The sequence below is a fragment of the Myotis daubentonii genome, chromosome 3, assembly GCF_963259705.1.
Source record: "Myotis daubentonii chromosome 3, mMyoDau2.1, whole genome shotgun sequence".
Classification (NCBI taxonomy): domain Eukaryota; kingdom Metazoa; phylum Chordata; class Mammalia; order Chiroptera; family Vespertilionidae; genus Myotis; species Myotis daubentonii.
Window position 1 is genome coordinate 23,599,354 of NC_081842.1, and position 144,179 is coordinate 23,743,532.

Genomic DNA, 144,179 nt, shown 5'->3' on the forward strand with positions numbered 1-144,179 from the left:
CTGGATGGTGGTCTTGTACATACAGGCTTTCTTTGGTCAAAATCGACAGTGGCAGTTTTTCTTTGGTATTTAATTCCTCTCTGTGTCTCCTTGTGTCCGCATCTGATGTTTCATTTACCTATAACCCTAGCACAGGTATCTCTTGCCATTGAAACATGGGATTCAGCTAGTGAGGAATTCTTGTATTTCTATAGCTCTTTATAAAATGTTTTCACATTCCTTATCTTATTTGCTTCCCATGGAAACCATATCAACAAGGCAAGGCAGAATACTTTATTTACATTTTCCAAAATGGCAAAAACAGGTCACCAACTTGGTGGAGCTGAAATTAGAACCCAAGACTTCCTACTTTCAGATTAGGGTTCTTGCCACAGAATTGCAGTTCACAATTTCTCTGTCTTGTATCTCTTTTTCAGTGATCTCTGTTGAGTATTTGCTTAATTAATATAATAAAATAAATTGAGTTAAATTCTCATTGAATCATTGTAGCTTAAAATGTTATCCTTTACAGATAACATTTGAGTCTCAATCCTGGAATATAATGCCATAATTTAAAAAAATCCAATAAGGTGAGAATTTCAGGTGTCATGAATTGTTTAAAAGACAGAAGATAGAATTTTTAGGCAGAATTCTTGAATTAATCAATAAGTCAATATTAATTGAGTTTCTACCATGTGACAGGCCCTGGTATTACCATAGGAAACAAAACAGACACAATCCCTACTGTCAGGAGTCTTACATTCCAGGCAGCTCATTTTTATTTACAGAATAGATTTATTTTGTCTATATCTAAAGCTACCTCTGATAGGAAGGTCCTGGGCAAGATGATTGGATCCTAGCCGTGGCAGAGGAAGAAGAGGAGAAAGGACAAGAGATAAAATTTTCCTGCACAGGGTTTCAAACTATTTTTGGGTTACTATTCTTTTTTTTTTTTTAATCCTCACCTGAGGATATTTTTCCATTGATTTTCAGAAAGAGTAGAAGGGAGGGAGGGAGGGAGGGAAGGAGGGAGGGAGGGAGAGAGACACACAGAGAGAAAAACATTGATGTGAGAGGGACACTAAGAGTGGTTGCCTCCTGCATGCTCCTGGACCAGGACTGGGAGGGTACCAAGGTATGTGCCCTTGACTGGGAATCAAACCCCAATCCTTTGATTCTCAGGCTGACATTCTAACTACTGATCCATACCTGCCAGGGCTCGTATTTCTCTCCTACAAGGAAACCAAGGCTCAGATGGCTAAATAACTTTTCAAAGACATATAAGTTAGAAATAAATGTTGGAGGTGAGCCTAAATAGAAGAATATATGCTTCTAGAAATTTATCATTTTTTTATAGATTGTCAAATTTATTGGCATGTTCACAGTATTCTTTAATGATTCATTGTACATCTGTGGTGTTGGTTTTAACTTCTCTTTCAGTTAGGATTTCCAAAGCCCATGTTTTTAATCACACCACAGTGCTAGCTCGTTGCCAGAATAAACATAAGGGATAAAGAAGGGCATGTGGGAGCTTGGCTTATTGCCCACACACCCCCGCTCAGGGTCCAGAACTTCATTTCTAAACCTGAACTCCTGAATGTAGTCTGAAGACTCAATGCTAGAAGGACACTCCTTTCTCTAAGTTAATGGATAGGTTATTAGTCTTTCTTGACCAGATATCTTTGATAATCTGATATACGCTATAATTCTCCCTCCTCAGAAAAAGATGCACATACACATGCACATAACTCAACATTTACAATGTTAGGGCATTCAGAGACTTCTTACAGTCCACTCAGAAGAAATATTCAGGTATGTTTAGTGTCAAAGATGAGTGGTTTTTTTTCATGATTACAAAGTAAGCTAGGAAGAAAGGAAGAAGGAAGGAAGGAAGGAAGGAAGGAAGGAAGGAAGGAAGGAAGGAAGGAAGGAAGGAAGGAAGGGAGAAAGGGAGGGAACAAAGAAAAAAGAGGAAAAAAAGAAGTAATAAGAATTCAAACAATATGATGCCTCTTTTTTATTCTGCTAGAATGCTCACATATGTGAATAACTTTTGAGGACGTGTCTAACCAGGACAGTTCTAATGACCAGGAGGGACACAAACATTCAATTTTGGCCAGTTTGCTATTTTGAAATCAGACTACAACTATTGAAACCTTAATGAGCATTTCTTTTATACTCTTCAATGGATTAAACAAAAATTTAGTGAGTGACAGGAAGATCTTGAGAAGATAAAAAGCCAGGCACCCCTCTGACTCTCAGCCTAATGTTCTACTAGTATTCTCACCAATCTCCACTCTTCCTTTTCTGTTTTAGTTTGACTGTGATGGTCAGAATCAGAGATTGCCCTGGCTGGGGTTAGGTGCTAAAATGGTTCTGGTCACCATGGCTGAGGGGGCAGTGAACCATAGCTCCTCAGAGGGCCTGTGCCCAGTGTCAGGCTCCAGCCGTGGGCAAACTACAGCCCGTGGGCTGGATCCGGCCCGTTTGAAATGAATAAAACTAAAAAAGAAAAAGACCGTACCCTTTTATGTAATGATGTTTACTTTGAATTTATATTAGTTCACACAAACACTCCATCCATGCTTTTGTTCCGGCCCTCCGGTCCAGTTTAAGAACCCATTGTGGCCCTCGAGTCAAAAAGTTTGCCCATGCCTGGCGCTGGCCCAAAGCTTCAGCCGTAGACTCATCATCAGCCTTCTCTCAAAACCCAAGTTAAAAAAAAAAAAAGAGCAGTGAAAGTGAAGTCATCCTTCGTTTTAGTATCATCTAATATTAGCTTTCCATTCTCAGTTATTTAAGGTGCAATGTTTTCCTTAGTCATTCTCCTGGGCATGATTGCATTTACATAATTTTTCTGGTCTCTCCTTATGCTCCTTGTTTCTCCTTATGCTTAAACAAAAGTTTCACCTCCTCTGCAATCGTTTAGTTATCAGCAAATTCATTTTTTTTAAGTTTCTATAAATTAAAACATCCAAATTCTATCTATGTTTAAAGTCATTATTCTAGGAAATCAGTGGGTAAAAACCTATGCATCATGATTAGTTTCACTAGTAATTGAAGAGATATAATAAAATCAGCAATGAGGTACCATTCAACACTCCCCATCATGGAATTAGCCAATATATCTCTCTCTGTCTTAATGTATCTCCTGAACACAACCATGTATCATTCATACACACACACACACACACACACACACACACACATACACACATACACACACACACACACACACACACACACACACACACCCAAGGGTAGGTGACAGGTTTAATATTTTATAGTACATTCCCATAATGGAATAATCATTAAAAATGATAGCTGTGAAGATTGGCATCATGGAAAAGTATGATTTAAATTCAAATAAGCCCTAGCCAGTTTGGCTCAGTAGATAGAGCATCGACCTGCAGAGTGAAGGGTCCTACGTTTGATTCTGGTTAAGGGCACATGCCTGGGTTATGGGCTCAGTCCCTGGTCAGGAGCATGCAGGAGTCAGATGATCAATAATTCTCTCTCATCATTGATGTTTCTATCTCTCTTGTCCTCTCTGAAATCAATAAAAAATATATTTAAAAGCCTCAAATAAAAATGTATAAGTGTTATGACTCCAAACAGAAATATATATAATATATATTATAGGCTATATACATAACATGCATAATATATAACTTATAGTATATACAAGCACTTGTGCACCAGAGACACTGAACACTGTCCTTTATCCAAACAGATCATTAGATAAGTGATTCTCAAACTTTAGCATCTATCAGCATTATCTAGGTGGCTTGTTAAACATAGATTCCCTAACCCCATCCCGGCTCCCCATCTTCCAAGAATTCTGGGCTGGATTCTGATGATTTGTACCACTAACAGGCACCCAGGGGATGCTGATGCTGTAGACTTGAGAATCATGGGTCAATCAGTATTGCTTGAGGCTCAATCAGCACTGCTTGAGGCCCTGGCTGCATATTAGATCACTTGAGGGGACCTTTTAAAAAATACTGATGCCTTTGTCCCTCTCCAGACACATCTGGGACTGTGTCCCGACTTCAGTAGGTATTAGGAGCCCCATAGGTAATTATTATGTGCAACTAAAGTTAAGGGCCATTGCTTTTAGACCGGGGTTCTTAGGGTTGGGTGTGAATCAGCCTGGAGGACTTGTTAAAACACATACTGGTGGGCCCACCGTCAGAGTTTCTGACTTGTTAGGTCTGTGGCTGGCTGGAGAACTTGTATTTCTAACGAGTTTCCAAGTGACGTTAATACTGCTGGTCCAGGGACCATCCACGGAGGGACATGGCTTTAAAGTTTCGATGCTCCTGATCTATGCTGGCAGACTGGATCAAAATACACTGGTGTCACTACAAAGTGCAACATTTTTGGGAAATACTATAGCAATATATATTAAAAATCATAAACACATTCATGCTTGTTGATGCTTTAGGGAACTTATTGTAAGAAAACCGACTAGATGTGGGAAACAGCTATAAGCTTGATGTTCACAGAACTGATTTTTATAATGGTCAAATACAATCTAGCTAAAATGTCTAGGAGTAGGTGATTGGTTTAATAAATCATGATACATGCTCATAATGGAAGAGCCATTAAAGATGATAGCTGTGAAAGTTGGCAACATGGAAAAGTGTGTGATTTAAATCCTCATAAAGACATGTGTAAGTGCTATGAATACAACCATGAAAACATACACATAAGAAGAATATACCAGAAGGAAATAAACCCAAACAATAAATGTCATGTCAAGATGTTGGCATTTCTTTTTCTTTCATTCACTTGTAAATTTTCTATGACTGTGTTTACCAATTTTATTACTATAATTATAACTGCACTTATACATTATAAGTTACATATATATATATATCCTATCTAATAAAGAGGGAATATGCTAATTGACCCTCACACTGTCACAAAAGACAGCGGCACCACAGCCAATAAGGAGGGAATATGCTAATTGACTGCCCTTCTCTCAAAGATGGTGGTGCCCACAGCCAATAAAGAGGGAATATGCTAATTGACTGCCACACCCTCAAAGATGGCAGCGCCCACAGCCACAAGATGGCAGCACCCAGTCCCCTCAGCCCTACCAGCGCGCCTGCCTCCAGAGACCCCCAGTCCCCTCAGCCCCCCAGCTGCCCAGGGCCAGCCCAAGGTGCAGGCAAGCCTTGGATGGCAGCTGCCCAGCCACCCAGGGCCGCCCGAGGATCAGGTAACCAGGGCTGGCCGAGCTTCTGTTGTTGGCTGTGGCAGCAGCAGCAGAGGTGTGATGATGCATCACCTTCCCCTGATCGCCAGGTCACCTCCTGCCCCTGAGGGCTCCTGGACTGTGAGAGGGGGCAGACTGGGCTGAGGGACCCCCCCCCCCCCCATCCAGTGCATGAATTTTCATGCTCCGGGCCTCTAATATATATATATATATATATATTGGCATCAAATTACTCATTACCACTTCTTTTCATAATGTGGTTTTATCTTGGTTTGAAGTGAACTTTCTAAGAATTCCATGTTTGCCTGCAGATCCTAATTGCAACTTTTCCAAGATGACAGCACACGCTCTCTCTCCTACAGCTCCTGATCTGAGTGATGTTAATTAACTCTGAGGTGACATAGAAAGAGCTTAAAGGTTCCTATTAGGCAGAGAGCAGCCAAAAAATGAGGCGGGGCATGTTGATGTTTCCTTTTTATGATGAATGATAAGGCATTCATCTCTAGTTATTATGCGTACAATGTCTAAAGGATTTGTAAGAAACTCCAATTATACTTTTGGGTTCTGTGTTGGTTCACCAGAGGAGCTGTGAGTTATTTTTCTCAGTCACCACGTAAAAAAAATATAAAACATCAAATCCCATGATGGGGGGTATTCTTTCAGGAGTTTAGTCACCACAATTAAAATAGATTTAAAACTTAGATGGCTTGGGGGCAATCTTGCTTTGCAGACTCTGTTAAGACCAGGTTACCTGCCTGCCATAAACACCTATGTCATCCTTAGGATGAGACTGTGGGCAGCCCTTAGTGTGGTTCACAGAACTTAAACTGGCAAGAATGAGTATATTCTGCATTTGGTCTTTAAGCATTCCTTTTTTTAAAAAAATTTAAATTATTTGTTGTTTAAAGTATTACATGAGTCTCCTTTTCCCCCACTGACCTCTTCCTGGAGACCCCCGCCCCCAAGCACAAGCCCTCATCCCCCTCCTGTCTGTGTCCATTGGTTATGCTCAAATGCATGCATACAAGTCCTTTTGATCTCTTACCCCCTCACCATCACCCCCTCCCCCACCTTCCCTCGTAGGTTGTACAGTTTGTGTGATGCTTCTATGTCTCTGGTTCTATTTTTGTTCATCAGTTTATGTTGTTTATTATATTCCACAAATGAGTGAGATATGTGATATTTATCTTTCTCTAATTGACTTATTTTGCTTAGCATAATGCTCTCCAGTTCCATCGACGCTGTTGCAAATGATAAGAATTCCTTTTTTTTTTTTTTTTTTTTTTTTTTTACAGCAGCGTAGAATTCCATTGTGTAGCTATACCATGGTTTTCTAATCCACTCATCTGCTGATGGGCACTTAGGCTGTTTCCAAATCTTAGCTATTATAAATTCTGCTGCTATGAACATAGGGGTGCATATGTCCTTTCTGATTGGAGTTTCTGTTTTCTTGGGATACATTCCTAACAGTGAGATTACTGGGTCAAATGGAAGTTCCATAATGCTGTTTTTGTGTTGTTGTTTTTTAGATTGTACCAGCCATTTTTATAGTTTCTTTTCTAAGCTATTGACGTTAACACAGTGTTCAGAAATGAGATGTCCTTGGAACTCAGGATGATTTTTATATTTTAACCAAAGTGTTTTATGTATTTATGGAGGATATATTTTCTGTTAATATTATTGCAATTTTTTTAATATATATATTTTATTTATTTATTTTTTACAGAGAGGAAGGGAGAGGGATAGAAAGTTAGAAACATCGATGAGAGAGAAACATCGATCAGCTGCCTCCTGCACACTCCCCACTGGGGATGTGCCCACAACCAAGGTACATGCCCTTGACCAGGATCGAACCCGGGACCCTTGAGTCCGCAGGCTGACGCTCTATCCACTGAGCCAAACCGGTTAGGGCAATATTATTGCAATTTTAATAGAAACATATTTTTAAAAAATTTTACCAATGTCTTTGTTAACTGTTGTTCCTTTTATTGCACTCTTACCTACCAGGATAATTTCTCTTCTTGCTGAAGTCCATCCCTTCTTTCACAGATCTGTGGGTAAACACTCTCTCATGCACATGAAAACACTGTTATTCTCACCCTCTCTAATTAATTAGGGTAAAGAATTCTAGATATTCCGACGATACTTTAGAGATACTCTCTATTTTTTTTTTTTTTTGCATCTCTTGTTGCTGATGAGTTTGCTGCCAAATAATTGTCATTCCTTCTGGGTAATTTTTCTTTGCCTTTCTTAGCTCTCTTTCTTTGATATTCTGAAATTTTCTTACAGCATGCATGAATGTGAATTTAATTTTATTTATTCTGTTTGGTTATAATGTGTTCTTTTAAATATGATGACATGCTTTTTTTCTGCAATTCTGAAACTTCATGGCATTTATATCTTTCTGAAAGTTCTATTACACACACTTGAAATTTCTCAATAAATTCTCTCTATATATCAATTCTTTTTCATAATTTTTAATCCCTTTATATTCCTCTGTAGTATTATTTGAAATTTCCTCAGTTCTAACTTCTAATTCACTAATTCTTTCATTGCATTTCCTTTTCAATATTCTTATCTACTGATTTTTAAAAATTTCAATGACATATTTTTATTTATAATAATTTTAATTGTTTTTAAAAATCTTTCAGTTCTAATTTTGTATTATTTTATTTTTGTTTCATAAAGTCCTATTCTTGTTTGATGGTGGCTATTTTCTCCTTGTATCTTAAAAAATAATTTTGTGATTATTTAAATATTTCCCTTTCCTTGAGTATAAATACTCCTTTGCTTATAGTTCTTATCTATATTTTGTGGTTAAAGAAAGCTTTAAAAATTATTCTTGACCTGGCTAATGTGGCTCAGTTGGTTGAGCCTCATCCCATGCACCAAAAGTCGCAGGTTCCGTTCCCAGCCGGGGCACATGCCTGGGTTGCAGGAGGCAGCCAATCGATGTTTCTCTCTCACATCAATGTTTCTCTCTCTCTCCCTCTCCTTTTCTCTCTCTCTAAAATAAATTTTAAAAACACATTTAAAAATTTATTCTTAAAAAAATATATTTTCAGTGTACACAGAAGCACAGAGATTAGTATAAACACCCATATTTCCACCCCAGAAAAAAATGTGATAAATGTTTATTTATAATGAATATTTATGATTATTTTTAGAGTAATAATCATTATAGATACTTAAAATTTATGTTTAACATATACTTAAAATATATGTTCTATTTATCCTCCATTTCCTTTTCTTGCCTGCAAAGGCTGACCTCTGTCCTAGAGCTATAGGTTATAATACTTATTCATACTTATCCAGATTTGTGCACATTTATTACACAACAATGTAACTATAATAATATTTATTAATTTTTATATTTCTCAAATTTTACAAAAATAATATGTTGTGCTATTTTGAAAATTTTAAAATCTTAGCCATATTTTGAGATCTATGTTGATGCATATAGAGCACACATTCTTGTACATGTTTCACCTTGTATATATTTGGGAATCTCTCAAGAAAATACACTCAAAATAGAATATCTGAATCTTAAGCTGGACTTACCATCAACTTTGCTAGACAGTGCCAAGTTGCTATCCAAGTCACTGTATCAATTTATACTCACCTCTGCCAGCAATGCATGACAATTCCTATTAACTTCACATTGTCACTGATAATTTTATTGCTGATTTTACTTTTTACATCAGCACTATTGAGGTATAATTTACATACAATTAAATTTGCTAAATTTACTGTACAATTCAATGAGTTTTAGCAAATGTATGCAGACCCCCACAATTAGGATAGCAAACATTTCCATCATTCCAAAATGTTGTTTCTTGCCCCCACCCTTTTTTTAAAAATATATTTTATTGATTTTTTACAGAGAGGAAGGGAGAGAGATAGAGAGTTAGAAACATCGATGAGAGAGAAACATCAATCAGCTGCCTCCTGCACATCTCCTACTGGGGATATGCCCGCAACCCAGGTACATGCCCTTGACCAGAATCGAACCTGGGACCTTTCAGTCCACAGGCGGACGCTCTATCCACTGAGCCAAACCGGTTTTGGCTCTTGCCCCTTTTTGATCAGTCCCCTTTCCTAACTATCAGTGGTCTGCTTTTAATCATTAATTTTTCTCATTCTAGAACAGTGATGGCGAACCTTTTGAGCTCGGCGTGTCAGCATTTTGAAAAACCCTAACTTAACTCTGGTGCCATGTCATACATAGAAATTTTTTGATATTTGCAACCATAGTAAAACAAAGACTTATATTTTTGATATTTATTTTACATATTTAAATGCCATTTAACAAAGAAAAATCAACCAAAAAAATGAGTTCGCATGTCACCTCTGACACGCGTGTCATAGGTTCGCCATCACTGTTCTAGAATTTGGCTTAGCATATTCTATAGATTCATCCAGTTTGTTCATGTATCAGTAGTTTGTTTCTTTTTATGATTGAGTAGTATTCCATATAGATATTCTACATATTGATGGCACATGATGGAAATTTGGGTTGGTTCCAGTACGGTGCTATTATGAATAAAGCTACTATTCACCTCTGGTGCACTTGGTAAAATACTCAGAACTGGAATTTCTGCATTGTATGGTAGTATATGTTTGACTCTGTAAGAAACTGCTAAGCTGTTTTCCAAGGTGGCCGCACCACTTTTCATTCCCACCATCAATGCACAAGATGGTTGCTCTACATCAGTGATGGCGAACCTATGACAGGCGTGTCAGAGGTGACACGTGAACTCATTTTTTTAGTTGATTTTTCTTTGTTAAATGGCATTTAATGTATAAAATAAATATCAAAAATATGAGTCTTTGTTTTACTATGGTTTCAAATACCAAAAAATTTCTATAGGTGACACAGCTCCAGAGTTAAGTTAGGGTTTTTCAAAATGCTGACACGCCGAGCTCAAAAGGTTCACCATCACTGCTCTACATCTTCATCAACTCCTGAAATTGTCAGTCTTCTTAATTTTAGTCATTTAAGTGAGTGTGTGCATTCTCTAATGACAAATGTTGTTGAGCACCTTTTCATGTGCTCATTTCCATTCATGTAAGCTCTTTGGTGAAGTTTCTGTTCAAATATTTTGTTCATTTTTAACCAAATTGCTTGACTTTGTAATATTCAATTGTAGTATTATTTATATACTCTGAATAAAAGTCTTCAATGAGATACATATTTTGCAAATATTTTCTCCCAGCTTTTGGATTTCCTTTTTATTTATTTGCATGCTTTTTAAATAGCTAAAGTTGTCCTTAATTTTAAATTTTTGATTATTTTTATTTTTACTATTCAATATTTGATTTTTATTGTCTATTTTATTTTTAAAGTATTTTTCCTTTAAAGTTGATATATCCATTTTATTTTTAATATTTTTTACTTACAGTTGATATACAATATTATATTAGTTTTAGGTGTATAACATAGTGATTAGACCTGTTATATCCATTTTACTAGTAGAATACTGATATAGAATGAATGAGTTTTTTTTAAAAAAAACAACATTTAACCAGTAAGTATATAACTTATATTACTACACTTAATAACACTGTATATTTATTTAAAAGTAGCACTATATTTTGAAATGCCTCATAGATCTTGGAGACATAACTAAAATTTAACTCTCTTTAGCAGTAGTTCTGTATTCTACAGCAGTGTGGCCTAGTAGAAATGTAACGCAAGTCACATAGGTAATTGTATATGTAACTTAAAATTTTCTTGTAACAGCATTAAAAATTAAAATAAATAGGTTAAATTAATTTTAGTAATATATTTTATTTAACCCAAGTATAAAGATTAATGAGATATTTTGCATTCTTTCTTTTATACTGCTTCAGTTTAAAATTTTAAAATGTGGCATTAGCCACATTTTCAAGTGTTCAATAGCATCTTGACCAGGGGTGTACCATATTGGCCAGAGAAGTTCCAGAGGAAAGGCAAAATTTATTTCAATGGAATAATCTATCTCCTGCAGGGTGCACAATACTGTACAAAGTGTTGATTAAATATATGAGATGCAACTGTATAGCCAGGTGAATATCAAAAAGCAATTTCAGTTTTGATGGTGTCCTGGAAATACCAGTGGGTATTTCATTAAAGCTCTATTTGTTTGTTATATCCTGGAAAGAGAAGGTAGATCTCAAAAATCCTGTTAGTGACAGGAATTCTTTTCCATGAAAAGAAAAGCAGTGGGGAGGCATTTGGATAGAAAATGCACCCTCAAGTTTCTTCCTCCAGTCACAGGGATGAATAGTTTAGCAATATTATTGTTCAGTGACCCCTATCAATGGGATTCCATCTGAATGGTTGTCATTGGTTTAATTATTAAAAAAAGAATTCTTACCTATATAAGAATCTGGGTGTGTCCTCTTTTTTCTTCCCCTGCTCAACATTCCACATATAACAATTTATAGAACCACTGCATGCCTATTAATATGTCTGATAAAAAACAACAACACACGACTAACAATACCAAGTGCTAGCAAGGATATGGAGCCACTGAACTCTCGCACACTGTTGGCGGAAATGGAAAATGGCACAGCCACTCTGGAAACCAGTGTGGCAGTTTTTATCAAGTTGAACATATATTTACCACGTGACACAGCAATTCCACTCCTATGTATTTACCAAAGTGAATGTAAACTCACGTCGCACAGATTTGGGATTGCGAGGAACTAGAGGTGGGGGGATGCAATGACTGAAGAAGCTCAGAGAATTTTTTGAGGTGACAAAACTCTTCTTTACCTTGATTATATTGGTGGTTACACCACTATAGGCATTTGCCAAACTCACAGAGCTGACTTTTACTATAGATGGCACTAAGAAAATATGTATTGTATAACGATTAAATGCCAGGACCAAAAATGAGGTGAAGGTAAGAGAATATAAATATGATACAATACCAGTTTATACCAGTGCTGGGATTTGTCTGGAAACCAACACTGCTTCAATTTAATTCAACTTAGTAAGTAAATGCATAGTGAGCGCCAACCCTGTGTCAGGCACTGTGCTTGCTCCAGGGATAGTAAGACACGGCTGCTAACTTCAAGAAGAAGCAATGTTCTTTTCTTATGAGACATATGCAAGCATATAATGAACATCATTATAATTTATTGTCTTTTCTAAGTATGCTTGGTACTTTAAGCAAATCCAAGGAAACTGTTCAGAAGGGATACCAGACAATAACAACTTTTGAAATATTTCTTCATTTCTAGCCCCTCTCATATTTGGGGTGTCAGTACCCTCATACTGAATTCACTGGGAGGTGGGTGACATGAAGTAAGAGAGTGTCCTGATACTAGCAGTAATAGTCAGAAAAGGACCCATCATGGGGCAAGGATGTGCTAGGATATAACACAGGTCTCCGGAACTGATGGTTCCTTACAAGCTTCTGTTTGACTGACAACCACTTAATCTTGGGTGAATGGTTACCTAGTGATGCAACCACTCACTCTGATGACTGAAGTCATTGCAGTCCTATAATCAGCCACAAAAGATCTTTCCTGGTGGGAATGCAGCAGGAGTCCTGGCACAAGTGAATATTCAGAGGGCAACAATACTAGTAGCTTTATTATCTCAGAGTGCAACACTCTCTGTGGGTTAAGGTTATATGCATATGTGCTTTATACCAATACCATTTTTCTTTATCTGACTCTCACATTGCACCCGTGCTGTATGCTGTCTCACCTATTCATTGTATTCTGCTCTGATGGAAGGAAACATCAAGATAGATAATGGCCCCTTCATTTGCATAGCACATACCTGTAGAGTACTTTAATCCTCAAAACAGCTCTGGACAGTAGTTAAGGGCAGTATTATTATCTCACTTGTAGAAGGAAACAAGGGCCCAGAGGGGTTATAAGCTACCCAAGCTGCCCAATAAGAAAGAGATGGAGTCAGCTCTCAAGTTTGACTCTTCTGATTCCTACATAGCCCAGCATACTTTCCTCTCTATCATGATACCTCACCACTAACTGTGTTGGTTTTTGGTTTGAGAGGCCGACGACATATAAGGGAGCTTATAGAAGGCAATGAAAGTTTACTGAATTTGCCCAGCTGGTGTGACTCAGTGGTTGAACGTCAATCTATGAATCAGGAGGTCACAATTTGATTCCAGGTCAGGGCACATGCCCAGGTTGTAATCGCGATTCCCAATGTTGGATGTGTAGGAGGTAGCCGATCAATGATTTTCTCTCATCATTGATGTTTCTATATCTCTCCCTCTCCCTTCCTCTGTGAAAACAATAAAAATATATATTTAAAAATGTTTACTGAATTCAATAGGACTGGAGAAACAGACTCTGGGTTGAGTTTGTAAGAACATCTCCAAAAGTCCTACTGTGAAATTATGCCACCAAAGGAACTACTTCTTTTTCTGTGACAAGAAGTTGCATGTTGAATTTTGAGGCTTCCACTTAAGTTGCTACTTTCAAAATTATGGCCCCAAAGCCACAAGTAGGAAGCATACAAAGATCTGTTAACTTCCATGATCTCAAACCCTCTCCTGTCAGCTCCAGAGCCACATGAGGCCCAGTACAATCCACAAAGGAGAAATGGATGCTCTGAATCCTGACTCTTGGTACACATAAGACTAGTAACTGGATTTTTGGACCTCTTCTAGAGCTGCCACCCAAAAACAAAACAAAACAAGAAAACCTCTACCACTTTGCTTGCTAGTACAGGCAATAGAAACAAGCCTTTCCTTTCTTCTGAGTGGTGCATTCTGAGTGGTAGAGTCTAAATCACATTTGGAACACTCGCTTCAAGGATGTTTCAGAAATCCAGTTTTTAGCTTTCTAGTGTCAGTAAACAGGAGGGCACTCTAGAAGAAGTTTAGAAAGGATCTTGAGTGCCAGTCTACTGTATTCACATAAGCTATTGGACAATCATATTACTTATCTATTGCTGCATAGCAAAGCGTCCTAAAAGTTAGCAGCTTAAAACAACAAATATTTATTTATCTCATAGTTTCAGGGTCAGGACATCAGAAGTGTCTTAGCTGAATGGCTCTGGTTCAGCATCTGACAAGGTTGAGGCCAAGATGTTAGCTGGGGCTATAGTCATCGAAGTCTGGAGAATATACTTCCAGGATGGCTCATTCACATAGCGGTTTGCAGGAGCCTCAGTTCCTTGCTGACTTTTAGCAGGAGGTCTCTGTTTTTAAGGGAAAGAGATTGAGGTTCCACTCTTTTAAGAGAATAATATCACATAATTTTTGAACATATTTAAAAATCACTACAATTACCTTTATCCATCAAGAGTTTACAGGCCAAGGGGATAATCAATATGAAAATAATGCTATAGTGAAGATTGATTCAGTGAGGGCTGAACTTTTGAGGTTTGGGTTTGATCTGATTATCTATGTCAGCTTAAGCAATTGTGTGTCTCCTAGCACCATATAAACACTACAATGCCTGTAGACACTATGGATGTTAAATAAATAAAGGAAGAAAGGATTGATTGAATAGGTAGACAACGGCTGGATGAGTAACTCCCAACTTTTAGGATCCCAAACCATAATTAAATGAATCCTTCAAATATGATGATACAGTGGCCAATCTGGTTGCATAGGTTATGAGTTGCTTCTTTAATGGTAAGACAGTTCACAAAACCCAAACATTGTAGAAAGCCAGGTTGAAACCCTCATGCATCTGTTGTTCAGGATTTATAATCAGCAAATGGAAGCTACAGTCATGAGCAGGTCAGTAGCCTGACATGCTCTAGATATTAAGGAGACAGCCATTGCTTTCGAGCAGCAGAAAATGTGCTCACTCTCTCAGCTCAGCAAATTCAGATGGGAGGAAAGGTGACTGTAAATGTTCTGTCTTACTTTCTTTTTCACCAGCCTGAATCGCTTGCTATTTTTGAAGAGTTGCTTTCTGTCTAGCAAGATGCAGCTAATGACAGAGCAGCAAATTTCTCACTCATCAATCTGAACTAGCAGGTCTAAACCAGCACAGCATTTTTGAACGTGCTGCTGGTGAAAGAAAATGGAATGTCAGATTGGTCATCTTTTAAAGGCTATCTTGAATCACATGATTAGTTTTCTGAAGAGTGAAAACAAGCCTCAGTGTGACAGCATCCCCTTTGCTCAGGCAAAGAGTTCTGAGAAATCCACTGAGCTCTCCTGGAAAATGTTGATTTTGAGTGTCCAGTCCTGTGACCTGCCTCAATGTTTCTGTTCTGAAGACACTCAATCAGACATCTACACTAATAAAAGAGAAACATGCAAATTGGTGTCACTCTGCTATGCCCACCAGCCAATCAGATGAGTATGAAAATTAACCCAACAAAGTTGGCAGTTAATTTGCATATGCAGGCGCAGAGTGAAGACTGAAGACAATGTAGAAGGAAGCCAAGCACTGCAGAAGGGAGCAAAGCTATGGAGAAGCAAACAGGGTGGCAGAGATGGGAGGGAAGCAAGTGGGGCGGCGGAGGCGGGAGCAAAGCCCGCCTCTGTGAGTTTCACTCCCTTCTCTGCTTTGCTCCGGCTGCAGGAAGCCCTATACTTGCAGAATCTTCCTTCAATAGGCCTCTAGTGCTATTATAACAGAATATAAATTGAATCTAAAAAGTTATTCTACTGTTAAATAAAGGCAATTGGCAGAACTCTATTTTACTCAGCATACATTTGTCGATCTCTTAATTAGACACTTGCTGGTATGCTAAACCCTGGGGATACAGGACGACAAGAGAGAAATGGTCCCTGCCTCCATGGCTGTTGAGGTTCAGCTTTTTATTTCTGACTCAGTGTCAAACTCAAGTAAAGCCTGACCTTTTGACCTGTACTTAGTCTTGTGTAGAACTGAAAGGTAACTTGATTGTGATAGACCTTTTGGAAAGAAAACAGAGGGGCCTATTGCCTAACACTACCCACTCTTCATGTTGCTGTTTTAAACTCTTAAACAAGCAACATGAAATTGTGAAAAGTGTGCCCCTTTAAATGAATTTAACTTTGCCACAAGGCTCAGTGGCTTGAGCATGGCAGGAGCTTCTCTCTGGGTGTGCCCTTCCCTGCTTAATCAGGTGGCCACCACGGGCAACACTGTGAACTGTGAACGTCCCCAAGATGAATGAGAATTTTCCATGTTGTGAGTAGCAAAGACCCCAATGCAGTGCTGTCCTCAGGAGCAATCATAGTCTGGAAAGCTCAGATAAAGGCACCAGGCCCTATTTCTCAGCTTTGCACCCTTTGGGATGGGAGCTCTCTCATTGCATCTCTACAATTCATTTTCTTCTGGTAGAAGATAGCTGCAGCCTCAGAAGCCTCATGTTTTCACACCCAGGCCCAGAGGAAGTATTAAAGCTTTCTTTCCTAAGGTCTCAGCAAGCACTTTCTGGACTCCCACTGCTCTGATTGGTTATGTGCCCATTTTTAAACCAATCACTGTGGCTGAGGTGGGTGGGATATACTGATTGACTTAAACCAACCAGAGCTCTTCACTGGAACTGGAATCAGTCCCAAGCTGCTGACTGAAGTTAAGGGAGAGGAGATTTAAAGACACTATTAGGAAAAGGAGGGGGTATGGATTCCTATTGCCACTCACTTTGGTGTTCTCAGCCTTCCTTTCTTTTCTTTTTACAATGACTTTATTATTTAGAATAGTTTTAGATTTATAGGAAAAAATGGTAAGATAGCACAGAGGGTTCCCATATACTACACACCCAGTTTCCCCTATTATTAACACTTCACAGTATATGGTACATTTATCATAACTAATGAACTAATATGAAACATCATTATTAAATATGACCCATATTTTATTCTGATTTTTAAATTTTTACCTAACATCTATCTTCTGTTCCTGGATGCCATTCAAGATACTATTTGCAATTCGTTGTCATAGCTTCTTAGGCTCCTCTTGGCTGTGGTAGTCTCTCAGCCTTTCCTTGGTAACCCCCTCCTTCACCTTGTGACTTAAAACCAAGGGTTACTTTTATCAAATCAGTATGTCCAGCTCATAGTAGGAGTTGAAGATATTACTTGTTGCATGGTTGAATTAAGAAAAGCTACTTTTGCCGAAACCAGTTTGGCTCAGTGGATAGAGCGTCGGCTTGCGGACTGAAGGGTCCCAGGTTCGATTCCGGTCGAGGGCATGTACCTGGGTTGCGGGCACATCCCCAGTGGGAGATGTGCAGGAGGCAGCTGATCGGTGTTTCTCTCTCATCGATGTTTCTAACTCTCTATCTCTCTCCCTTCCTCTCTGTAAAAAATCAATAAAATATATTTAAAAAAAAAAAAAAAAAGAAAAGCTACTTTTATAGTCTCAGTTCATTTAAGGGGTTTAGGAATTTTTCCCTTTAGGGGGATTTACATCTTAAACTGGAACTTGACTTAAGGCAGAGGGGACGATGCTCTAAGCATGAAATTATAGGTTCAGTTAGAGATGGTGGTGGTAATGAGATTGGAGAAGAAGGAATTTAGCCATTGGGGATTTTGTGGCACAATCTGAATTCATATTATAGAGATAGTCTTATGTAAACTCCCATGTCATGAGTAGAATCTATAATAATACACAAATCGACCGAACGGCTGAACAGCAGAATGACCGTCCGGAAGACCTCCCGGATGACCTTCCGGATGAAGCTCGGGCTGTGAGGACCGAGGCAGCCAGGCCTGAAAAGGCCTACTCTTGCTTGAATTTTCGTGCATCGGGCCTCAAGTTTTGATATAATAGAGGAAAGAATTCAGAAGATAGCAACTATGGTAGAATGTTCTTTTGGAAAATACTAATCAAATAAATAACAACTACTACAGGTGACTTGCTTTGTTCTGTCAAAGGAAATTTGGAAAGAGAGGCTGGGGCTATCGTGATTTAAATTTAAATATTTTTTCTTTTACATTTTTGCAGCCTCTAGAGTGAGAAGCATTGATAATACTTTTTAGCTTTGTTTAGCTATCTATAGTTAGGAAATCAATGTTTAGCCCATCATAGTATGTTAAGAGTCAGCTGTAACCTTTAACCCTGGGACATATAAGTTCAGGATTAGTCTGGCAAATTCTGGCTCTTCCATTGTTTTATGCTGCTCATACTTTATCGTCTGGTACTAGAGGGAGATAGTGACAGGCAATTCCTGAAACTGAAAGTGATAATGAATGAAGCTCTAGACACTAATTGTGTGGCGTTCACAGCCCTAAGTGGTTAGTCTTGGCCCAGGACAAGATTTTTTGAGTCTTCTTTAAAGGAGAATCATGTTAGAAAAACACAGGGAGGCTGTCAATGGCTTCCTCCTTCTATGAATAGGCATCTAATTCTGTGAGGGGCCAATCTTGGGCTTAGACCCACCTTGGGCACCTATGAAGCAGGCAAACCTGGTGTTGCATGTCCCATTGTTCTTGCCCCATCTGTCCCTTCATTGCCAATTCTGATCCCTCGCTCAAGCTGAAGGGCCCTTACACTGAGGTTCTCATACTCTCTGTTTCCTTTCCACATCCCACTCTTTAGAAGGAACCTAACAAACCCATTTGCATCAGTTTGTAAATATCAGAAATAATCTTTATCACAGAATGAACACTTACTGTAGAATATCAGGCATCAGTCAGCTATAGCTAGGGCATGGAAGGTAGATTCAGTTTTAGGTAGCAGCCCTTCCAGTCCAGTGCTTCTGAAACGTGACCATAAGTACTCAGCTCCCACCCTGTGCATGACCAGAGCTGGGAACTGGAGTCGGGATTAGCACCTTGCTCAGCTGCAGTGAGTTGGAGAAAGCCTCTTCTTTGCCTACCCAGACTCTTCTGGGTTTGATACAAGGGTCTAACAGTTCTCCCTGCATGTTATTGAGGAAAATAACCACTTGTCTCCCCCTCTGTATTTCATGTGCATGTGTTCAATTCAGTAACCGTTTCCTGAGCACCTGCTTCTGCCAAGTAATGTGTGAAGCTCTGGGGTAGGTAAGGTAGCATTGGCTCCCCAGGTGGGAGGGACATCTACACATGGACAAGTCATTCTGTCAGGAGGCCCATCAGGGAGGGCATTCTTCTCTGGTGACAGAATGACAAGTGGAGGACAGAGTGAGGCTGAGGGGATGAAGGGTGAGTCCTGACCTGGAAGGATGGCTCTAGAAGCATCTGGAAATTCCCCAGGGCCTTATTGGATTTGACAGGAAAAGATGGAGGAAAGGAAAGCCATTGCCAGCAGTAATACTTGTGATGAGGTGCATGACCTGGTGAGGCTGTAGCCCAAGGAGAAAGGAAAGAAGATAATTGGAAGCAGCATCTTGGGGCTGGTAGGAATCCAGCACTGCTTACCAGCAGTATGACCTTGGACATTTTGCTTAAAATTTCTGTCCTCACTTTCTCATCTGTAAAATGGGGGTAATAAAGTAGTCAACTTGTAGGCTTGATGTTAGGATGAAAGAAATCTAGGAAACACGCTTGGAAAAGTTTGGGACACATAGCAATGGCTCAAAAAGTGTTCTTGTACAGTTAGGGTACCAGTAGACATTGTACTAATAAGCCTGATTTCAGTGCTTAACATAATAAAGGTCCATGTTTCACTCGTATAACTGTTCTATGGGGCTGTTGCTGTTCTTAGGGGTTCTTCTGCTCAGTGACTCCACCGTCTCCTGGTATGTCAGAGCCCTTGGCAATTTGTCAGCAGATGAGGGTGGGGAAAACACAACTCCTTTTAACCTTTACCCAGGCTTTAAGGCGACACATATTGAGTGAGATCAGGTCCCACACGCCATCTGCTTCCCAGAACTACTCTAAGCTCAGGATGGAGAGTGTAGATTTTGGTATGTACTTAGCTATCCCTGTCTCTGTTAGTTAGGAGGTTGATGAGGAAGAAGAGGAAGAGATGAAGGAGAAGGAGGCGGCGGCAACAGTGGCAGCTGGGGTCTGATAATGAGCATCTTGGTTGAAGATATAGATTTTCTCCAAAGACACACTATTGAGGTGAGGGAAGCGGCAGTGATAATACTCCCATTAGGCACCATATGATATTCATTGCTCAGTCTCTCTGGCTCCCCAGGCTGGGAGTCTGACACTTCCTGAGGCCCTGGGAGCAAGTGGTCATCTTGCTTTCCCTATCATCACTGAAATGAAGTGGGCCATGGGAATTATGGCTTATATAAGGCTTTTGAGTTGGTTTATTAGAATGAGTTCATGCAGAGGGTTAGCCAAATAGCCCTCCAAGTTGAAAAATAATAACACTACTGTTTTATCTCCGCTTTTATCTGAGAAGCTACAAAGCACTTTACAATGCCTGACAGCATCCCCCTGAGGTGACTAATATTATAGCTCTTTTAACAGGGAGATTTTATCTCTGTTACAAGTTAGTATAAAGCCATTCTGCAGACACCCTGGCCAAGGTTAAAGATTCTGTCCAGGAAACAGAGGAGGTTGGACACAAGCTCTGTTTTCCTTTCTCCCCATTAGGGACTATATAAAGAACTATGTTTTATCATTATGATGATTTTATTGTTTGTATCTCAGGCACATTTCTCAATACAGGAGACCAGTGGGGCCACTGAAACCCTTTCAGACATTTTAGCAGAAAATTATTTCCCCAGAGGAGAGACACTGTCCTGTATGTCCAGAGGGTGAGAGCCAACTCTTCCCTCTTAATTATGCTCACACATGAATGTATGCTGAAAGTAGTAGGGGGAGTTTGCTATCCAAGGTATTGTGGTTAGTGATTATTGGGAAAATCAAAATTTTCGGGGAAACTCTCCCTGGCATCACTGCCTTTTTTCTTTTTATTATTGTATTCTTTGGATGCAGAAAATCTCCCTTAGAATTCAGACACTGCCACTCTGATCAAGAGCAGATTTGGAACTTCTCTTTTATCCATTAGGTACAAAAACCTTTATTCTGGTGCTTGAGGTCCACTCCCTCAGACTCTGAGATGACTCTTTGCATTCAAGACATTTATGGGAGAGTGCTCTCATGAATCACTTATATGAGGGAGCTCAGGAAGTCAGGATCGGCAGAGGGAGAAGTTGTACGGTGAAGTATTTGTAACAAAGGCCTCAGTTGGAAACTGTGGAATTATAATGGCCCATTAGGCTTGTCCAGAGTTGAGGTAAGAGCACCTGTTTTTTTTTTTAGGCCTGCATTACCAGCCATTGGATATGGACTGCCTGTGGAGGTGGTATAACTTTGAGCAAGGAAGCCCTCTTTAGTCAAGAGCAATTCCTGGAAGAGACTCTGCTGTGCATTGCCAGTGGCCAAGACTCCTGGCATGTAGGGGGATGGGTGTCTTGGTCCTGGACAGTGCACCACAGCATCTACAGCAAACACCCATTGCATGTTCAGATCCACTGTATTCAGGTATTAAGTTAGCCCCTTTTGGAAACAGGCCTCGGGAATTCTGGTTAGCTTCTTTCCAGGGGAAACCTCAGCTCCTCCACTGCATCAGGTTTCAGAGTCACACTGATACTCATCATTTCTCTCTTCTACTACTCATCCCTCCTCACCCTTACTCAGCACTTCTGCAGGTAAAAGTGGCTCTTTTTGTGAGGCAACCCTTTACCCTCATCCTTGAGGGGTCTGAATCCTGGTCTCCATGTCCTTCTTGGTCTGTGACAGTGACATTTGACCTTTAAAATTGGGTAGAGGAGTATCAAGAGACACACCAGTAGGCATCTACTCAGAGGGAAATATTTCCTGTGTGCAAGTCAGGGCCTGGACACCTGATGAGCCCAAAGTTGTGAAGATGGTTAAAGGCTCCCAGTTCTGAGCCATCATCAGCTACAACTCCTGGCATCAGGAAAATGAGTGTCTTGGTCCCGAAAAGAGCATCCTGGGAATGTACCACAGCATCCACCACACCTGTTATAGATGAGCTTAAGCCTCCAAGTTGGGCCTGAGGCACAAAATCTGTCACTGTCACAGGGCACAAGAGCACAAGACTCATAACTCGAAGGTCTATCAGGTCATCTCTCCAGAGCAGGGGTGGAGAACGTCTGGCCCGTGGGCCATATAAGGCCCTTGAAATCATTTGGTCTGGCCCTGCCAAGGCAACTGCAGGTGGGACTCGAAATTCAATAAATCTAGGAGCTTTTTTCATAGCAACATAAATTTATATTAAGTGAACTATAATAAGAGAATGATTTTGTAAATATCCAAATGGCCCTTGGCAGCAATAAGGCACCCTGCCCCTGCCCCAGAGGAAAAGATGCAATTAATCTTTATTTTTGCTGAGGAGTCCTCAGTAGCAGAAAGATGAGACATGAACTATTATCTCGGTAATTCACTCTGTTGCTTATAAAGTGCATGGCAGAAGGTAAACACAACAATAAGGATAATAATAGCAAACCTTTATAAAGTTCTTACTCTGTACCTGGAACTGTTCTAAGTTCTGTTCATATATTGATGATTTACCCCACAGATAACCCTGTGGAATAGAAGTGATATCACCCTAAAGAACAGAAAGATGAGTAAGTAACTTTCGGAAATTCACACAGTGAAATTGGTAGAGCTGTGATTTGAATCCAGGCCTATTGTCAGAGCTCATGCTCATTAATCAGTACTTTATTTTACCCTAATTGCTAGTAAATGGTAGCTATTACTTTTATTATATCTTTCAACAAGTCCTTGACATATGGCAATGTCATATGAAAGGACTTTGTTGGAATTTACAGTTAGATCTACATTTTGATGGATAGAGCCCATTTTAAAAGAGAAATCCTAGCTCTTTCGTGTCTTCCTTTAGGGATGTGCTTCTTAAAGTTGGCAATATATTAGAATCACCGAGGTAACTTTTAACACTCCCAACACTCAGGCCACTTTCCAGATCAATTCAATCAGTACCTCTGGAGGTGAGACCAGACATCATATTTTTGGAAGCTCTCCAGGTGACTAACATATGCAGTCACATTTGGGAACTGTGTAGGTCTTCAGCTGCCTCTCTCCCTGTTAGCAAGGCTCTGCACTTGGCTTTCCTCTCTCTCCAGTGTCTTCCCAAGGGAGCATATTTATTGTCCATACCTATGATGGCACATGTCTCTTTCTAAGATCTCAGACTCACCCTGGAACTACCCTTATGAATTAGGCACAATTATTACCCGCCCCCCTATATCCCCCAAAGTAAATCAAGACTCTGAGAGGTTAAGTAACTTACTCAATGTCACATAGCTAGGAAGTAGTAGTGTTAGAATCCAAACCCAGGCATTCTGGTTCTAGAGTCCATGTGACTGACTATTATACCACTACTTACTGCACATCTCCATTCATTGTTTGATCCTTAGGTGCCAAACTAAACCTTTTACCGTCCCCCATCTTTAGTCTTCTCCCATGCCCCACCCCTCTGAAATAGGCAACAGATGTTGCCCACACTCCTGCATTATTTGTCTTATTAAAGGCACCTAAAATGTAAGATTCACCCCTAATGACTCCGTTTCCTTTGGCACTTGTGTATAAGTGACTTGTTAGAATGTTAAGCAGAAATTAGAAGATGAGCAGTAGAGTCTGATTAAAGTGAGGAGTGTGAGTGTGGGAATCCAGTAAGATTTATGGAGTTGGTGAAGGGCAGGTAAATATTAAAATTCAATCAATTGTTAGTTCCTGTTGTCTGCCTCCTCAGAATCTCCCACATCACACTTTCCTCCATTGCTGCTACCATTGTCCTAGTTCAAACCTCCATTCCCTTTCTTCTACACTATTGCCCTTGTTTTCTATCTCCCCCCGACCCCCAATCTACATTTGATCCAGGTAAAGCTGGCTGAAACACGGGCTGGTCATGGCATCTGAGTCCATTCTGGATCAGCTAGTGAGAGTTACATTCTCAAATGTGAGAAAATTAGAAAATTCAGAAAATGACATGACTTGATCTGACACATTTTCTCCTGAAGGAATAGGTACTATACAAGTAAAAAACCTTAGTTATACCTTATAGGCCACAGGCTCCAGAACAAGAAGCACAAAGTCAGTTGCCTGCTGAGGCCAGGCAGATGAACATAGGCAAATATGGGGGTGGGGGTGTTGGGGAGCTGAGGCAACTGGAGGGTTTTTTTTCCCTTGTGCAAAGGAAATAGCTACTCTCAACTAAGCACATTGTTACCTCGTGGTGCTGTGGACCTAAGATGGCCGTTTTCCCATTTCTCTCCAGAAGCCAGAAATTCAAATTTAGTAGGATACTTCCTGGCTTTTAAATGTTGGAAACCAAATCAAATTTTTACTAGCATGGTACAGACAAACAAACCATGCCTATGGGCTGATGTATTCTGCTGCTTTTAGTCTGAAGCCAGTGGTCTAGGGAAGGTTGTTTTCTCCTCCATGTACTCCGGCTCCCTGGTTGAATTGTAAATACCCTAAGGCCTTACATTTTGGAGTAGGTCCTGCAAATCCTACTAAAAAGTGCTCTCCAGCAATCTCTGAAATGAGCTTTATCCTATTAAACAAAGAATGTGTGGCAGAAATGGAGACATTGCCTCAGTGGTTATAGGGTAACTAGATGGACTGTGAAATTCTAATCAAGTAGAAAAGCATGTATACTTGACTGCACCAGCATTTCCTCACAGAGGCAAATTTCTCTGATTCTAAATTGGAAAGGGAAAGGAAACGATAATGGGATCTAATATTATTGAGCATCTAGTAGATACAAAGCATGCCGCTAGGTATAATAAATATAAGGTTCATTCTCTCACCTTAGAAATGTAGCTGGGTGAGCACTTACTTCCCCTGAGCACATTCTTCACAAAAGTAATAGGTTGACATGATGATGTTAAAACAATGATGAAAAGCTATTAGCTTTGCCATTAAAATATCAGTAGTTAGACGGAGATATGTGGAAAGGGTAATCATTGGTACAGTTTTTTCTTGAAAAAAGCAGGGGGAGGCGGAGGTCAAAGAAATAAAATAACTCTTCAGAGATTAAATAGCTAGTAAGGGGATAAGCCCAGGATTCGAACATAACTACTAAGTGCTAAACTTTGTATCCTTACCATGCTCTCTACCATTTCCTCACTTTTAATGAAAGGAATTTAAGAATTGGGTAATGCTATTCTGAAATCAGTGACCTGAAGAATGTTATAAATGAAAAATCATGGGATCTTAAGGCATGACTCCCAGGTAACTTCCTCTACCTTCTAATACAGAGTAGAGAAAATGGGGCAGTCACTACAGAACTCTCATTTTGGTGATCTGATAAACCACCTAAAATGTATATTCTCCTTTTCTTTCTGGAATGAGAAGAAGACTACATTTCCCAGTTTCCCTTGGAAATAGATCAATATAGCAATATGACTGGGTCTTGACCAGTGAAATTTGAGGGAACAGAATTCTACCATTTCTGGGCCCAAAAACTTAAAGGTGTGGCTGTTTTTTTAAATGTTATTTTCCCTTTATCTGAGTTATATATAAATGATGACAACTAGAACTTGGGGACTGATGCCAGAGCTGCAGCTGGAAAAACCCAGGCTACTGAATTATCTCATGAAAGAAAGCTACTCACCAACCCAGAACACTCACATTAGCTCATGTAAGTAAGAAATAAACTTCAGTGTGTAGGAAATCTCATTCCCTTAGAGATTTATTTGTAACAACAGCCGATATTACCCTAATACAGAAATTGGACCATGAAGTGAGTATTGCCATATAAAAACCAATAATACGTGCTTCTAAATCTGCAGTCGGGCAGTAAGGAAGTAAGCACTATTTCAGGCTGGAAAGTTGGAAACCCATTGCGGAACATTTGGTAATAGTTTTTCTTGCTTCATTAGACAAGATATTCAAGCAAAAATTGATAATTCTAGATTCTAAAAAGGAAGTGAATATAGAGATTCCAAAAATTTGGGGCTTCACTGGGCTTGAAAAGCCAACTGCTTCTGAATTTAAACAATAAAATGCAGACTAAAGGAAGCATTGAACAATAAAAGCTCACACAATTTTTGCAGTTAATCAAAGGGAGTCCCAACTTCTGATTTTCCCTTCTTCTGGGTGCCTGCCTCCACTTCTCTGGCATAGTGAGAGGGAAGGCTAGACTCTTTAAGAAATATGGAATCCTGTCATTATTTGTGGATTTAGAAATCTAAAGTACTTTTCATTGGTGTAGAAGATATAACTGTTGTGTATTCAGAAAATGTGGAAGGCAGATTACTGGTCCTCAAGGTTTCCACATCTGAGTACATTACCTTATAGGGCAAAAAAGGACTTCGCATGTATGATTAAATTAGGGCCTTGAGATCAAGAGACCACTTAGGTAGGCCTCAAATGTAATAATGGCCCATAAAAGAGTCATATAAGATGTGATGACCAAAGCAGAGTCAGAATCAGAGACATATTTGAATCCAAGCATGTCAAACTCGCTGTTGGCGGGCCGCATGCCTCGTTTAAATAACAGCTACACCGTTGGCTTTGACATGCTTGTAGCTACACTGTTGGCTTTGCTGTTACAAGAAGGGGCCATGAGCCCAGGAACGCAGGCAGCCTCTACACGGTAGAAAAGGCAAGGGAGTGGGTTCTCCCTTAGGTGCCTCCAGAAGGAACACAGCTCTGCAATACTTTTGTTGTTAGCCTAGTGAGACCCGTTTTATACTTTGGACCTCCAGAACTGTAAAATAAATGTGTGTTGTTTTAAGCCACTACATTTGTGGAATTTGTTGCGGCAGCAATTGGAGGAGACTGTTACGGTCAAGATTAGTGGTGTGGCAAGAAGGGAGCTTTTCTCTGTCCTGATTAAATAGGTCTGGGGGCATTATTCAGGACATTCATTGGGAACTTGAGGGGAGACTATGGTCTTTCAGAGAGGCTAACACTTGGAACAGTCACTTGTGTAGCAGTGTTGGACCCAATCACACTGGGTTACAGTGGTCTATAATTGGAGCATAAATCTCTTCTAGACAGAGACTCAGTACCCTCCAAGTAGTTCAGTGACAATCAGCCCTCAGTATTCATGTGATCCACATCCACAGATTCGATCAGCTGCAGATTGAAATTATTTAAAAAAAAAAGTTACCTTGTTGTGTCCTATGTAGTTAGGCCTACGATGGTTGTATGTGTACTGAACATATACAGACTTTTTTGTCATTGTTCCCTAAACAATATAACAACTATTTACATAGCATTTACATTTTATCAGGTATATAAGTAATCTAGAGATAATTTAAAGTATTGGGAGGATATGTGTGTTAGGTTATATGCAAATACTATGATATTATATGTAAGGGACTTGAGTGTCTGCAGATTTTGGTATCTGCAAGGGGGTCCTGAGGCCAATCCCCTGCAGATACTGAGGAATGACTATACAATTGAGAGAAAAGGACACTGAGACCCAGAAGGGAAACATAGTGTAGTGGCTAAGGGCACCTGCCTTCATATCATCTGGATTCAAGCTACTTCCTAGCCATGTGACTTGGAGCAAGATACTTAACATGCTCAGTTTTCCATCTGAAAAAGGGGGGAAACTAGAATTTTCATAAGCTTGTTGTCAGGGATAATTCACTGTATATGTAAAGTTCTTATAATAACGCCTGGCACATAGTTAGTGCTCAATGAGTATAAGTGGCATTACACTTGCAACTTAGAAGGTGAATGAATACCACTGAGACCCCTAGCAGGTAATTGGCACAGCCAGGACTGGCACCCAGATGTTTTATATCCTAGTAGAGGGATTTTTATCCCAGTAGACAGAGGGACTTCTTGAAATATCTGGAAGAGGAGAGCAGTTAATCACTTTCTAGGGGTCTGATGGGGCTGCAGCATTAGAGAGGAAGTGGAGTGGTCTGGTTCCATCTGCTCCCTGGATTTCCCCATAAATCAGTAAGGCTTCTTGAGATGACTTAAGTGAAAGAGAGCTGATTGACAGGATTGGTAGTGGTGGGCTCTCAGGATTGATGGAAAGCTGGAAACCCAGGGGCAGGAGCCATAGCCATAGTTCTCCAGCAGGAAGGGCCAGGTTAGGATGTGACTTCTAAGTAAATCTGATTCTTTTGTCCTTGTGTCCCTTGCTCAAGAATCAAAATTTTGGAAGACAACAGCTAATTCTTTGCACTCTAGCCGCATGCTCCTCTCTTGGCTCTACTGGAGCAAAGAGGAAAAGAATCTGGCCCCTGACCTCCCCATCATATCAAGACTATATTTGAGACTCCATCACATCTGTACTGACTTCTCAAAAGCCTCATGGACAGATGAAGGGAGAAAGTAGGCTGATTGGAGTGAGAGAGCAGTGTGCTTGTGAGGGAGGAGGTTATAGAAGGAAGTGTAGGGAGTTCTGTGTTCTGATGAGGAGCTGCCATGGTTTAGTGACAGTTGTAGAATCTGAGAGTGAAGAGAAAGATCAGTGTCAGAAAAAGGTGAAGAAGGAAATGAAATAAAGGCTCAGAGACATTCATCAGGAAGCACAAAGAGTTCTTGAAATTGACCTGGTTGGGTTATAAAACGAGAAAGGTGGGGAACATACATTTTTGCATGAAGAAAAGGCACCAGTATAGAAACTGAAGAGTAATTGTCTGATTATCTACACTAATAAAAGAGAAAAATGCAAATTGACTGTACCTTTGCAATACCCACCAGCTGATCAGGAGTGAGTATGCAAATTAACCCAACAAAGATGGTGGGTTAATTTCCATATGCAGGTGCCGAGTGGCCAGGGGCTGGGGCGATGCTTGCGTTGTCACCATGGCGATGATATAGGCGTTCAGCACAGCCCCAGCCGCTCAGGGTCTCTGGGCAGCGTGGGAAGGTGGAAAGGTGGCTCCAGGCCGCAACGAAGGCAGAAAGGTGGCTTAGGGCCAGAGCGAAGGTGGTGCCGGCAGCTATGGGAAGGAAGGCCCAACCTTGCATGAATCTTCATGCATCGGGCCTCTAGTCCTATCTAATAAAAGAGAAACATGGTAATTAGCATATGACTGCTACCCTTCCCATTGGCTAATCAGGGCAATATGCAAATTAACTGCCAGCCAAGATGGCCGCTGGCAGCCAGGCAGCTTGAAACTAACATGAGGCTTTCTTGCTTCAGTGACGGAGGACTCCAACGTTCCCCACGTGCCGCTGCAGACCTCTGAGCTGCAACACTAAGCAACTATGTTACAAATATAGAAGCTAAACAAAACCCCAGAAACCTGCTTTAGTCCATCAGGCTTCAGCCAGCAGGATCGCAACATTGTTTCAAATACAGAAGGTAAACAAAGGCCAGAAACCTGCTTTCACCAGCGGAGGCCTAAGACCTGGAGCCAAGCCTCAAAGCTAAAGCTGGCCCAGAATAAAAAAAAAAAGAAAAAAAGGAGTGGTTGGGAGCTTCAGTCACCTGCCAGCCTGAAAACAGCCCTCAGCCCCTCACCCAGACTGGCCAGGCACCCCAGTGGGGACCACCACCCTAAAGGGTGTGTGACCAGCTGCAAAGAGCCATCATCCCCTCACCCAGGCTGGCCAGGCACCCCAGTGGGGACCCCCACCCTGATCCAGGTGGTGCCCCAACCCCCACCCCACGGGTCCTGCTCTGTGTGTGATGGGGTAGAGCCACAACCGCCCCATCGGCCCTTCCCTGAGTGTGACAGTGGTGGTGCTCCAACCCCCTGATCGGCCCTGCTCTGTGGGTGATAGAGGGCGGCGCCCCAACCCCGTGATCCACCCTGCTGTGTGTGTGACAGGGGGCAGTGCCCCAACTCCCCTATCGGCCCTACTCTGTGAGTGACATGGGGGAGCTCCCCAACCCCCTGATGGGCCCTGCTCTGTGCATGACAGGGGGCAGAGCCCCAACCCCCTGATTGGCCCTGCTCTGTGCATGACAGGGGGTGGCGCCGCAACCTCCCCATCGACCCTGCCTTGAGTGTGACAGGGGGCGGTGCTCCAACCCCGCAATCGGCCCTACCCTGAGTGTGACTGAGGGTGGCATTGCAACCTCCCAATCCGCCCTGCTCTGTGCATGACAGGGGGCGGCGCCCCAACTCCCCAATTGGCCTGCTCTGAGCCCGACCAGGGGCTGCACCTAGGGATTGGGCCTGCCCTCTGCCACCCGGGAGCAGGCCTAAGCCAGCAGGGCGTTATCTCCCGAGGGGTCCCAGACTGTGAGAGGGCACAGGCCGGGCTGAGGGACCCCCCCCTGTCCCCCCGAGTTCACAAATTTTTGTGCACCGGGCCTCTAGTCTATATAATAAAAGTCTAAGAGGCCATTATCGTGGAACCATTGGAATGACCAGTTGCTATGATGCACACTGACCACCAGGGGCAGACACTCAATGCAGGAGCTGCCCCCTGGTGGTCAGTGTGGCCTGGCTCATGGCTGGTGAGCACAACTGCCACTGTGGGCGCCTCTCCAGACTCTGCAGCAGCACTACCAAGTGACAACAGCAGGTGCTGGCGAGGGGCTTGCGCCTGGCCCTGATTCGGGCTCCACCCTGGCCGCCTGCTGCTTAGCACACTGCTACATCCCCCGAGGGATCCAGAACTGCGAGAGGGATGTCCGACTGCCAGCTTAGGCCCGATCCCATTGCCATTCTCTGTAGAAGACAGTCAGTCTGAATAACTTAGTGACTCAGGGAAGCGCAGGGAATTCAGGGTAAGCCTGCCTCCTCACTTGACTCACCCACTCGATGGTGTTGGTAGGACAGACTGTGGTGGCCCAGCCTGTGCATGTGCAGCAGCTGCTGAAGCTCAAGCAGCATGCCGTGCAGCAGCAGAAGGCCATCCAGCCACAAGCTGGCAGGTGAACATCCCTCGAGGAATCCTGGACTGTGAGAGGGCACAGGCCGGGCTGAGGGACTACCCCCTCTCTCCCAGTGTATGAATTTTGTGCACTGAGCTTCTAGTAGTTAATAATTATATGAAGACCTGTGCTTATTATTTGTATATACACACAGAAGTTAACAGTAATTGTGTCCTGATTTAGTAATTCTATATCCAACGGAGACCATGCTGTAATTCTTAGAAAAGATTTGGATTTTATATAGTAGTATGATTTTAAAAAAATCTAATCAAAGGTATTTGTGAGAAATTAAACATGCTAGTGGGGGAAAGTAGGATTTAGAAAATATATCATTAAAATATGATTCTATGATATGCTTAATATCAGTGCATTTATGTAATCATGCCTAGGTAATTTTTTACAGATGTATGGGTACTGGTGTGTGAAAAAATATTTGTTTTGAAACAAGTTGAATAGAAAACCAAGTCTGCTGAGAGCTGAAAGTATAAAATGTCATTATTAAAGACAAAACTTGACAATGGTTCTTTTTTTTTGGTTTTTACTTTTCTTCATTAGTGAGTGAATGAGTCAATTATGATCTAAGTTGGAAAGAAATACCACCATGGTTCCTGCTCTCATGGGGCTTACAGTTTGGTTGATTTCTCTTGGGAAGTCTGTTTTTCCAATGCATAGACTGTGAGAGCATGAATTCACTGCACTGGAAGCTGGAAGTTGTGGATTCTATGTCAGACCCTTTAATTAGTGTGTGACTTTCGCACGTCACTTAACTCCCAATATACTATAGACTTATGGGTTACCTGAAAATATATGTAAAATTTGTGTTTAAGTTTGTGTTTATATTTTTAGAAGAGAATGTATCTAGCTTCATTTGCCTCTCAAAGATCCATTTGCAACTGGACTCTTTAAGTTTCTAGTGGCTAAAATTTATTCTTATCTATAAACCCTAGTTTTCCTTTTGGGATGTTCCAAAATGAGAAGAGTTGCCATTCTGAGAGCTAAAAGGGAAGGGAAAATCACTTGATGCATTAACATCATTTTCTAACCATGAACACCAAGGCCAGGTGGTTTATCAAAACAGAAGCAAGTAAAAATATAAAGAAATGATCCAATAGCAGGCTCCTCAGTTTCTGTTCCCTGGGGGCGTTTGTAGCCATTTGTCTCTGTTTCCCAGCTGCCTCTGGGAGATACCCTCACAATCTTTCTGACCGGGTCCAACTTGGTCCTCTCTTGAAGCAGATAAGGATAAATGGTGGTTGTTCCTTCCTGGTTCCTATGGATCCTGTTGGTTCTCCCAATCGTACACCTCAACTACCAAAGCATAAGAAGGCTCTATGATGGCGAGCTAAGCAAATTGTAAGTGTTCAATCACCACATGCATTCTGGGGCCAAGGGGCAGTAAAGCATAATTGTGCAGATTGCTGTGTGTGCCATTTGGAAAAAGAAGGAGCCGTCTCAGCCAGCTTTCTTTTTAGCTCGATAATCACACTGAGCCTACAGACAAGTAACACAGATTCTTTTTGATAAGGTACAATGGGTTTTTAATTGACTCAGATTTCTAACTGCTTTTTGACCCATACCTGATAGCCAGCTGTTAGCGGACCTAGCATTCTAGGAAATTGTCATTAACTAAACCCTTTTCTTTTGGCAGTTTATCCTTACCCAGAAATTCAATACGTTCTGATAGTATATGAAGACTTTTCTTCCTGCCCTAACCGGTTTGGCTCAGTGGATAGAGCTTCGGCCTGCGGACTGAAGGGCCCCAGGTTAATTCTGGTCAAGGGCATGTGCCTTGGTTGCAGGCACATCCCCAGTAGGGGGAGTGCAGGAGGCAGCTGATCGATGTTTCTAACTCTCTATCTCTCTCCCTTCCTCTCTGTAAAAAATCAATAAAATATATTTTAAAAAAAAGACTTTTCTTCCTATGTTAAAGACATAAAAGCCCAGCATCACTGAAGAATTGAGGAGGTTCTGCTCCCTTTTCCTGGGCATCTGGTAGAAGGCTGTCTACGGAATGGGCTCAGGGGACTGGTTTGAGCAGATCAACAGCAGTGATGGAGGGTGCAGTGTATGAAGGGATTGGATTGTTTCCACTTTAATGACAAGGAAACTGTGGGTGCCTCTCCCGACTCCGCAGCAGCACTACCAAGTGGCAACAGCAGGCGCAGGTGCAGGCCAGGGGTAAGGCCACTTATCAAGTTCATGGTGGTGATCAGGAATGGAAACTCTGGGTTTTGGGTGTTCTGGTTTAGTGTGTGCTCCTTTCATCAAAACATGGCCTCAAACATCACTATCAACCTCCACTTATTTGCCCAGCAGTCTACCCAGTGGTTGGCAAACCGCAGCTGGGCAAACCGCAGCTCGCAAGCCACATGCGTCTCTTTGCCCCCTTGAGTGTGGCTCTTCTACAAAATACCGGCTCTTCCACAAAATAGTGACTTCTGCACATGGGCCACAAAGTTTCAATCGCACTGTATGTGTGCTTCCGCATGTGGTATTTTGTGGAAGAACCACACTCAAGGGACCAAAGAGCCGCATGTGGCTCGCGAGCCGCGGTTTGCCGACCACAGGGCTACCCCATCACCCCTGCCCTTCCTAAGAGGTCTGAAATATCTGTCATCAGAAGTAATTTATACATCAGACTCCAACAGGCCACTGTTAAGTGCAAGTTGTAGCTTAGAGAGAGAGACAATGTGTGAGGGCACTGGTGTGTGTGTGTGTGTGTGTGTGTGTGTGTGTGTGTGTGTGTGTGCGTGCACGCACATATAGAAAGAAAGAGAGAAAGAGAAGGGGATTCCTGTTGGGTGGACTCCAGAAATTGGTGACTAATATAGGTGTGTGCTGGAGGTAGGAGAATCTGACAGGATGGAGAGGTTTCTGAGTGGAGCTGAATGAATGCTGTGCCACTGCCTTCTACACATTACGGGCTGCACCTGCTGCCTCTGGTTCCCTGGGTGGAAAACTGATGCTCTGAAGGGTGGCAGCCCAGGCAAGTCCTGCTGTGGAAATCTCAGACTGAAAATAGCCAGGTGGCAGATCTTCCTTAGCTTCCACTCTGGGCCAATTCCCCTGGTCTCACACATTCGTTTCTAGGTTGACAAGCAACAAACATTTCTGTACCATGCAGTGTATCTCTGTGAGGAGTATGACCAACTGTGAAGTTAGAGGGAATAGTCCCCAAGCCTGCCCTTATTTCTGACACCAACTGCAGGTTCAAGGGGATCCCCAAACCACCCTCAGTTTCAATAATATGCTAGAAGGACTCATAGGAATCATGGAAAGCTGTTACGCTCATGGTTATAGCTTACTACAGGAAAAGCATACCGATTAAAATCAGCCAAGGGAAGAAGCACATAGGCAGAGACAAGGAAGTGCCAAATGCAGAACTTCACCCTTCTCTGCCTGTGGAGCCGGGCCATGTTACTTTCCTGGCACCAATGTGTGACAATACATGCAGAGATTTGCCAATCAGCAGAGCTCATCCAAGCCTTGGTGTTCAGAGTTTTTATTTGTGGCTCTATTACATTGGAATGATTGATTAATTTTCCACATGGTTGATCGCAGTGTCCGAGTCAACTAACACTGTGTCACACAAAGACCCTACCCTAAATCACATTAATGGTCTTTGTTGAGTGGCCAGCCCCTCCCTGCCTTTATTCATATTCTTAATTATGTGGGTAGCTCAAGGACCACAGCCAAACACAGATTGCCTTGCAGGAGCCAAGGTAACCTTTTGGTGAGGTTAAATTCTTTACTACACAATATCATATTGTGAAGGCAGCCAGCAGTGTGGATGGGTTTCTCTCGTGTGAATACTCTGTCTGAGGGGCATCCAAGAATTAGGATGACGTGTTTCTTTGCAGTATGCAAATTCTGGCAACTTTCATGTTTCTACTTCCAAATTGTAGAGTGTTTCAGGTTTTCTTCTCTTTTCCTTTGTAAGCCCATCTCCCCAACCCTGCTCACTATCTTTCAATTGTTAGAAATGTTACAAAAATGAAAGGAATGGGCAGTGCCTTAATGTCTCTTTGTCACGAAGATTTTTCCCTATTTTCTTTATTTTCTGTTCCCTCCTTCCCAACTCTAGATGGGAGTGCTGGCCTGGGCCAGTCCCTCCATCCTTGAAAGTCCATCCCCCCCATCCACTCTCTGGATCCTTGTTACTCAGTTATTCCTATTCTCAGTTTCCATTTTCCCTGCGACAGTGGAACCCACCAACTCTCCTTCTAGCCACCATTTTCTGTATTTTGGTACCTTCCACTTTTAAAATAAGGAATTTTCTACTTTTTCTTTTTCTTTTTTTCTAATCTCTCCACTGATAGAGTCATAATTAATGTAATGGGCATTACGTGGTGCTGTGTAGTTTACCAAACACTATTGCTTACCATGATGGGATTCCTTGTTTCTGTATACCTAGCAGTTGCTTATTTTTCTTGAGGTAATGACTCCCTAATTTCACAAAACAATGTCTTCCTCATTTGAGGTTAACAGTCTTACTGGGATTGTCAATCAAGATGCCCACCTGTTTGTGTAAAGGGGTGGCTGTGTGATCCTATGCTTTCTCTCTGGAATAAGAATCTTAGTTGAGATTGAAAGTGGTCAAAACACATTCATCTCTGTGATCAATGGAACAGACAGACCATTAGATTCTGCCTTGGATGTCCTTCCCCAAGACCTTGTTTTTTGGCTTTTCTTTTAATTTTATGAGCTACCCAATAATCCTTTTGTTAATTCTTCCTTTCCCCTAAATTAGCCTGTCAGTTTCTGCTGATAGCAACCACAGAACCCCAATGACACCTTTTATTTAACCCTCCATTAATCTTGTAAATAAATTTTCTACTTTAACTAGTTGAGTAAATTTAAATTCACAAATGTTATGCACCTTGTGAAAAGTCCCATTAAGTTTTATTAATTGCAAATTTCTTAAGGCAAATTGTATTTTCTGTTTTTACTATCTAGTACCCTGTCAATTCTTGGACCCTAGTAATTTGTTTTCTCTACATTGCTGTCCTCTAAAATCCTAAAATATCATGATTCAATGGCCAGCATTGTAATATACTTCTACTAAACTCTAGAATTACAGTATAAAGCCTCCTTTGAGCCTAGCAACCTGTGTTCTACATGCTGTTCTAGAAAAAGGCATATTTACACACAGTTTATTTACATGTTTTCTTTTTAATCTTCACCCGAGGACATATTTTTAAATTTATTTTAGAGAGGGAGAGGACGGAAGAAAGAGAGAGAAACATAGACTGGTTGTCTCCTATACACAACCTATGTATGTGCCCTCACCAGGAAATGAACCCGTGACATTTTTGGTGCACAGGACGATGTTCCACCCGATTGAGCCACCCGGGTGGGCCATGCTCCATTTTATAACTCTTTTCTGCTTTCATGCCATAGACCTAAACAGTTAATTTCATACTTGATATTCTATGATTTTCATCATGTTCAGAACTTTACTTCAAAACACAAGTGGTTATAGCATTCAACTGTGTAAAGTCATGAAAAACTGTAGATAAAGGCTGTATTATTTTATTTTCTGTCAGCTTTTTTCTTATTAATAAAATATGAAAGTTAAAAGCTATAGCATTTCAAAACGAAGAGCTTTGGGGAAATTCAAGATAGCATAAAATGATCAAAAAGAAAAATGAATGTCCAGTGTACTATTTTGGGGGGAAAAAAAAAAGAGAGATGACTTTGAAAATCACTTGACTGTTGCGTTGATGGGTTTCAGAAGATCGCTGCTCTGGTGTCATGGGGGTAAGCAGGCCTAAAGGAGTCATATTCTCACTTGCAGAAGTTGTAAATAAGATTTCTTATCATTCATCAAAAGCCGATAAGAAGGGAAGTTCAGCATTTGGGGAATGTAGCAAACAAGGCGAGGAAGTTGTTTTTGAAAAGATCTATCTTTTTGGGGAAATTTGTGGCATTTGTTACAACTCTAGCTTTATCTGGTTGGTGTTGGGAAAGGTAATAACTAAGCTCCTCCTGAACCTTTGGGGCTCTCGGAAATTGCCCTGATTTTTCCAGGAAGCATCCCCAGCTAAACAAGCAGAGAAACAAATGCAGCCAGGTCTTCTGACTTCATTTGTACACATGCTAAGAAAGCAAACATACAAATAGTTTGGAGGCAATTAGGGCTGTGGTGCAGAGCACCATTATTTTAAAATTTACCCCTTAGTATAGTTGTGACAAGATAATGAATGTGCATTTGCTTCTGTGGGAATAGAGCAACTTAGGAGGGAGGACAAATGAGCTCATTGAGTCTTCATGGACTATCAAGTCCAGAGACTTTTCACTGTGAAAGGGTCCTTTGTTAGTGCTTCTGGGAGCTCCTGACAGATGATAGAAAAGGGCCCAGGCTATTCCTCAAGGAAAAAGCATCCCCGGAACAACTGTGCCATGATCCGCCTCTGCTCCTAGCTCCACCCGCCCAGCTCATCCTACTGAATGCCCTGTAGTTTCCAAGCTGCTCCCCCTTCTCCCCTCCATCACGAGAGGGACCAGGTGAGCAGTCTCCTGCATAGCCCATGAGCTTCAGGGTGCACAAATTGTCCTGTCCACACTCTGCCCTCCCACAGTATTCTCTGTGGTACTTTTGGCTTCCATTGCTCTCCTATAGGGAGGCCAGGTGTAAACCTAAGCATGTTTTTTCTTGGCCTTTTGGATTTCTCATATTTTTCAGCCTCCTTCCAAGGAACTTATCTCCAGGACAGAATTCTTGGCCAGTAGGCTGGAATCTATTTAATCTGAACAACCCTCATTTTGCGAAGGGGAATTCTCTTGTCTCCAACTTCTTATTTCTGGGAGGTTCTTGGATTAACCCAATACTGTCACTGTCCATGTCCTGACCCTGGGAGCATGTGAATGAACCTCAGTTGCAAAGAGATTTTGCAGATGTAATTAAAGATCTGGAGATTTTTTGAGATGACACCATCCTGAATTAGAGAGGGCCCTAAGTACAATGACAGGAGACCTTATAGGACACAGACGTGAGGAGAAACACAGACATAAGGCTATGTGAAGACAATGGAAGATGGAGTAATGCAGGCACAAGCCAAAGAACACCTAGAGCCACCAGAAGTTGAAAAAGGCAACAAAGGATTCTCCCTTAAAGTCTTTGGAAAGGGTGTGACCCTGACAACACTTAGGTTTTGACCTTCTAGTCTCCAGAACAATGAGAGAATAAATTTCTATTGTTTTAGGCCACCAAGTTTGTGGTAATTCATTATGGAAGCCTTGGGAAACTAATTATATTTGCTTTAGGCAGGGGTGGCCTTGGATGATACTTCTCAGTTCTAACCTAGACTTTCACTATAATAACTAAGGAATGGGGGGAGTGGTGGGCCTTGGTAGTAACCATAAAACAGATCACACAAGTGAAGACTAACTAGTGAATTTCCACTCTGAGGCTGAAAGAAATGAATCTGCTTCCCTTCAGACAAGTAGAATATAAACTCCCCAAGAGCCTGGCAGGGATGGCTCAGTGGTTGAGCATCGACCCATGGACCAAGAGATCCCAGGTTAGATTTCCAGCCAGTGCACATGCCTGGGTTGCAGGCTTGATCCCCAGTAAGGGGCATGCAGGAGGCAGCCAATCAATGAGTCTCTCTCATCATTGATGTTTCTCTCCCTCCCCCCCACCCTAAAATCAATAAAAACATATTTTAAAAAAAGTTATTCCATTTTGGTTGTCAAATACGTAATGTATGCTATTGTGTGGTTAAGGAAGGACAGATGCAGAATTTAAGAAATGGTGGGTTTTAAGTTCATTTCTCCAAATTTAAATATGTTATTTACATCTAGAGTTCTGGTGCATCGATTTGTGCACAGGTGGGGTCCCTTAGCCTGGCCTGCGCCCTCTCACAATCCCAGACCCTTTGAGGAGTGTAGCATGGCCAAAGCATTAGGTGGCCGCCGAGGAACCTCAGCTGGGGCCAGGCGCAGCTCCGCTGCCGCTCATCCTGGCCCCGCTGCACCTGCTGCTGCCACCACCACCACCACCACTGCCACTGCCACTGCTTTGTAGCGCTGCCATGGAGGTGGGAGAGGCTCCTGCCACCGCAGCTGTGCTCACCAGCATGAGCCTGGCCTCTGGCTGAGTGGTGCTCCTGCTGTGGGAGCACACTGACCACCAGGGGACAGCTCCTGCATTGAGTGTCTGCCCCCTGGTGGCCAGTGTGCATCATAGTGACTGGGCGACCGGTCATTCTGGTCATTCAGGCATAACAATTGCTTAGGCTTTTATATATATAGATTATCCAGGTGTTATAGCACAGATGGAGGTTATGTGGATAATTAGATGACCACAGGTCCTGATTTGCCCAGGACACTTCCAGTTTAAGACTGTTGCCCAGCATCATAGTTAATGGAGCTCCCTTCCACTTTCCAAAGTGTTCCCATTGGTCATCCTTTAGATGAGGGGTAAGTTGTTCCCACACAGAACAAAGTTTAGAATCTAAAATATTGTTTAGAGTCCTAAATGAGTGATTTGCAACTAGTGTGCCACAAGAATTTTTAAAACATGCCATACCTGACTATTTAGTCAGGGGCACTGTCCCCTTTTCCCTTAGACTGTCAAATACCAAAATGACAGCTAACACAACAATAGCTGTCCAGTGTGAATGAATCAAAATTATACCTATTTTTTTGTCAGATCGGCAAAATATATAGTTTTGGGTGTGCCGCAGAATTTTAGTAATTAATTTATCTGTACCCTGAGATGAAATAGATTGAAAATCACTGTTCTAAACAAGTTGAGGTTAAAGATCACCTATTAATAAGAATGGCAGCCCTGGCAGGCTTGGCTCAGTGGATAGAGTGTCAACCTGCAGACTGAAAGGTCCCGGGTTTGATTCTGGCCAAGGGCACGTGCCTGGGTTGCGGGCTCGATCCCCAGTGCAGGGTGTGCAGGAAGCAGCCAATCAATGATTCTCTCTCATCATTGATGTTTCTGTCTCTCTCTCATTCTTCCTTCCTCCCTTAAAATTGGCAGCCTTTCTGTCAATTTTGAGTTATAAATATTGCATAACCATTGAATAATGAAGGGAGATTATGAGTCTATTTAAATGGCAACACATTGCAATTCTTTTCATTGGTTGGACTTGCCATGAGTAGTTTAGAAGGAAAGCACTGGTGTGGATCATCAAGTTTCTATTTCTTTGCTTCACAGTTTTAGAAGGCAAGCCAGAGTGGTGACACAGTCCAAACAGAAGAGAGGTTTTAGAGTGGAATTGAAAATTGTCAGAGCTGGAGTCAAAGCAGGCAGAGTGGAAGGGAAGACAACAAAAGGTGCTGAAGGAGCCGAGGAGTTCTTGTGACGGGTCCTGTGGGGAAAGGCAGCCCGAGCTCAGTAGAATGTGTCTGACTGTCTGAATTAGACAAAAGATAAGAGTGGGATGACATAAGCCATGAGAGAATTCCCCCCACCCCCAGGGTAGTTGTGAGTGAAACCCAGCATAGCTTTGCCTGTTCCTCCATGTTTCTTCGTATTAGTGCATTCGCTTCCTTAGATTATGAATAAGCATGCCCATTTCATCCACTGCATGACTTTTAAACTGTCTTTTAAAAGGCAGTGTAGTGCCCTCGCTGGTTTGGCTCAATGGATAAAGCATCAGCCTGTGTACTGAAGGGTCCTGGGTTCAATTCCAGTCAAGGGTACGTACCTTAGTTGCAGGCTCCTCCCTGGCCTGGGCCCTGGTTGGGGCTCCTGCAGGAGGCAACCAATAGATGCATTTCTCTCACATTGATATTTCTCTCTGTCTTTCCCTCTCTCTTCCACTCTTTCTAAAAATCAATGCAAAAATATCCTTGGGTAAGGATTAAAAATAATAAAAAATAAAAGGCAGTGTAGTATAGCAGGCTTAAGCATTGATTTTAGAGGCAGAGTACTCAATCTCAGCATTACTACTTTCTAGCCGTGTAATCCTGGGAAAGTCAACCTCTGTATCCCATTTTCATCTGTAAGATGTGGGTCATGATAATGCTTACCCTACGGGATTGTTATGAAGATGAAATGAGTTAAATGTCTAGTATTTACAATGGAACCCGACTCCTGATAAGCACTACCTAAATGTTAGCTATTATTTTTTTAAAATGCAGTTCATGAAATCGGTTCCTCTTGGGAGCACTTTCTGACTCCACTTCCAGGCTATCATCGGAGTCCCCCCATAGGCCTTTGCACATGGACTCCTAGACTGTAACTATTTATCTTATTTTCCCCCTCAGTTTAAAATCCTTCCACTAAAAATTAGGTCTCTCTGATTCTTACATCTCACTGCCTGGTAGAATTCTTCATAAGAGCAGGCACTCTATAAATATTTGTTGAATGGATAAAAGAATGAATGCTGACAAATCACCTGCCCAAGTTTCAGACTTTAAGAGGGATTTTTTTTATTAAAAAATTTTTATTTACATATATATCGGTTATGTTAGTTTCAGATATACAATAGAGTGATTTAACATTTTTATACCTTACAATGTAATCACTCCACTAATTCTAGTAATCACATGTCAGCATGTAAATTTATCACAATATTATTGACTATCTCCCCTTCCCCTTTACACTCTCCCCTCACCCCCTCCCTTCTGGTAACCATCCCTTTGGTCTCTGTTTCTATGAGTCTATTTTGCTTTGTTTTAGATTTCACATATAAGTGAAACCATATGATATTTGTTTTTATCTGCCTGACTTTTTTTTAACTTAGCATAATACCCTCTAGATCTATCTATGTTGTTTCAAATGGAAGATTTCATTCTTTTTTATTGCTGTGTAATATTTCATTGTATGTCGGTATATGTGTGTATAAGAGGGATTTCTTAGAGTATTAGAAACTTCTTACAGATAGGTTTCTTAGGAAATCTTAGTTTCTTAGGGAGAAATAAGTCAAGATTAGTGGCAGGGGCCTCTGGAAACAGGAATTTATGCCTCAACCACAGAAATGTGGCATTTACCTCAATACATGAATAGACCAGAGGAGAGAGCCTTGCTGTCAGCATAATCCCCTTCCTCCTTGTGAAGACCAGTAGGTAGTTTTCAATTCTCATCTTCTTGATCATTTTTGGCTTCTTATTGGAAACTCCTAACTTGGCTTCTGTGACCCCATTTTCTGTGGTTTTTTAATCTACTCTGGTAGCTTCCCTTCTTTAACTCATCCTTTACATGTTCATGTTCCTCAGAGCCATCTTTGCTCCTTTTTAATTCTCACTTGACACACTTCTTGGGAAATCCCATCCTTCCCATTACTACCTGCTGATCCCTAACTTTCTGTTTCTATCCTGGATCATCCCTTAAATTGCAAACCTGCTTTCTAAACATAAATAGCTAGACCTTAAACTTGACATTCCCAAAACAACAAAACCTATCATCACTCTACCCCTACCCCAACCTGTCCGCCCTCTCTCTCTTTCTTGCTCTCGCTCTCCATTCTTATAAATGGCACCTGTTAATGGTGTCAAAAACTCAGGAACTACTATAGACAATTCCCCCTCTTTCCCTGATTTGTTCTGGACCTAGCCTGTGCTGTTTGGCCTCCTAAAGATCTCTCGGCTTCATCTCACGTTCTCTAGATCCTCACTGTCATTGCCCTAATTAACCCGCAACATATCTTGTTTGAACTATTCTAAAATCTTTCTCTTAGGGTCCTCACAGGATTTACTGGCTTTATATGATTTGTAAGTTCTTTTTTCTTGTATTTAAGTTTTTAATTAAAAAGAAAGTGTCTCAGAATCAGACATCTCACCTATCTAGTATAGATTTTAGATCCCCACCTGTCAGCGATGACTCAATTTCTCCATGTGGCCAAGGGCAGGCTGTAGGAAATGATTCGCCCCTACTCATTCACAGATATTGTAACTTCTTTCCAGCTCCAAGCTCTATGGAAGAGACCCTTTCAACCTTTGTACCAGGTACTGGGCATGCACAAACATAAAAATGCACCTGTGAGGCATGCCCTGACCCAGTTTCCCTGAGAGTTGCAGGATTTCAACTCTGACTCATAGCTATGGCTACTTGTTCCTTCTTTGTTTGTGGCAGCCAAGTTTTGAGCTTGGCTCTGTATCTGCAATTAAAAAAAAATTACACAAGTCTAATGTGTTTGGAGCCAGAGGGACTATTGCTACCCCTTCTCAGTCTGAAGGGAAATCTACTTTTCAAAGAAAGTTTTAAAAAGGATAAAATAATGCTTGTATCAACCTACAAATGAACACCTGTTCAAGACTCTATTTAACTCATTAATGAGAAAACCAGCAAAGGTGTTACACTAACTCAGAGAAGTTAGAAAACATACATTTATAGGAATGTTGAGTGAATGTCCAAATAGAAGTAAAAATGACTTCTTTCATAGCGAAGAGAGAAGTCAATTAAACCTCTCTACTGGCCAGGACAGACTTTGCATATGGCAAAGATTATATTGCATTGTTATCAGCTATCTATGATTTACAGAGTTGTAAAATAGCTCAAAGGCAGTGAACAGCTAGGTCAGATAACTCAGAGGGTGTGCTGGGCCCAAAAGATGTGGTGGATTAGACAATGCATCGTTTTCCACTGATGCACAAAAACGTTTCCTACGCTAATCTGTAATTCTTTGTTTCATGTGTGCTTCAAGTTTCTCTCAGGAGCAAGGGTTGTTTCAAGTCATTGTTGCACACTCAGGGCCTAGAACCACTTATATTACTTAGAAACAACTCACTATTTGAAGATGGAAAGAGTGTTAAGCGTTCCTTATAAAAACTGGAGGCTTTCTCCTTAAAGAGGGAGGCATTTTGAGAAAGAAAGGAGAAAAATATATACTTTTATATTTACATAATTTGTATGTGACTCAGAAAAGGAGCGGAGGAGCTCTGCCCTCCACGTGCTCTCTTGCTAACTCCAAGCATCGAAGGGTTTGCTTCAGATTACACGGTGTCCCTGCATCACGGATGCATCACAGGGTTGTAGGTGAACCCTTAATAAAAGACCCTTCTTTTACATTGTCTGTCAAAAGGTCTAATTGCTTCATATTTGCCAAAGTATCTTTCTTTTGATAAATAACTCAAGTTGGCCTCCTGGAATCCATGCAAAGAAAATTTTTAATTGCTTTCCTTTCAGATGCTTCTGCGTCTAAAGTGCTTAATGGCTGCAGCCCTTTAGGTCCTGCCTTATCAGGGGGTGTTCAGGGGTCTTGCCAGCAACACCATCAGTCAGGTAGTTTGCATGAATAGTTCTTTAATAAACATTCAGCCCCCTTATCACTCTTCCCTGCAGGATCCTCATTAGTCAGTAACCTAATTCAAGCTTGAGAGATTTCTATTATGGTGCCCTTTGTTTCCTGCCCGTTGCTTAATTTTCTGTTCAGCAGGACATTTTTCTGCAGCCTATGACTTGTTTCTTGACGACACACATGTATTTTATTTTTCCTTCAAAATAAATGAGTGCATAAATTCACACAGTCCATTTCCCATTAATGGTGTATTCAGTTTCTCAATACAGACTGGTATCATCAAACCAATCCCTAAAGCTATCTTTAAAAACAGAATAAAGCCCAGCCGGTGTGGCTCAGTGTTTGAGTGTTGACTTATAAACCAGGAGGTCAGGGTTTGATTCCCAGTCAGGGCACATGCCTGGGTTGTGGGCTCGATCCCTAGGAGGAGGTGTGCAGGAGGCAGCAGGTCACTGATTCTCTCCCATCATTGATGTTCCTATCTCTCCCCTCTCCCTCTCCCTCTCCTCCCTCCCTCATTAAAATCAATAAAAATACATTTTAAAAAATTAAATGACAAAAAAATAGAATTCAATAACTTGACTAAGAAGTAAAGAGACAATCCAAACCACAAAATCAATCTAATCATTGAAAGATAGCTTCCATTTTACAATTTAGGAGCTCAATTATCTCTCCCTTTTTTGCCCAACAAATATCTATTGAAACAATCATCTAAATTGGAATACATCACTTAAAAGAAAAGTTTAGAATATTTCTAAACTGTTTAAAGTCTTACAGATAGTACTAAATCAGTAATTTTCATCCTGGTTGCACATTACTGTTACCTAGGAAAGTTTTAAAACATGCCAATGAAATGGTTCTATCCATAGATATTCTGTTTTAATTGGTTTGAGATGAGGCATGGGAATAGGCAATTTTAAAAAGCTCCCTAAGTAATTTAATGTTCAAATGGGGTTTAAACCTCTAGAAATATTTTCTCTGTAGAACTCACTTATAAATAACATTAAATTGTGATTTTTCTTATTATTGGATGACTGTGCTGTCATCTAGATTTCAAGGTGGTCCTTCAAGACATTTTCTTTAGAAAAATCAAATGATATCTTTTATGTTTGTCGAGCATTTCTGCCATGCATGAGAGGATTTAATCATGGTGGCCTAAGAGTTTGTGAGTCCTATACTTTCTGTCTTGTAAGAATCAGAGGTGTGGATTCTCAATCTCTATTATTTAGGAACAAGGGTCTTGAATTTTCATATTGTACTGAATAATGATTCAACTTGCAGGGTTCCAGTAAATCAATAGAAGTTGCTTCTTTCCTTCCTGTTCACATTCTGTCCCTCTTGCAGGGAATATCTTTCTACTTAATTTCCACCACCCCTCACATTTTTTTCCCTTTCTCTTTTATGTCTGCTCCACACCATAGCCTCTTCCCTCAGTTTCTCCATTTCTCTGGCCAACTTCTTTCATTTTTCCAAGTTCCAGTGCAGGGATTACACTCATTTAGTAGCCTTACTTAACTGTTCCTCCTCTAGCCCAACAGTTCTGCATCCCCCTATGTGCTCCCAGAGCCTGTCCATTGAAGATTTCACCCTGAGTCAGACTGGCCTCTTCTCTTACCCGAATCTCCCAATAGAAAACTCCTTGATGACAAGGACTGTGTTCTCTTCACATTTGCAGCATTGGTGGCAGTTGCTATTCTAAGTACTTTATATAATCCATCCGTGTAAGTATCATAAACAACCCTGTGTGGTAATTATTGCTATTATTCCCATTTTAAACATGATGAGATGAGGCAAAATAAAAGTTAATTAACTTGAATATTTAAGCTCACACTGCTAGCAAGAGTTGTTGCTGGGCTTTGAACCCAGCAGTCTGGCTCCAGAGTCTGAGTTCTTAATAAATATGCGGAATGAATAGTAACTGTGAGTTGATACAGAATCACAGGGACCTAGGGACATGGTGAACATGGCTTCCGCTTAAGTGTGCCCTAAGTGATTATGCTGAAATATTGAGACAATGATAAACAACATTCTCTCAAAAGGTGTGTGTGTGTGTGTGTGTGTGTGTGTGTGTGTGTGTGAGAGAGAGAGAGAGAGAGAGAGAGAGAGAGAGAGAGAGAGAGAGAGGGGCATGCACAGAGAGATAACATAGTCAAAAGTTCAACAGAAGTTCAAACACACAAGAAAGATGCAAGATTATGACAAGCTAGTCAATACATGTTTGAGATGAAGCCAGTGGTCAAATCAGAAACATAATAATGCAGTACTGCCCAAGCTGGTTTGGCTCAGTAGATATAACATCAGCCCATGGAGGGTCTCAGGTTCAAGTCTGGTCAAGGGCACGAACCTGGGGTGCAGGCTCCATCCCCGATCCCGATCAGGGTGCCTGTGGGAGGCAACCACTCGATGTGTCTCTCTCATATTAATGTTGATCTATCTGTCTCTCTCTCTCCCTGCTACTCTCTCTAAAAGTATTACTGGAAAAATATCCTTAGGTGAAGATTAACAACAACAATAACAACAACAACAAAAACACAGTATTGTGTCATGAGCTCATTGAACCACCTTGTCTCTTTGTACTTTATAAGAGAAGATGGGACAAGAAATACTGTCAGGATCTACTTTTGGTTTAATTGGACCATTTGAAACTCCCTAGGTGAGCTTGCTTGAGAAAAGGATTTAAGAATTAGTATGTCTCAGAATCATTTATATTGTTGGTGGAGTAAATATAAATAAAGCAGGCAGAATCCTCTATTTGGGGGCTATATGAATTGAACCTTTCTATTTGTTTTCTATTGCTACTGTAATAAATTATTATAAACTTAATGGCTTAAAACAGCACAAATTTATCTTACAATCTGATAATCAGAAGTCTGAAACGGTGTCACTGGACTTAAACCAAGGGTGATAGAAACTCTAGAGAAGACTGTTTGCATTTCTTAGTGGCCGCCTGCATTCTTTGGCTTCTGGCCCCTTCCATCTTCCAAAGCCATCAAAATAACACCATCAAACCTCTCTCTTATAATAACTCTCCTGCCTCGCTCTGATAAGTACCCTTGTGATTACACTACATCTGCCAGAATAATCTAAAATAACCTCCCCATCTCAAGGTCCTTAACTTATTCACCTCCACAGTGTCCCTTTTGCCACAAAAGGGAACATATTCATAGCTTCCAGGAACATCCTTGGGGGTGGGAGACATTATTCTGTCTACCACAACTATTAATAATCTCTAATAAAAAGCATGTCTAGCCAAAGGACACCCTTGCATGTTGTGTCTGGTTGAGATACTATAGAAAGTAAAACCAAAGACCAAGAATTTATTTTTAACTAAGAACTTAAAAGAAAACTGATCTTTTTCAGAATTGTGTTGCAGGAAGGATGGAGGGCAGTTTTCCTTAGCCAGAATCTTGGCACTACCACTTCTCAATTCCATACACATCAAAATCACCGGCCTTCTTGTACACAGGAGAATAACGTAGGACCTCCTCTGAGCAATGACCTGTGGTTAGAAGGGAAGACAACCTCCTGACCCTCAAGAGAGACATGACCACTTGATACTCAGCAGAGCAGGTGAATTTTGTATTCATAAATGAACAAACTTCAAAAAGGTTATTGGAAAAGAAAGCCAATTCCAGATCATTCCAGATCTTTAAAACAATCTCAGAGTTTTTCCAATAAAATATCAAAGATCTCTTCTTTGATAGAGATTTTAATATTTTCCTTCTGAATGTAGTGACTTGTATTTCTGTCTCAATAATATGAAGCAGCTGCTCTCATTAGGAGAGATATACAAGCTGGTTCGTGTTTCTGTATTTGAGAAATGATATCTGGTCTGGTCTAAAAAGACATCTTCATAACTTTCACATCACATTTAAGTCTGCAATATCCTCCTGTTATCAGTCCCACTGGATGAGACCCTGGGTGAGCAGAGGAAAAAAGCCTAGTTAAGTGGGATGTTTTTCTCTGCACTCAGCAGTGTCCCTGGAGAAGTTTAACAGGTTTCTCTTGGCCCTTTATGCTTTTGAAATTTCTCTCTGTTGAGGCATGAACAAAACCTAATGGACAAGGGGTGAGTCTACAATGGGTATGCTTTTATTCCTTCTATATTTCAGATTTTCATAACATATGCTCCCTGATAATTCCTTTTTCACTCTCATGTTGTCAGACTTTAAAAGGTAGCCTTGGCAGTGAGTTAAACATCGGAGTAAAATTATGGGATTGAAGCCAGTGCACAGTTCTCCACGTTCTCTGTTAGGAATTGCATTTTGCTCCACCCTCCCAAAAATTCGTATGTTGAAGCTATAGCCCCCAATGTGACTATATTTGGAGATAAGACCTTTAAAGATGTGATTAAGGTTAAATAAGGTTATTAGGGTGGGCCCCTCATCCAATAGAACCGGTGTCCTTACAAGAAAACAGACACCAGGAAGTGAGCACACAGAGAAAAGGCCATGTGAGGTCCCAACCAGGAAACAACCATCTACAAGCTAAAAGGGAGAAATCTCAGCAGAAACCAATCCTGCTGGCACCTTAATCTTGGACTTCCAGACTTCAAAACTGTGAGAAAATAAATTTTTGTTGGTTAACCCACCCAATATGTGGTATTTTGTCATAGCAGCACTAGAAAACTGATACACTCTCTTCTTCCTAGTCATTTGGACTGGAAGCACAGATGGTGCCTGCTCCATTGGCCTGAACTCCAACTTCAGCACAACAAAGACACAATATCCTAACAGTGGTTCCATGATGAACATGGAGCATGAGTGAACATTAACTTTGTGATTTTAGAACACTAAGGTTTGGGGACTGCAAATCTTGGCTGCTGACTATAATCCTTGTTATTTTCATCTTACGTATTAGAAAACAAAGCTGATAGTCAAGTGACTTGCCTCAGTTCTTCTGTCCCCTGAACTAAACTATCCATTAGTGTGCTATGCCAGTTTTCCTTTACATGTTTGGCTTGTAGAGGAGTGAAAAAAAATGTCTTCCCTCCGCTCACCGTAGGTTCTCAGGCTGGGGCCCTGTATATGAGGCTGGCAAGAGAAAGATTAACAGAAAAACAAACAGAAGTTAATTAATATGTGTATCGCATGTGCACATGGGAGTACTCATGAGGGAGTGCTCAGTTATGAGTAAATGGAAGGGTCACTTAGAACTTGGGCTTATATAGCATCTTAATAAGAGAACAATAATTTTTTAGAAAACTGGACAAGATAAGGGAAAATAACTCTGAGTTTCTAGCAAATTGTGTTAAGGTAAATATATGGGGGGACAATGCAACAGTAGGTAAGGGATAGTTTTTACAAGATGTGTTATGTGGATTCCTCTGGTGGTCTCTGGGCTGCAAAGGATCTGGAATTGTCTCTGGGTATTAACTTCTGTTCTTCCTGGTAGAGAGGGCAGGGAAGGCACCTCTACAATGTTATGGCAAATAGGGAAGGACAGAGGACCTGCTTCATCTTAATTGCCTTCAACTCAAGATAATCAATTTACATAAGTGGCATACTTTGGGGGTGGCATATTCTGCTACCCTTCAAGTTCTTTCGGAATTTGAGAAACCTAATTATACAAAGCAAAAATCTGTTATGGAGAGAACAACAGTCAGATTTCTAGCATGTGGAAGGCAACTTAGAATAAGACAGCAGAGCGTAGGTAAATTAGGGAGTTTTTTGTTTTGCTTCAAATTTCATACAGAAGGCAACCTTATTTATGGTCTTGGAGTTAGAACAGGCAGGATTCAAATGCCCACTCTTCCGTGCGAGCCTAGACAAATACTTGACCTCTCGGAGTCATAGTTTCTTCCTCTTTAAAATGGAGGTGATTAAAGTAGTCTCATAGGCTTGTGGGGGGATATTTAATTGTATAATACATGTAAGTGCCTGATTCTATGATTACCAGGCTCCTTTCCCCAATACCACAGATGCATAACCAGAGATCTTCAAGGGTTAAGTGATGCACTTCTGAAAAGTTGTTCTTAAAATGGTCTCTGCTGCAGCCCTAGAATTCTGAAGGAAAGAGCCTGAAGGTAATTGTCCCTGAGTGTTTTCCTGCAGAGAATGAAGTCATAAATTACAACTATTTTCTCTTAAGTAGAGGCAAATGCAGGGGTTTGAAAGGTACATAATGTCCTGTCCAATATCCCAGAGACTTCATGGAGATTTGAATATAGAACACTGTTAGCTTTCAACTTAGTCCAAATGCTTCCGAGTGGCAAAAGCCCCTGCTATCTCAGTCCCTTAAGCCATACCAAATTAGTTTGTTGTTGTTTTTTTAAAAGTTTCAATTTCATCCACTCTTCCAATTTGGTGGGCTTATTTGAGAGAAAGTCTTTCTGCTAGGGAGGTGACAGAACCCCAAAAAAAGTATTAAAAATTAGGGGAAGAAATAACTTCAGAATTGAACACTAAGCTGAAAGACACACAAGAGTGAATAAGCACACAGATAGGGAGAAATAAAAGGCCAAAAAGAGGGCAAAGCTTAAAATAAAAAAGAAATGGAGGAAGAGAGAAAGAAAGAGATTTGGGAGATTATGCCAAATACTGAAGACATGCGAGAAAGATCCAACATACTCAATCCCTAAAGAAAAATCAAAGCGAGGGAATCAAATAATAAAATTATCCTTCATTAGAGAAACTTTCCTGAAATAAAAATTATTTGAAACTACTCATTGAAAGAGGACCTTGTGTACCTGAGACTATCAACCTATAAGGACACCTATTAAGATATATTCTAGTCAAATTTTCAACCAAAAGGAAAAAGAAAAACAGCCATTGGCTATATAGGTAAGAAGAACATGTGATTTATAAGGGAAATTGGGTTATCATATATTTTTATTAGACCCAAATAAAATAAAATAGAATGACATATTTAAGATACTAAGAAAAGAAAATGTATTCCAAAGATTTTATATATTTAAAAGCAAAACTTCCAAGTAAAAGGGGAGAAAACACTGTAGGGTAGGGGAGGAAAAACTTTCCTTTACCATCCTAGGTTTGATAGCTGGGGCTATGAAATAAACAGATAATAGGCAGATTATCAGGGGCAAATTAATACAATAAATATTTATTAAATGTTCACATTACATGTACATCACAGGGGGGAAAAAGTGATTCCCAAATGGCAGTGAGATTTGAGAATTTATATACCCATTGTAAGGGGGAGGGGAGAAAGGATGGGGTGACATAGGGAACTTATGGAAGAGAAAAACATGTTTAGGAAAGATGAATGGGCCCTTAGAAGAATAGATGGGAGATGTGATAATTTCTGACACCATTTGTCTGGATGTGGTATGAATTTTCTGTCCTCTCTTCTGTAATAAGAGTCATCTTCCCTTATTGATGGAATTCCTAGGGAGAGGATTCCTGGCAATTAGGCTCCTTTTGTAGAAATGATCTTTAGGCAGATAAGGGGAGTTCAGAGAAAGCCCCTTCCTGCATTTGCTGTTTTCCAAGTGCCTCAAGCTCAAAATAATCAATATACCAAAGCAGCATGTTTTGGAGTGGCATGTTCCGAACTCCCTCAGTAAAACTCTTAGACATGTAAGAACTTAGGGAATTGTGTTTCTAAGAGGAATTTATGAGAAAATAGGCTTCAGACAACCAAACTGACCAGAGAAACAAGCTGATGGATTAGTGGTATGCATTAAATATATTGTTACTAAAAATTAATATTAAACGAGGGTCAAAAAAGAGAGAATAGAGTATATAATGTACATATGAACAATGTGCATGTAGTAAAACTATTAAAATAAGTGAGGGATAAAAATGAGGAAAACATATGTAAAAAGTTTAACTGTTTTTCGTAATCATAGTGGGCAATGTTATATGTATAACTTCTTATAATAATTATGTACTATTCTATATAATTATGTACTATTATAATTCTGTTACCTCCTATGTCCTTGAGAACCAGGACTTGAGTGTGGAAGATAGAGATACAGACACATTATCTGTTAAAGAGGTTGAGTTAAAACTCTGTGGTCCTGGAAATTGAATTGGAAGTCTCAGTATGGAGCCTGTGAGGTATTTTATTATATATCCTAGCTCTTTTACTAAAGTGCCCTAGAAATGAGGGCCATTGCAGTGATAATGAGCATTCCTACTGCCCAGATTATATTAAAATAACATTTCCAACAACAACAAAAAACCCCAGGTCTTTTTGAAGAAATGGCTGTTCCCTGGTTTTGGCAGGAACCACATAAGTCTGCATCACCTTGTCAGAGCAAATAACCAGGAAGGTACCAGAGACTACAAGCATATCACAAGGATACAGGAACCAACTTGAAGAGGCTCCCACTGCCCCCAAAATGAAACAATTTAAATTTTAGTAAGACGACAATAATAATTAGAAGTACCTAATATTTAATAATAAGGAAAACCTCATCAAATTTATTTCGATTCATGAATTCCTAGTGATGTTAAAAAAATAATTGGCCACCTTTGCAGGATGATGGAGAGCCACTTCAGCTTAAAAACTGATAAAAGAAAATAAGATTTATCCTGCCTCTTCTCTATGAATGTACTAGTAGGTAAACGAATAATAAATAAAGGAAAGTTTCTTTATAAAATTATTTCATATAATAAACACAATAAAATCAAATAATTAGCTCATAACCATTTTGCGACCTCCTCCTAAATTAATGGCTATAGGCACTGAGCTTCAGTGATTACTGTCCTCAGACGTCGAGAGGCCACCAGACCATGATGAGCCTCCTGATGAAAGAGCACACTGCTTTCCCTAGCTGGTTTGGCTCACTGGAAGGATAGTGGATTTGATTCCAGTAAAGGGCACATACCTCAGTTGCAGGCTTGGTCCCTGGCTTTGGTTGCAGGAGGCAACCAATCAATGTGTCTCTCTGTCTCACATTGATGCTTCTCTCTATATATATCTAAAATTAAAAATTAAAAAAGAGCACACTGCCACCTAAAGCCTTGCCAAAAGGATCAAAATAAAATCTGATCAGGCCTCACCGTGAGCATATAAGTCACTGCAATCCAGATTTGGAAACTATAGTTGAGCATGCTCTGTGGTGATGGGCAGTTCTGTATCTTGGTTGTGGTGGTGCTTACACAAAGCTGCATATGTGATAAAATTTCATAGGACTGCAAAACACACACAAATGAGTGAATATGTAATTGATGAAATTTGCATAAACGGCAAATTGCATCATTGTCAGTTTCATGGTGCTCATGGTGTAAATAGTTATGCAAGATGTAAATATTGGGGGAGAAAGAATCAAGATGAATGGGACCACCATGCACATTTTTTTGCAACTTTCTGTGAATCTATCATTATTTCAAAATGGTTTTTAAATGGGCAAAGCTAAACAATAGTAGTTAAGGATGCACAATTGAGTGAGCAAACTATACTAAATGTAAGGAAGTGGTTGCTTATAAGTTACAGTAATAATGGTTAGTTCTGGAGAAAGGGAGTTATAATAGGGATGGGACATGTGAAAGGGCTTGTCACGTGTTTGGTGAAGTTGTTTCTTGACTTAGGACAGTGGTTCTCAACCTTCCTAATGCCGTGACCCTTTAATGTTGGGGATGTTCCTCATGTTGTGGTGACCCCCAACCATAAAATTACTTTCGTTGCTACTTCATAACTGTAATTTTGCTACTGTTATGAATCATAATGTAAATATCTGATATGCAGGATGTATTTAGGTGACCCCTGTGAAAGGGTCCTTCGGCCCCCAAAGGGGTCGCGACCCACAGGTTGAGAACCGCTGACTTAGGAGATGGTTATAGAGGTTTACCTTATGCTAATTCACCAAACTATGCATTTTTGTGAAAGTTTTGTGTGTGGTATGCATGTATTTGTGTGTGCACATTCTCTTGATTTGTTTTTGTTTATGGAGCAGAGGAAAAGGTGAACAGGGGCCATTTAAGTACACACAGTAGATTGCTTCCAGCTAATACTAGACAGCTGCTGAAATCGGAGGCTTAATGAGCTGGTACAATGCTCTTAGGTTTATGTCTTTGCATTCACAGGGAAAACCTCCAAATGATCCAGGTTTAAGTAATGGGATGCCATTCTGAATTGTTAAATTAGACTATTTTGGTAGCAATGAGCATAGACAATGTCATGCTTCACCTTGAGAATACATGTTTTTAAAGATATGAGAAAATCCATAGGTTTGGCTATGGTGAATTATAATCTAATGAATTTACAATTACCATAAATTATTAATCCACCACAAAATTGTAGCTAATTGGATTCCAAGGTCTATTAAAGCTTATAACCACTTATATTGATATTCTCAAGGCCCTCTTACATAGACTAAGCATCTTTATTATTTTGTGTGTGAGATGGGGGGAGGGGAGCAGATGAAATAGCAGGACTTTTCTTTAAAGGAATGTCCCAGAATGCATTTGGCCTCCTTAACTTGCATATGGGTAAATGCTGGAATCCTATATAATAAAAGGCTAATATGCAAATAGACTGAATGTCAGAACAACCGAACAACTGGTCGCTATGACGTGTGCTGACCACGGCACGTGTTGGCCACAGTGGGATGGTGGAGCAGATGAGCAGGGGTGCCAGACCAAGGCAGGGTACCGGTTATTGTCATCAGGACAAGCCTCTGGGGGTTATTGGAAATTCTTTGCTCCTGTGCACTGTGGTCCTGCCTGGCGCTCGCACCCTCTGCTGGCGCCTGCCTCAATCATAATGTACTGTTAGCAGGTGCGAGAAGGAGCAGGAGCAGGGCTGCCAGCATACAGGGGACTGGGGGCTGCAGTAGGAGGGGCCAGATGGGGGGGGGCGTGTGGAGGATGGGCCAAGACCCGCTCCTGTGCCCACTGCAGCTTCTCAGCCCACAGTTTCTTTCAAGGCGCATGAATTCGTGCACTGGGCCCTTAGTGTATTATAATGGCCTTTAAAACTAGTGCTGTGGATTCAATGGCTGTTTCCCACCTTAGTAATTCAAAGCAGCTGTTGGCAGAAAATGGCCAACAGAGTGGACTTTAAGCACAGGCTGGCCGGATGAACCCCATTGCATACCTCTAGTTTCTCTTGAAGATTCTGTCTGGAAGCATTTCTCAAAGAAGATTCTGCCAGATTTCCACATGGAAAAGGAGAAACATTTATCCCTAAAGTGTGGTGTAAATGTTTTATGAAAGAAGAAATGCATTTTCTGAAGAACTGTTCAGTGTATGCGAGAAGTCTAAGAACATTTGCTGGAAAATTCAGGGTGAAATCCTCAATTTGAAGATTTTACAGATCTGGAGAGTGACCATTTCAAATTGAACAGAGAAGGGAAGTGAGAGCCTGTAAGGTCATTTAATATGAAATCAGGAGAAGAGTAGTCTAGTTACCCGGCTGGAGATGGAAGCTTCAGTGCGCTGTGGTGGGGAGTTAGTCCACATCAATTAGCAATCCTCAGTAGTAGAGATGCATTCCATGTTCTGTTCTAATAATTACTCATTCTCTCTCCTCTTTCCTTCCTCCTACTCTACCTTTAGAAGACCACCCATTTTCCCCTTGTGTATTTACACTTGTCTTTTAGATAACAGTTGTGTCATTATATCTTGAGTACTTAGAGATTACATGTCTAAAAGATGTAATAGTAGTTTCAATAACAGAGTGCTGCAATAAGGTTTAATTTCCTATTTGGGACTTTGGCATTCTTTCTGAACATTCTGCTATAGCTGTCTGAAAAAAGAATGTCAATTCCAAAGCACCTTGGTTTAGAATAAAGTAATTCTTTTTTTAAAAGAATGTTTTTATTGATTTTCGGAGAGGGAGGAAAGGAGAGGTATAGAGAGATAGAAACATAAAGGACAGAGAAACATCATTGATTGGTAGCCTCCTGCATGCCCCTCAGAGGGGATTGAGCCCACAACCCAGGCATGTGCCCTGACCAGGAATCAAACCTGCAACCTCCTGGTGCATAGATTGTCACTCAACCACTGAGCCACACCATTGGATGAATAAAGTAATTCTTACCAAGGTTGTTCACCTACTTGTAATGAAACAATTTGGGCAATTATTAGAGTCATGACATATTGAAATTTCACATGTGAAGAAAATAAAGTCATCTCATTGGCAATTTCTTGTTGGTTTTGCGATGCTCTGTTTATACAAGACTTAATATTTTCCTTTCCTTTCTTCTATTTATCTATAGAAGACTTATTCTAATGCACAATCTGCCTTTGTTATTACTAGACTTATGTGATACTCAGTTGTCAATCTACACTAATAAAAGGGAAACATGCAAATTGACCATCCCTCTGCTATGCCCACCAGCCAATCAGGAAGAGTATGCAAATTAACCAAACAAAGATGGCAGCAGCCACAGAGCTGGAGGCTTGGGTTGCCCCTAGAGACGAAGGAAGCCAAGCTTCCAGCCGATCCTGGCCTCTGTTCAAGGAGTGGCTGGGGGCCTGAATCGCCGGGGATCATGGCCAGTCTGCAAATGGCCCTCAGCCCCTCACCAAGGCTGGCCAGGCACCCCAACAGGACCCCCCCACACACCCTAAAGGGGCTCTGGTCAGCTTGAAAAAGGCCCTCAGCCCCTTACCAAGGCTGGCCACACCCATATGGAGTAAGAGTCCCCACTGGGGGGCCTGGCCAGCCTGCAAACAGCCATCATTCCCTCACCCAGGCTGGCCATGCCCCCATGGGGTGAGGGTCCCTGCTGGGGTCTTGGCCAGCCTACAAACAGCCATCAGCCTCTCACCCTGGCTGGCCAGGCACCCCAGAAGAACCCCCACCCTGAAGGGGGTGTGGCTGGCCTGCGAACCACCACAGGCCCCTCACCCAGGCACCCCCACACCCCAGGGGAACCCCCACCCTGATCAGGGACACCCTTCAAAGCAAACCAGCCTGCCCCTACCCATGTACCAGGCCTCTATCTATACTTATAAAAGGGTAATATGCTAATTAGACTAGGAGACCTTCCAGGAGACCTTCCAGATGTTCTTCTGGACAAAGCCATGGTGGCAGGGCCTAGGTAGAGGCATTTAGAGGCCAAGAGGGGAGGGCAGTTGTGGGTGATCAGGCCAGGATGGGATGGCAGTTGTGGGTGATCAGGCTGGTGGGGGGGGGCATTGGGGGCAAGCAGGCCATCAGTGGGGGTCAGTTGGGGGTGATCAGGACTGTGGGGGGGAAGTTTGGGGTGAGCAGGCCAGCAGGGGGGCAGTAGGGGGCAAGCAGGCTGGCGGGGGCAGTTGGGGGTGAGCACACTGGTACAGGAGGTAGTTGGGGGTGATCAGGCTGGCAGGGGGGGGGAATTTGGGGGCAAGCAGGCCAGCGGCAGGAGGCAGTTGGGGCGAACAGGCCAGCAGCATTGTGGTTAGGGGCAATCAGGCAGGCAGGCAGGTGAGCGGTTAGGAACCAGCAGTCCCGAATTCCGAGAGGGATGTCCAACTGCCATTTTAGGCCCAATCCCTGAAAATTGGCAGTTGGACATCCTTCCAGAGGTCCCAGATTGGAGAGGGTGCAGGCCAGACTGAGGGACAACCCCTCCCCCCGGCCCCCCCGCAAGAATTTCGTGCACCGGGCCACTAATAGGTTATAATATGTAGAGGGTAAATGGGCATTTCCATTTGTAATGATGCCATGCTCATCACGTGACAAAACAGATGTAGACACCTGTCTTCTGTTCTCTTGTCTGTCTGCCTGCTTTTTCTCTGTCTCCCTCAACTAATGTCATTTTTATTGAGTAAGCCCCTAACCCATAACTTGGAATTTTGTATTTCAACTTTGGAGACATTTCTATCACCCCTCCCACATCCTTCCCACAGGCACACCTATCCGGTCAACCAGGAGGAGCCCATGGATCCCCACCTCCTTTTCTTGGCCCTCTCTAGAATGTCATCTTTCAAGCTCTATTGTCATACACACAAGAGTCAGGCTTATTCAATGGATGTGCATTCTGTCCTGAATGTCAAAATATTTAAGCCAGTTTTTTAAAATATATTTTAAAATATATTTTATATTGATTTCGGAGACGGAGAAAGAGATAGGAACATCAGTGATGAGAGAGTATCATTGATCATCAGTTGTCTCCTGTATGACCCCTACCAGGGAATTGAACTGTGACCTCCTGGTTCATAGATAGTCACTCAATCACTGAGCCACACTGGCCATGCTAAGCCAGTTTTTTAATAAAAACAGCTTTGAACAACTTCTTGACTACTTATAACATCTTTTTTCCTTTGATTATATTGGGCCTCTCAAGCTGCAGGAGAACAGGAGCTGTGTCTGCTTGTCTTCTCCCCTCCCCCATTGTATCCTCATGCCTAGCACATATGGCTATATTTTTATTGAATATTAAACAGAATGATGAATGAATAAGTAATGAAAGGAAAGTTTGCTGACTTGCAACACCTTTTTTCTCATGTTCTTTCTCCAGTTCTGCTTTCAGCTTCATGATTGCTGCATTGTAGCTTCCATTGAACTCCTAAATGTACTTTTCTTCTTTTTATGACTATTGAATATTCCTCTTAACACCCAAGTTATTGCTGTGTGCCCAGAATTATGCTGGCTGCTAAGACTTATCATACTTGATGTCCCCATGATATCATAACCGAGTCCCAGAAAGCTCAGTGGTTCTGGTGGGCAGGTAGGTGTAGAAGTGAGTTTTTCCTTCTTTAAGTATGGTGATGTCTACTTCATACAATCTGATATGGACAGAAGGCATTAGACATACATGGATTCCATCTCCTCCTCCACAACCAGTGAGTAGCATGAGAGAAATATAAATGAACTCCTATAGCATCAAAAATAAGAATATTATGCCCTGACAAGTACGAAATGCTTTTACTTTATTCAGAGTTGATAGGAATCAGACTATTACACACTTCTCAACAAACTTAATTTAAAAAATACATGATATTCACTTTCCATCCCGACTAGAGCATTGCTTATCAAATTCTCCATCCAGAAATCTTGAAGGCAGAAAATAGTGAGCATGTATACCATTGGGGTGTGGGAAGACATAGCCACAAATAAACCTAAAATTTATCTGAGGCCTCCTGTTTTTGCTTTAAAATGAACGCAAACCGTAGTTTCTATTTTAAAATCATGCTTTTGCTAGGAGAAACAATGCCAACTTGAAAGGATGTACTTCAATTTCAGGCTCAATCTACCCCTGGCCTATTGTTGGCAAACCCCAGTTTGTGCAGTCCAGGAGTAGGGTAAGTTTGAAAGATTCTTGGGCTTATTGAAAAAACAAACAAACAAACAAACAAACAAACAAACAAACTGCCCATAAACACTTAGGCTATGTTAAAGAAAATAAAATACAACTTAAAGAAATAACATAGGGTTTGTACCCCAGCATAGACACATAGAGCTTTAAGATTTCAGAGAGGCAAAGTTTACTTCAAATGAGGGGAACTTTCAGGAAGATTTCAAGAGGAGGCAACATTCTGGGAAGTAAGACTCTTTCTTTTGGGCACTCGGAGAAAATACAGAGCAGGATCTATGTTTTATTCTTTCTCTTTCTTCCTCCCACATCTCATCTGTGATCCCCTCACTTCACATCTTCTGACAATATCCTTATAAACTAGAGACTCCGGTGCATGGATTCATGCACCAGTGGGGTCCCTTAGCCTGGCCTTTGGGGATTGGGCCGAAACCAACTCTTTGACATCCCCCGAGGGGTCCCAGATTGCGAGAGGGTGGTTCTCGGGTGACACACCCTGAATAGGGGCTCCCTCCTCTCTGGTTCCGGGTGCATCACCTGAGAACCGCAGCTGCCAAGTCACCTCAGCTCGGCAGCTCCTGCGTTGAGCATCTGCCCCCTGGTGGTCAGTGCGCATCATAGCTACCAGTCAGATGATTGAGCGGTCCAACAGTCACTTAGGCTTTTATATATATAGATTCTTTTATTTGCTGCAAGTTAGGAAACAAAATTAAGCTTAAGAATTGTGTTGTAAAGAACATTCTAAATAAAGACTTTACAGGTAACATGGGTGGGTTTAGGTTAAGGGTTATGGAGGGGGTATTTTGGGACTTACTATTCAGGTATGAAGCATGTTCCAATGTAGAAAACTTCTGAGGCCACTCTCTAGATAACTGAGGTGATGCTGTACAATTTGATAATAATATACACTTTCTTATTTAAAAGGTTGTCTGTGTCATTGTTTTATTTCAACACATGGACTGACTCATTCCAAGTTTTTGAGTGCCTGATCTTAACTAGGGGTTTTAATGACATTATGTTCCAAGATGAGTAAGTGTAATGGGGGTGGGAGAGTTAGGGAAAGGGGCTGGAAGGACAGATGGGGCCAGTCACATGGAACCTCACAAAAGGTTTTGCCAGGCCAGGGAGCTTAGGCTCTAACTGTTGGATGAGGGGAGCAGTTTCAAACCTAATGATGAGGTTGGCCTATTAGGGTGCTCATTCTAGCTGACGATAAATCCTCAACTAAGGACGGTGAAATCAGAGAGGGTATGCTCTGGAGACAGTTAGGAAATAGAATTGATAGAAATGGGTTTAGAGGGGGTCAGGAGAAGGTGCCTAGGTGCATACCCATGTTTTGGAGGGCCTGGAAAGATAGAATAATAAAAACTTAATAATAATGAAAATAATACTATTGAGCACCTACTATGTGCCTGGTATAAGATTTACATAATTTTTTAATCATAAAGCCTCATGGCAATCCTTGGAATTTGGTATAGTAGTGTCCTCATTTTACAGATGATGAAACTGAGATGCAGGTGGGATTACCCAACCCAAGATAACACCACTTAGAATGGAGCAGAGCTGGGCACCACAGGAAAGACAAGACAAGTGAGACATGATTGCTGTCCTTAATAAGATAGATGCTTAAAGGATCTCCTTATGGTGACCAGCACTTTAGAGTAAACAAAACACTTTTAACATGATATTTTAGTTGATTCTCACATAAGAGGGTGTAATAGGCATTGCATCATCACTTTACAAATGAAGAAACTGAGACCTAGAGTCAGTTGTCTAGGATCACACAGCGGGTAGGTGACATGCCTGGTTCAGATAAGAAACCTGGGTACTTTGCAGGACACTATGGTTTCTTTTTTACCATTGGTACACCATTGGTGAGATATCATCGCTGCTCATGCTGTTGTATGTTCCATGTCATTCGTGGAAAGAGCAGAGAGGATAAGGTTCAGATTCTGGAATCAGACTGCTTAGGTTGGCATTCCATTTCTCCTATAAGACCTTGGTCAAGTTTCTTAATTTCTCTGAATCTATTTTCTTACAGAAGTAATGGGAATAATAATTGCATCTTTTGCTATTTTTATGGGGCTACAGTCATAATTTTAAAAAGATAATTTATGCAAAGTGCCTGGAACCTAGTAAAATTCAATAAATGTTAGTAATAACAGTAGTTCAAAGAAATGACATTCAGTTAGCTATGGGAGGCAATATTAAAATATATAAAATCACATTGGAGATGAACTTTAAAGGAGTTCAGAAGATGTAGAAGGAGCAATACTGGGTTTAGGGAATTAAGAGTATTTTTAATCCTGATGATTATTTTTATTTAGGCTGGCAGTAGGGTTTATGAGTAAGAGAGTTAGATGATCGGAAATGTACTCAAGAGAAGCAATTAGGCGACCCAGTGTAATAATCCTGGTGAGAGTCACCAGGGTCCTGAACACAGGTGGTCGTGCAGGGAATGGAAAGGAAGAGCCTGACACGTCTGAGGTGCTACAGAGTGTGTTAGAAGAGTTCTTCCCAGAATGCATTTGGGTTGCTTCCCCACAATATTACCGGGTGAGTACATAAGAAATGCAAACTCATTTTCCAATTTGACTAAGCCAAAAATCTAATCTGGACCGTATTTTCAGTTAAATGCATTCCAGAATCAGGCGTAAACGTTGGGGAGTTACATGTCCTGATCGCCGGCACTTTGTTTTTATCCTTTGGCACAGGAAACTGGAGTTAGTGTATGGAGTCACTTAGCCACCTTTGCTATTCTGTCTGCATTCTGAGGGATATTTATTTATTTGCTTGTGTGCTTATTTATATTTTGAATTCTCACCTTGAAGCCTGGTCTTCAGAGTGCAGAAATATATAAGATGCAAAAACACCTACATCCTAATGGTTGTGCCTAGTATTTCAGTCTTAGTTGTATCTTCATAGCTGTCCTACTGTTGAGATGAATTAACTTTGAGTAGAGTGACCACTTTAAAATTATTACTCATAGTGTTTTAATTTCTCATATCCTAGATGTAGTGGAAGTGGCTGGATTTCTTGTAATGAGCTCTGTCTTCATTCTAGAATCACTTTAGAATGTTTGTGATCTAAAACTAGCAGAAGAATCTTGAGAACATGTGCAATTTTAGGGAAAGGAGAGGAAGGACATGTAAGCCTAAAGGGTATTATTCAACCTAACACGGCTGGCTCATCCTGTCTGACAGTCCTGGGTCCATGGGGGCTGTCCATCCCTGGCACCTGGATGAAGTTTGCAGGCGCTTATTCAGATAAGCCAGCCCCATGATGTGGTTGTAGGTATACCCTTCCAGATGGGTACCATTCCACTCATTCCTCCAGGAGAATATCAGGGACTGAAGTCCTCTCAGATCCAAGGTGACCAATGACTGAAACATTCACAACTGAGTTTTACTTGCTTTTGTTTGGTTAAAATGAGCTCAGATGTTTGCATTTTCAGAGTTGTCAGTCAAAGACTTTTATGTCCTAATGTCTAGGAACATAGTTTGGTTGGTCAAACAAGAATAAAGACTGAGTCATCAGCCTGGCCAGTGTAGTTCACTGGTTGAGCATCGACCTATGAATCAGGAGGTCATGGCTCCTTCCCAGTCAGGGTACATTTTTGGGTTTCAGGCTTGATCCCCAGTGTGGGGCATGCAGGAGGCAGCTGATCAATGATTTCTCCCTCATCAATGATGTTTCTATCTCTCTCCCTCTCCCTTCCTCTCTGAAATCAATAAAAAAAATATTTTTTAACAAAAGAATGAGCTATCACAATGATTCTCATGATCATATCTTATGGTTATAAGTTAGTAAGTTTCACTATGTATGAGGCAGCAAGTAGTATCACTGAGAATTCACATAGGGACGCTTAGGACTACCTTGCTCAGTGATTGTCACCATAAAATCACAGTCACTCTGCATCTCATCAAACATTCAAAATGTCCTTAAAGTGCTAGAAACCGGGCAGATCTCTTTTTAAGTCTGCTACCTCATATATGCCCATTGTGCTCATAACTTACCTGATGAATTCTTTAAATGAGCTGTTGATGTCCCATTAGCCACTTTTTTCCTCCTAAAGAAATTCATGTTCAGCTGCAAGGTAACTTCCCTGTGTGAAATTTACAGATCTGTCAACCATAAAAAACATTAATGCATAATACATAAACAAAACGTATGCTCTTTTTACAAAAAAAAAAAAAAAGGCAAGAGAAAAAAAGAAAAGAATTTACTTTCTGCTTTCCAAAGGGAGAAGCCATGAATTTTACATTTTTATTTTTGATGCCTTTTTGCCTTTAAATATATGAGATGACTATTAATGTCCATATTCACAGCAGGGGTGGGAGGGAAATGGCAGTAAATTGTAAAGCACATTTACATTATAACAAGGCCTGTGGAAGCATTGTAATTCACACGGTTATTTCAACAGCGGTTTGGACTCCCTCCAATTTAATTTTCTGAAGTTCGGCTATGCAGCTGGGTCATTCCTGGTCTAATCTGGGAAATGTACCTCTTAAGGCTGTGGATTAGAATGCCAGCCTCCCAGCTGTCACCAAGGAGCATCATTTACGGCCACTGAGGTCCAAGGGCAAAGCATCAGAACCACTTTATGTGGACACAGCAGCTCAGCTAGCTTCATAAACTCTGTTACAAAGAGCAATAATCAATATTTCATGTTTAATGATGCAGAGCTAAAATTAGTATGGATTTTATGTCTTCTACTTTTCCAAATTAGGCAAACATTAGTAACCCCTTTTTTAGTGTTCTTATTACACTTCCATTAAAAAGGAGTAGTGGGGGCGGGGACAGTGGGAAGGCTGGTGATATTTAATTGAATGGTTGGGTAGTTGAAAGTGTCAAAGTAATTTTGGCTTTTAACTTTCGTTCAGTAGTTACCCTCAGGTTAATATGAAATTATCAAACACACATCCCCGCACAAAAAGATGATATATGTAAGGGGCACAGGCCTTGTTACCCATAACTGCACAGGGAGGTAAACTGCAGATTGTTTTCACATTTTAAGTTACCTTCCATGTTCTGGAATATGCTGAGAATAAAATGGCCAGGGTATAAGTAAGAATAATTAAAGGGCTGAGGTTTAGGCAGAAGTGCATTTTAGAGAAAAAGCAATTTTGTGTGGACTTCTGATTTTAAAGTTGTCCAAAGAACAAGTTTAGACAGTAGAAGTGGCAGGGATGGGAAAACATAAGAACAGTGTGTTATTTATTATTGGGCAGGTTAAGGGGCAGGTCAAGTGGCCACAGAAATAAGCTTGTCTAACCTTCTGTTATGGTCTCCTGTTTGTGATAGGAGAAATACCTGCAGGATTAAGGTGTGAGGGGAAAGCCAGACACAAAAGAACAAAATTCAGCATCCACCATCCAGTCTAACAGTTAACTCCCAAGTCACTTCAGAACAACGCTTATGACAGTGGGAAGCATGGCTTTGGCAAGTAGTCAATCAATTATCTGCCCTAACAGCACAGCCTACATTTCACAGCCACTCATAACAAAGATTTCATTTGGAGAAATGGGATTACAGAATATGGAATGCTATATGTTTGGGTTGTACTTGAATGATTCAACTTATATTTTGTAGAGGGGCTTAGCCAAAATTTCAAAAAAGGTAGAAGTTAAATAGAGCCTGGTAGAAATTATCCCCTCACCTGGTGAGTCAAACTGAGTCAGAAACTTGGGGTTAGGCCCTTGAGTTGACAACTTTTCTCCTCGGCTACCCTCTAATTTCATGCCAGGGCCTCCCACTGTGCAAACTCTATTCGAAGCCACAGAACAAAGGGGACTACTTGATAAAGTCCAAAATTATGAGCCTCTCAGAGCACAGAGGAGACTGGAGAAAGGGAAAGAGTATAAATGGGGAGATGATGGTCAAGGTGTACAAAGTTTCAGTTAGGCAAGATGAAAAAGTTCTGGAGATTTAATGTACAACAATGTCCTACAGTTAGCAGTACTGTAGTGTAGACTTGAAGTTTGCTAAGAAGGTAGATCTTCTCACCACACCACACACACACACACACACACACACACACACACACACACAGAGAAAATGGTAACTACGTGGTGAGGTGCTGAATATTTTAATTAGCTTGAGTGTCATGATTTCACAACATATACATATATCAAATGTACACCTTAAATATATACAGCTCTAACTGTCAATTATACCTCAATAAAACTAGAAAAATATAATCCTATATAATAAAAGCCTAATATGCTAAGTGTCTGGTTGTCCAGTTGTCCGTTCAACCAATCAAAGCTTAATATGCTAATGATATGCTAAGGCCACTCAACCACTTGCTGTGACATGCACTGACCATCAGAGGACAGTCAACTGGTTGACCAGTCGCTATGACATTCACTAACCACCAGGGGGCAGATGCTCTAACCAATAGGTTAGCTTGCTGCTGGGGTCCGGCTGATCAGGACTGAGCGAGACAGAACGGACACACCCTGAAGCCCTCCCGTGTCCCTTCCTGGCCCTGATTGTGCACCGGTGGGGTCCCTGGGCCTGGTCTGCACCCTCTCACAATCCAGGACCCCTTGGGAAATGTCAAAGAGACAGTTTTGGCCCAATCCCGCAGGCCAGGATGGTGCACGAATTCGTGCACTGGGCCTCTAGTGTTAAATAAAAAAGAAGGCCTCAGAGTGATTTTAGAAAGTTGAAATAGAGGGGCAGAAAAGAATCAGCAGAGGACATACAATTTCTTGGGATTTGGGAGAGGGGCATTAAGCTACTAAGGTTTTGTTTCCTTACAGTCATATCAATGCATTCAACTCATTTATTCAACAGATATTTATTAGGCTTCATCTAGGGATTAGGGACCTTAAGGTAAGTCACCATCCCTGACTTCAAGGAACTTAGCTGGGGGGCAGGGGAGGTGGGGAGTCAGATAGAGAGATAATGCTAATAAAGATCAGCACAGGCTGCTGAGGAAGTTGAGTTCTGAAAACCTGTATGGAGGAAGGGAAAGTTGGAGGCTTCCTAAAGGGAGAATGGGAGTGGCCAATAGAGGGGTTGGGGACGCATTGTCCTTGAATGTCCAATAAGAAAGCATGTGAGTTCTGGGACTGGGTGAAGTTTCAAATGACCAGACTTGGAGAGGGAGTGTATGGGGCAGGGCTTGGTGGTGCAGCCGGCAGAGACAGCCGGGGCCCTGGTGCATCAGACTTTGGCAGAGACCCTGGAAACCATCTGAAAGCACCGGGGCGATGTTGGTTTCTAGTAGGGAAATGGCATTGTTAGATATAAAATCAGAGACAAAGAGGACTAGCGGGAGAAACCAATGAGAGGAAAGACCAATTTGTATATTTTTAATGCCAAATTAAAACAAAACTATCGCAAAGAGTGAAACTCCAAGAGAAAATCTGTTGAACAAGCCGTCTTCCTTATCCATCTCTGAGAAAATGAGGACATGGTTTGGAACTTCCGGGCCAATTGAATTGAAGTGTTTTTGTATAGTTAGCTTAAATAACCAAATGATGAAATCCATCCTCCAAATTGTCAGCAGAGCAGCTGTTCAGAAAGCTCTTGTTAGTCATTGACCTTATGTTTAATATGATTTCCTAGAGCATGGATAGTCAGATTGAAAAAAGTACCACTTCAAAGCCCTCCCCACCTGGGCAAGCTCCCCTCAATGCAAGGAAAAGAGAGTGGTGGGCAGAGTGCAAAAGCCCTTTCCTTCCTGCCCCCCAAATCTCCAGGGAAAAAGGAGAGATGAAAGCACACCACAGGCGCCGAAACCGGTTTGGCTCAGTGGATAGAGCGTCGGCCTGCGGACTGAAAGGTCCCAGGTTCGATTCCGGTCAAGGGCATGTACCTGGGTTGTGGGCATATCCCCAGTAGGAGATGTGCAGGAGGCAGCTGATCGATGTTTCTCTCTCATCGATGTTTCTAACTCTCTATCTCTCTCCCTTCCTCTCTGTAAAAAATCAATAAAATATATTTAAAAAAAGAAAAAGAAAGCACACCACAGGCACATCTTGGAGAAGAAAGTTCTGGGACTACCAACTCCTCATCTCTTTCCTCATCGTAATGGAGGGGGTAAATAAGAAAATGTTTATGACCTAAAAAATCCTCCTCTGTTTTTCAAGAACAACTAAGGCTTCTTGTCCAGTCTGTTTCCTTTCAGGAAAGTGACATCAAGTGTGACCTTTTATCTGACCTGGATTTATTGCTTATGTCACTGGTGGTGGGATGGGATATGATGAAGGATTAGGATGGAGCGTTGGGACAAACAGAGGGTAGATGTGGAGACTTATTCTTAGAATAAGGATCCAGCATACATAGTGATGAAAAGTTTTACCTTGAAAATAGAAAGTGATGTATACTTTTTAAAGAATGCTCTATCTTTAGGTATTATCTATCTATCTATCTATCTATCTATCTATCTATCTATCTATCTATCTACCTACCTATCTATCTAACCATCCATCTATTTGTCTACCTATCTATCTGTCATCTTTATCTTCCTGTCCATTTATCATTTATATTCTGCCTATCTAGTACTTGCCTGTACTTTGATAAGCACACATGTAGGAGGATTAAAATAAAAACAAAGAAGTTTGCACATCATGTAGTGAAGGGGAGGGGATAATTGTACTAACAGCCTGGAAAAAGTAGTTCTGGCAATTGAATATTTAATTTAGCTTAAGCTTCTGGCAACCAAGGCAAATTAAACAACCGCTATAAGACATAAGTAGTTATTGTTGGTGAAAAGAAGTGCACTATTATATCAAAATGAGAAAATATCCCCTAGCACTAAATCCTAAAATCTTATTCATTTACATAAAAGAAAACCTGTAGCAAAAAATACAGTGCTTTATACAGCAATTTTGCAGAAGATGCAGAAATGTTTTTCACTTGAGCTTTGTTATACGAATGTTGGATATAAAAGCAGCAGCCTTTAACAGAAAGGAACTGAAGACCATAACCTGCTTTATCCATTAGTCTTCTGAATAAAAAAAAAAAATTTAAGATGACACCAAAATAAAATGAAACAAAACAACAGCACCTGTCCAGCTCTAAATTTTTATAGTTCTATGGCTCATCAAGGTAGGATTTTATATGTAGCACTCCTAGGTTATAGTTCAGACTGTCACTTCTGAGTTAGGATTCTTTCAATTGTGAACAAACAAACCAACAAGAAAACACACACAGAGAAATAGCAACCAAGAGTGCCTTGAGAAATTAAGAGAGGCACCTGGCTGGGTTGCTAAGTGGTTAGAGAGTTGGCCTGGACCAAAGCATCAAGGGGTTTAATTCCTGGTCAAGGGCAGATACCTCAATTGCAGGTTCAATCCTTGGCCCTGGTTGGGGCTCGAGTGGGAGGCAACCAATTGATGTGTCTTTCTCATGTCGATCTCTCTCTCTTTCTTCCCTTTCTCCTCTTCTCCCTTGCTTCAACTCTCTCTAAAAAAAATCAATGGAAAAAATATCCTCAGGTGAGGATTAAAAAAATAAAATGAGAGAATCTATTGGCACATGAAACTGAAAAATCTCTCAATATCCTACTTTCAAGCCACACTTTGACCCTAAAGTTTGCAGCATCACTAGGGCTCTGACTCCTTGGCTGTTTTCCTTGACCTCCATCCTCTTTGCTCTGTTACCTTTTCCTTCTGGTTAGCCTTTTTCACAACAGCAAACACTTCTATTGCAGGTCCTGGGTTCCTTACATTTCAAATCCTATGCTTTTAAAATCAGAGGAAGGAAAACAAAAGTCTTCTCCAAATACTGAAGTGAAGTTTAAACAATTAGCATCAGTTAAGAAACTGATGTCAAAATATTATGTTGAGTAAATTAAGCCAGATACAAAAGAATAGATAATTTAATATGATTTTCTAGAACAGGGAAAATTAATCTACCATGATAGAAATCAAAACAGGGGTGCCTTTAGGAGAGGGAAATTGACTGTACAGGGGCACAGAGGAACTTTCTGGAGTGAGAGCAATGTTCTATATTTTGTTCTGGGTGGTGGTTCTACCAATGTATTCCTTTGTCAGAACTCATTGTACTGTAGACTTGTGATATATGCATTTCACACCCTTAGAAAAGAAAGCCCCGATACTAAGAGAACATGCTGGGTGATATAGGAGAAGTGACTGAAGTGGGCTGACATCTGAGCTGGGAGACAGGAGTCTGGCACAGTTGGCTTAGACACCGCTGAGAGGTGGCGGTCAAGTCCTGGATATATTTTTAATCAGGGCCCAACAAAATTAGCTGATTGAATGACTGTATTGTGAGAGAAAGAAAATCATAAAGGCTGACTCCTGGGTATTGGCTCTGGCATCTAAGTGAATAATGATACCGTTTACTAAGATGAGATAGAAGCAGTGACAATGGAGGTTTGAGTGAAGGTATAGGTGGGGAAATCAAGACTTTGGTTTTGAACTTGACATGTCTATCAGAAATGAACATGGAACTGTCAAGTAGGCAAGTGGGAGTATAAAGGTGGAGTTTAAGGGCAGCTCGGGTGCAGATATAAATTTAAAGTTATGGGACCGGTGAAGGCTTCCTGAGGAGAGAGGATAGGTGGGGAAGAGAAGAGGACAGAAGCTTGGGACAGGCTGACATTTTCCAGAGGAGCTAAGATTGTGTAGGCATGAGGAGTTTCTAGGAGCAGCAATGAGGAGCAAGAAGGGTTCTATCCTTCCTGCGGACTGTGTACGATATAGCAGGTGGGGAAGAAATGGCCACTTCTTAAGAGGACTGCAGGGGATAAGAGTGATCGGGGACTCAGCCAAGTTTGTCATCAGCAAAATCCTTTAGATCCTAGAAGCCTTTTTCTAAACAGTTCTTTGATCTTCTTGCTCTAACAAAAAGTTAGCTGTTCTCAGAACATCCAGGCAGGGTTCAGTTAGAACAAGATACTCCAGGGAATGTTCAAAGAAATTGAGGAGATAGAGAAGTTAGGAAGTTAAAGAGATTGGGTAATGGGGGATGACCTAGCAGCCTTGGATGTCTGGTGGTAGAAGCACATTGAGACTAGCTTTGAGGGCCTTTTAGGGGCACATGAGCATTTAATCCTAATTGGGGCTTCCTCTTGGCACCTCAGCAGTTTGTGGTGATGAGTCAAAGAGTATGACCTCTAAAAACTGAGTCCCGTGGGCCTTCTTTAAATGCCCTTGGACAGGTAGTCTCACCAGGAACCTGGGCCGACTTCCGCCACATCCCTGAACCAATCACTGTGGCCAGGAAAATGGGACTACAAAGACTAGGGATGCCTGAAAGTCAGGAAGGGATGTGGGCTTGTGTTTGTGTGTGTGCGTGTGCCTGAGCACTGGGGCTAACAGAAGAGGTTGCTGAGAGCTCTCAAGAGACAAGAGAAGATGGTTACTGACTGGCCAAACCCAGCTCATCTTCATCAGAGCCCCTCCCCCAGCAACCAGCAAACATAGTAGAGATGGCAGAGCAACTTGAATGGATGGATCCATATAAACATGTCCTCACTCCAGGAAAATGACAGGAAGCATTACCTTTAATGATGGAAAAAATCATGATTTGACTGGCAGTGTCGTATTCTAATTGGATCAAAGAGGAAATTGTTTTGTAAGTTTAAGCACTTATCCATTGCAAAGTCCAGAACATCTAATGGTGTGTTATCTCATTTTTGCTAATAATTGCCTTCAAATATAATTGCTCATAAGTACATGGGTCAATTTATAAAACACTTCTTTTTTCCTCCCCCACAGGAAGAAATGAAAAGATTGCAGAATCCTTTAGAACAAGTTAATGATGGAAAATATTTACTTGAAAAGTAAGTAAAAAAAAATACTTCTCACCACCACCCTGGAAATTCAATTATTTGCAAGCTTGAAAAGCTTGTATGAAAAAAAGAAACACTACCTGGCAAGGCAAAAATAAATAAGTAATTTGGCAGTTCCTTATGGTATAATTGTGGTCAGGACCCAGAAATGTGTCTCATTTGAGATATAGTTAGATAGATTCATGACTAGTTGAGCTATGATACACAAGCTATACTGATTAACAGTAATATGATGCCTGCAGATATCTCTGGTGGTATGTTTGAGGGCTTGAAACTTAACCCTGCCCTGTCTTTGGCTTTAAATCAGGGATGTGTATAGAAGCCAATCATAAATTTGTAAAAAAAGTACACAGTTTACACTAAAACTAATAAAATGAACATTCAAAGTAACACCGCAGAATGGAACAAAACTGAGCTGAAAAGAAAGCAAGAAAGAGTTGAAATTAAACAGAGATAAAAATACAGTCTTCCATTTAGGCTTTTTAAAAATTATGCAATTAGAGCATGTGAGAGATATATTCTGATTTCAGTTTGGGGGTAAATATTTAGAGATTTTTATCTGATGTTAACATGAGACCGTGATTTTATGTGGCTTCTAAAAAAATATTACCACAATATTGAACTGTTTAGTAGTCATGCAGTGTCAAGATAAAAGAAGAAAAATTAGCTATCATTTATTGAATTTTTACAGCGTACTCTCTATTAGTGCTTACAGATACTTCCTCATGGAACTCTGATGATAGCCCTGTGATATAGGCATTGTTATTTCCATTTTACAGACCAGGAAAAGAGGCTCAGAGAGCTTTCAGCACTTGTGTAAGTATGCTCAGCTGAGTGGTGAGGAAGGGTAGGAATCAAACCTTGGTCTGAATGCCACCAGAGCCTCTGCTCTCAACCACTCGCTAAGTTTGAATGTCAAGCCCGTGTGAGTGTCACGCTTGGCTCTGGGCACCACATTTTAAAGGCACAGTTTATTTATTTATTTTTCTTAATCATCACCCAAGGATATTTTTCCACTGGTTTTTAAAAAGAGTGGAAAGGCAGAGACAGAGAAACATCGATTGGTTGCCTCCCGCTAGCACCCCAACCAGAGCCTGGATCTAGTCTGCAACCGAGGTAGGTGCCCTTGACCAGAATCAAATCTGGGATCTTTCAGTCCAAGGGCCATCGTTCTGTCTACTGAGCTAAACTGGCTAGGGTTAAAGGCATATTTTAAAGGCACACCCCCAAGAGTACCAGAGGAGGGCAATTAAAATTTATAGGATTCTGAAATCACGTGAAATCAAAGGGCTGAGGATGTGAGGCTGGAGAAAATAAATCTCAGAGGAGACATAATGGCTATCCTTAAATATTTGAAGGGATTTTCCTTTAAAAGAAGGGCTAAATTGCTCTTCTTACTCTAGGAAGAAAATGAGGATCAATGAGAAGGGTTTATGGAGAAACAGTTTGTGACTCAGAAAAAGGATAGCTTTTGTGAAAACCCAGCCTGCCCAACAGAAAGGACTTCTCCATTAAAGAGTGAGCTCATAGACACTGGAAGGGCCCAGGAGAGCGTAAATGACCATGCATCTGAGATGCTGTGGACAACATTCCTGAAAATGGGAAACCTTGGGCTTCATTCCTCTTTCTGCTTTTTCCTAGCTTTGCGGGTTGGGAAAAATCACTTAACCACCCTGAGGCCCACTCTCCCCATCTTTAAAAATGAAGATAATAACAGTGGCTTGACAGTCTACCGAGAGCATTAACGGAGACACGTATGACAAGTGTGTCTTCAATGTCAGCCCCTTCCCTTTCCCTCTGGGGACGGGGTTTTTTTGGGCTAGATAGTTTCTCAGGTTTATTCCATTTTCGTGACTCTAAGGATTTTCTGTCCCCACTTGAAGGACAGCTTGAGCCCTTTGATCAAACCAAGTTTCTGTGTTACCTATGGATTCACTTTATCCTCGTTATGTCTGTTCTCATTAATATGCATAAACAAGAGTATCAGTTCAATTATTCTACCCCTTCTCACCACCACTATCATTAGCTCTATGTAAGCAATTGCAACTGGAGAGATTTTTGCTGACCTAGAAATAAGATTTTTCTTCAGTGGAGATTAGCGTTGTAATGACATGATCAGTGGTCCTTCACCCTGGCTGCACTTAGAATCACCCAGGGAGTTTAATAAAAATGTCCTGCATAAGCCCCACCCAGACAAATTGAATTTGAATCTCTGGGGGTGAGGTCCAGAGATCAGTATTTCTTAAAAGCTTCCTGTGTGTGATTCTAATAAGGAGCTAGGGTTGAGAACCAGTGGTCTAGATGCATTTTAGAATCCGTTTGGCCATTCAATACTCGCGTGCAGCCTAATTCTCTGAGGACACACTTGCTCTGTGCTTTGCAGCCCATTTATCTATTAAATCTGGCTATGCTGGCTTTTCATTATTGATTTCAATGTAAGAAGTGAGCTCCGAAAGTTTTTTTTCCTGTTAATTGACCACAGCTCTATATTCAACCTCTCACCCACACCCCCACACCGGCACGTACCTTCCCCATCCCACTGTTCTCAGGAAGATACGTGGAATTAGTGGTATACATGTGGGCTTCTGCCTCCTCCTCGCTCCCCTGTTCTTTCCTCTCATGATCTAGAGGCCTGCGAAAGCTAAAAGCTTCTGGAAATGGCCGGCCTGCTTTGTATGCTTGCCTTCTCCAATCATGATTGAGGAATTCGAGGGGTGGGAGTTAAAGCTACCCCCAAAGCACGCAGGCCTTTGTGGTAAGTAAGCTTCCCTTCCCTACTTGTCCAGGACAGACGGAAGACAAACAGTGGCTGCCTGCCCTAACAACTAGACTCATTTGCCTGGAATTCAGGAGACTTTTCTGGTCTGCTCTTAGGGCAGGGCTGTGTCCTTGAAAGCTGTCAGATTTGATTGAAAAATTGGTGTACTTTGAGCGAGCCGATTAAGCATTTCATTAAAGCTGTAGCTGACTTAGGTGCTGATGTAAATCATCTCAGCTACTTGAAATGACCATAAGTTAAGTGAGAGCGGTGTCATAGCACTTGATGGGTTATTCCCCCTTGGAACATTACATTTGTTCTGAATGCTCAACAGGGTTTTGTGGCAGGCAGTCCGTGTGAAGGGAGGGGAAGCTGTAACTCCATTCTGCTTGAGACCACGTATAGGGCCAATTGAGTGTATTTGTGTACATGCACGCGCGTGCGCGCGCACACACACACACACACACACACACACACACACACACATGCTTTGAAGGCAACAGAGAAGAGCAATTGACTAGGAGACTGCTTATGACTCTATTGTTTTTTAGAATCATTCATTAACTTATGTAGGACCTAAGGCTGACAGCTATTTTTTTGTAAATATTGGATTGGGCTGGGTCTTTGGTATGAAATGTGTGATTGCAAGTTGTATATTCTCCTGACATATAATCATGTTATCACCCATAGGCAATTATTGATACCATGCCCTAACGTTATCTAATTTAAGCCTACAGGCATTTGTAGTTTATAGTGTGCTGAAGATGTATAAATAGTAACCCCAAATTAACAAATTTGTTAATATTATTTAAAAATGTTCTCTATGAAAACTTGGTTGCTACAGGACCCCACAACACCTCACCTATATACCTCTATTGCTCAATTCAATAATTTGTTATTTGGGGGTTTAATTTACAAAATCTTAAAGTATCCTTGTTATAAGGCTGTTGTCCCTACAGGAACATAGAATTACAAAACTGAGACTTTATATGCCTGCCAAGCGTTGATTAGGTCCCTTTAATAACGTCCATTGCATTTATAATTATGTAATATTCATCTTCTCCTAGATTGTAGAACTCTAACAGGGACCATGTCTAGTGCTTTCACCATTGTGTCCCGCATGCTTCACATCATTCCTGGCACAGAATATAGCCAACATATCTAAATGAGAGAATGAGGATGGAATATATAATGGACCCTGAATACCGACAGCACAGGGGTGCTTTTTTCCTTGCCCCTCAACTTCCCAGCTGGGTAATTACAAAGCTATCTTGGGCTGATGGCGCCACCTAGTGGCCATATGTGAATTTCTCTGCTCTACCATATTTCCCCCATCACTTGCTTATTCCTTTCTAAGGAGGGGGAGTTAAGTGCATTATCCTACTAATGCCTCCAGCACAATGTGTTTTTTTCTCATCTTTTTCTTTTCTTTACTATCACCGTAATTGTGGTCCTCATTATCCGGCCAATTTGAATACCTTGCTAAATATATATATTTTTTTATTCTCCTTGCTCACAGCCACTGCAAACCATCCTTAAATATCCATTCAGCATGTTGTCCTGGTTAAAATGCTATATGTTTTCCTGCAGCAATGATTTCACACTGCAGATCACAATTCATTGATGGTTTATTAAATCAATTTGATGGATAACCACTGACCTTAAAAAAATTTGAAATATAGTAAAAAAAAAAAAAATACCAGAGAACAACATATGTAGTTGGGGAAATAATGCTTCATTAAACGTTTGTTTCAGTTTTAAACACGCACACCTTTACCACACGCATGTGTACTGGGTTGGGCTGTCAGATACTTCACTTATGAAAACCACAGTTAGTAGAATTATGTTTAATAAGTCTGATATTAAAATCCTCCAAGCAGTACTTTGTGGTAGTGAGACTTGAGTTTTAATGTGATTTCTTCTAAGTTTAACTTAAACTCGCTGAACCTCAGATTTCTCAGCTGTACATTGGGGAAAATAATAACTGGTAGAGGCTACTGTGAGAATCAAAGAATGCATGTAAAATGTCTGTGACAGCTGTACACATTATGTGGCCAATGACTATTCGTTTCCTGCTTATCCAAACTTATTCCTTTTACACTCCGACTTTTTTCCTCCACTTCCATCAAATAGATATCTGTATGGTCTAACAATAGCCTGAATTTTTCACCTATATGCCTTTATTTTAATGTCTCCCTCATATGTATTACCGTTCACATAGAAATTTACCTAATTCCTGTCCATTCTTCAAAACCCAGCTCAAGTGCCACCTTTTCTGTGAAGCCTTCCTTGACCATTGTAGCACCCAGTGATTGTCTTATACACTCATTAGGAGCACTTACTGTCTACTTCTGCCTTTCTCCAGGGCAGAGATTCATGCGTTGAGCACAGTGGGAACTTTGGAAAAGCTTACAAGATAAAAAGGGGGAAGATTCGATGGCAGTGGCACCATTGGAGATGAATGAGATCCTCACTACAACTTACTAGTTAGACATTGCCATGGGATTTATAACGTTCGTTTTATTCCCCCCCCCCCCCGCAATGGTTCAGTATTCTGCTTTTCTCTTCACTTAAGGGAAATGATTTTCATGCCTTAGATATGAATGTTGAACTGAGTGGTTGAAATAAAAAGAACAGAAAAGGTAACAGGAAAAACAACATTTTATTTCTATGGCATGGTTATTTATCCATCATCCATCAATAGGAGTTTTTAGGACTCTGTTAATAAATTAAAATGAAAAAAACTGAATATGTGTCTGCTTTTAAAAATAAATATAAATTGGCAGTATTACTGCTATAAATGTTACTTTCCTGGATTTAGCTATATTGAGACATTATTTCTGTTTGCAGTCACCAGTTGGCCATGGATATGGAGAATAATATTGAAAACTATCACCTCAATCTACAGCCCTTGGAATCAAAAGTGAAAATGTAAGTTATTTCAAAGTTTACATTAAAGCAACAGTGTTAAAGTTCTTGTTTTATTAATTTCTGAACTACTCTGGAGTTTGTGGTGTAAGAATTACACATTTATGCATTTCACATTTATGTGTTACACATTATTTCCTCTCTGGTCTAAGCAGCAACAAAGCTGTTTTGGGCACACAGCAACATCTGCTGGATGGTGTAGGGCAGTGGTTGGCAAACTCATTAGTCAACAGAGCCAAATATCAACAGTACAACGATTGAAATTTCTTTTGAGAGCCAAATTTTTTAAACTTAAACTATATAGGTAGGTACATTGTTATTAACTTAATTAGGGTACTCCTAAAGCTGGCCTTTGCTAAAAAAGTCCTCAATCTGATTGAGGTACGTTCGCTGAGGTTGATCCCTTTCAACTCTCCCATCCACACTCGTCTTGTATACTTGTCTAGTCTATCTCCTTTCCGAAAACCAACTTCTGCGCATGGACCATGAAGTTTCAATAGCACTGTGCGTGCATGCCCACACGTGGTATTTTGTGGAAGAGCCACACTCAAGAGGCCAAAGAGCTGCATGTGGCTCGCGAGCCGCGGTTTGCTGACCACTGGTGTAGGGGATTATTTGATTGTCATCACTTCATTTCTTGGTTTTCCTCCTTCAGGCAGAGTACTGTTCTTCAACCCCACTAGCATTTTCCACTTTCTTTCATCTTAGTGATCAAGATGGTTAATTCCATCTTGGAACAATGTGGTTATTTTCACCTCAGGGTGTTTCCTTTTTAAAAAATATATATATTTTTGCCGGGAGCCGGTCCATGCTTGCTGTTTCAAGGGACCTGGCATATATGGCATACTTTTCTTAATATGTTTGCTCACCTTCTTGGCACTATGTGTTTTAACCAAGGTCACCTCTGAGAAAGGTTGTTTCCTCAGGTAGGGATTTTCCCCTGAAGTTAGGGAGGGAATAAAACCCCTCAACTAAGTGCCAGGCGGGTAATTAATCACTTTAACTATGAATAATCATGCTTAAGCTACATAATCTTTACTCCCTGGAATGGAGATAAGAAATGCCCTAACCTTTGTAATAGAGATTGATAGGATTGAATCAACTGGTATAAATACAGATGTAACAAGACAGCAAGAGACAGAATTTAGAACACAGAACTTAGGAGACAGGGCTTGGAAGACAGGACCAAGAGAGACAGAGCCTAGGCACAGAACCTACACAGAACGTTCTCTAGAGACAGAAGAACTTCGCTGGAGAGAACATAGCAAAAGATCCTGGACTGAACCTGACTGCGGAGATTGGCAGGAGAGCCTGACTAGAACCTGGTGACTGAACCTGACTGGAGAACCTGGACAGAACTTCTCTGGAGATCCAAAGCAGAACCTCTCTGGAGATCCAGACCAGAACTTGGCTGGAGATCCTGGCTAGGCTGCTGATCAACTGAACGCTGTCCCCATGTCATTCCTTCTTCGCCGACTCCGTCCACACCTTTGGGGACCCCTGGACCTGCTGGGGTTGGACCCCGGCATCTGGCGCCCGAACAGGGACCCCTAGGTAAGCCCCACTCTCGGGATGGATAGGACTCCACCGTAGGAAGAGGGTGGATAGTCTTCGCCGACTCCGTCCACACCTTTGGGAACCCCTGGAACAGGATTCCCATAGGTAAGCCCCCCCCCCAATTGAGAACCCCCACACTCGGGACGGATAGGACTCCACCAGGGTGCTACAGACCCCCCTATAGAGGATAAGTAGGGTAAGAAGGTGGATAGTACAGAACTTAGATTGAGAAGATGTGCCATACTGAGTCCAAAGAAAGAAGACTCTGTATTGATCCTTAGATTGAGAAGATGTGCCATACTGAGTCCAAAGAAAGAAGACTCTGTATTGATCCTTAGATTAAGAAGATGTGCCATACTGAGTCTAAAGAAAAAAGACTCTGTATTGATCTTTAGATTAAGAAGATGTGCCATACTGAGTCTAAAGAAAAAAGACTCTGTATTGATCTTTTAACACATATGCTTGCTAGCAGAGGAATTAAGGTTACTCCCAGTCAGACAGAACGTTTTATACAAGAAGTATGTCCATGCTTTTCTGAGGAAGGAAACGTGCCGGAAAGGTAAATGTAGCGGCATGGGAGAAGGTAGGCCCAAGGAGCCTTATCCTTAACCCCACTGCAGCCTTTCCACCCCAGGAAAGTACAGGATTGGCAAGCTCTCCATGGGGTGATAGATCAGGACTCAGGTAATAGCGGAAAGCGTCAATCCTACTCTTAAAATGGATACAAGAGAGCATTTGAGGTTTTTCTTTTTAATGCCTGCTTTTAAAAAATAAAAAAGGGGGAATTTGCCGGGAGCCGGTCCATGCTTGCTGTTTCAAGGGACCTGGCATATATGGCATACTTTTCTTAATATGTTTGCTCACCTTCTTGGCACTATGTGTTTTAACCAAGGTCACCTCTGAGAAAGGTTGTTTCCTCAGGTAGGGATTTTCCCCTGAAGTTAGGGAGGGAATAAAACCCCTCAACTAAGTGCCAGGCGGGTAATTAATCACTTTAACTATGAATAATCATGCTTAAGCTACATAATCTTTACTCCCTGGAATGGAGATAAGAAATGCCCTAACCTTTGTAATAGAGATTGATAGGATTGAATCAACTGGTATAAATACAGATGTAACAAGACAGCAAGAGACAGAATTTAGAACACAGAACTTAGGAGACAGGGCTTGGAAGACAGGACCAAGAGAGACAGAGCCTAGGCACAGAACCTACACAGAACGTTCTCTAGAGACAGAAGAACTTCGCTGGAGAGAACATAGCAAAAGATCCTGGACTGAACCTGACTGCGGAGATTGGCAGGAGAGCCTGACTAGAACCTGGTGACTGAACCTGACTGGAGAACCTGGACAGAACTTCTCTGGAGATCCAAAGCAGAACCTCTCTGGAGATCCAGACCAGAACTTGGCTGGAGATCCTGGCTAGGCTGCTGATCAACTGAACGCTGTCTCCGTGCCCTTCCTTCTTCGCCGACTCCGTCCACACCTTTGGGGACCCCTGGACCCGTTGGGGTTGGACCCCGGCATATTTTTATTGATTTTAGAGAGGAAGGGAGAGGGAGAGAGAGATAGAAACATCAGTGATGAGAGAGAATCATTGATCGGCTGCCTCCTGCATGCCCCCCCACTGGGGATTGAGCCTGCAACCCAGGCATGTGCCCTTGGCCAGAATCAAACCTGGGACCCTTCAGTCCACAGGCCGACACTCTATCCACTGAGCCAAACCGTGGCCTCAGGGTGTTTCTTGATCACACACACATACCCTTTCAACTTTCTTCCTTCTTCCTATGTCCATTCCAGCTCTCATCTAAATATTTTGGAAAAACGTGTCTTGTCTTTCTCATTTTCTATCCTTTTATTTTTTACTAGGGGCCCGGTGCACGAAATTCGTGCACAGGGCGAGGAGAGTCCCCTCAGCCCGATGTGCACCCTCTGTCACGTTCCGGGACCCTGGCCGCTCCGGGCCTAGGCGTGGGCCTACAGGCTCAGGGTGGCCTGGCTCCTGAGGATGCCTGTCCCAGAGACACAGGCCTTTTGGCACCGGTGTGTGTGTGCGGCCACGGAGTGAATACCTCTGCTGGTGCCCGTGCATGCACTGTAGTGGGGCAAGAGCTTCCCCCCGCTTCCCTGCACACCACCCCAACCCAGACTCCGTGGCGTCTGCGCGTGCTACCCTGACCCCGGCTCCCTGGTGCCTGCATGTGCGCCAGCCAGGCAGGAGCTTCCCCAGCGTCCACGCACGCCACCCCGCCCCTGGCTCTTTGGCACGCAGACTTGGGCAGGAACTTCCCCAGCATTGCCATGACGACATGGGGGAAGCTCCCACCCCAGCCCCTCTTCTGGCACCTGCGCTTGCCAGCCAGGGGGGAGCTTCCCCACGTCACCATGGCGACACAGGGGAAGCTCCTGCCCCAGCTCCCTAGCATCTGTGTGCGCCACCCCGACCCTGACTCCCCAGTGCCTGCGCACGCACGCCAGCTGGATGGGAGCTTCCCCAGCATCCGCACACACCACCGGCTCCCCGGTGCCCATACACACCACCCCGCTCCCGGCTCCCTGGCACCTGTGTGTATGCAAGTGGCCACAGGCCAGAGCTTCCCCCGCATCGCCATGGCGATGCAGGGGAAGTACCTGTCCCGCCCACAGCTGCCTGTGCCTGTGTATGCAAATTAACCTGTCAGCTTTGTTGGGTTAATTTGCATACTCACTCCTCATTGGCTGGTGGGTGTGGCTGGTGGGTGTGGCTGGTGGGCATCATGGAGGGATGGTTAATTTGCATGTTTCTCTTCTATTATATAGGACTAGAGGCCGGTGCACAAAAATTTGTGCATTCGGGGGGGAGGGAGGGGTCCCTCAGCCTGCCTGTGCCCTCTCGCAGTCTGGGACCCCTCGGGAGATATTGACCTGCTGGCTTAGGCCTGCTCCCGGGTGGCAGAGGGCAGGCCCAATCCCTAGGTGCAGCCCCTGGTCGGGCTCAGAACAGGGCTGATTAGGGAGTTGGGGCACCGCCCCCTGTCATTCACAGAGCAGGGCGGATCGGGAGGTTGCGATGCCACCCTCAGTCACGCTCAGGGTAGGGCTGATTGGGGGGTTGGGGTACCGCCCCCTGTCACACTCAAGGCAGGGTCGATGGGGAGGTTGCGGCGCCACTCCCTGTCACGCACAGAGCAGGGCCCATCAGGGGGGTTGGGGCTCCGTACCCTGTCACGCACAGAGCAGGGCCAATCAGGGGGTTGGGGCGCTGCCCCCTGTCATGCACAGAGCAGGGCCCTTCAGGGGTTTGGGGAGCTCCCCCCTGTCATGCACAGAGCAGGGCCCATCAGTGGGTTGAGGAGCTCCCCCCTGTCACTCACAGAGTAGGGCCGATAGGGGAGTTGGGCACCGCCCGCTGTCACACACAGAGCAAGGCAGATCAGGGGGTTGGGGCGCCGCACCCTGTCACACTCAGGGCAGGGCTGATGGGGAGGTTATGGCTCTACCCCATCACACACAGAGCAGGGCCCGTGGGGGGGGCGGGTTGTGGCACCGCACCCTGTCACACACAGAGCAGGGCCGATCAGGGGGTTGGGGCACCATACCCTGTCACACACAGAGCCGCATGGCGATCAGGGGTTTGGGGAGCTCCCCCATATCAGGCACAGAGCAGGGCTGATCAGGGGGTTGGGGCGCCTTCCCCTGTCACACACAGAGCCACAGGGACATCAGGGGGTTTGAGTGCTGCCCTGTCATGCTGATCCTGGTGCCGGGAGGCCTCGCGGCTCCACTGATCCCAGTGCTGGGAGGCATATTACCCTTTTACTATATAGGATAGAGGCCTGGTGCACGGGTGGGGGCCGGCTGGTTTGCCCTGAAGGGTGTCCTGGATCAGGGTGGGGGTCCCCACTGGGATGCCTGGCCAGCCTGGGTGAGGGGCTGAGGGCTGTTTTCAGGCTGGCGTGTGACTGAAGCTCCCAACTGCTTCTTTTTTCTTTTTTATTTATTTATTCTGGGCCAGCTTTAGCTCTGAGGCTTGGCTCCAGCTCTGAGGCCTCAGCTGCTGAAAGCAGGTATCTGGTTTGTTTGGGTTCTATAATTGAAACACTGTTTCAACTCCAGCTCTGAGATCCCGGCTGGCTGAAAGCAGGTTTCTGGGGTTTTGTTTAGCTTCTATATTTGTTACAATGTTTCAAACTGCAAGCTCAGAGGCCGGCAGCGGCAGGCGGGGAACGTTGGATTCCTCCGTCACTGAAGCAGGCAAGCCTCATGTTCGCTTCAAGCTGCCTGGCTGCCGACTGCCATCTTGGCTGGCAGTTAATTTACATATCGCCCTGATTAGCCAATGGGAAGGGTAGCGGAGGTATGGCTAATTACCATGTTTCTCTTTTATTAAATAGGATTGTCTCTTACTAAGGCCAAATATTAGTCCCCTTTCCCCACTGTGTGTGACTATTGCATTAACTTTGCTAAAAAACACCTCAATATCAACAAAACTGGAACTAATAAGATACAAAGTGAGACAGGCATATTAAGGAACAAAATGACAACTTTTTAAAACCACTTTTAAGTAGAGAAGGGGCTGTCATAATCCCTTCAAAAGCAATTTTAAACTATTCACGCCTGTTCTCTGTGAGCCTTCCAATTCTGATTTTCCTTCGGGGCGCATGTAAGAATTGTCACTGAGGGTGTGTATAATACACACACACACACATACACACACTCAGCTTAATGCTCCAAGAAGCATGCTTCTGAGAAATGAAGTATACCGGCGCTTGGCCAGGATCACGGATCATTTGCAAAAAGCCCAGAGGAATCTTTACAGAAGAAGCCACCTGAAGAAGGGGGCCTTGCCGTGTACAATAAGCCGTTGCTGGGTTTAGGAATGGAGACAGAAACGATGCAGATATATCATGTCCTGCTGGATGAAGGCAAATATTAACACACACCACTATAAATCTGCGTTAACCTTGGTTACAGTAAAAAGCTTGCCTCTGAGCGAGCCCAATGGGCTACCTCTCCAGGTGAAGTTCAAACATGGTTTCAGAACCCATGGGGTCCCCCCAGGAAGCTCTGTGTTACACTTACTCAATGAATAATGAATGAGGCTACCAAGTCATTCTCTGTAAGCAGTATGTCAGCCCCACTACACAAATGTTAGTTTCCAGCCATCGGCTGCTTTATCCTTAAGAGCTTTTCTCTTGTAATAACATCCTCTTAAAGGAAAAGCTGGAAAGGAGAGTTGGCTGGGTCAGAAGTTGGGGTGCTTCATTTGAACACTGAAATGAAGTTAGGAAACCTCCCTGTTGTTTCTTAGCTTTCATCATCTCTAATATGTAGAGGCAGAGGGCCAGGTGCCAGGAGGAGGAACAGGCAAGGAAAATAAAATCTCTGTGTCTGAGAGTCTAGCCAACTCAGAAAGTCTGAGATTTTATGTGTAGCTGGTTTGATGGAGGAGTCTCAGCTCAGTGAGGTGCAAACGGAATGGCTTTATCTCTTCTAATAACTCTGGACCCCATTTCCACTCACAGGAGGGGGATGCGGGAGAGAAAACTTAATCTTGCCCAGTAATGGAATTTCGAGTCCCATTGGAGAGTTTAGTCCAGTTCAGTGACTCTTGTCTAATCTGGTTATTAAATTCTTAACTGTCATGACAGGTTAAACATCTCCCCTCCACACACATCCGACCTTTCCTACAGCTGTGCAGCCTGCTCCCCTCTCTCCCTTCTCCCTTTTCAAATCTCCCCATCTGCCTTCCTTCCTCTTCTCCTTCTGTCTTGATGTCATCTCACTCACCACTCATTTGCTAAACACCAAGGCTTCCCCAGTCTTCTCACTGATGGTGAACATTCGAGCTACCAGATAGTTGAAGCTACCAGACAGTTATTTTAAAACAACTCTGTGGGGTTATTTTATTGCTTGTGGGAAGGGCCATTGGATCCCCCCTGACCCTGAACTCCCCACCAATGGTGTAGGCTGCCTACCCCAGGATGACCTTGGCATCATCCACAGGGAGAATCTTGGCATACCTCTACCTATCCCCACTTTCCAAGAGATGTTCTTTAGACCTTCAGAGCATTGGGTGTGAAAGATGGGGCCTTGCCCCAGGTTGCTGAGTCACTGCCAAACGTCACAGGCTTTTTCTTAGGGTCTTCTCATTTCTGTTGGTAGGACCCAGCTGGACATCTGCCTTCCTCCAGGGGGCAGAGGGAAGTGAGGTTACTACACCATAAAATCCGCTATCCTGGAAACTCTCCTCCCCCTTCCCTGATGAGGAGGAGCAAGTAGTAGGTTCCAGTTAAGTGCCGGGAGCCGGTCCATCCTTGCTGTTTCAAGGGACCTGGCATATATGGCATACTGTTCTTAATATGTTTGCTCACCTTCTTGGCGCTGTGTTTTAACCAAGGTCACCTCTCCGAGAAAGGTTGAATCCCCAGGTAGGGATTTTCCCCTGAAGTTAGGGAGGGAATAAAACCCCTCAACTAAGTGCCAGGCGGGTAATTAATCCCTTTAACTACGAACAATCATGCTTAAACTACATAATCTTTTCTCCCTGGAATGGAGATAAGAAACGCCCTAACCTTTGTAATAGAGATTGATAGGATTAAATCAACTTGTATAAATACAGTTGTAACAAGACAGAAAGACTCAGAACTTAGAACAGAATCAAGAAGACAGAATCTACACGGAGCCTAGAGACAGAAGAACTTTGCTGGAGAGAGCATGCCGGAGGATCCTGGAGAGGGACTGGCCTCGGAGCCTAGAGACAGAGCCTAGCGGGAGAACATGGCAAGGGATCCTGGACTGAACCTGACTACAGAGATTGGCAGGAGAACCTGACTGGAACCTGGACACTGAACCTGACTGGAGAGCCTGGACAGAACCTGGCTGGAGAACCTAGCGAGGGAACATGGCTACAGAACCTCGCTGGAGATCCAAAGCAGAACCTCTCTGGAGATCCTGGCTGGAGATCCTGGCTAGGCTACTGATCAACTGGACGCTGTCTCCGTGCCCTTCCTTCTTCGCCGACTCCGTCCACACCTTTGGGGACCCCTGGACCCGCTGGGGTTGGACCCCGGCAGTTAAGGTTTCTGGATAGTCCAGCCCCTGCAAGTCCTGAGATGGGATGTATGTTGGCAGGTCAATCTTTGAACGTAAAAGATAAAGCAAGATGAGAACTGTTCTCAGGTGTCGCTGCCTTTACTGTATAGCGCACTAGCGGGAACCCTGGGTGGGGGTTGAATGGGTCAGGAAAGGGTCTCAGCTGTTTCCTCATATTCAGGACAGCATAAAAAGGAAATAATATGATTAAGAAAGGCTAAACCTACATGTGGCTGTTCCAAGTATAATTGGAAGGAAGGAGGGGTGGAATTTAGAAGAAATACCAGGAAGAGTGCATTGCCTGGTTCATGAATGTTAAGAGACAATTTTGAGTTTTAGACTCAGACGATCAAAGAACTGCATCAAAAGGGCAAAAGCAATCAAGATTGCACAGCTATTAATAAAAAGTCATGTTGGGGAGGGAAAAGGCAGGTTTTCTGAAGATCAAGCAAAGGCAAGCCTCTCAAATCAGAAAACTTAGCTAAAGCAAAAGTAATACTGAAAGCGCCACAATGAAGGCTCTCAGCACAACGCTAAGACTAAGGATGAATGTGCTTTAGAGCCAAGACTGGATCAAAGGTCTGAGAATGACACCCACATCAAAGGAGTAGGGGTTTCAGCACAGAGGCCTGACTGGCAAGGAAGGAAACAGACTCACCAGATCCCATCATTGAAAAGTTGTGCATTGACTGCGTGCAATCCCTCTCCTTGTGTTTTAACAATATGTTTATTTTGTGATGAACAACATAGAGATCTATTGAATCCAAATCTCCTTTTTTTCCACTTCAACTTTGTTCTTTTTATTTATTTTTTAAAAATGTATCTGTATTGTTGAAGGTATTACAGATGTCCCCTCTGTTTGTTGTTTTTTTCCCATTGACCCCCTCCACCCTGCACCTACCCCTCCCAGGTTTTCACCATTCTATTGTCTGTGTCCCTGGGCTATACGTTTATGCCTATAAATTCTCAGGTTAATCAGTTAATCACTCCCCCTCTCCTCCCTCTTCCCCCTTCCTTCTGCTGGGGGGGGGGGGGAAGGGGGGTGGGGGTGGGGGGGAGGGGGTCCCATTCCCTGACTGGAGGCAACACATACAAATAATCTTTTTAAAGTTTTCTCATTAAATTGTTCAATTCCTGTCATTTTTATTAATATGTGTGATTTAATGATGAAACATTTAGATTCTAAAAAGGAGACACACACAGGAGAAAGAAAAGAATTCCCTCCAAAATGTCAAAGGTAATTCTCACTAAAGCCTTATTAAATTGGATTTGCTTAAGAGTAATGCCTAACAACTTCAGTCAGAAGTTTCATTAAGAAAAGAGAGGTTGATGCCGAAACCGGTTTGGCTCAGTGGATAGAGCGTCGGCCTGCGGACTGAAAGGTCCCAGGTTCGATTCCGGTCAAGGGCATGTACCTGGGTTGCGGGCACATCCCCAGTAGGAGATGTGCAGGAGGCAGCTGATCGATGTTTCTCTCTCATCGATGTTTCTAACTCTCTATCTCTCTCCCTTCCTCTCTGTAAAAAATCAATAAAATATATTTAAAAAAAAAGAAATAATAAAAAAGAAAAGAAAAGAGAGGTTGAGAGCATGGACTTTGGAGTTAGAGAAACCTAGGTACAAATCCCAGCTCTGCTCCTTACCCCTGTGTCACCTTGGGAGCAGTTTACCTCTCTGGGCCCCAGTCGCACTCCTCTACAAAATGCGAACACTGCCCATGTCGTAAATGATTATAGTGACCTTTCAAGGAGAAAATCCAAGGAAAGCATTTAGCCTAGTGTATCTTCTCCATGCAATTACACCTTTTCAAGTACATTTTTACATCAAATTGGGCTAATAGAGTAATGCCAGTAAATACCTTTAGGAATCCTGCATATCCTATCAATGGATACAATTTGCACATGTTACTTAAAAATACTTGAACGTGATTGATAGTCTTAAGCAATTATAATGACTTATCCAGGCGCTCTATTTGTCAAGTTTGGGGCTAAGTGACTTAGAAACCTTGTCCTTGACTCCTTGCAAGAATTACAAAGAAGTTATTATTATTCTCATTTTGTGGATAAGCAAAATATAGGCCAATTAGCTTAGTACTTTGCCCAAGGCCACAGCTAATGAGACATAAAACCTACATCACTCTAAGTGCACTTACTTTCTGGGGGGAAATGATGAACCCACCTATACCAGTGCACACAACAGAAGCTACAGCTACAGAGGGAACTATTTCCTCTGAAAGCAAAACCCTAAAACCTGGCAGAGCAACTCCTTCACTTTGACCAAACAAAATGGAAACCACACAGAAGCAGGTAGGAAAGGCCATTAACCACCCAGTGCAATGATTCACAGTTGGGAGGAAACTCAAAACCTGGAGCTTCTTCCTGAGGAGCAAATGGTTCACACCCCAACTTTTAAGACCAGCACCAGAAAGATGAGCCCCCAAAAATCTGGCTCTGAAGACCAATTGGGCTCATGCCCAGGAGACCCATGGGCTAAGGCAAACTGAGGAACAGCTCTTTTTGTTTTAATCCTCACCCAAGGGTATGTGTTATTTTTTAAAAATTGATTTCAGAGAGAGGGAGGGAGGAAGGGAGAGAGAGAGAAAGAGAGAGAGGGAGAGGGAGAGAGAGAGAGAGAGAGAGAGAGAGAGAGAGAGAGAGAGAAACATTGATGTGTTGTACATGCCTGAAGCTACAACTTGGGTATGTGCCCTGACCAGGAATTAAACCCACAGCCTTTTGGAGTACAGGAGGATATCCAAATAACCGAGCCCCAAGCCCCTGGCCAGGGCTGAGGAGCAGCTCTTAAAGGGCTTGTGCCCAGACTTACCCTCCCCAGGGCCCAGTGCAGAAGCAGCCCTTTGAAAAATGCCCAGACGCTAGGTGAAAGAGACTCATTTGCTAATTTTAAAGCACAGGTCTGAGGGGCAGGACCTGCTGGGATACTCTCCAAGGATGGAGTCTGGCTGGTGCCATCTTCCTGCCTCCCTCTGCCTTGTTAAAGCAGGTAGGGGCCGTCTTTCTCTCTCTCTCTTTTAAATTTGTTCTTTTTATTTTTTCTTTTCTTTTCTTCTTCTTATTATTTTTTCAGTAAGTGCCATCTTTGTACTCTCCCCCTGCTTGGCTCCAGCCAGGGAGCCCCATCTTCGCCCCATCTTCATCCCCTCCCTCTGCCGCACTCCAGAGTATCAACATCTCCCATAGGGGGGCTTCTACACATGTCCTGTGTCCTGGTTTTACGTCTGGTGACCTGGTTTTTGTGGCCGCTGCTCAGGAGATAGCTCTTGATTTCCTGGCTCTAGTGGCCAGAGGGCTTGGACTCATGGGACTGTAGCAATTGTAGAGACAGTTCTTGACAGGCTACCACCCCTTGGGATGCTGCATAGACAGTCAGAGGTTGAGCGGAGGTGCACTCTTTCTGTGAAGGAGGCCTACTTGTCCTGGAGCTTCCGGGCAGGCTTCAGTGAGGCACACAGCTAGAGCCTGCGAGGGTGCTTGCTCTTAGAGAACGTGGGCTGGGGGACACACCTTTGCGCTCTCCCTTTGCCTTGCTACCACTCACTGGTGTCTTCCAAAAAGGAGCTTACACACTTGTCTAGAGCCCTGGTTTTTGCAACTGCCACCCAGAGCATATCTCCAGCTGGCCGGGCTCCGGTGGATCATGGGACTTATGCTTGTGGTCCTGCAGGATATATATTTGTATTCTTTAAAAACTGGGGCCTGCGTGTCTGGCTTCCAGTCAGCTGGAATCCAGCTGCTGACTGAGATCCTCTTCCCTGAATCACTGACTGGTCCTGGCACACCCTCCACATTGGGGAGCGGTGAGAAATAACAGGCTGCCTGGACAGTCACAAAGGTTTGAGAGACAACCACGAGCTAGGGCAGGGTTGAGTGATAAGTTTATCTCCTTCAGAAGGCTGATCTTTGACTAGGAGAGGTGGCTGTTTTCATCTAATGCAGTGGTTCTCAACCTTCTGGCCCTTTAAATACAGTTCCTCATGTTGTGACCCAAGCATAAAATTATTTCCGTTGCTACTTCATAACTGTAATGTTGCTACTGTTACGAATCATAATGTAAATATCTGATATGCAGGATGGTCTTAGGCGACCCCTGTGAAAGGGTCGTTTGACCGCCAGAGGGGGTCAATGTGCTTCAAATACAGGTTGAGAACAGCTGATCTAATGCATAGAAACCAATGCAGAGTCATGCAAAATAAGGAAACAAAGGAATGTATTCCCAGTGAAAGAAAGTGATAGAACCTTTGGAAAAACCCTTCGTGAAATGGAGCTAAGTAGTTTTCCTGATAAAGTAAGGAGCTGAAGTTAGGAATTGCAAACCAGGCAGAAACTGGAGTGGAGGAGAAACAGGCCAGAGGTGCGGGACGCTGTGGGAAACCTGAGGGCTATGCAGGGGCCCTTTCCTGGCATTTGGGCAGGTTTGTCAGGACACAGGCTTGGGGCAGACACCAAGTAATGAAAACATGGCCTACATGTTACAGTAACTTTTAGTTGCATGTAGACAATTTAACAGAGATGTAAAAAAAAAAAAAAAAATAGGCATTCTGCTTACCCACTAAGTCAGAATGTGACGCACGGCCCACATCTTGCTCCTGCTGTATACCTGTCTCGCTGAACCATGAGGAGGGAGCACAGTGCGGTGGGGACACAGGGAATCTGGTCCAAGTTGTGGGTCTGTCCATTAGTTCCATCTTCTTCCCCGAAACTTGGCCAGGACTCTTGTTGCAATTCAGACTAATGTGTATAGAAAGAGGTTATATTGGAGCCCCTGACAGAAAGGCCCAGGGCCTAATGTGCCTCAAGCACAGCTAGACTCAGGTGGTGGAACGAGGTCATCAGACACCTGCATTTCTTCTTCTATAAGCTCTGCTCTTCATCTTCTTCATTCTCACAGGGGCTCCCTAATGTTGTGGCAAAGTGGCCATGGACGGCTCTGGGCTTATCTCCTACCAGCTGAAACTCTCCAGGTGAAAGGGGGCTACTTTCTCAGCAGTCTTGCCTTGGTCTGATTTGAGCCATGCCATTGCCTCCTGGCTAGTCAGCCCCAACACACAGGCTGCTCTCTGCAGTGCAGGGCTAAGATCTGTTCCACCCAATGCTCATGGGAAAATGGTGCTGGAACAAAAGGAGAGGCTCATGTTGGGCAGGCAAAACCTACTGCTATGGTGTAATAGTGCCCTCCTGACAGCTCATCGGTGGTAAGGATTAAGTGGGAGAATACACACAAAAAGAGCTGTGTGCAATTAGATCTTGTCTCCTGTGACATTCAGACTTGTGACCTTTTTTGATGGTGTCCTCTTTTCCCCATCTCCAAATTCAGCCTGCTTGGTAATAATGTGCTTTGAACTTTTAAAAATTATTTAGTAACATGGAGGAGCTAGTAACGTTCATGTGAGATCCAGATTTCTGACTGTGCTTGTAAAGGTGACAGAACCCCATTATGGGATTCTTCTTTACCAGAAGCAGGCACGCCCAGCCTACCCTCACCTGGCCTCGGATGACATCTGGGGTCCTCTTCATGTCTTTAGTATTGCCACATTCTCTTGTAAATTAAAAAAGGAAGAAACGATCCATCCACTTGGAGGAAAAGAAGATTGAATGCTTAACCTCTGATACATCACTTTCCAGATTCCATAGAGCTAGGAGGGATGCCTCAGTGCAAATCCACCCGTGCAGACCTCACCTCAGTTTTGAGGTGTTATGTTCTTTAAAGGTGTCACACTGCCCTCTGGTGCTCAACATGTTAAAATGTAATATCTCAGGTGGCCACTATTCTCTTTCTATATTCTCTGAATAATCAAGGTGAGAGAGTGAGAGAGGGAGAGGGAGGGAGGAGGGAGGGAGGGGGAGGGGTGGAGAGAGAGAGAGAGAGAGAGAGAGAGAGAGAGAGAGAGAGAGAGAGAATTCTATCTTAAAAATCACTTTTAAAATGTCAGAGGTTTTTAAGCCCTTGATGGGCAGACTTTGTCAGCAGGATCCTGGGAGACACTCAGCTACTCAGCATTTCCAGCGCTTGGGAGAATGTGGAAACCACTAACAGCTTCCAAAAGATTAATATTCCTCAGTAAAATGGGTCCCCCGAAGAAGCAACAAGACCCAGGCGTGCAGTCTTACAGGCCTTCTTTGAGATTATGAAAAAATCTTTAAACCAAAGAAAAATAACAAAGGATGCATCACATAATGAAACAGTGACCACCTAGAACCCACAGCAGGGTCAGATCCTACTTTAATGGGACCTAAAGTATATATAATTCGGAGGGCCCTTTAAAAAAAAGCCTAAAACATATCTACCTTTGCAATTTATATAAACCATGAAGAGCCTTGTAGGCTCTAGCAGAAGCTTCTGGCCTCTAAGTAAGTAAGGGCCCCTGAGAGTTAAATTTCATAGTTTCAGAGAAATTGGCCTCGGATACCAAGGTATCGTTTCACTGCAGCTTCTGGATTTTTCCTTGAGCATTATAATTCGCAGAGCCTTAATAAATTAGGGAACACAGACACACTCAATAAGGTGGTAGCATTTTTTTGTGTTCTTCATGTCCTATGACTGTTGAAAATTGATCGTCTTTGAACCATTCGAGCCAAATGAAAGAAAATCAGTTTGTTTATACAGAAACAACTTTAATGACTTCAGTTGTATGTGGAAGAATTATAGAAGATCAGACGCTTCTGGGAGTCTAGAGGAGATGGTGAAAGAATTAGTGCAACTATTTTAAAAGGCTGAATCCTGACACTTGGTCTTTATGTTCAGCTCACTCCCTGGAGAGGACAGATTGTGTTCACTGATCACTTGTAAAAGTCTAGATGTTAATCACTAAGATTACGAGCCAGTCCAAGTGAGAAAAAATCACCTAGCTTTCGCAAAGAAGAGGTTCCTAAGATGCAGAGACAGAGAAGCAGCGATCAGACTATCAAACCTCAGAGGGAAAGTAGGGGAGGCTGGGGGTTAGGGGGAGAGATCAACCAAAGGACTTGTGTGCATGCGTATAAGCCCAATCAATGGACACAGACAACAGCGGGGTGAGAGCATGAGTGAGGTGGGGTGAAGGGGGGGATTAATGGGGGGATGAGCACACACATGTAATACCTTAATCAATAAAGAAATTAAAGATTGAAAAAAATAATAATAAATGAAATTATATAATATATATATATAAAAGAAGAGGTTTCTATTACCCAGAGCAGAAGATGACATTTTTTGGGTACTAAACATAGGAAATAAGTTTTTTTAGAGCCTGGACAGTGTTGCTCAATGGTTGAGCTTTGACCTATGAACCAGGAGGTCATGGTTCAATTCCTGGGTAGTGCACATGCCCAGGTTGTGGGCTCAATCCCCAGTGTGGGGCTTGTGGGGGGGCAGCTGATCAATGATTCTCTCTCATCATTGATGTTTCTATATCTCTCTCCCTCTCCTTTTCTCTCTGAAATCAATAAAAAGTATAAAATAATTAATAATAATAAAAGCATAATATGCTAATTAGACTGGATGTTCAGAAGGACATCCTTCTGCCCTTCCAGACAAAGCTGGGGCTATGAGGTGAGTCCGGGTCCTGGGTGCCAGAGGGAAGCTGGTGCCGGCAACCGGGGGAAGGAAGGCCTACTCTTGCACAAATTTCGTGCATCAGGCCTCTAGTAAAGTAATAAAATAAAAAGTTTCCTTAGATGAAATCTCAAGCAGCCACTTAATCACACATTACTTTAATTTTCTGAGTAGTACATAATGCTCTCAGATATTTTTTCTTCTCCATTTCTTTATTTATCAAACATTCTCTGTGTCTGTAAAATCCGTGACCACAGGGCTCTTGCCTATATTGTCCCAGAGCAGGGCCACTGCATCGTCCAGAACCCAGGGCTGACCCTGGCACAGAACAGTCCTCCACAGTGCTGTCCTGAATGAACGAGCAAGTGTTTTGTCAGCCTGTGCATTATTTTCATTTGAAATATAAGATGAGAAATGGAAAGATTTTGTGTTCCATAGAGCAAAGTACATTTACAGGAGCAGAGCAGTTTCACTTTGACGGACAACTTTTTCTGACTCAGTTGATACTTGTGGACTGATTTAGCTTAGTCATGGCTGTGAAAGTCAAACCAGTAAAACAGAGAGACAGACAGGTCTTCTGATTTCTGTGCCACATTCTGTGTGTGCCATTTCCCTGGCTCCAAAGCCACTTCCTTCAGACTCCTTGTGCTGTCTAAGTCTGTATTGTGACAGGGGAGTGACACAGTATGTGTACTGTTTTATAATTATAATAATAATAATAATAATAATAATTATTATTATTATTATTTTTGTAGCATTCAGCGAGCGTGGCGTGAGTACCTGCAGCGGCAGGACCCCCTGGAGAAGAGGTGCCCGTCCCCGCCCTCCGTGTCCTCGGACAAGCTGAGCAGCTCCGTCAGCATGAACACCTTCTCCGACAGCAGCACACCCGTGAGTGCCATTTTCCTTTCCGTGGTCTGACGGGCCAGGCCAATCCCCTGATCACCGGGGCTTTGGGTCCAAGAGAGCAATCTTGGGATGTGAGCGGGTGGCTTGTGATTGGAGGACGTCCATTGCTTATTTGCTGAATGTGAACCCACGGTGAGGGTTTGCTGTCGCCAAATGAAGACATGATTCATAAACACAGAATGAACTCTATCAACTCTGAGAGAAATGATGCCTTGGACCTCAACCTAAAGTACTCATTTATGTGTTTGCCTTCCTCTATTACCGAGAGTACCTTCCTTTTCTTTATAACAGCATGCTCCATTTAGTCTGTGCCTCTGGTGGTGTTTTGTGGTGCTAATATCATAGGAGATTAGTTTGGTTGTAAAGATCATAAAGAGAACTTTTACAGAAAGTATTGAAAAGGATTATGAACTCAGAGGTTACAGCTTGAACGCCCACAGGGGCCAGGTAAGTGAACGGTGTGACTGATGGGGGCCGAGTGTGCGCTGACTGAGGGACACAGGCCTCCCTGAATGGCAGCCCTGTGGAGCTCCGGTAGTGGGTTGCTGTGTAGGGATACAGGATGGCTCTTGTCAAAAGTCATCTTCTTTCTTCAGGGGAGGCCAGAAATCCAGAATTTTAAATGTCGGCAACAAGAAAATTTAAAACATATCTAGAACATGTGTGCAGACCACACTTGCTTCAAGGGCCACCAGTTTAAGTTCCCTGGGTACAGAGTTAAGGAGTGGAACAACCTGCTGGAAGTCTTTATTTAAACAACGACCACAACCAAGTGTGGTAGGAAATAAATGATTAGGTGATTATAATGTAGAGTTTTGCAGATTTAGCCGTTGTCATAATTTATGAATAGTCACTGGAATACTGGAAGAAAAATGAAGTAACTATCCAAGGGTATTATTTTTAAAGAAATATTCCTTAACAACTTTGTAATCCTCTTTTTTGTAAAAAGGCTTCCCAACAGCCAAAATAATGTAGTCACATTGGGAGCACGCAAGGGTTACTTCGAAATGTTTTCAGATGATTGCATTGTGTATTCTTTAATGAACAAGTTTATCTAGTTGTTGATTCTAAAGAGAGAGCAGTAAGTTGAGTTTATAGCTGTGCAAATAACAGTGGCAGAAAATCTATTTTTAGCTGTCAGCAGAAATTGAATACTTAGTGAATCGGCACTTTTTAAGAGAGTTTTTGGGGGGAATGAATTGTCTTAGTTGCCCTTAGTATATCACTAGAGGGCGCACATGAACCACATTGGAAAAGGGTTGAGTTCAGTAAAGTTTATATTTAAGTCTTGATTTGAGAGTGAAAAACAACGTGAAAATTGAGTGTTTGGGATACCTTCTCTGTGCAGGTCAATAGAAGGTGAAAGTGAAAAGGCTTTTAAGATTCTATGTGAATGACGGACACTGAATATCAGAAATCAGTGCCTGTGGGTTAAAGTTTGTGTTTGCTCTCTGTGCACTCCCACCTTGGCTAAGCCTGTCACAAACAGATGCACTTCCTCTAATAACCAGCTGACCTGGATGACTCCGTGTGCTGAGCAGAGAATGAAGTCTTTCACATACTTCTGCTCCGATTGTTTTGGTTACGCACAATGGTTAATATAGATTTAGAATAGTTCTGCTTGCCCTGCTGGTGTGGCTCAGTGGTCGACCTATGAACCAGGAGGTCACAGTTCAATTCCCAGTCAGGGCATGTGCCCGGGTTGCAGGCTCTATCCTCAGTGTGGGGCGTGCAGGAGGCAGCTGATCCATGATTCTCTCTCATCATTGATGTCTATCTCTCTCTCTCCCAGTCCCTTCTGCTCTGAAGTCAATAAAAATATATTTAAATAAAAAGAATAGTTCTACTCTACAACATATATCAACAGTAATGTTTCAGTATGAGCTCCCAAATTCATCATCTTGATAAGAGCGGAGCCCTTACTAAATACAAAATACTTTACCCTGGCTGGTGTGGCTCAGTTGGTTGGGCATTGTTGCGTGTACCCCGTCGGTCACCTGCCCAGGTTTTGGGCTCGATCCCCAGTGAGGGGCTTGTGAGAGGCAGCCAATCGATGTTTTGTTCTCACATTAATGTCTCTCTCTCTCTCTTCCCCCCTCTCTAAAAATCAATTTTAAAAATCTTTAAAAAAATACCAGATACTTTACTAATGCTTTCTGTGGATTATTTCATTTAATCCTCTCAATGACCATATGAATAATTATTATCTCCATTTTACAGATGATGAAAATGAGACTTAGAGATATAATTAGCTTGCTCTGGGCCACACATCTGACTGGAGCCCACTCGCTGCACTATTCCATCATACTGTGCCACTTGAAAAAAAGACTGTTTAGACATGGTCAAGCATTGGAAGAGACAATCAGTTAATGAATTTTAAAGATTATTTTACAATTTAATAGGTATAAACAGTGAATTAAATAATTGAAAAGAGAATCCTTGCTTGATTTTATAAATTGCTTAATTTAATGCTCTTTGATTAAAACCTCAAGCCTCAGCTGCTCAATGCCAAATTGAAAGAGCAACAAGGAGGGAAGATAATATTAAGTATTATTAGCAATTTGCATATTAAGTACCATTATACCACAATGTATCATGTGGTAACAGAAAAATTTGTTTTTAGAAATAGCAATTTTAAGCCTGGCCTGTGTGGCTCAGGTGGTTGAGCGTCGACCTATGAACCAGGAGGTCACATTTTGATACCAGTCAGGGCACATGCCTGGGTTGTGGGCTCGATGCCCAGTAGGGGGCATGCAGGAGGCAGCCAATCAATGGTTCTCATCGTTGATGTTTCTCTTTCTCCTTCCCTCTCAACTTCCTCTATGAAATCATTTCTTTTTTAAGAAAAGGAACATGGTATCTATTTAAAAAAAGAAATAGCAATTTTGAATAATAACTGTTACCATAGGTATCAAAATAAGAAAAAAAGTAATTAAAAATAAAATAACACTAAAAATATTGTGATTGCACCAAGGAGAACAGTGGAAAATGCTTTGTGTGCTCTTTATTAATCAATTTCATATGACCAAACACTTATTCTTTTAGTTCCCAGCTCTGAGAAATCTGTAATTTGCCTCATAGGATATCATAGAAAGAAAGTATAGTATGATATATTCTAAACTAGATTGGTAACCTTCTCACAAATAATTAGCCTACTCCTGCAGATAAATCCAGAAAAATCTTTGAATTGTTTGGAGACATTCTCAGTCCCATTTGGCTTGGATTGGCTCCATCTACCTCAGCCTTTCTTCCTGGTGATGCCCACTTTCTGCTGTTGGTTCTCCATATTTTATGGTCGGCCTTTAGGGAGCAGTGTGGCTCATAGAGTAAGGCCCTCGACCACCTGACTTAAAATAGCAGCTCTCTGCTATTTTTGTGAGTCTAAGACGTAACACCTGAGAGGTCCCTTTTCGTCGGCAAACTGGAAATAACCACCATCTCAGAGATGGGTTAGAGTCGCTGTGAAGATTAAATGGCACTACATATGTAAAACAAGACACATGATGCTTCTCCATAAATGTTAGCCCATTCTGAATCTGCTCTTAGGAAACACTCCATGTGTTCAAAATGCTGAGGAACAGTTGTGAAGAACAGAGGTGGAATTTTTAACTTGATTCCAACTGGGGAGGCACAGTGCCTGTTTCTGATTCACCAAATGAATCCGTGAAAATCAAATTATCCCATAGAATATGAGCATACACACACACACATACACACACACACACAATGTGTATTCAGAATGTATATGTATATTATGAGATTGGAGCTGCACATTATAAAAGTAATAAATTAAGCATTTATTTTAGTGTTGCTCCTTTTAAAGACTAATTTTCAAGGTCCAAAGGTAAAACCAGGTACAAGTCCTTTTGCCTTTAAATGAGTGGCCCCTTCTGAGAGGCCACACCTGTATACTTCGTAAAAGCAAGCCTAGATCATTTTCCTCCCTTCTGACTGAGGAAGAAGACATGGGAGGATCTGCAGCAAGGTGGGGAGAATGGGGCTACTTGGCCTCACCTCTCAGGCAAATCAGTGTAGGAAGTGCCATTCCAGTAGCTGCACACCCCAGCCTCCAGGTTTTGCTTCTCTCCTGTTCAGGAAGAATTGCAGTTCTGGGCAGGTTCAAGGGCAGTGGTTTGGGCCAGTTGAAGACCCTATTTCCTGGAAAGAAGGCTGTGGAGCTCTCATATCGATGGCACTGATTGAGTGGCCCTGGCTTTTAGCAAGAGTAGCTGGGTAGTTAGCAAGGGGCATCCAGGTGGCCCACCAAACCTTCCCAAGTATACTACCAAGAGCCAGCACTGCCCATTTGCCAAATGTGCTTGTGCACCTACATTCAAACTCCTTCATTAACCTTCAAGTTTTATTTCCTTTCTTTTTGAGATTTACAATTTCCAGGCTTTAAACACATCAGGAAAATTCTAGTGACTGAAGGGAGAAAGTATTTTTACAAAGTCGCACTTGTTTTTTGGGGGAACTCAGGCCCTAAAAGGAATTCCCTGGTACCCGTTCCAATACATATAATCTTGAAAGCTATAAAGTTATAGGGAACGTAAGCCTTGTGCTACCTAATAATTTAGTAACCTAGATTTTTCAGGTCACAGCCAAGTTATAGTATTATGCCCAGCTATTGTTATAAACTTAAGTCCCATGATTCTAATATCTGAGCACCCCAATTCTCAGATCCCTGAATAGCAAATTTTTTGTTAGTCTATTTGTCTTAAATTTTGGTTCAGGGAATGCAGCATAGAATCATATGTGGAACAGAACTGGATCTATTTTTCTTTGAACCAGGCACTTACAGGACCAATGTTTTCTCTTCACAAGTCTTAGAAACGATATTATGTGACATATAATTATATATAACAGTTTGAATGAATATATGTATGTATAAAATATCTTTACATCACAGACATTCTTCTTTTTATGTCTTTGAATATGGGTGATAGTATACACTTATTTTCATAATTATCCTTTTAACTTAATGATTGGAGGACATTTTTCTTCACAGGTTTAAAAATGAGCATTTTTTTTGAGGCACTGCTAATATTGAGCATTTCCAGGGTTCAGAATGATATACAAAATTGACAATTTGCTATTTGATATCTGACTTATTCATCTATAATAATATAATAAATCCTCCTTAGCAGCCTCAGAGTTACTGACCTGTGAGTATAGACTCAAAAACCTAGGCATTAAGTGTCCCATTTTGATAAAAAGCATGGAGAAAGAACTTGTTCTCTTTGTAGTTTACCTCAAGTCCAGGGTCCACATTTGTCCTCACGTGAGTCCTCTCTTTATTCTGCAGCTTAGATGAGATAAAGTACTGAACCCCTAGTTTAGACCCAGAGTGCACCCTCTGTTACAAAATCCACTTTCATTGTTACAAATCGGCATGATACCCATTAGGTGGGCATGAAAGATGCTTTAGGATCCAAGGAGAAACTGGATGGGGTGGAACTGGAAAGCTTATTGCAGGGGTGGGCAACCTTTTTCTGAGTGCTTGCCAAAACCAGCAAAATCTCTGACTCAAAATTCTTCTGCGTGCCAACCCTAATTTTTTGAGAACATGTTACGCCTACTTGATATCTCTTAAGGTGTACGTATGTGAAGAACCTTGAAGAAATAATAAAATTCATTCGAGCGACAAAAACACAGTATATGATGATGAAAAATACATTTATTTTTTAATGTATACATGTGCACTGATAGTCCGACAGAAAACTTTATGACTCCGTTTGATATTATCAGTGGGACTTTTGCTGCTGCATCACTGATGACAGAGATTTTACATCAGGCTTATATTTCATGACCTTCAGAGATATGCACGAGCGACTGCTTTCATCTGTCAGGCTACTCCTATTATGAGACTTAACAAAATTCATCACTGAGAACAAAGATTCACAATTGTAAATGGAAGATTATAAGAGAGGGTTCCGTGTGCCAGCAAAAGTTACTGGCGTGCCATATTTGGCATGTGTGCCAGGAGTTGCCCACCCCTGGCTTATTGGCATAAGGCTCTTTTAAACTTTATTTTTAAAAAATAAGACATCTTGCCCTAGCTGGTTTGTCTCAGTAGATAGAGTATCAGCCTGCAGCCCGAAGGGTCCCTGGTTCGATTCTGGTCAAGGGCATGTGCCAGTTTGTGGGCTCGATCCCCAGTAGGGGGCGTGCAGGAGGCAGTCTATCAGTGATTCTCATCATTGTTGTTTCTCTCTCTCCCTCTCCCTTCCTCTCTGAAATCAATAAAGATACATTTAAAAATTAAAAGTAAAAAAATAAGACATATTTGTGTGAAAGGGGCAGAGGAGGCATGGTTATTCACATCCCTGAGTTGGGTCTTTATTATTTACTCACTCATTCAACAAATATCTGAGCTGGGCAGTTGCTAAGCAATAGAGGCACAATGATCATCCAAATACATACAACCTTTACCCTTGCAGAATTTACATAATTCCCCAGCCATGGTTGGAAATTCTCATAAATGCACTGATAACTTATAGGAAATACTCGATATTTTACTGATCAATTGTATAGAAGCTTTAGGTATTAACAAAAACTTGGCTGCTGAAACATCTTCTAGAGCAGAATTTCCCAGCATGTGGTAGTTGGAATAGTAGTTTCATAGGATATTGATGGGTGGCAATTGGGGGAAGGGTGAAGTAAACCAATTTATTTACTTCAGGACTTCTTAGAGCAGTGGTTCTCAACCTTGGCTGCACATTAGAATCATCTGGGAATCTTTTTAAAATCCTGATTTCTGGACCTCATCCTCCGGAAATTCTGTTTCTTTGTTATGGGGTGAGGCCACAACATTAGTAACAAAGAAACAGAATTTCCGGAGGATGAGGCCCAGAAATCAGGATTTTAAAAAGACCCCCAGGTGATTCTAATGTGCAGCCAAGGTTGAGAACCACTGCCTTAGAGCCTTCTAGTTAACAAATATTTCCAATCTGCAGGAAGGGTATTTTGATTTTATGTTTTTCCAAGCTTCTCGGACCATGAAACTCATTAAGAGTCACACCTTACTGAACTATTGATCCATGGAAACTTCAGGAAACACTATCCTAGAGTTAATAGTTGTTGAGGAAAATTCCAAGTGTTAGAGGGTTTTTTTTGTTGGTTTTTTTTTAAATGACTCAATAACATATATATGAGCTGAACAATGTATTTGGAAAACTTCCTATGCAATTTTATCTCCTTTTTATAGGCCTGTATCATAGAGCTGTATTATGCAAATGAAAAGTTTATTAAGTTAGATCATGTATAAAACTTGTTACAGCAACTGGCTAGTGGGTAAGTAAAGACCAAGTCTTGGCAACAGGATAACAGTGTTAGAATATGGGCTTTTAGGGAGTCAATAAGTAACTGTTTTTAGCTTCTTAATTTCAGAACTTATTTTGAAAGACAAGAGATTTAGGCAAAGTGATATCAAAATCTCAGCTTTATTTTCTGTCCAAGCTGGATTTGAGGGAATAACTCTGGCTTGTGGCTCCAGTGGGCTTCCTACTACTGAACTTTGGATTTAAGGAAGCCTACCAATCATAGGACACACTTGAAAACTGCTGGCCTCCCCCACAGATCTTGTGCAGGGAGGTGGATCCCATAGACAAATGGAGGGAGAATAATCCTGGGCTGCTGAGTTCCTTTGCCTAATCCTTCAACCAGTTAACTCCTTCCGCCTTCATGGAGAGCATTAAAGGGCGGAAATCAGAGACTGGGAGTGCTTCCTCCTAGAAACCTGATGAGATGGGAAGATGAGAACCACCTCTCCCTCCCCCAATGGATGCTTCATGTAGCAACAATTGGCCTTTTATCATGACAAATGTCATAAATATTTTTACTGATTTGGATTTTTATATGATTGTATACAATGTAATATATTAATTACTGCAGTGTTTTCCAAACAAGAATTACTTTGGGAACTTAAAAAATGCTGATTCCAGATCCACAACAGATGTATTATATCAGAATTATCTGGGAAGAGGCCTGGGATTCTGTATTTTTTAAAATATTCTAGGCAACCTTCTCATTGTGAAGGCATAGAAAACACTGATCTATAGAAATTGCAAAAAACATCAGCTTTAGTAAGGAAACTTACATGACCAGAACCTCTCGGTGGTCAATATTTTTCAAGATTTAGTTTTGAGGTTTTAGCATTGCATACCTATAGTTTCAGGAGGTGCGAAGGCAAAATTCTCCCGATCTAATTCTGAAACAATTACTGTTGTTTTAATAGAATTTTCTCAGTGGCAGAGTTTGTATAGAAATTCAGTTTTCTCTTCCTCAGATTTTTTATTCTTGATAACAAACTTGGCAGAGTACTACGCTTTTCAAGGAAGGTATCTGTTGTTTGATCCATTTCAAGGTGTGTTTTTCAAGATGCCAACAGCACTTTATTTTTTTCTTTTCAACATCCTGTTCTGCAGTTTCCTTGACTCTTTTTGCCCAGATGCCAAAGAGCTGGGCATTGGTGCAGGCCATGCAATGACTGGCGAATGCCTTGAAGTTTTCCTCCTCCTCTGTGATGATGCTGGCTTTCTCCTTCTTGTAGACGTTCTGTATGGGCACGACTGGTCAGATCAGCTGGGTGGCCAACCTGAGTTCTTCAGTAGTTCTGTCTCCCTTGGGGCCGAGGGCTTCCTGGGGAAGAGTATGAGTCGGAGCGGCACTCCTTCAGCCACTGCAGGTTGGCCTGCAGGGACTCGGTGGACTTGTTCCGCTTCTTCAGATCCACTGAGGTCCCAATGATCTGGGCCACCTTTTTGTGGAGGCTGAAACCTCTTGGTGTGGTACCTCATTGGGAGCCATCTCACTATGGGGTATCTCACTAAGGAGTATTTCACTATGGGCCAGAAGATGGGTCCAGACACAGGGCATTTTGTTTTTTATGAAAAGGGGATACATTCAATAAACACTGCTTAGATTAAAGTTATTCTTCTCTTTGACTATCAGGATTATTGAGAGTTGGCATGATGGAAATTAGATGATTTAACTATTAGCTGACAGGAATTTCAGCTATGACTAAAAATCCTAAATTATGATGTGTCATACATAGCTGAGAAAGATAAAAGAAATACATTACACAGAATGGAAATGGGCATTTCTCATTGTTACACATCCTATAAAATAATATATATTATTATATATATATTATATATAATATATTATTATTTTATATATATATTATATATATAAAGTAATATATGCTATCACTTTACATGTACAGATTGATTACAATGTAGTTAAAATTTTAATTGTTACTTTATTCAGAGCTAGAAAACATCTAAAAATAATGAGTTAAAGAAAGTTTTCTACCAACATTTGAAAACATACATTTTTCAGAGATAGTAAGATTTTTTTTTAACATCTATAAAACATTTTTTTAAGTTCCATTAAGTAAAATGTTGTCAGGAGTTGAAGACAGTTGCCTTCATTTTTATTTTGTAATCTTTATGGATTGATTTTTAAAAGAGTAAGTTGTTTTTAACCTGCTAAAAAGTCTGTCATGTTTTAGAAGCAGATTCTATGTTTCTACAATTCCTCTAGTTCCCAAAACAGCTCCGTGGGGGAAAACCCCTTCTTCACTGTATTCACCGTGAGTTAGTTACATTATTCATTTCCTAAAGCAGAGCCAGAGCTGATCTTACATTAAACAGAGACTCTGCTGCATATGTGAGCAATCAATTGATTTTCTCTTCATGGCACTGTATTGATAGGGTTAAGTATATTGATAGAAGACTGTGCTATTTAATACAAGTAGATTTTCAAGAAAATCACCATGCCAAGCACTCCCTGGAAGGACTTCATCTTCAAACAGCAGCAACTGTGACCTGCTTTAGAGATGACATCATTGGGTGTCCTGTGGCTCCTTACACGTTTCAGCCTCAGAAGGAGATAATCTGTGAAAGCCGCAAGAGCCTGATTCCTGCTGCGATAGTCTTCAACAGACAGGAGCCGGGCTGGAGGGATGCATATCTGTTTACATGGGGTGTGCAGTGGCTTGTGGAATTCTGAGCTTTATTTCATTTCTTATCAAAAAGTGCATGTTATGATAGGATGAAGCGAATTGGCTGCTTTGGACTAATGGGAGCTCGTTTTCTGCATTAAGATCAAGAACTTTTCTGGAATCCTCTGTTCTCTGAGTAGCCTTGTATTCTGTATGTGTTTTTTTAATTTGAAGAACACTGACAAAAATCAGCAAACTCTAGCTCCCAAAAGCTCTCTCTCTCTTTTGTCAATACCTGAAGATTTCTGCCCCAGAATCTTTGAGCTGCCTGAGCATCGAGGTTGATAACTGAAGGGCAACACCTCTCCTTTGTAGTATGTGTTACCGAAAATTTTCAGATACCTTTACTTGCTAACACAGGCGGCCGGCCCTCTATGGATTTCTTTCAAAGCTGGTTCCAATAAACTCTTTCCTCTCAAATGGGCAAGAGTAACTGTTCAGCACCATGGAGAGGTCTGGACAGCATGCGAGGACGTGGGACTGTGACCACAGCAAGCAATCGGACAGTGTAAGTTTTACAAACACCTGTCACCTACTTTAGGTGAACAGTATTTTTACAGATAGAGAGAGGAAACTCCAAAGTCTAACCAAGCCAGGATAAATTTAAGCTATAAAAAGTGATGGCCTTCATTAGATTTTAAATTCAGGATTAACTATTTAAAATATTATATTAGAAAGTGTTAGTACAGTAATTTGAAAAATTACTTTCTCATTGTATATGTTGGTATGTGGATGCTTGGTACTTTGAATTTTGAGTGAGTTTTTGTTTTAATTCACCACAAAGTAATTGCCTTGCAATTGCTTTGGAAATAGCATTTTCACATACACATTAAACAGTTTGAAATGTAGAGATTGTCGCCCTTGGTAAACACAAGGCTCTCTTTTAGAAAGTAGTTTCTGATTTTTGCTCATTGGGAAGGACAGTTTTAGACTTTCTAACTGCTGATCATACTTTCAGTTACCAAAGAAGAAAATGTCTAGGTATTCTAATGTTGGAACACATAGAGAATATTTGATGACTTATGAAATTTTAAATTTACTGATATATTATATATAAACTACAGACTATAGTAAGTGGTAAGGATATATTTTTTAATAAAATTATTATATATGGACCACTGCAGAAGGATTTGTAGGAATCATCGAAAATATGTAATTAGTTTCAAAAGAGTCCAATTTAATTATTCAAACCAGAAATTTAAAAAATGGTTTATTCAAAAACCTTTTAACACTCTCTTTAAAACTGTCAAAAGTGTAATTTCATGATATCACCCAGACAATGAAGAAAGATACTTTGAATTGCTATCATGAATGCCCCCAGTAGATATTTTATTTAACTATTCAAATTTGTCTAAGAGAATATAGTGTCATAAAAAATAATTTGACAAATTATTATCTTTTCTCAGTCCTGTTGTGGGATTTGGAACATTTATTTATGCTGAACCATTTATTTTAAAGTGGAATTAAGCTATCTTTTTATATTATTATAATATGTAATTTATTTCCTTCAATAGTTCCCCTCATATGTACAAACCAATAATAATAATATGTAATTTACTTAGCTAAACCCCTAATTCTTTATAGAAAGTTATAATGAATTCTTTCTATTATATAGGATTTCCAAGTGAATTTGCTGCTGCTTCTTAACTCTTCAATAATTTGGCATTTGTTTTTTGGGTTAATTTTGTCTGGAGTGTAAAATTTTGGAGGAAATGATTTAATTTAAATTTGAGTTCTTGTTATACATTTTTGTCAGCTTTGCTTAATAGATCCACTGATGATTTCTTTAATTGATGTTAATATTTAAAAGAACTCTGTTTTTGAAAAGAGTGAAAGGTAGATTTATTATTCCAATTCTTTTTGTTTAATTTCCCCAAATTTCATAATTATGCTTTGATTTTTACATATGAATAAGTAGCGCTTTTCACATACTGTTGAGTGCACTTCTCTGATTTTAAAACTTTGATTGTTCTTTTATGATAAACTGTCTCCATTCCCTGCGGGTGGTGGACTTTGGACAAATCATTCTGGTTGATTAGACTGTAGCATTCTAATTTAGAGGATTTGCAGCTTATGTGATAAGATGCATCTGCTTTATATTCTGAAATGGGGTAAATGCACTTGATTCAGAAATTTATTCTCTAGCAATCTTTGTCTCTGTCACCGTCTCTCAAAGATGTGATTCACTTATGATACTATCAGAAGTGTAATGTTTTATATTTCTTGTTTTTCCGCACGTATTTTAGTGATGTATCTATAACACCAAACAATCTAAAATAACATTGTGTAGTTGAGATATGGTTGTCTATGTATTTATTTAACCAAAAATTGTTGCTGTATGACAGACCACAAACATGTTTTGGTTTGATGGCCTTTTAATCATTGTTGAAATCATCTGAACAATAGAAAAATATCCAGAACTATTTATGTGAGCAATTCACATTTCTTTTCTTTCTTTTTTCCCCCATAACAGTCTGGTGGTAGCAGATGTGCATGAACAATGTTAAATTTAGTTGAGTGACATTTTGCTTTTCTTGCCAAAGTAAAAATGTACTCATGGATCTCTTTTGTGTGCGTGGTCCATACACCCTTGCAAAGGTTTTAGAACCTTTGGCTACAAGGGATTTAAGGGCATATTTAGTTAGTGAAAACCACCCTATTTAGGATGCTTTTCAGGGTTGCTGAACATAGAGGGAACTGATTGACAGGTGTGATTCTTACTACGGATTTCAACCTTTCTTGACACTAAGAGAGATACACTTGTTTGGGGAATAGTTTTTACATCTGAGATACTCACAGACTCATTTCTGCTGCATTGGCCCCACCACAGCTTCCTACCAGAGGCAGCTCTTCTAGCTACAGTTCCCACAGGACCAGTTTCAGGAGGGTATAGACCAAAAGTGGAATGTGTTGTAGGAAGGTCCCAAAGAGTAGATTCTCAGAGGAAAATGGGGATTCTTTGGATGATTTCAGTGAAGCAGGACCCCCCATTGGTTCCAATGGATTCTAAGCTTGTTTTAGTGAGTTTCTAGCAGTATGAGCATTATGGGTAGGGCTCAGTTGACATCAGGTGCGCAAGGGCAGTTCTCCAACTTCTTAAAGAATCATCTTGGGTTGATGCTTCTGCACAGAGATTTCCATCAAGTGATTGCTGTCCTCTGTCATCATGTTTTACGGTTAGTGTCCCTTCCTTCTCTGAATTGTACTCCCAAGGGACAGTCCTACTTTACAGTGCATGTGGGTCCTAAATGGATATGACCTAACTGATTGGATAATTATATTAAATATTACTAGAAACTGTGGCGTAAGCTGAACTGTTTCAGAGAACTGAAAAGTGCTTAAAGACTTTCCAAGGAAGACTTCCAAATAGTTGGGATATCTTCCAGAAAGATATAAGTCTGCATATCATGCTTTTCTCCATTTAACTAGTCTTTCAAATGCCAGTTCCTCTAAATGAACCTGGCTCCCTCCCATAAGTAAACTCAAGCTGGAGCACATGAAATACAAGCACACATCTAGTTGGGCAGTTAGGAGAAGAATTCAGGACATTTCCATTTTACCTAATTGATCTTGTGCTAATTCTTATGTGGATCATTGACACCATCTCATCTGCTCTTCTGCACATGACACACTGTATTATACAGCATGACTCCATTAATAAGACCCCTCTTGATGGAAAAACCCATTTTAAATTTAACATTATGCAGTGATCTCACCACTATGGTCAAAAAGAGACATCTCTCCACCTGGGGTTTCATTTTGGGTGAATTGGAATTGACAGGCAGATCTGTACTGGGCAGATAATGGTGTTGGCATAGAAAACATGTCCTTTGACTATCCATGATTTATAAATAATTATCTTTATATTTTAAGAAGTGGTCAAATCTAGACTTAGCCTAAATTTGAGGATAGTTAGAAAAGAAGATCAAGCTTCAATACCTTAGAGCAGGGGTGGGAATGTCCATCATGAGGGCTGTATAAGGCCTGTGAAATCATTTGGTCTGGCCCTGCCAAGCATTGGGGTGAGTTAATTAAATGTTTGGCCAAATATAGCAGGCACATTTCTAAGATGATAATTTTGTATGGCCCGCGAATGATGTTATAAATATCCAAATGGCCCTGGGCAGAAAAAAGGTTTCCAACCCCTGCCTTAGAGCAAGTCATACAAATTTGCCCATGTTTATTTAACTTGTGTTGGAACTGTACAAATATAAGGATAACATTATATATGGACTTTATGACTCTGAAGGGCTTTTTTTTTAAAAAAAATCTCTGTGGAGAAAATAAAGAATGATGGGTGGAAAAATAATAATACATTTTTGGCTGGTTAAGTAGCCTTCCTGAAATTGTGTTAACTAATGAATCAGAGTTAGCCTGGAGGTGCGTAACTAGTGATGTGTAATAGGTGTCTGAAATAAATATTGTTTTTTTATCAATGAACTTAAATATAATCTTTTTTCCTACCTCTCATTTAATAATTGGGGAACTTTCATTCAGGAGAGGAGAAACAACTTCCTAAGGTTAGATAGCTGGTCAGCTGCAAAGGTAGAGCTAAAAAACAGATTTTTTTCTGACTCCTGGGCAAGAGAATTTCTACTGTGATGTGGGGTCACCAAGGAACCCCAATGCTGAGCAATCAGTTGAAGTTTTATGGAGAAATTTTCTTAATTTAAAATAAAAAACAACTGTTTAAACTTTGGAACTGTTGTTCAATGGTATAGGCTTTTCCATAAAGCAGTGAGCTTCTCATTACCAGAAATGTGCATGCACAGACTGGATGGTCCATGTTGGAGATCCTGTAGAAAGGGATTCTATCTTGTTGAAGGGTGTGTGTATGTCTACTGGTTGGACTAGATGATCTCTGAGATCTCTTTCAACTTGAACATGGGTGGAGACATTAGTAAATGTTGTCTCATTAAAAGCAGAAAACAAGAATAATTTCTTTATTCAGCAAACATTTATTAGATACATACTTAAGCCACTGGTGTTTCGATGAACTGATATGACTATCCAAATCTGACTAAACCCTCCAAGAAACCACCCATTTGAGGACTAAGAAAGGGGGAGATTGGGGAAAAAAAACACACCCAGGAGGGAGAGTAAGACATATCTCTAGGACCTATTTGAGAAAGGAAAACCAGGTTCGGGGGGCGGGGGGCGGGGGAAAGCAAAATCAGGGTTATAATCTAGCATGGAGATATGTCAATGCATAAAACAGAAACAAAAATTTTAGAATTTACTGATATCTAATACATTCTATGATTCTATTCAGGAATGTCAAATCCCTAATGAGCTTTTTTGCTTGCATCCTTTTCACCTGTGTAGTTGTAGCTGCATGATCTACCCTTAGAGAGTCTATCTGTCCTTTTCCTAATCAGGAACAATTCTGAAGCTGTAGACCATCAATTCAAGGGCTCAACATGAAGTCAACCTTTCTTCTGGCCCAGCTCTGAATTTGAATATTTCCTTGATTAACTAGATTTTTTACAATACATGGTATATTTTGGCTATGCTGTAGCAAATAGATCCCCCAAAGTATAATAGCTCAAACACAACAGGAGTTTATTTCCTGATTAGGTATCAGTGCTGGACCCATGAGCAGGTCAATGTATGGACCCTCCTTCATACAGTCATTCAGAGAACCCAGGATGGTGTAGGCTCGGTTACCTTTAATATTTGGCTTTCACCCTAAAGCAAACCAGAAAAGGAAAACGAAATGGAGCAGTGTACGTGGAAGATTTTAATGGGCCAGGTCTGACAGACACACACGTCACTCAGTTCACACTTTTTTTACTGAACTCAGTCACATGCCACACCTAACTGCAAGGGTGACTGGGCAATAGAGTCCTACTTTATCTACTGGATACATAAAAATAAGACAAAGCATGCATTTTAGATCACTTACCATAGTTATTTCTGCCCTATCTGGACTTCTGTTCTACCTGGGAGGAATTCTTCCTTCAAACTTGTAGTTCGTGCTGCTACAAACGTAACATGCACTATTAGCTCTGCTCAATGTTCACTCCTCTACAGCCTTGGCCATGCTTGTTTCAATCTTCCAGGTTGCCGACTACAGAACCTGGCCCTAGTTCATTCCAGCTAAAAATGAATTTGTTAAAAAGATATCAGCTATCTAACTGAATTCACAAGGAGGCTGGAGAATCAGGCTCAGAAAACAAGGTGGCACTAAAGAAAACTGGTTGGCCGGAACCTCAGGCAAAGGCATACCGTGGGGACAGCCTGGTTGGAGTGCTGCTGACCTTATGAGACAGTGCCTGCCTGGCCATGAGGAGTTCTAAAATGTGCCTTGCTTCCCTGAGACACTTCCTTTCAGATTCAGAGCCCTAAACCAGGGCTATCCCAGTGACTGGCTTAGATCATGTGTTCAAGCCAGATTGCCAGGATTCACAGAAAAGATGTTATTTTCATAGTGGGGGGTAGAGTCCTATCCCTTGCAGTAACTCCCATAACAGTGGAATCTGTAATTATGGGAAGGGGGCTTAGATGTACTTAAAAAAGAAAAAAGAAAGAAGGAACAGATCCACTGTGCCTGCTGTTGTAAGATGCCCCTTATGCCACATTAACTCTACCAACGGTGCATGCCAACTTGTCAATTCTCACTGATTCCAGTTGGCCACATGCCTAGTCTATGCCTTGTTGTCCCCCCTGGGATATGTTTTTATTGCTTTCACCAGTTTATTACCTCTCACATACCCCACTCCCCACCCAGCACCCTGTGTGAGACTTATATCCTGGCCCTTTCTAATGCTCACTGAGCTTTTCAGATCCTTTCCTATAACACTGGGCATTGTTTTGAGAACAAAATCCAGACCTTGGACCTTATGTGATAAGGTATACATGGTCATTGCACAGACATTTGACCCTTTTCATCTGTAAAATGTGTAAGTCAGCTGGCTCAGTTCCTACTAGTCTCAAAGGGATGCCAAGAAGCTTAACAAGATGGTGCTTCCAGATATTTGGAACACAGGGTGGCATTATCACATGATTGTTTTAGCAACTGTTCACTTGAAGGGAGAAAATAAAGAGTGGGAATTTAATGCCAGAGAGGTTTTTGGCACTTTGCCAATTCAATATTAGCTTTGAGGGCTTTTGGAAATTTGCCTGAAATTTTTCAGTACCAAGCAGCTAAAAGCTGTGTCTTTCTGGGCTTGTGATAGGATGGCTTTAAGCATTTGTGAGAGATGAGCTGTGCCAGACCCATTTTCCAGCGTCCCACCAACAGACACAAAAAAGCCATGCACACGCTGTATATGGCTGCCTATTCCCGCATTCCGCACTTGGAGCAGCACCTCTGACGAGTGCCAGCAGGGAAGGGATGGGAGAGGAATGATCCATGGACGCATGTGTGGTGGGAGCTCTCTGTCTGACATGTGGGCCGTGTGGCTGGGCAGCTTCCATCTGAGAGGCTAGATGGACCCTATTGAAGGTCACGGAACCTTCCATAGACTGTTCAAAATCTCCCACATCAGTTCTCTTTGAAAGAGATCTATTCATTCTGCACATGTCACATTTGCCAACTGAACAAAAAATGGGCTAATTAAAAACAGGAAGAAGTATATACTCTTGGAACTTCATTTTAATGTTTTTGGAAGGAAGAGAGAGGCAGGAAAACTTGTTGGGATGCAGGGAAACATTTATTCATGTGAAGTTTAACCAGTTAATTGCCACGCATCCAAAACGGAAACCATCCCCACACGCCACGATATTTTGAATTTGATTTAAAAAATCAATTTGCAATGAATATTATAAAAATAAATAAATTACTCACAATTTGGGTGTTCTTGAATATTTTCAGTTGAAATATCTCACGAAAAATGATTTTAAAGTTGGTCTATAGATGCTTATGGCAGGCAAACGGTTAAGCTATGTGATCATAATTACATGAGAGGGTTCTAAATAGTTGCTTTCTTTGGATCAGAATCATTTTCAAAAACGTAGGCTTCCACATATGTGCATATATATATATATATATATATATATATATATATATATATATATTTCAAAAATAGTAATATGCCCTTCATATATTTGGGAAAAAGGTGCTAGTAGGGGTTTTTCAGTGTAGAGAGTGAAAAAGTGCAGCATTGAATCTGCTTCCTCTTAGTAAAGACACTTTGCATCTTTGCAAAGACCAGAAAACCTGAGCTTCGTCGGTGGAAGAAGGGAGCTACTTGCACTTTAAAACTAAGTATAGTGACCACTAGTTTCTCTAAAATTGTTTAGGAAACGAGGCATTTAGATAAATGAAATCTACCAATAATGGCAGGACACCTTTTAAAAAATCAACATATTTTGGAAGATAATGTTCTAAATCAACACTAATAAAAGAGAAAAATGGTAATTGGCGTACGAGCTACCCTTTTCATTGGCTAATCAGGGCTATATGCAAATTAACTGCCAACTAAGATTGGCAGTTAACTGCCAACAAGATGGCGGTTAATTTGCATATGTAGGCACAATGCAGGGAGGGGAAAGGGAAAGCAGGGAGAAGCCCCCTGCCACTGACAGTGATTGGAAACCCAGGGGGGAGCTAAGAGCTGGGGGGCAGGGCAAAGGCGGCCCTGGGGCCGCCTTTGCCCTGCCCCCCAGCCATGATCAGAGAATCAGGTGCCTTTTCCGCCCTGGCCAGTGATAGCAGGAAGTAGGGGTGGAGCCAGCGATGGGAGCTGGGCACGGTCGAAGCTGGCAGTCCCAGGAGCTAGGGGTCCCTTGCCTGGGCCTAAAGCGAAGCCCACGATCGTGGGGCCGCTGCAGCTGCAGGTCCCCGCTGCCCGGGCCGGACGCCTAGGCCAGAGGCGTCCTGCAGGGGCAGGGGCAGTACCCGCGCGATCGAGGCGCACCCCGCTGCCACTGCAGGTCCCCGCTGCCCGGGCTGGATGCCTAGACCAGAGGCGTCAGGCCTGGGCAAGGGGCCGATCCTGCGATTGGAGGGTGATGCGGGTCAATGCCTGAGGGCTCCCAGTATGTGAGAGGGGGCAGGCTGGGCTGAGGGACACTCCCCCCGACACACACCCAGTGCACGAATTTCGTGCACCGGGCCCCTAGTTACATTATAAAAGACTGTCTCATTTTATAGCAATGCTTATTTCTTTCTAATTATAATGTGTATCTATGCTTATTTTAAAAAATATGGACAACATTTTAAAAGTATTTCTTACCCTTAATCTAATAGACAGAGATCACCATTATTAATATGTGATTCCAGCCCACCGCTCCTCCCCATGGCTGGCCCCACCCCTGAATGGGGTGGGTGGGGGGTGCCAATTAGAGGTGGGCTGATGGGGGATGCAGCTGAGGGGGAGGGAGGGGGCATTTGGTCAACAGGCCCCGCTCTTTTTTTAATTTTTTATTGATTTTAGAGAGGAAGGGAGAGGGAGAAAGAGATAGAAACATCAATAATGAGAATCACTGATCGGCTGCCTTCTGCATGCCCTCTACTGGGGATCAAGCCCGCAACCTGGTCATGTACCCTTGATTGGAATCAAACCCAGGACCCTTCAGTCTGCAGGCCGACACTCTATCCACTGAGCCAAATTGGCCAGGGCAACAGGCCCTGTTCTTGATCAGGGTGGGAGAGACTGATCGGGGGCAGGCCAACAGGGGGGAGGGGCCGCAAGGTGGGCCACCAGCCCCACCCCCTGATCGGCTGGTTCGCTGGCCACAGTGGGCTTCATAGTCACCGATTGCTAGGTTGTTATGGCTGTTACTGTGATTTAACATTTTCCCATATTTTGTGGCCATTTCTATTTATTTTTTGAATTGTCTGGCTAGTTATTTGCCTATTGTTTTATTGTGGTTTCATTGTTTTTCTCAACTATTTGTATAAGCACCTTAAAAGTTTTGTATATTAATCTGGTGCCTTCATATTTGTGGGAAACAGTCTCTCAATAGAAGCAATCATCTTATTTTATTCCAACTAGCTAACCCATTACCTGAGCACCATTTTCCAATGAATCCTTTGTTCTCCACTGGTTTGTGACATGATCTTTACCATATGTTAAAAATCTATTAGAATTTCTTTCTGAACTGCTTCCCTGTTATATCTTTCAATTCTAGTGCCCTTATCAGACTGCCTGAAATATTACATTTTTATTATAGACTTTAGTATCTGGTAGAAAAGTTCTCCACTTTATTTCTTTTCATGTCTTGGTTAATCATGCTCATTCCAGATAAAATTGTGTAGTTAAATTCCAAAAGAAACCTTCAACGACTTTAATTAGAATTCTATTAAATCTATGAACTCATATGATAAGAATTGATATCTTTACAAATTTGTTTTTCTATCTAGGATTATAGCATACTCAGATATGGTTATAAATACAGATAGAGATACCAGGATTTTGAATTTCATTATGTATATTTTCTACTTTTCTTATTATGATTATGCATATTAAAAATTAGTTACCTTTTCAGTTCCTTCCTTGTTTGCCATTTGCTGTGGCCTTTTTAACGGAAAGAATGACCTCAGGTCCATTGCCCAGCCATGCTCCCCATGTGGAGCTGGCCACCAAATCAGAAAGCATCTCCAAAAGGCTGATCAGACCATGCGAAAGTGTTGTGAGGCCTTTAGGAACTTATCTGGGCAACCAAATACGCTCTATGTATTCACCTTGATGAATGCCAATATTTATATAGAGGCAAGAAGATGGTATGGAAGTGAGAAGATGTTATTCAAGTCACAATTTTGTTTCTTGCTCTGGCCTTCATGTATTTCAATCTGCGGTTTGAAACTGCACTGCAATTCTGATAGGTCATTGTTGACAAAGCCAAGTAGCAGTCTGTCTGCAAGAGTTAGAAGTGAGCCAAAGAGCAGGTAGTTAATTCAAAGAGACCTCAGAAAAATAGGTCTCCATACTTCCTTTCCTCTGTTTGTTGTCCTGGATATCAAATTAGCTGCTGAGCTTTCTTGAAAGCCTATTACTCTTTAGATGTCATTCGGACAATTTGCCTGAACAGTGATTGGATGAAAAATAGTTCTTTCTCTTTCTTTTTTTTAAGGGGGGGAGATGAGAGGGAAATAAAATCTTCTTTCAGATAATTATTTTCTTTAGAAGGAAATTAAAGCAACACGGGAGATTTCCAAGAATTAGGGGCACAAAGATTCTGAGTTAGACACATGTGTAGAATCAGGCTCAGAAACTACATGGCAAGATGATCTTGGGTCCACTCTGACTCCAAAGATAGTGCTCTGAAGGTGCCATGTCTCTGGAGCTGTATGATCATCCATCTGCAGCAGATAAGCTGGTGTTGGGCAATGGGGACAAGTCATTTAACCACTCTAGGACTCCGTTTCCACACTTATGCAATGAGGAGGCTGGATTAGCTGCTCATTTGGATCTCTGGGAAGTGCAACTTTAAATGGCTCCAGGTACTAGGGCAAGTAGCATGCTTCCAAAACCTACAAACATTTGTTTTAGCAGTATATGATAAATGTGGATTGTGTTTATCTCACTACTAGCAGCATGTCTATTTGGTTCCATCTCTGCATCAACAGTAAATGACAGGCACTGATATCGTCAATTTGATTTGGGGATTTCAATGAGCTCTCACAAGCTGGACCTGCTAACGAGATACTTTAAGATATCCCCCTTTGTGTAGTGAAACAATTTTGGAAATTGTAACTTGAGAATATATAGGTCTTTATTTATAGCCTACCTTTTGGCTGAGATTTGAGATGACATTTTTCTTTCAGTAAAACTCTCAAGTGGCACACCATGATTTATAATTTTAATTGGTTGTTGTCTGCATATGCTGCAGAAAGTTGAAAAATTATTCAAATCCTGCCAAAATCTATTTACAGTTATTTTTCTGCTACTGAGATTTCCACCTTCAAAACATAGTAAAGTCTTCATACAGAATCAAGATTGTACTTTTCAGAGAAAAAGAAAGAAAGTTAATGAGAGAGACTGGGTTTTGTCTTTACCCAGAGAAGCCTGAAGTACATTTTAGAGTCTTAAATTTTAATCAAAGATTTAGGATGGCAATAAATCTCTATTTTAGCAAATTTTAAAAAATTGATTTGAGAGAGAGAGAGAAACATCGATTTGTTGTTCCACCCATCCATCCATTCATTGGTTGCTTATATATGCCCCAATTGGGGATCGAACCCGAAACATCGCTGTATTGAGATGATGCCTTAAACAACTGCACTACCCAGTCAGGGCCTCTATTTAGCAACTTTAACTGCCCAATCTCTATAAGTATTTTATATCTAGGTACTTCTGGTCCATAAGAATTAGGAATACTTTTACTAAGCTTCTTAGAATGGATCAGAACCAGACAATTCCCAGAAGGAGAAAGGTAATTTTCTCTTCTTTATCCTACCTTTAGGCCTTACAAAGTCACACTTAGGCTACAAACAAGGGAGTCACCTACTCGACACACAGAAGAGCAATCACTGAACACCACGTTTTACAGTGGAGAAGTTAAAGTGGTTTCTTGGCAGGCACCAAGCCAGGAGAATAGCCGCTAATGCTCAAATGCAGACTCCCCTATGGTTTTTAATCAAGAGTTTATAAAGGCAAAGATTGAGGATAAAGGGGTAAGGGTCACAGACAAAGCTGATTGGTTAGTTCTTGTGCAAACTTCGGCAGTTTTCCGTAGTCTGGTTAATTCAATTCCTGGCGTCATCTTGTCTGGTGTCTTCATCACTGTGGTCAGGTGATATAGCCAGGTGTAAGAATCAAGATGATGCAAAACATCTCATGATTGTACTTTAGTGACATTATCTTTGAAGCAAAAAGCAGAAACTAAACATCTTGTGATCATTATTATTGAAGCTGCCATTGTTTTGTGCTGAATTAGCTATATTTTTCTATTACCTCAAGCGAAGTATACTTCTAAACATTTCTTCTGGAACTTGCTTTATAGGCAGGCCTCTAGAACATGACTAACATATTTTCTTAGTCTTTGACTGTAAGCTACATGACAACCAAAGCAATGGAAACATTTGTTTAAAGCCTATACCTATGTCTTGAGACTCTATGATCCAATACCCAAACATGTTTACTGTTAACTGCCCCGAGAGAGCTAGTGGGGAGCCATCTTGTCAAGTGATGCCCCCATGGCCCCTCCCTGCCCTTGTACCTTCTTCTTACTCAAATGACTCATCTCTCCCTTTGCTGGGCCACTTCTGTACTTTGTTTCTACTGCTCTTAATGCCCTTATCACACTACTGAAAACCCAGCAACTCACCCTCTCTTTGAAGTTGGTCATGCTCTCCTGAGACATGTTCTTTCTCTCTGAAATGTCCATTGCATGTCTTCATAACAGGTCTCATCCCATCTTAAAGGTAGTAATAGTAGACATGTATATAGCACTTGCTATATGTCAGGCCCTAGTCTAAGCACTTTATGTAAATTAACCCACTTAAGCCTCACATCAGTCTTTGGAAATAGGTGCTAATCATTTCACAGGTGGGGAAATTCCACATACAAAAGCTAAGTGACTTATGGAGCCACACCACTACTAAGTAGTTCCAACATGCTCTGAACCATTATTCTATGTAGCCTCTCTATATACTTTATATTTTTGTAGTTATTTGTGTGCTTGTCTTATGACTTTTTTTTCTTCCATGTTTGTCTCTCTGTGTCTTCTAGCACATGGGAGTCACTTTCTAAACACATGAAAAAATGGAATTATATGAAGATGACTTTTTGTATGTGGTCCTTGAATTCCAAATTTTGGAAACCCCTAGGGAAAAAAATACTTCCAATATATCTGAGAATAGAATTTACAGTGGTGATAACAAGCAAAGCATAAATCCCTTTTGGCAGTTAGCATTTCCTCATGAGTTTTTCTTCTGCTGCATACCTTTCCAAGCAGTCTTCATTTGTTTTCCATCTTCTTCAGATATGTTCACACTTAAATTTTAAACGATTGGAAGAAAAAGATCACTTGCAAATGCCAACTGGGAAGAGTGTTTATTTTAAACAATGCTGTTCCAGGCACCAGCTGCTATTGCTATGCTGGCATATTGGTAGTGAGGAGAACTAAGCATGTGATGTCAAGATGACAAGTTGCTTTAACCCCAGGTTCTATTGGCTAGAGTTTTCCTGGGACAAGGAATCCTCAGCCCCAAGTAAGTAGAAAAGTACTTGGTTTCAACTTGCAAAAATAACTCAAACTACAGAAATAATTAATTATACTCCAGTTGTTTTCTAAGGGTAGAAGGAAATCTGACAGCTAATACAGATTTAAATTTGTACAAGCATTTTAAAAAGGCTACCTAGCCTGAAAAGATGACATAAAACCATTGCAAAAGCCCAATATGTGTTGCAAAATCAGAAAAGGCAAAGCTGCCTTTAATATCAGGATATGTTACCAGTCCACAAAAGAATTTTTAAAATACACCAATTGCTATACCCACACAAAAAAAGAGACCTCTCTGTTTTAGAAATTGTCCCACAATGAATGCAGATATTCCTGTTTATTTGGGGAATATGTGTGTATGTATCATGATTTTGCCTATATTTTACATATAAACTCATTTAATGAGAATTTCTTAAGCACATACTACATGTAAAACAATGTCTTAGGGTGACAAACATCCCAATTTGCTTGGGACTTTCCCAATTTTAGCACCAAATATCCTGTCTTGGGAAACCCATAAGTCCTGGGAAAATAGAGACATTTGGTTACCATTCAAGGGGAAAACAGAAATAAGACTAAAACAGTCCCCAAAAACTTTCACTGTGGATAGGAAGACAAGTTGAACACCCAAATAATCAAAGAATAAGAATAATAAAAGCTTGCGTTTATTGAGTGCTCTGGAGGTAAATTCTATTGTTATACTCTTTTGAAAGATGAGTAAACTGAGACAAAGCAAGAGTAAATAACTTAGTTAGCAGAGGAGCCAGAACATAAGCTCAGGAGATCAGGCTTTAGAGCACACACTCTGATAAACGCTGTATGGGAATGTTCTCAAAGGAAGATTTATAGAGGCAGCAGCATTAGGGAGAGTATCACTGAGGATCGGGATGACTACACCTTGGCTCTAATAAGTGAGCAGGATTAAGGGAGTTAGGAAAGTGTCACAAAAAACAAACCAACCAAACCAACCCTTTCCACCCAGAAATCACACAAGCAATGGTCTAGAGCAGCGGTTCTCAACCTGTGGGTCACGACCCCTTTGGCCAGTGGTCGGCAAACTGCGGCTCGGCAAACCATGGCTCGCGAGTCACATGCAGCTCTTTGGCCCCTTGAGTGTGGCTCTTCCACAAAATACCGACTTCTGCGCATGAGCCACAAAGTTTCAATCGCACTGTATGTGCGTACCCGCACATGGTATTTTGTGGAAGAGCCACACTCAAGGGCCAAAGAGCCACATGTGGCTCGCGAGCCGTGGTTTGACCACAGCTTGGCAGTCAAATGACCCTTTCCCAGGAGTCACCTAAGATCATCCTGCATATCAGATATTTACATTATGATTCATAACAGTAGCAAAATTACAATTATGAAGTAGCAACGAAAATAATTTTATGGTTGGGGTCACAACATGAGGAACTGTATTTAAAGGGCCAGAAGGTTGAGAACCACTGGTAGAGGGAAGAACAGGATGAACTTTTTCTCTCTAAACTGGAAGGGGTTCGCCTGGGGAAGAGGACAGAGTCCTTTGTGAGATATTGCAGACAATTGAGTGCAAAGAGAGAGAGATGACAAATGGTAGCTTTCCCTGGAGAGATTTAACCTATCAGGTCAATGACAAGGTCACCTACTGGGTGAGGGGATGGGATTGAGGCTGGAAAAAAGGAATGACGTTTGCAAGCTCCTTTCTTGAGCTGTTTTAGGAAATTCACAGGTGTCCAACAGAGGATTTTTGGGCAGTAGGAAGGAGTTGAAATTGGATAATATGTCTTAATTTTAAAAATAACCATCTATAATAATAGAAGTATAATATGCTAATTAGACTGGATGTCATTCTGGACAAAGCCAGGGCTGCAAGGGAAGCCTGGATCCCGGGTGCTAGAGGGAAGCCGGTGCCGGCAGCTGGGGGAAGGAAGGCCTACTCTTGCACAAATTTCATGCAATCAGGCCTCTAGTATTATTAAAAAATATATAAAATAGGGGAAAAAAAGAGAAACCCTCCATAAAATCCACTATAGTTTTCGGTCTTCATCTTATGTTTGTTTCTTACATCCTGAGACTTGTGATGTAGCTATGTATCAGAATCCTGCATTTGATTTTTACTTAATTTATTACTGTAAGTATTTTCTATGTTATTGTGCAGTCTCTATTACCATTATTTTAACAACCAGATGATATTCTTCCATGGTTATATTTCACAGTTCCCTTAACCATTGTATTTTGTTGACATTCAAGTTTCCAATGTTTCCCTTTCATAAATGAAGCTGGAATGACATCTTCATGCTTTTATTTTTCCCACGGTCTAATGAGTTCGCATGAGTTTTTCATATTGTTTTTCTTTAGCTGTCATGTAGCTATGAGGTAACAAGATTCACTTTTCACACAAATGTACACATGCTAAAATATCCAAGTGCATGTTGTCTCCTATAAAGGAATGAAAAGTATTTCCTTGGGGAAGCATTTACTTGTTTCATTGTCATTTCCAATTATTTAAAAATTTTTGGATTTATTTCCTTTTTTGACATTCACAGCTTGAGTCACAAAAAAATTAGTGTTGTATCTTGTCCTCAATCATTCTTCAGCCATGTCATGCCCTACTTTAGAGGACTTGGCTCTGAATAACTTTGGGGGTGACCAAAAACCCTGTTACTACCCAGAATAATTCACCCCAAATCTTCACCTTTTCTGACAACAGCCCATACCCCTTTGTCTCTTTCCTCCCCTTATCCCTACATGGGTTTTTGTTTTGAGTTCATGGAGATCTCTGGTTCCCTGACACATCCTGTTACTTCAAAGCTTTAAACCACCTCGTGACTTCAGCATTTCTCTCTCATACCCATCACTTCATCCTCTCTTGCAGTACCTCCTCTGCTGCATCATTTTTCTACTGCCACTGCCCTACTGATTCTGATTTCTGGATCAGTCCAACTGGGTGTCTTCTTCCTCACCTGGCCCCTCAGCCTTACTGGGGTCAGATAGCAAAGGGACACCTTACAAGTGTGGGCTCTCATAAAGCTATGTCCTCAGGACTGCTAACTCAGTAATTCTTCTCTTCTAAGGTCCTCCCCAGTTCCTCCCTCCTGTAGCTCCTGGCTCTTGAGCGAAAACATTTTGTTTAACATTACAGAGAAAACAGAGGCTGTCATTGTGAACTTCTTGCCTTTCCCACCCAACACCTGCAAATTTGTCTTTATGTAAATCCTACCCTAATTCCTTCTTTCCTTTCTCAGAGGAAATATTGTTCCTCTTCTTGTCCTAAGCGAACCCTTTCATCATCAACTGATATCATCCATTGCACACCTCTCTCAGGTCATGTTCCATCAATAATAACTTCTCTTTCATTTCCACTGGCTCTGTCTTTCAACATGGGAATGCACTTATGATTTTTCTATCTTAAGGGTGAAATGAAAATATATTTATATTAAGTGCCTAATATATGTTGGTCATTTCAGAACATGTTATCTTTTTTATTCCTCTTAGCAATTTTATGAGTTAGATGTTATCCCCATTTTTTAAGATACAAAACCAAGACTCAGAGAGATTAACTAATTAGTATCTTAAATTATATTGGCTTGGTCTAATGGCAAAACCATAAATGCTATTTCCATTTAACCCACTCTGGGTTCTCTTCTCTTTCCTCCAGAACCGTATCTGTTAATCAGGCAACAAATTGCTCACTTAACTCGTATTTCAACATGGTTTAAAGTGATTTGTCTGTGTGGGCATTACTTAAAATGCATCAAATACACTGACTATGCAGTCAGTAGCTTCTTAACTATCTTAGAGCACATTTAAGTCAGCTATACGAAAGAAACCCCAATGACCACTTGTTTCTTTAACTGTTAATCACCGTCTGCAGCAACCTTTTTCAGATGAAAGATACTACATATATGACTAATAGTAATATGCTAGTAAGTATTTAAAATCTCTGAGAAAAAATTGTGATTAGTAGTGTTTGCCAATTTCTATGACATAAATACTCCTACCACGAGAAATGTATAATAATGGCTGTGTTTAACAACTATAATTCCCGAAAATTTAGCAATCACAAGCCTGTCTGAGCTGGCACCAGCACACCATTGAATTATCTAACATTTACTGAGTGCTTAATAAGCTGAGCACCATTCTTAGTGCTCAGAGGTGTTATCTCAGTTATTCCTATAACACATTATGTCCATTTTACGTGAGTAGAAACTGAAAGATTAAGTAAATTGCCCAAGGACATGCTGTAAGTGTGGGAGCTGAGATTGTACTGGGCACCTAAAAATGCTATCTTCCTTTGTGGGGAACACACACACACAAGTGTCTTACTACTTTGGCCTTCTTTATTTCTAATAACAGAGGAATCTGGTTTGAATTTTGTCATCATATAACTTATGAAGAAAATACTAGTATATATTTAAAATAAATATGTAATTTTCTACGTTAGTAGAATGAAGTACCAGGCAGGCAACTTCTGGTGGTTTTGTAGCTCAGTACCCAGCATGCAGCAAGCTCATAATGAATGTTCAAAGAATGTAATATATTCTTATCTCTTCATTAAAAGTTCTCTAAAACCTCTGTAAGGTTTTGTAAATGTATTTAAGATAATTTAATAGTTTGTATTTATATCCCTTGACAAAGTAATATCACTCCTGAGAATTTATCTTTAAGAACTAATTCAAAAGGAAGAAGAAAAAAGCATTAGACAAGAAAGTGTTCATTGTAGTGCTGGCTACACAGGCAGAGAAATGAGACCTATATAAATATCTAGGAATAGTGAGCCAGTTAGATTATGATACATGTCTTCAAATGAATTTTGTGCAGCCAAAAAAAAAAGATAAGAACAAGTTCATTTAGCAAGTTGGAATATAAAGCAGGCCAGAAAAGTCCATCCAAGACTTGATCACATAGACAGGTGCCCTGTTACAAAGTGGCTAAGTACAGATATTAAACTTAGACCCACCAGAACTCAGTTCCAGGATCTTTTAATTTCCCACACAATGTGTATCAGGTTGCCAATTTCTATGGCATAAATACTCCTAAATTTTACTAATTCTCAACCTCCCCTGTGCAGTGGGGACTATACTCTTAGAGTCATTGTGGAGATTAAATGAGCTGTATGGGCAGTGCCCAAGATAACACCTGGCACACTAATCATATGCGTAAGGATGAAGGTGGGCAGGGAATATGGACAAGTGAAAGTAATTGTTGCTTTGGTGTGGGTGATTGTGGATTATTTTTTTAATTTTTTAAGAAATTATATGACATATGCAATAAATAAGAACTGATGGTTAAAAAATTCACTTTTAAAAAAAGCCTATGAATTAGGTTTACCTCTAATTTAGACTCCCTTCAGTACAAACAAGTGAGTTCACTCAATTAGTGCCCCCTGATTCCTCTCAGGGACCTCATGAACAGGGCCAATGCTTGCACTTCCTGCTGTTCATAAACTGTTGAGACTCTGCCAGCATTTATTGGTCCACTTAATTTCTACCAAACAGATGTGGAGTTAGACTCATTTTCATTCTGCAAGGATACACATAAAGTCATGCTCATTTGATCGTGATGATGGTGTTGCCTGGCCCTTTGCATTGCTGCTCACATGTGAAAGGTATCTGCAACCTTCCAGGTTGTCAGATACCAACATTACTGTGTTTTTTCTTCCTCCTTGTTCACCCTCCTCTTATCAGACTGAAATTGGTGAAGACGAATTAAAGGTGCCTGCATTCTCCCTTGACCTATCAACAGCTCAAAATGTTTCAACACTTAAACCTTAGTTATAATAACTCTAATTTTGGTGAGCATCTTGCTGGATCCACAGTGCAATATTTGGAGCACAATTTTACTCAAAACAAAATTGTTGGGTGCATATTATATCTTAAGTCATTATGATAGAGTTCGATGTAGCAAAAATCAATTAATTATCTTGGTATAAAACATTTTCATTCTTTAGGGAGTCGAAACTCAGAGGAATTTTTAGAGAAAATAATCTTCTGAGTCTTCAACTCAGGCAGAAATATAGTCCAGTTTAGTGTAAGCTCGAGGCTTGTCACCACCTGCTCAAATGTGAGAGTGGTGCTGTAGGCATGCCCAAGCCTGCTTAGCTTCCTCTTATTAATGGGGGCATTTAATTAAATCAAGCCAGTCTTTCTGTCTGACCAGGGCAACTACTGATGAGAATAAAATTGATGGGAGATGAACAGTTAACAGCAGGAGATACATGGGAACGAGAAATAAAAGAGCCATAGTCAAACTGAAGAATATTGCCGTAGTATATTATATTTGACATTTACTGCTATGTCTAATAATGCATCCTTTACTTCTCTCCAGCATGTGGCTTCATTATTTTAAATTCTGGAAGCTTTTGTTTTTTTTAAAAAAATGACAAAAATCTCAGTTCTCCATTCCTCATTAGGGTGCATATTTAATTGTCTTTCTCTGTTCATTATATTTGAATGTTGCCATTCAACCAGAGGAAAGCTGGCAAACATCATGTAAATGGCTATGCCTGGCTTTTCCACGGCATTTAAAATTCTATCGTTGTTTCCATAAGCCACAGACAGTGGGTTATTTTTCATGGACAGACAGCACATTCTTCTCTTGGGGTTTTTATGGACAGACTGTATAAAATGATAACACAATGAATGGGGTACCGGTTCTACTATATCAAGGGCCTAAATCAGCAATTTTAGACAGAAACTCAATGGGAAGAGCATGTTTCAAATAGGTTTTCAGGTACAGGCTATAACACAAAATTTCAGCATCTTTTGTGATTAATTCTCATAAAAGGTTAATGACATTTTTTTGAAATAATAAATTAGAGCTAAGGTGTGGGAAATTTCAGTAATGTAGGTTCAGGTGGTGACCTGAATAAAATTGATAGGATTTGCATGCCAGAATTAAAATAGAGATGTGATCCATCTTCAAAATGGCCAGGGTTTGGATTATTGTGGAAGGTATAACGAAGGTAAATCTTCAGTTTGCCTACTCAAAGTCCCTTCCATATCACATTATAGTTTTTACAATTGTATAATAAGGTACCATATTCACTAAACCTCACCATATTCTCCTTTCCTAAACTGGAATTTTCTTCACTATAATTGTTCAAAAGGAAGCTATTTTAAAGTTAATTTATAATAAACCTTAACTTAATCGTATTCATTTCAGCATCTATTTTATTGTTTCTTTTATATACCTGTTATGGAAAAATAGTCTAAGGTGATTTCCTAAAATTGACTCTAAGGAGTGTGAAGAAATGTCTGTTTGCGGTTAATGATTCAGAAAATCAAGAATTACCCCCACTTTGCCAATGAAGAATATTTTTGTGAGTGTAAAATTCTTTTTAATGGAAAAATTCACATGGAATTAATTTTTATGCATAGCCTTTACTGTGAACTTAAAGTCGTAGCCACCCAGGTGTGACATGTGATCCAGATCTTTTTCTAGTTCTGTTTCTTCCAGGAGTCCTAAGTTTGTACATAGAATCCCTTTATTCAAAACTATTATGACCATATGCCGGGAGCCGGTCCATCCTTGCTGTTTCAAGGGACCTGGCATATATGGCATACGGTTCTTAATATGTTTGCTCACCTTCTTGGCGCTGTGTTTTAACCAAGGTTACCTCTCCGAGAAAGGTTGAATCCCCAGGTAGGGATTTTCCCCTGAAGTTAGGGAGGGAATAAAACCCCTCAACTAAGTGCCAGGCGGGTAATTAATCACTTTAACTATGAACAATCATGCTTAAGCTACATAATCTTTACTCCCTGGAATGGAGATAAGAAACGCCCTAACCTTTGTAATAGAGATTGATAGGATTGAATCAACTGGTATAAATACAGATGTAACAAGACAGAAAAAGACAGAACTTAGAAGAGAGTCAAGAAGACAGAACCTACACAGAACCTACAGACAGGAGAACTTCGCTGGAGAGAACATGGCAAAAGATCCTGGACAGAAACTGGCAACAGAACCTAGAGACAGAACCTAGCGAGAGAACATGGCAAAAGATCCTGGACTGAACCTGACTACAGAAATTGGCAAGAGAACCTGACTAGAACCTGGTGACTGAACCTGGCTGGAGAACCTGGACAGAACCTGGCTGAAGAACCTAGCAAGGGAACATGGCTACAGAACCTCGCTGGAGATCGAGACCAGAACTTGGCTGGAGATCCTGGCTGGAGATCCTGGCTAGGCTGCTGATCAACTGAACACTGTCTCCGTGTCCTTCCTTCTTCGCCAACTCCGTCCACGCCTTTGGGGACCCCTGGACCCACTGGGGTTGGACCCCAGCAACCATACTTTGGTAATGATTAGTATTTAATAATCAGATGTATCACTTAATAAATTATAATGAAATTACATAACACAACAAAACAATTTGTTTTAAATCATTAAAAGAATGTCAGCATTATGTTCTACAGGCTTCCCATTTACTCTTTTGCTAATCCTTGTGATGAATAAACTTGTAAAGAAATAATATTATACAGTACACCAGAAATAAAGTACCATATTTTTGGCTTTCTAAAAAACAATAGGGGAAAATGCAACTGAAAATACTCAAAAAGTATAATTCTCTTCATGATTAATCTATTTTATTGACTCTTCTATTTATGTGTCATCTGCTTTCAAGAAGGAGATGAGGTGGCTGATCATTAGGGTGACCCTATAATTTATCATCCAAACATTTGGGAGTGAAGGGATTAATATTAATCATAAATCTGGGGCAGCAGGCATAAACTAGCACCGTCCTGGGAAAGTTGGGACATACAGTCACCCCACTTACCAAAGAACTCAAGTACAATAAAACCATAGCCTAGGCAACATAAAACCAAAGGAAAAAAGAAGGAATAAGAAGGAAGAGGTAGTAGAAAACCAATCAAGAATGCCTGCCTGAATTTGTTCTATCAAGACACAATGTCTATTACATGGCAAGTTGAGAGTTGGGAATCTCCTATATCACTATTTCCTAAATTAGGAATACTGCATTAGTCAAGGTAGGGTAACTGCTGTAATAAATAAAAACGTAAAATTTCACTGGCCCAAATAATAAATGTTTACTGCTCACTCATATCACAGTTCAGTGTAGGTTGGTAAGAACGTGGTGATTGAGGAGCTCAGGAACCTAGGCAGGCCAAAGATTCCTTTCTCTTGAATGTGAGACTAGCGAAGTAGCCTTAGGTGAGAGGTGGGAGAAGGAGGAGGGTATGGAGAATCTCACGGAACTTTTGTCAGGAGCCAGTTCTGAAAGCAGTATGCATCGCTTTCTCCCACATTCCTTAGCCAAAACTCCATTGAATGACCCCATCCGACTTCAAGGGGAGCTGGGGAATGTGGTCCAGTCGTCCACCAGGAGAAAGTGAAAATGGAGTTTGCTGAACACATAGCAATCTTTGTCACTCTTCTCCATTTTGGTTACCAAGTACTCATTTCACTTTTCCTCCTATACGTAGAATACGAAAATCTTATATATTTCCTGCATGGAACTCAAACTCTAGAATCTCTGAAAGGTGCCCAGCACTCTCTTACAGCCTCAGATGTGGCTCCTTATGATCTGCTGACCTATGACTTATCTAGGGCAAATTATCCATTCCCCACCCTCCTTTTCCATACTTTCAGTAAACCATGGTGGAGCAGGGATAAACACCATGGTTGGCATTTGCTGTAAGGAAACAGATAATCAATAGTGAGCTAGAAACCATTTTTCTTACCTTTGTTTCTGCAGAACCTTGCATTATTCTTTAGCTTCAATCGCAAATGTCATCTTCTTTCCTTTATGCTGTTATTTCTCTTGAAAAATCGCCTAAGTATTTGTATCATAGCAAGAACACATATTTGTTTGCTTTCTTGCAACTCAGATTAGCGACTATCAACTACTTAGTATGACTCTCTGCAGTCCTCATTATTTAAAGCATATAACGGAGTTAACAAGAAAAAGTGCTTCTTTATCAGTGATTGTAAGGATTATGGAAGAAGATGTATGAGCTCTAAAAGAATTGTGAAAATTACTTCTGAACCAAGATATACAGGAAGGAGTAAATAGGATAAGAGCAATGTTATTTGGTTTCCTGACATTCAAATTATCATTAACTGGCTTATATCTTTCTATATCTCCCCAAACTTGAATACTTTTTGTGTGTGTGTTTTATATTTAGTGCTTAGGAACCATAATGATATCACTTCATTTTGTTGGTACAAACACCATAACTGAGAGAACTGCGGAAATGTGTGAAAGTCTGGTAATATTTATTTAAAAAATTAATCTAGAAGAATAGCAAATAGGCAGTTAAAATTTTTTTCAAAGTAATTTTAGACTTACAAAAGAGTTGCAACCATAGTACAGAGACTTTCTGTATACCCTTCACCCACTTTGTAATGTTAACATATAACATAACATAATGTTAATGTCTAACAATTTTTAAAAGTAAGAAATTACTTTGGCATAATACTATTAACCAATCCACAAACTATTTGGATCTCATTATTTTTTTTCTATGAATGTCCTTTTCTGTACCAGCATATGATCCAGGAGCCCATGTTGCATTTTGTTGTCATGTCTCCTTAATCTCCTTCAGTCTGTGTCTATCACTCATTGTTTCTCTTTTGAAGAATATTTTCAGGTATTTTGTAGAATGTGTCACAATTGTGGTTTGTATGAGTTCTTCTCAGTGTTAGACTAAGGCTATGGAATTTGGAGAAGACTACCACAGAGGTAAAGTGCCTGCCTCATTGTATCATACAGGAATCCACATGATATCAGCATGCCATCACTAGTGATATTGTCTTTAGTCACTTGTGTAAGTGCTACCTGTAAGGTTTCTCCATTATAAAGCTACTGTTTTTCTCTTTATCATTAGTAAACATTTTGGGGGAGATACTTTTGGTTAGTATTTGTGTCTCATTTTTCACTGCTTTCCTATAGGTTCTGGATAGTTAGTTGCCCTACAACCTTAGCCATCTGATGGGTAAGGGAAAATTTGTGAACTTACTGTTTTTTCAGACTTTTATTGTAAGTTTGAGAGTGCCACAGTTCTTGCCTTTCAACATAAACCAGATATCCAATATTTGAGTTTTAAATAAATGCTGTTAATATTAACTGTTAGTTGTCATGGTGCCCAATACTCCAACATCCATTCCATTCCAGAAAACAGGTCTTAGTGATTGGTTTGGAATAGCATATACTCACTTTTGTCCAATGATACTAGTATATGAGGGAAAGTATGTTATAGTCTCCTAAGGAAAAGTCATTTTCTCATAAAAAAAAGATAGTTTACCGTTTTTTACCCTTGAATGTGACTATTTCTAGATATATTGCCCAAAACTATGATCATTATCTTGTTTCCAGTATGAAAATAAAGCCAATACAGAGACAACAGAACAAAAAAGTAGAAATATCCTGAATCTTTATTGGCATTTCTCATGGAACTGAACCTATCTCTGTATTTCTACTTATGTGTTATAGGGCTTATGGTTGAAATCCAATTTGAGTCTTGGTATTTCATTTCAATGGATCCAATGACTTGTGACTGTTACCACCACTTTAAGTGAAGCATGCTTTTTGTGAAAATATACTACAGTCTATTCATTCTACTGTTCATGCGCATTCAGGCTGTTTCTAGGTTTTAGCTTTTAGTGCTGCTATGAATATTTCACACATATCTTTTGGTGAATATGTCCACATTACTTTTTTTGTGTAAACTTAAGAATTAAATTACTCAGTTATAAACTATATACATGTTCAACTTTAATAGATACTGTACTACCAAATACTTTCTAAAGGGGCCATATCAATTTACCCTCTCACAGAAATGTGTGAGTTATAGCTGCTCCATATCCTTGTCAACACTTGGTTGCATCAGTCTTTTCATTTAGGCATTCTGATGTGTGTGTATGTGTAGTAGTATCACATTGTGCTAATGGTATTTATATATGTATTAATACTTACATTCATGTCCATTATTTATCCACTTCTATATTTTTTCATCATTTTAAAATCATAGCCTGAATATAAATTGTTGGGAAACCACCCAAAACGTTGAACATTCATGAAAATTAAAGGTCTTATATATTTATTTGAAAGTAAAGTGGTGAAAAGGAAGATGTATTAAATGTAAGTGTATGTTGTCCAATGAATAAGCTCTAGTCTGTTTCTAAGGGTAGAGTTGTTTTATAAAATAGAATAGCAAGATAAACAAAAGACAAAAGCTGTTTCAGCTTATAACATGTAAGAAATTAGATATGCTCACCAATGGGAGAGATGTAAAAAGGCACGATGGAAAGGAAGGTCTTCATCAAATCATTTAGTCTTTTTGGACCCATCTATAAAGTAAAGAGCAAAATTAGATGATTTTCATACCTTCCCCCATTCTATGCTTATTTATATTCTCAAGAGCTTTCTTTATATTCTTTTAATCCAAAGATTGGTTGCCATCCATACAAAACCTTCAAACCAGGTGTGGAGTCAGGAGGGCACCCTGAGGCTCAAGTTATTGGCCATAACCCTTGGAGAAGAGGCGCCTTGATGGAAGGATCTTTTTGGTTCTCATTTGCATGTGGGCAGTGGTGATATGGACCTTTCACTGGAGAAAGTTTCATTTTCTCTTTACATTTACAGTCATACTGGTGAGCAGTAGTAAAGGCCAGTGTCTTGCAAGTTATAGTATGAAAAGTCCTAGCTGTTGGTTTTTAGAGGAAAAAGCTAATCATAAGACAGACAGATAGCTATTTGGGCCTCAAAACCCACTAACAAACGCATATAAGCATGTTATGAATGTCTGTGCAAGTCTGTGTGTTTCTTATGGTATGCTTTTAAGATCACAATTGCAGCTGAGAACTGAGCCAAGATCATTGTCCAGTGACCATGTTAAAGTTCTATTAAGATGTCAGTGGGAACACCTTTTTCTTGGGCAGTGATGTTAATATTTAGTAAAGTCTGTTTGTATAAGCAGTTATCTTCTCTGACATTAATGCCTTGTTTTCCATTTGCTTTGAAATATGTTGCTCTTTTTTTTTTTTTTAAAGATCCCTTCTTGTGTTGGTGTCTAGTTTTCAAGTGTAATTAATGATCAAAGCATTTCCTCCTCTTTTATAATCATGGTTTCCTCTTCATTTGAATCTGTCAGGCAGTACTTAATGCTGGCCAATTAAGTGTTTGAGTATGTCACAGGTTTGCTCTGTTGATGCTCTAATAGCATCTCCCTGTACAAATAACGAGACATGGGTTCGTTCACTTGGCAACCTGGTTCCAGTGGTTCATCTCTAGCCATCAATCTAACGCAGGCCCAGAGCCTCTTGGCATTTTGTACTCAAGAGCCATTTATTTCAGACATTCGGTAGTGAGTCCTGGTTTTACATTAGAAATAGTGTAATCTTAGTTTGTTGAATCATGGTCATTCCTATTTGTGAAATGCATTTTTGTTTTTAGGATACTTCATTAATTTCCATAATATTTAAAAGTGTGCAGAGGGCAGCATGGAATGATTATACACCATGAGTATCATGGATGTGCTTCCCATGCCAGCTTCTTATTCGTGAAACAGATAGCCTTTGGAATTGTATTTAATCTCTCCCCATGTCATCTGAAAAATAGAGACTATGAGATCTACTAGGGAGGGATTTTGAAGATATAGATTTAATAAATTTAAAGTATTTGACACAAAGTGAGCACTCAACCTCAGTGCTTATTTTAAATACAAAAAACACCTCTTTTCCTCATGTATGCATTGTGTCCTTAGTGACAAGACCCTCCATCTTTCTTTAGTGACCTGAGGATCATTTCATTGGGATAAATAACTGGGAATCTTAGAAATAAAAACTAATGATAGTCCAGAAATAGCTAAATATAAAGGTACAGATCCCCAGTGCACAAATTCATGCACAGGTGGGGTCCCTCAACCTGGCTGGTGATCAGGGCCCATCGGGGCCAGCCAGCCGGGTGGAGGGACTGCGGGAGGTTGGCTAGCCATGGGAGGTTGGTTGTGTGAGCACACTGACCACCAAGAGGCAGCTCTTGCATTGAGTGTCTGCCCCCTGGTGGACAGTGAGCACCATAGCTACTGGCCAGTCATCCAGTTTTCAGGTCATAATGATCACTTAGGCTTTTATACATAAAGATGTTTTATTTCTTTTATGAAGCACATTCTATAAGATCAATACAGCACTTAAATATAAATTATGCCAATTTCTTTCAGGCAAGAATTGAAATAGACAAAAAAATGGATTTTTATTTTTAAAAACTATTATTTTATTGACTTTTAATTTCTTTTTTTTTAAAGCCATTTGTAGAAGATAACATTATCGTCTACCCAGATAAAATAAAAAGGATATCTTTAAGGTTTCTAGACAATGGCATAATTCCTCAACATTGTTATTGAGTAATAAAGATTTTGGAATTTATTTTTATTATCCTCTAGACTGTGAGTTTGACATTATATTTATTAATTATTTTTGACACCAGAGACACATATCATTTCGTGAGCTACTTTTTCTAGGTAGTGTTTTAGTTAGAGAGTACATCCATATCTTTTGCTTAACTCCATTTTATCGGCGTGGAAAGAATTGTTCCAGGCTACATCTTTGTCAATAGTCCTAACGCTTGGTCTAGGCAGAAGACACCAAAGTTGTGTAGCATTTGGGGCAGCATTAGAGGACTAGATTTGAGTGATTAATTAATGAGAACTTAAGTCCAGCTTCTTGACCCTGACTGTGAGATAACTTGTATTTTGAATGATCTAATTTGTATTGAGCACTTACTATGTGGCAGACACTATTTAGACACTTCAGAAATATGAGTCAATAAAACATAAAAATCTGCAGAGCCTATATTCTGGTGTGGGGGCCATCATTTATCCTTATAGTGATAATAGCATAAAGTCAAAATTATTGGGTAGGAGCAGGCACTGACATCTTAACATGGTCATTCTGTCTCTGACTTCTTACAGTTTACTGGACACCATGGGATCCCAAGTCCATTTTGCTATTTCTGTCTTATAACCAGCTCTATTTTCAAAGTTCAAGGGAGAAATCCCAAACCTACTTCCCACCCAGAGTGCTGAATGTCACTGAGAGGCACAGCGGGTGAGACGGAGCCTGTGTCCAAGTGAAAAAAAAAATCAGCAGAACGTCAGGTCAGGCCCAGGCTGAGCTAGATAATTCAGTCCCAAGCAGGGTTTGTCCTCTTTGCCAAGCATAGCAACTGTCAGGGATGCTTGTCAACTTGCTGAGTCAGAGCAGGAATCTGTTCTTTTAACAACACCCTCCCTCAGAGCTCCCCCTGCCCCAGTCATTGTGATGCCGGGCATCTGACTGACTTGAGAAAGCCTTTGGGCTCTGCTCTTTCCTGAGGTGGAAATATAGGCTAGACGAGTGACTATTAAAGTTCCCCTATATTTTAAGTGTAGTTGTAAGTGAACAGATATAAAGCTATGGGACTTCGTTGTGAATTTAAAATTTAGGAATACCAGGAACTTCTCTGTCTGTGATTCCTGGTACCTCAGTGATCACCGAAGTTGATTTGTCAATCCCCTTTGTCACCAACTGCTCCAGCTATAACTGTTTTGTTGCAAGGGCAACATTCCCAATAGCGGAGGACCAGGAAGCCTTCTGTGCATGATTACCTTGGGTCCCCACTCAAAGGATGAGCATTAAAATTATTTTCTTGATGCATTGACATATTTTTAAGGCTGAAATTTATCAATTTGATAATTTATGAGAAAATGGCCACTCTGCTAATATTCCAGGTATTGCAAAAGTTAGATTTTAAAATTTAATCTATTTATTTGAATAAATAATTCATAAACATAATACAAGATTCAAAAGACACAAAAGGGTATACATGCATACTAATTTTGCACCTCATCTTTATTTCTCAATTCTTCAATTCATCTCCCCTTAGCAGTTTCTTGTGAATAGATTTAAATCTATTTAAGCACATTGTTTACCTCATTTTTTTAATTTAGTTGTTTGTTTGTTTTTGTAATGCTGTACCTTGGTGGTTGGTCCATGTGCATACATAAATATCTACATCTCTCTCATTAATAGTTGCACAGTATTCCATCTATGGATGGATCAGTCTCCTATGAGTGGACATTTGAGTGTCTTCAGTCTTTTGCTACTTGAAGCAATGTTAGAATAAATACCCTTTTACATACATCTTTGCACTCTATGGAAATAAACAAAGAACAACCAAATGAGAAAAGCCAAAGCTACCTATTCAAGGCTTGCTATAGCAAGCTGGTCAGCACTTGTATTTTGGCAGAGACTCAAAGGCAGGCAGAGGAGTGGGAAAACTTTATATTGAAAAAAAGAAGAAAAGAAAAGAGGAAGGCTTCAGGCATGCCCTGATTGGGGAATCTGTTGGCATAGGGAAGCTGGAGTTGGGCATCTAATGTGATTGGTTAGGGGAACATATTTGGCTTTTGCAGATTGGTTCTAAGTTGGAAGTGGGGACAAAAATGAGGGAATCTGTCAGTTTATAATCAAGTCCTGAACGTTTTGAGCTCATTGTTACAGAAGTTATTGTTTAGTTTCCTGGGTTGTTACTAGAGATAGCTATCCGGCATTCTGCAAGTCTGACTTACAGCAGGCTGGCTTCCTAGGCTTTTTATTAGAGATAAGAAATTGGTTTCCTGGACAGATTGCTATAGGATGTGGGTCAGAGTTCTCATCTTATATATGGGTCAACCATTGTTCACTTGTACATTCAGTCTCTTAATAGATATGCAAATATACCTATAGGATAAATTCCTTAAAGGCGAATTTCTGAATCAAAGATGTATGACATTTAATTTATATAAATTTGTTTGGATTGCTTTCCATAAATTTTGGTTAATTTGTGGAGTGATAACAGGGTGTATTACCAAACTTTTCATCTTTGCCAGACTGATAGGTAAAAAATAATTCTCAGTGTAATTTAATTTGTACTAAGATTCAGAGGTTTTTTTTCATATATTAAGTCGTGTTTTCCCTTCTCTGTGAATTGTCTGTTCATGTCCTTGGTATTAGCATATTTTTAAGTGCTCCCCTGCTAGGGAAGGTATTGATAAGAGAGTAAGTCTTTGGAATTTGGAATTATTACCTTGAAAATTTAACCTAGAATCAGGACAGGACAGCAATCTGTTTTAGCAAATCCAAGTACGTAACACAGAATTGCTAACTATCATCACCATGCTGTACAATAGATCCCCAGACTGTATTCACCTTATAACTGAAAGTTTGTACCCTTTGACCAACACTCCCCATTTTCCTCACTCCCAGCTCCTGCAAACACCAATCTACTGCTGTTTCCATGAGTTTGAATTTTTTCTGTTCCATATGCAAGTCTGTCTGACTTATCTCACTTAACATAATGCCCTCAAGGTTCATCCATGTTGTTGTAAGTGGTAGAATTTTTCTTATGGCTGAAAAATATTCCATTGTGTATATTGGATAGGTAGATAGATATATAAATAATACACACTTTTTTAATCCATTCATCTTTCAACAGACACTTAGGTTGTTTCCAAGTACATGGGCTTTGCAATTGAGCAACTGAGGCTGTATTCTCAGCTCAGCCACTCATGACCTTGGAGAAGTAGTGGCCTTTCTCATCCTCCTTTACCTCATTGTTTCAAAAGAAATATTAATGCCTATTCAGAAGTTCTAGGGGGAGGGGGACAGATTTTTATCACAGTGCCTGGAATGTTGTAAATACCCAGCAATTGCCAGCTTATGTCCTCCTCTTGGGTATGTAGAGAACTTTCTAACCACCTGGAAATCTAGGCAATACTGAGATTATTAGCAAAGATTTTAAGTCAAGCCCCCATGAACACGAGTAGCAGACTCTAAAACTTTCTAAATTGGCAGGATTTCTTTAATTAAAGAATCCTGGTAAAAACCATGGGCAGGAAGGGGGTTGGGAACTATGGTGGATGTATGTGGGGTAATTTTGTTGCAGAGGCAAATTAGTTTTCGTGTTATTTGTTAGCAAGCCCACTGTTTATAATAGCTATTCATAATGAATCAGGCTGATATTTTGTCCATACATTTTCCCTTGAGGCTTTAATAACTCTGCTTCTATGTTTTATGGTTACTTGTGGAATGATACTCTGGTGGAAATACAATCCTATTTTATAGCCTCTGTAGAAATGAGAGAGAGAGAAAAAAAAAAAACAGCAAAGGAAACAAATTAGTGGTCAGAAAAGTTCCAAGAAACAGAGGGGTGCTCCTCTAGCCAGGCCTGGAAAGTATGGGAAGATGAAGGATCACCTCGAAAGTCTCCACCAAGGAAGTGGTTGAGCAGAATTAAAAATATAGCAAAGGCTCTTGGGCTTGGGTAAGTGGAAACCTTGGGTGACTGAACTGAATGGCCATGCCATTCAGCAGATACTTACTGATACCTGCTATGTTCCAGACCCTTTATAAGCTCTAAACTGCAATATGCAATATTATAGCCATTAGTCACTTGTGCCTATTTAAGTTTAAAATACTTAAAATAGCCGAAACCAGTTTGGCTCAGTGGATAGAGCGTCAGCCTGCGGACTGAAAGGTCCTAGGTTCGATTTTGGTCAAGGGCATGTACCTGGGTTGCAGGCACATCCCCAGTAGGAGATGTGCAGGAGGCGGCTGATTGATGTTTCTCTCTCATCGATGTTTCTAACTGTCTATCTCTCTCCCTTCCTCTCTGTAAAAAATCAATAAAATATATTTAAAAAAATACTTAAAATAAAATAAAATTTTAAAATTAAGTTTCTCAGCTGCATTAACCACATCTCAGTTTCTCAAGCCACAAAACATGTGGCTAGCGGTTACTATTTTGGACAAGGGTAGAGGAACGTTTCATTTATTGCAGGAAGTTCTACTGGGCAGCGGTACACAGAGGTATGATATGAGGTACATGATGACCAAGACATGACTCTTGCCCTTGAGAAATTTATAATCTTGGAAGGCAGATAAATATGTTAAGCAAGTTAATTACTAGAGCTGTGATAGGAGTATGTCCACATATTATTGTGGGGGTTGGGTTAGGATGAGGAGGCTTAAGAGAGATGGATGGGTTATAGGAAATATAGGAGGGTGAAGGAAGAGCAGCTGTTAAGAAAAGGCTTCACAGAGAGTGGAGAAATGACGTGACTCATGAAGGTGGCTTTCCCCAGGTGGACAGGGTGGAGGAGAACATTATAAGCAGAAGGAGTAGAAGAGGAAACCAAGAAAGGGTGAAGCAGTGTGGAGTATTCAGGAAAATGACCCTGGTTTAGTGTGGCCTGGAGTACTGAGCCCAGGGAGGGAAGGGGGGCCAAAACTGGGAGGATTCTGGCACCACACCATGGGGCCAGGACTCTATCTTTGGGGCAGTGAGGAAACAGTGGTGGCTTTAAATAGCTAGGGAATTATATGATCACTAGAGGCCTGGTGCATGAAATTCGTGCACTTGGGGGGCAGTGTCCCACAGCCCAGCCTGCACCCTCTCCAATCTGGGACCCCTTGAGGGATGTCTGACTGCCCATTTAGGCCCGATCCCTGTGGGCAGTCGGACATCCCTCTCACAATCTAGGACTGCTGGCTCCCAACCGCTCGCCTGCCTGCCTGCCTGATCACCCTCTAACTACTCCCCTGCCAGCCTGATTGATGCCTGTTCCCCTGCCGGCCCGATCGCTCCCAACTGCCCTCCCCTGCAGGCCCAGTCGCCCCCAATTGCCCTCCCCTGTTGGCCTGATGGCCCACAACTGCCCTCCCCTGTAGGCCATCTTGTGGCCACATGGAGTGGCCATCTTTGACCACGTGGGGGCGGCCATCTTGTGTGTTGGAGTGATGGCATACTGGTCATGACTAATTAGCATATTTAGTCGTGACTAATAGCATAGCTGGGCTAATTAGCATATCCTTCTCTTATTATATAAGACTAGAGGCCCAGTGCACAAAAATTTGTGCACTGGGCGGTGGGGGGGGGGGGTGTCCCTCAGCCCGGCCTGTGCCCTCTCACAGTCTGGGACCCCTCAGGGGATGACCACTTGCTGGCTTAGGCCTGCTCCCCAGGGAATTGGGCCTAAGCTGGCAATCAGACATCCCTCTGGCAGCCCGGCAGCTATCGGGGGATATCCACTTGTGAGCGGGGAGCAGACCTAAGCTGCAGTCAGACATCCTTAGCGCTGCTGAGGAGGCAGGAGAGGCTCCCACCACCACCGCTGTACTGGCAGCCATCAGCCTGGCTTGTGGCTGAGCAGAGCTCCTCCCATGTGGGAGTGCCCTGACCACCAGAGGGCAGCTCCTGCATTGAGCATCTGCCCCCTGGTGGTCAGTGTGTGTCATTGTGACCAGTCATTCCCAGTCTTTCTGCTGTTAGGGTCAGTTTGCATATTACCCTTTTACTATATAGGATAGAGGCCTGGTGCACAGGTGGGGGCCAGCTGGTTTGCCCTGAAGGGTGTCCCGGATCAGGGTGGGGGTCCCGCTTGGGTGCCTGGCCAGCCTGGGTGAGGGGCTTATGGCTGTTTGCAGCTGGTCACACCCCCTTCATGGTGGGGGTCCCCACTGAGGTGCCTGGCCAGTCTGGATGAGGGGCTGATGGCTGTTTTCAGGCTGGCCACACCCCCTTCATGGTGGGGGCCCCCACTGGGGTGCCTGGCCAGTCTGGGTGAGGGGCTGAGGGCAATTTTCAGGCTGGCTGGCAACTGAAGCTCCCAGCCTCTCCTTTTTTTCTTTTTTTTCTTTTTATTCTGGGATTTATTTACCTTCTATAATTGAAACTCTGTTGCCATCATTGGCGCTCCCAGCTCTGAGGCCGTGGCTGGCTGACAGCAGGTATCTGGGGTTTGTTTAGCTTCTATAATTGAAACTTTGTTGCTATTGGAGCTGTTGCTTAAGGAGCTCAGAGCCGGGCCGTGGCAGGCGGGGAACCATGGCTTCCTCCATCACTGGAGCAAGCAAGCTTCCTGCTCGCTTCAGCTGAGTGGCTGCCAGCCGCCATCTTGGCAGTTAGTTAGCATATCTCACTGGTTAGCCAATGGGAAGTGTAGCGGAGGTACAGTTAATTACCCTTTTTGTCTTTTATTAGATTGATATTTATGTGAATTGGAATGGAAAAAGCTTGGAGTTTGTTGTCAAAGGGTTGATGTTTTGAATGCTGCACATTTCACTATGTCTTTGGTCAAGTTATTTAATTCATCTGAGTCTCAGTTTTCTCGTGTGTAAAATGATACTTATCTCCATCTCATAGGGATGATATGAAGATGAAATAATGTGATGTAGGTAGAGAAACCAGCAAAGTCCCTGGTACATAGTAAGTGTCCTATAAATCTTGGATTCTTCTCTTTTGGCCCCATTGTTACAAAGGAAACAAAATGAGTGAGGCCCATCTGTGCCCCCAGAGACACATTGATATCTTATTTAACTAATGTGCCTTAATAATGTTGTGTGGAGTGGGAATGTATGGAGGTGTAGGGCAAGGACACAAATATGGTTCACCAAAGGCACACACACACACACACACACACACCGTCTCTCCTGCCCAAGGAGATATTCTAAACTACAAATGGATAGTGTCATCATGTATGTGTCAGGGGGTGTTTATTGGGGATTATTTTTCAGTGAGGGAATGGGAGTGCTTAAAAGCAGAGAATTGATTGAACCAAGGAGAAGCTAATGGTATAGAAGTAGAAAATAAAAGTAGTCCCCAGTGCAATCATGAGACAAAAATGAGCCAAAGCCTACAGTAAAACAGCCACATCCTCCTCCTCTCCCAGAGATTGTCCTGGGGGCTGCTAGGCTTGGAGGAAGCATGAAGGGCTGGTGGGTTATGCATGAGGGTTGCAAGTCTGGGATATAGAGGCCTGGCTGTGGAGTTAGTTGGATTTCCTATTCATTTCTTTATAAACCTTCTGTACTATGATTTTACACCAAAGTCTACTTCTTTTCTCTGGCCTTCAGCTCACTTCCATTTTTTCTTTCCAACATTTCTTGCTTCCTCATAACAGTGGAATTAAAACTCTAGTTCTGGTTGTAAGTCTATAGCAGTGTTTCCTAATTGAGGACTTTCTACTCCCACTGCCAGGGAAAATAAAAGTGAGGGCGCAAGCACCCTCAATATAGATTAAAAAACACAACTTTGGCTAAAGTTCTATCAAATCAGGGGTGATGGCAGTGGTTGTATCTTATTGATTGAAAGCTCTGAGTAGATTTATTTAATATCGGATTAATAAAACATTGAAATATTGTCAATATGTTTGATGCATAAAATCTTTCAAAATACCTACCCCATGGACTTTAGGAGGTGAATAAACTGTGAGTCACTGGCTTGCAGCATGGTGGTTGTGGTAGATGGGAAGATGAAACCAACTACACTAGCTTTTTGATCACATCGTTACCTATTTCCCCCAAGATTTTTGGAGTAGACCATTATCGAAATATGCATAGATCATATGTGCCTTTTTATTTCAATGTTTTGTTTAGAAATGTAACTGGAGATATGGCATCCCATAAGATTGCACACTAGTCGGGAAATCATTTGTCATGAGAAAGGTAGTGAGAACAGCAGATCAGTCTAAGGTCCATAAACACAAGAGAACTGTTGTAGTCCTAAAATTGCAGAGCTAAATTTTCTTAAAGTCAATTTAGTGATTTGTCTCTGTTTCTTCTTCTGGTGCAGTGGGGTATTTTAATAAATATTCAACTTAGGACATTCCACTTAAAATTTTTAATCTTTGTAGATTTATAGTATTGCAATTCCACTGTCAACATGACAGATACTGATACGTATTTTAAGGTAATCTTATATGATTATTTTCAGTGCCCTGTATCAATCAATGCCCTGACAGGCCATAAAATGTTACAGCTCATAAAGAACCTGTAAATACTCAATTTTCAAGGTACAGCAGAAGAACTATAAATTAAGACTATAAAATAATTAGTCCACTGTCTCCAGACAATTTCGTTTGAGAACTTCTCTGTCAAAGAACACTATTTGAAACGGAACTGGTACTTAATAATGCCTGTTCAGTTTCACACACTGTGCATGCGTTTTTTTCTTTTTTACTTTATGTCCTAAATATTTTGCCTCTCCTCCTTTCCTCAAGGTGAGTTCATTTCCTGCTCTGGCTTCAACTACGTTGTATATGCTGATGGTTTCTAAATTCATATCTCCTCCCAGACATCTCTTTCCCTGCACAGATCCATATCCCCTAGTACCCATTAGGCATGGCTTGAGTGGGATTTCCCCTTATAATAGCAGACCAGAGAGAATGGTTTGAGTGCAAGCACTTACTTTTCACTCTTCTTTAACCTTTAAAGCAGTCCTATGAGATCTCATTATTATCTTTAATAATGTTGAGGTCAGGTAGGCTAACCACCTTGTTCAAGATCATAGAGCTAATAAATGATCAAACTAGAATTTGAACTCAAATCTGCCTCCAAAGTTTATGTTCTTTCCATTATGTCAAATCAGTTTTTACCAATATAAAACACTAAACATTTGCTCTATTTCACTTTTTATGAGTTTAAAGAAAATAACCTGAATTTTTAATTCTTTCTACAAATGAATGTGTTTACAGGTTGGAAATAATCAGCCACCAATAATATGAGTCCTGCAAGGTTTTATGCAGAGCTTGCTGAGAGGAGCCTGTGACTTTGCAGTGGAACTTTTATGTGTGGGGCCAGAGTTAGACCATGACAATGAATATCCATGCTTAGATTGTGATGCCTCTGAGTTTGTGGAATTTAAATAAACATCAGTCAATTTGACAGTCTAGAGGATATATGTGAGGGCCTGGGGGTGGGCAGGGTAAGGAGATTTGGAAATATAAGCAGTAAATTTACATACATCATTGATTGTGGAAGTAAAATGATTATTCAACAATTACAAGTCAGTTTTGTGGATGTGTTTCTGGGTTTTACTGCACTATTTATGTATCCCCATCTCCTGCAAGAGCTGCTCATGCACCACAGTTCTTGCTTGACAGTTGGTGTCAGTTTCAGTATATGTTGGAAATAGAGTGGTCATTGAATTGAGACATAAAAAACAAAAATGAAAGGCTGTACTGGAAAAATGTTACTTTTGAAATAAAGCCTGTATCTTGGAAATTATAAGAAATAATTTCCCAAAATAAATTTAGGTCACTTCACAAGAATATTTTTGTGTCGTGGAACTTAAGTAACAAACTGACTTATTTATAAGTTATTAAATTATCTATAAATCCAAGTCTCAAAAAATATGTAAGTTCTGAATCAGTTGGATCCCTGATATAAGAACTTGGAAAATGTAAGACTTGGAAAATCCAAACATTGTGTGAAAAATGTAGGAAAGGAAAGAAAATTAATGTAAGACACTCTAATACATGAAATATAGTAAACAATCAATAAAGTTTATTTATCATTAATTATCATTACTGTTAGTATAAGAAAAGGCAGCTTGTTCTTCTGTGATGCTGGTATTAGTTAACATCCAGCTACTACCAATTGTACCACACACACACACACACACACAGACACACACACTGACTCTTCCTCTGAGACTGAAATTAATGATTTGTTATGTGCTCACAATTCTACCCTCAAAGAACATAGCAAACATGAAAGAAAAAATTAAACATCAAAGGCTATTTTTATACATATGGGCCTTCTTACAACATGTGCTTTAAAGGTGTTTGCTTGAATTGAACCTTTAGGTTGAATTTTTGTATTAGTCTGATATCATCAAAGTGCAATAGAGTCCCTTTTCCATCAACTCTGTCTTTAAAAATATATTTTATGTTAAATTGGAGACAGAAGGTACTAATATTAATGGGATTTCTCCAGTAAACATTAAAATTTAAGAGGTGATTAATGGGCCTTTAGTCCTGATAGGCCAGGCCTATGGCCCAAATGCTTTATCCTGAATTCCCAGAAGGAATGATATCATTCCAGTTGAACCAAAAAAGATAATTAATAGAAAAGAAAGCAAGCATTAAAAATATACCTGCCATGCCCTGACTGGTTTGACTCAGTGGATAGAGTGTTGGCGTGTGGACTGAAGGGTTCCGGGTTCGGTTCCAGTCAAGGGCATGTACCTTGGTTGAGGGCACATCTCCAGTGGGGGGTGTGCAGGAGGCAGCTGATCAATGTTTTTCTCTCATTGATGTTTCTAACTCTCTCTCCCTCTCCCTTCCTCTCTGTAAAAAACCAATAAAATATATTTTAAAAGTAAGTAAATAAAAATATACCTGCCAGCTTTGAAACATACACTCAATAGCTTACTCAAATATGGTGCTGAAGATCATACTCTGTGGAGAAAAGAAAACAACATTACATGCTTCTAAATTTGTAAAGTCACAAGAAATAATTTCATTCAAGAATCAACATTATCATGTAGAAATGTTGCTTGATAATATCTCCTCATTCTAATTAGGCCTTTCAGATCATCTAAAAATATATCAGAAAGTTGTGGGTGAGACTGTCTCACTAGTTGATTTTATTTCATACTAGTAGCCCAGTGCACGAAATTCCTGCACATTAAAAGGGAATTAATTTCCCTAACCGGTTTGGCTCAGTGGATAGAACATCAGCCTGCAGACTCAAGGGTCCCAGGTTCAATTCTGGTAAGGGCATGTACCTTGGTTGCGGGTACATCCCCAGTGGGGAGAGTGCAGGAGGCAGCTGATCGATGTTTCTCTCTCATCAATGTTTCAAACTCTCTATCCCTCTCCCTTCCTCTCTGTAAAAAATCAATAAAATATATATTTTTTAAAAAGGGAATTAATTAGCGGATATATTTTAATATTGTTATTTGCCCTTTCTCTGTAATAGAAGTGTGAGAGGTGAAAGGAAATTAGTAAAATGTATATGAAAGTAGTATATAAATTTATTAATAAATAAACAGTAACAATAGGATATAACAACAACAGAGGCATGATATAAAAATGGCAAAAACATGATATAAAAACAACAGTGATGCAAACAATGACTGATAAAGTGATTAAACTTGTTCTAATATCTCCCTGCACTCCACATTAAGAGTGAAAACACTTTCAGAGTGCTTGACTAATTTCCCTTGTAATGAAGTACTTAAAACTTTAACTGTAACATCACATGCTCTTCAAACTCAAGAGAAAGCAACATATAACTGACCATGTGCAAAAACGGGTTCAGGTAGGAACATGCCTACTCTGTCTACAGTTTGTCCTTGTGATTTATTAACAGTCATCACAAATGCTGGCATCACGGGAAACCGTCGTCAAATCAATTTAAATGGGAGGCCAGTGTCAGATGGGGACAAGTTAATTCTTGGAATCAGAACAGCTTCTCCCTCTGCAGATCCTGTTAATACTTCAGCTTCAATAATGTTAGGTCGTAACCTTTTGATAATAAATCTGGTACCATTACAAAGACCCCATTTACTATTGAGATTTCTCAATAGCATGATTGCACCCACTTTCAATTT

General features: G+C 41.1%; 1 protein-coding gene across 1 annotated transcript; it reads left to right on the top strand.

The window, feature by feature from the left end:
- Positions 1 to 30,692: 30,692 nt before the first annotated feature.
- Positions 30,693 to 93,717, top strand: IQCJ (IQ motif containing J). Its single transcript, XM_059685896.1, has 5 exons — positions 30,693 to 30,805; positions 65,926 to 65,998; positions 70,858 to 70,922; positions 76,540 to 76,620; positions 93,552 to 93,717. Exons 1-5 carry the CDS (start codon positions 30,693 to 30,695, stop codon positions 93,715 to 93,717), a joined length of 498 nt encoding a protein of 165 aa, XP_059541879.1.
- Positions 93,718 to 144,179: the final 50,462 nt, after the last annotated feature.

Bases quoted from the DNA above. Each gene is read 5' to 3' on its own strand.
- IQCJ (XM_059685896.1), top strand. From the start codon at position 30,693: ATGGTGTTGGTAGGACAGACTGTGGTGGCCCAGCCTGTGCATGTGCAG. The intron at 65,999-70,857 runs GTAAGTCACCAT...CCTCCCCCACAG, and splicing joins TAGGGATTAGGGACCTTAAG to GAAGAAATGAAAAGATTGCA. The intron at 70,923-76,539 runs GTAAGTAAAAAA...TTCTGTTTGCAG, and splicing joins GGAAAATATTTACTTGAAAA to TCACCAGTTGGCCATGGATA.